General features: G+C 41.7%; 2 long non-coding RNA genes across 4 annotated transcripts; one reads left to right on the plus strand and one right to left on the minus strand.

The window, feature by feature from the left end:
• Positions 1 to 16,192: 16,192 nt before the first annotated feature.
• On the minus strand, positions 16,193 to 100,110 carry LOC147008635 (uncharacterized). Of its 2 annotated transcripts, none has more exons than XR_015053235.1 (3): positions 99,996 to 100,110; positions 81,738 to 81,948; positions 16,193 to 17,530 (listed from the first exon to the last, which is right to left on the minus strand). It is a non-coding gene; the product is annotated as an uncharacterized LOC147008635 (long non-coding RNA). The 2 variants fall into 2 exon arrangements; XR_015053236.1 differs by lacking the exons at positions 81,738 to 81,948; positions 99,996 to 100,110 and adding exons at positions 20,572 to 20,679; positions 25,091 to 25,191.
• Positions 100,111 to 131,511: 31,401 nt separating this feature from the next.
• LOC147008636 (uncharacterized) lies at positions 131,512 to 138,562 on the plus strand. Of its 2 annotated transcripts, XR_015053234.1 has the most exons (4): positions 131,512 to 131,864; positions 136,549 to 136,779; positions 136,991 to 137,662; positions 137,768 to 138,562. It is a non-coding gene; the product is annotated as an uncharacterized LOC147008636 (long non-coding RNA). The 2 variants fall into 2 exon arrangements; XR_015053233.1 differs by having other exon boundaries at positions 136,991 to 138,562.
• The last annotated feature ends 5,617 nt before the right edge of the window (positions 138,563 to 144,179 follow it).

A 144,179-nucleotide genomic window follows, 5' to 3' on the forward strand; every position in this document is an offset into this window, starting at 1 on the left:
CCCAACGGGGCTTGAACTCAGGACCTCTTGGATCCCAAGCCGCTGCCCGAACCACTGCGCCAACACCAGGCTTTATCAACAGACTGAAAGTAGCCCCCTGCAAATTACACCTCTTTTACCAAGTTATACCAAGTAACATAGCACTGCACCACACATCACACTGAACTTCATCCCTATCCCACATACACACCAAACAAAAATACTCGGTGTCACTTTTAACACCTCCATATCATTCTCAGATCACATCACAAACATTAAAAAAACATGCACACCTCGGGTGAACACACTTAGGGCACTCACAGGCACTGACTTCAGACATCACAAAGAAACAACATCACAAAGATACAAACAGTACATTAGATCAGTCATTAACTACGCCAGCTCATCTATGCCAGATACGATCACAGTAATTACACCAGCTCATCTTAGGCCTCCAGCCAATCAAACCCACATATCAACACCATACAGAACATAAAAAACAAAGCCCTTCACATCATCACAGGTTGCACATTAACAACACCCATCAAGCACCTACACACAGAGGTAAAATGTTAAAAAAATCAATAACCACTTGGACATTAGAAGTCCACAGTTCCTTGCAACGGCAAGTGCCAACCATAACCACCCTTGCCACGACATGTACAACCACCCAAAAGCCCCGAGAAACATTAAAGCGACAACACAGAGATGCCACAGTGACATCCTCAAAAACATCCTCTAATGAACAATGGAAACTTCAAAAAACACAACCACACCCACATCACCATAAACGCAATCAACAAACTAGGTCCAAGCAGTATCCTGGGGAGTAAACCCACACCCATCCATGACACAGACCAATTACTCTCCAGGTCTGATCGTGTTCACCTTGCACGCCTCCACTGTGGACACCACTCACGGCTCTTACACGACAAACACAGACTCGACAACACCACTTACGACACCTGCAACCTCTGCCAGACCACCCCACACACAACAAAACACATTATGGAAGACTGCACTGATTTATGGAAGATATTATCAAAAAAACCTGGCTCCACTTAGACAAGAGCACAACGTCATCGATGTGAGGGATCTCTGGGTCACTCCTGGGAGATCGGTTGGCTATCTCCATGCTGTGGGCCTGTTCGAGAAGAACTGATAGGAGCAACACAACAACAACAACAACATTAAAAATATAAGACATCCTGCTAAGAGTTTACAATTAATTAAGGACAAAGCCACTTAGAGAAGATTAAATATAGTTATAAATGCAGTCAAAAATAGTGGTGGACTCTCCATTGTGGACTGCTAAAACGATTTACAGTGTCCGATTGATTTTGATGTACGTTCAGCTGAGTGTTGGTGCTGCTGAAGCAGTTTCTTGACAAGGGTGAGACTGGGTGGTTTGCCATTGCCTTCGTCGCATGTTTGTCCATGCGCTATCATTTTAAATGCTGAACATCAAGCAAGGAAGGAGCTGGAGTGTCTGGAAGATTAAAAACAATTTCGTCCAACTTGCAAAAAAAATAAACAAACTCAGACTTGGCACTAATCCACAAGAAAGGAGATAATATGGACCTGAAAAATTACCTTCCAATTATCCTGCTTTCAAATATTTATAAATCGTTCACAAATGGTGTCGATAACCAGCTCATGATTGAAATGGATAACAACCAACCAGCAGATTTTGGAAGTGGACATGCAATAATGGATCATGTTGAAACAATAAATCAGCTTCTAGAAAATCAAAAAAACACATTGCCTTTGTGTCTGGCATTTATTGATAACCAAAAGACATTTTAGCAATATGCTAACATTGGAAGTAATCCCACCACAAAAACCTCCACCGAAATGGCAACTCCAAAAATATCGACAAATGAAAAGGAAGTCCACAATGGTGAAACAGCGATGTTGGAACTGCACCAAAGCAGGAGAAAGATCAGGATTGAAAAAGGAATTTGGAAATATGACACAATCTCAGCAAACCTTTTCACTGTATACTTAAAAGGAGCATTCCACCAGTTCAATTGGAAAATATAGCAATGAATATCGACTGAGAAAAACGAAACCAACTATGATTCTTAAATGGTTGAATAAGTTTCAAATATTCTTGAAGTGCTGAAAATTATGAGGGAAAAGCTAAATTTGGAGAATAAGAAGACTGTACGAAAATGAATATGATAAATATTAAGATTATGCTAAACCACAATCCCAAAAAAGCAAGAGATTCAAAATGATAATTGCAAAATTTAGGAAAACAGCAATTACATTTACTTCGGGCAGTTCATAAGAAGTGATAATATCTCTCACTTCCAATACATGGAGAGAATCGATGTGTCAGAGCACGATGAAAAATAATTTTTAAATGGTATGAAAAGCAAGATGTGTTTTTGCCTGAAAAATAAAGTTTGCAATGATATAGCAAAGAACAAAGAACTAAAAATTTGGAGCAAAAAATTATCACCATGGGGAAGATTCTGGCTTGGGATAACAAAACGAGAGAGAGAAAATCCAAAGCATTAGTTACACCTTTTTGTTACACTACCTGTTCGTTATGCTCTCAATGAATGTGACTGATCAACCTGAGATGGAACCACCTTTCATTGTAAACCATTCCTCAGAGAATACGAGTCGAAGCACAGTATGTGTGTGCAAATACATTGCTTGAAGGGTTTATTATTATTATTGTTAGGTAAAAATAAAATCTAATAACCAGTTATGTCTTCACAGGAAAGATGTGTTACATCCTCAAAGCTGCAACAGCGGTTTTCCTTTATCATTGAGAAAATGTATTTTAATGCAAACACATTGCTGATATTTTTCAGTTCAGATGTGCAAAATGACATCAACAAACCATTTCCAAAAAGGCCTCTTGAAGAAACAATACAGCCATTATTTTATCTTGGAGTTAACGAGAATGTATGAAGCTCAGTGCATTCGACAAAACAAACAAACAAACAAAAACTTTTTTTTCCCTGATACTCATCACGATACATTCTTAAGCAATGTTAAGTTTAAGTCTGTTGTGGTGAACAAAAGCAAAACTATATCAGCCATGCCTCTGTTGGTCAAGCAACTTGTCAAAAGGAAGTGAAGGTGAAGATGAAAACCAATGTGCAGAATAAAATTTGTCAGTAGTTCAATCAGTTCTCCAGTGCTTTAGTCGTGTAAAGACATGGCCTCGGCGCTTCGCATGTGCACTTCATTTGCACATCTCAGCGGAGCTTGCCTTTGTAGGGCATCATGAATGCATTTTGTTGAGAGTATCCCATGATATTAAGTCAGATGATGCATACCTCGTCCTTCTGAATGCCACAGAGAAAGGTTAAAATGTGCTCATTAAATTTTAGCACAACACTGCAAGCTTTAATATTAAACACTGAAAGGCTCGTAATTCTCATTTTGCCTGCTTTACTGATCAAAACCCCACGATTTTCTCCATTCTGTGTCTTGACTTTCCCGCTAATCATTCATCTGGGGTAGTTATACACAGACTTGCACCAACCACAATTAGATACTTTCCTGATCTATACTCATAACTCTCATTATGACGGATGCAAATGTTTACTTCTCAAGATACAATCACAGTAATTATATATATATATATATATATATATATATATATATATATATATATATATATATATATATATATATATATATATATATATATACATACACACACACACACACACACTAGAAGAGTATGCTTACACATTGTAAGCAATAATGAACCGTGTTTCCCCATTGTCTCAGGTCACTCACTTGCATTTTTTTAAAATGTATTTATTTTCATTTATTTATATTTTCATTTACAGACGATTTCCAAAAGTTTGTGATTTGTCTTCCAGTCTTGCTCTGTGGATGTGAGACTTGGAGTCTGACCAGGAATCTGAGAAGGAGACTTAATTCCTTGGGAACCACATCTCTTTGGAGAATCCTTGGCTATTTGTGTCCTTGGACTTTGTGTCCAAAAAGCGGTTGCTGAGAGAGTCTCAAATGAGATTTGTTACCTGCATAGTTCATGAGCATCAGCTGCGACTGTATGGACATGTGGCTCATTTTCCTGACACTGATCCTGCTCAACAGATTCTCTCAGCGAGGGAGCCTCATGAGTGGAGGAAGCCAATGGGCTGACCATGGTTGTCGTGGTTGCAGCAGGTTGATCAGCATCTGAAGGAGATGGGGATGGGCCTGGCATCTTCCTGGGGGATGGCCAGATGGAGGCCCCTGGATTACCGGTGGAAAGTGGACGCAGCGATGCACTGCTCTGGCACATGCTCCAATACCTGACCTGACCTGTGATTTGTCCCAGTGTATCGGCTTTGATATCCATTGGCACACAAAATTACAGCCTTCTATGTCATCCAGAAGTGACAACAATAAAATCAGTCAGTCACTGGGTCAGTCAGTCAGTGGTTAGAATGAGCGTAATATATAAGGTTCATTCTAATTACTCACTGAATGATCACTGACAGATTGACTGATATTGATGTTTGGTGCCATTGGGTGATGTAGAAAGCTGACATTTTGCGGCCGATGGACATCTGAGCCGATACACCAGGAAAAATCACAGAACTGTCGGAAAGCGGCCGTAAATGAAAATATAAACTAGAGAAAGAGCAATTAGAGATTGTCGACCCTCACCAGGACTTGTTTTGCGTGGTGTTTGTGTACATGAGTGTTATGTCATTAATAATAGACATAACTAGAACTGCCACATTACGACTGCTGGCAGTGATGACCAGGTACCAAGACGTCCCACTTTGTTGCAACCCCGCTTTGATCGGACACTTGACCCTGACCCATGACATTTAATGAACAAGTAGAAAAGACGTAAAAAGTCAGAGCCCTCATTGTTTTAGTAATTTTGCTCTCTGGAGTTAAAAGGCGAGCCCATATTTATGTGCAACTAAAATGTCCACCAGTCTTCCAGTCAGCCATTTTTGATCATCTCCCAAAATAAATTGGGGGCACGTGTATGCCAACAAGTACTGTGCTTGTGGGGCATTCCATGTCAAGTATACACACCCTCCCGACACTAATACCTCATTGTCTCCCCATATGTTGGTCATTTATTCACTTGGGTGAAAAAACTCAAAATACCAACTTTTAGACTTGTGGGCCCATAGGGGCCCATTTTAGGAGCCCCCAAAATTTGGGCACCCCCGGCTGCCCCACAATCTTCCAGTGGCCATATCACAGGTTGTAGTGGTTCGATTTGGCTGATCTTGGTATCAAAATGCTCGTAAAAGCGAGATATTTCGAATCCCGTAAAGTAAAATCACTCCAAAACAGTAATTCAAAAAGTTATATTTTGGCGCCCTTTGACCTTGGGCCCCCGCTCCCCAGCCAAACCGATGGTCCCGATTTTTTCGTGTGAGAATACCCCTTCATATACTCCAACACCTCCGCATAAATGAAAATGGGATCTCAATGGGTTGAAGTGTGATGATGGTTTTATTGTTCGGGGACTCGGGTGCTGGACACACAATACGCCACAATACATAGCACAATATTTGAACACAAGATTTCCAATACACTATATCAATATATTGTACATAAATTTTCCACATGCACATGCAGGAACTGGAAGCGATACTAGTATGAGTAAGAGTTTTTCCTTGAGTAAGCATATGAGTAAGCATATTATAGTCAAGATTTTTTGACAACCAATGTTTTATTTGACAGCTGTGTTTCTTTTTTCTGATTGTGTAGGTTCTACCTGTAGCAGTTTTTGGTTCTACGGAAAGTATATCAGAAATGTCTAAAATGCAGTGATTTTCAATGTCAGGAAAAAATAAACTATTTGTGGGCCGTTTGGATGAAGAAAATTCACTTTCACTTCATGAGTGTCCTGAAAGGCTTCCATGATGCAGGCAAGCCATCATTTTCCATCATAGTGCACTGTGACATAACCTGAGAGTTTCCCGTTAAAAGTTGGTGTAGATTTTGAAATAGCTGACTCGATACGGTGTTCCTCGCTCAGTCTGAATTCATGGACTTGAAGAGCAGTTTCAGAAATAGGGATGAAAGCATGAAGTTTTTGAGTTCCAGCTTATGGTTTTGGCTGTTTTTAACCTTTCTTCCAGATTTCGTTCTTCCTCGTCATACGCCTCTTGGATCCTGTAACCGAACTTCATTTCATTCAAACCATTTTCAGCAAAGGAGAAAAGATCTTTTGGAGAAATAATTTGACTGTCATAAGGTCTACGCAGGCTCTCACATGTTGCTTCTCGTTTGACTGTACCTCCCACGCCATCTGAAGGGCCCTTGCCATGACTTGTGGCAAAAAAATGCCATTCTGCGTCAATACCATACTCTGATTTGTGACGATATAGGTTTTCGAAGGCTTTGCTATTCTTACATTGGCCAGCGCAACCATCTGAGAAATAGTAAAGTTTCTTTACATTTCCAAAGCTAGATTTCAAGTGTTCGATGAGCATTCTTTGGAAGAGGTGGACTGAGACAACGTCGTGAGCATTGCATTCTGATATAATCATGAACCAATCGTGGTTTAAATTGCCATGGTCCGATTTGAAATAGTAAACCCAGGGGTGAATTGTCGCGTGAGAGCAGTTTCAATGGAATCCTTGGGCCGCATCCTGTACGACAAACGAATAGTTCTCTGAGAAGTTTCCAATAATGACAAATTCTCCTTCACCGATTTCGTCTTTCTTATTTTTCAGAAACTCAGAAACTGAGATTTGGCCTTGGCAAGCTCGATAATCTAAGAGTAAACAAGGTTCTGGCGCCAAATAATATGCACCCGAGAGTATTGAGCGAAGTGGCTGAGCAGGTAATTGAGAAGTCAATGGATATTTTCAAAAGCTCACTGGAGTCAGGACAGGTACCATGTAACACCATTATTTAAGAAAGGATCCAGAGAATAATTGGGAAACTATAGACCTGTTAGTTTGGCTTCAGTTGTGGGGACGGTGTTGGAGACATTAATTAAGGACCAGATGAGGAACCATTTAAATAATACAAACGAATTAAAGGTTGTCAGCATGGGTTTACCAAAGTTAGTTCCTGTCTAACAAATCTTTTAGAGTTCTATGAAGCAGTGCCTGATTGGGTGGATGATGGAAAGGCATTCTCCTCTTCTTCTTCTTTCGGCTGCTCCCGTTCGGGGTTGCCACAGCGGATCATCCGTATGATCCGCATAGTGATTTGGCACATGTTTTACGCCGGATGCCCTTCCTGACACAACCCTGGTCGCCTCTTACGACACAGGGATATGGTACACCTATTTTAACCGGGGTATACACCGGCCCAGTACACTGGTACTCATTTCGCCGACCTCGGAAGGATGACAGGCTGAGTGAACCCCCTGGTGTATTAATTCAGTGGCCCAACGGGGATTGAACTCAGGACCTTTTGGATCCCAAGCCGCTGCCCTAACCACTGCGCCAACACCAGGCTTCGGATGCTGGAAAGGCAGTGGACAAAGTATATCTAGACTTTAGGAAGGCATTTGATAAGGTACCACATCGGAGGTTGTGAGATAAAGTGAGTGCTCGTGGAGTGGCTGATCAGGTAGCTAATTGGATTGCAAACTGGTTTAGTGGTAGGAAGCAAAGAGTGGCTGTGAGTGGGAGGAAGTCTTGCTGGGAGGATGTAAGTCACAGGGTACCTCAGGGATCAGTTCTTGGACCATTACTATTCATTCATTATTTACATCAACGATTTGGATAGTGGGGTGAAGAGTAAGCTTTCCAAATTTGAAGAAGACACAAAGCTTGGAAGCAAGGTTGAGAGCAGAGGGGGTGGTGATTAGATACAGGAAAGTGTTGATGCTTGAACAGATTGCGCTAAAGATTGGCAGATGAAGTTTAACCTGAGCAAGTGTTGGGGATGGGAAAGAATAACGAAGATAGAGATTACATCATGCAATGGGGTAAATTTTGGAGCGTGTCACACAGGAGAAGGATCTGGGTATGGTAATAGATGTGGGAGTTAAGCAGGCAGCACAGCACCAGGCAGCTGGAGGTAAAGCAAATAGGGTTTTAGGCTGTATAAGGAGGGGGATCAATTATAAATAAAAAGAGGTGGTGTTAACATTGTACAGGAATTTAGTGAGGGCCACATCTAGAATATTGTGTGCAGTTCTGGTCACCACAACTCAGGAAGGACACAGATCCCATGGAGAACATTAATCGCAGGGCTACTCAATTGATTCCAGGCCAAGCTAAACTCAGCTATGGTGAGCGGCTGAAGGAGACAGGCCTTTATATACGAGAAAAAAAGCGGTTACGAGGAGATGTGATCGAGATGTTTAAGATAAAGAAAGGTAGAGACAAAATACATGAAGAAGAAACATTCAGCAGAGAAGACAGTGATAGGACCAGGGCCATAGCCTGAGATTAAAGAAGAGGAGAGTTAAGACGGTAGCAAGGCAGGGGACTTTCACTCAGAGAGTAGTTAATGCATGGAATGGTCTCCCAGGAAAGGTATTAGAAGCAGAAAAAGTAGATAAGTTTAAATTAGCATTAGATAGGTACCTGGAAGTTATGAATGCAGAGGCATATGGGGATGTTGGCAGGACTTTTCGGTAGCCTGAGCATTGATGGGTGTGTGTGCATGTGTACAGAGTGCTGTTGGTGGAGATCTCGTCAAGGGGTGTTGTGGGGTTGATATATATATATATATATATATATATATATATATATATATATATATATATATATATATATATATTTTAGACAAGCCCATGCCTCCTCCCCTGGAAAAAAAATCTACAAAAAACACTAATAAAAAAAAAAAAACATTCAGCATTTTCTTATTTTGATCTGGTGTTGATAAATTGTTGTGGTGTGAATGAGGTGCAAGCATTATGTGCTGAATGGCTAATTTATTTGTGTTTCCTTGTGTGTTACATGTCTGAGATATCGTTGCGGATGCGTGCTTGCACAGACATGGAAATGAGACCAAATCCATGACCCCCCATTTCAGACAAAGTCCAATGGGGGCTAATAATAATGCTCGATGTTCATGTTCATGCTCAATGTTCGATGTTTCAATGTTCATGCTCGATGGGATCACAAGGTCGTATGTGAGCGTTACTTCAATGTTTTCAGTGATTTCGTTTGGTTCATTTTCCCACAAATTTTCCTGAACTGGAGTATTAAAGTTTTTGTACGTGTGCCAGTGGATTACTTGACAAACTATGTTGTGTCGTTGTGTATACAGCTGTTCTGACAAGTTTTATTTTATTTCGTGTTCGGTCATTCAGCGGCACCCATCATTCTCTTTGCTAACCGTACCTCCACTCCTCACCAGTCTTTTTTCTTTTTTCCTCCCTCCCCCACCCTTCTCTTTCACTTTCAGTCCCCTCCTCACTCCCCCTTCTAATAAAATGCAGCATCAACATTTGGTGAGGTGTCACTCTCCCTAGCTCACCCCCCCTTCTCCCTGTCCCCTCCCCCTTCTTCATCCTTTCTGCCTTCTCCTCCCTCCATCACTCTACACCTGCCTCCTCTCTCTCCCTCCCTCTTCTCCCCGCCACTCCTTTATTGTCCCATTCAGCGAAGCGACGAGTTATGTTTGCTGGGACAAAAAAACAAAACACTTCATTTTTAATCACTGTCACATATGTAATCAGAAGAGATTTTAATATGTTTCTTTCTTTGTGAATGTAAAGTTTCCTGATTATGCATGCTGATGCCTTTGCACTAATTACAACATGTATAATGCTCATCACCATTTAACACAAAGGAAACACATTTGATGTATTTATAAAGGCATGCTGAAGGGATGATGGATCAGCAATGCTTTACACAAACCCACAAGTTGGTTTGTTTTGACTTGAATGATTTTGAGTCTCTTATGACAGTGTACAAAAGGCAACAATTTGTATACCATTCGCAATCAGTTTCTCTGTGTGTATACACTCTCGCAAAGTAATTAGGAGTGAGCAACTCTCAGAAAGAGGGAACATAACCTTGTTCTGAAATTCCTGAGATTTTTGCCACCTCCTACACAGCAATGTTGATATATGAACATCCTTTGACTGGATTAACAATGCAGGAGCCCAGCAAAGTCATCTTGTCCATACTTGAGAATACAACAAAAACAAAGCTCAGAGATCCAAGAAGAATCTGCTGAAAGAGCTGAGCAGTGAACTTGGCATTGTTGATGAAAGCACAATATGTTCCTCATGATGAACGTCCAACCTGCACAGCCTGTTTTGGTGAACAGCCTTCAATTGATGCTTGCAAAAGTTGTTATGTCGAGCTAGCTGTGTTAAGGTCACTTTGCCAAGATTATTTATTACCAACAAATGGCAGATACCAGTCCATTTACATTGGAAGAGAGGTTGTTAGCAGTGGTGTGGTTCAACGAGAGGAGAAACACAAACTAGACGATGGAGCATTTAGGACACCCAGCACTCTCAAAATGAAATCTTCATCTTTGAGATGAATAAAAGAAGGCATTTCAGACTGCAAGTTTACTTGAGAGCAAGCAGAGCGGACGAGCAAAAATTCGTGATTTGAGAATTCAAAATCATTCAAACATCCGGCATCAGATCTCCTAAAAAAAAAGTGATCACAGAAACGTTCTGCAGAGTTGGGTGATTTGTATTCATCGTTACGACTGCACAATGAAAGAGGACCTTCACATGAAACCATATAAACCAACTGTCAGTTGTGAATTGTCAGATGCAGATCATGAAAACAGGTTGTCAGCTTGTGACAGACTGCTGCAGAACTTCGATACAATTCCTTAAAGATCAAGGGTTACATTTATTGATGAGTGTGATGTTTACCGCTGTTCATCTCCGCACTGTTTACAGTTGGAGTGATGCTAATCCACATTTTGGTGAAGAAGTTCAAGACCATCCACCACGTGTTATGGTTTGGGTGACATTATCTGCCCACCACCTCATTGGTCCTTTTTCAATGAGTCGGTCAACCAGTAGTCATATCTGCATATGTTGGAGAATTACTTCACATGTGAACTTGAATGACGTGGACTAGCCCATGAGATTTATTTTCAGCAGGACGCGGCACATGCACATGCACGAGTGGTGTGAAATTATCTCAATCAATTTTTTCCCAACCATTGGATTGGCAGGTCTTCGCTAACACTTCTGTGGCCACCGCACAATCCTGACCTGACCACTTGTGACAATGCTCTGTGAGGGTACATCAAAGCTAAGGTTGCAGAACATCGCATGGCATCTGTTGAGGAATTGAAACAACGCATTCAGGAAGCATTTGGCACCACAGAACATAGTATTTTGCATTGGTTTTCACACCAGACGTGGAGAAAAATGATATTGTGTCATGACAACAGTGGACGTCATACGGATGAACTTGATGTCTAAAGGAGGTATTGTAATTGTTGTATTGCTGTAATATGTAGCGGTAATAATAATTTGAAGTAATATGTAGCAGGATCAGTGTGTTGCGTACATTGACCTTTGGCTTACACTGGAATATGGTATAAGCAAATCTTGTACAAGCAGCTAAGACCATGTCCTGGGAGTTATGGCTCACCCTGGAGGTATACATGTACACTCCAGTAGGATTACATATTGGCATTGTCAATATTGGCGTTGCTTGTCTGTTTGAAAAGTGGAAATGGTAAGGACTACTGATTAGGATTTTAAGGGTTCTTATGTCTAACCACTCTAATGGGGTGGCAAAACCAATGGATTTATATGGAACTTCAGTTGTAATTATATAAAGTGGCACAGCAGTGAACAAAGCAGATACAAGCTGCTTGAATTATGAGTCAGGAACAAGTTGTATTTCATCGTGCCGCTTCCCTTTCCTGAAAACCCATACGTTAATCCAGAATGGCACTTTGAATGTGAAATGTAAGGAGAGTCATTGATCACACAAATATTAAAGACTTATAAAAGTGCCTCTATCTACTATTGTGGTCATTTTGAAAGAAAATGTTTACATGTACAGTGGGATTATGAAACCTGTCCATTCTGAACATATGTACACACAAATCTCATTGAAAGATGATTCTGCACACTTAAAACAACTTCATTAATGCATTGTGATGCGGAAACACTTGTATGAAATTGGCTTCATCAGATGAGAAATTAATTCATTTTGTCAATGCCATTGGTTGAATCAGCAGTGTCGTGCCATTGGTACTGCCACGTCATATTTGTTGGAAGTTTGACGGAGGACTGTGAATAGGAATAAAAATTAAGTTTCATAATGACTCATTCCATAGGGAATGCCGACCATGAATAATAATTGGTCTTCTCAACTCCTCTTTCGAAAAAAAATTGTGCAAGAACTTTTGTTTGATTTTATGCCATTTTTTTTTTTTTTTAAAGAACGCTCATACATTCATCGATGACGAGGTTCTCTCTTGGCTGACATTTTCGATTTTATTTTAATTTAACCAGTAACTGCCCTCAATTATGTTCATACATATTCTCTGTTGTTAGTTATTTTGGATGGGAGCTTTTGACTGACCTGCCACAACTTATGATTGTTAAGTTTAATAACTCGTGAATATCGTTAATTTTATCCTTTCTGGAATATTATACACTTTTCATTTGCATAACTTTGGAGCATGGTGAAAAGAAAGAACACAAACAATAAATGATGGATTTCCATAAAGCAGCCCCCTCCAAAAGAGTGAACATGAATCCACCCCAGAGAGGGAACACCCACGAACATCCAATATTTTAGAGACCAGTCCACACTTTTGATGTGAAACATAAGGTGGAGCGTGAACATCTAAAAAACATCCATGATTCGCATGCTCATCTCATGTTCCCTCCCCAGGGTGGCCTGGCCTATAAAATTGAGAATTAAATTATCTTCCTGGTATTAGCTGCAGTACAATCCAGCAGAGATGTAGGTGGCTGTAACTCTGCTAATGTCATGCCTAATAGGCGTAGCCTATGCAACTGTTTAGCCAGAAGAGCAACAACAGAAACATATTGTTACGGTTGACTGCCAGGTGCACTTGATCTCAAATCATCCACTTGCCCAATCAAGAATTTAGTGACAGATCATCGAAAGACACCATACGCCACCCGCTGGGAAAGTCAAATAGATCTTTAATTTAGTTTTCGGCATATAGATAGCTCAAACACTCTGTTGCTTCAGCTGGATCATTTGTCTGACAGAATCGGCCCAAGTGGTGGCCCAGCCAACATGGCGGTAGTTTTATAAAGCCTCCTGCAAGGTAATGGTGCCAATTTCCTACGGTCGTGCTTTAAAACCACACCAGGGTTACCAGCTCAATGATGAACTGTGGACCATCCTACACAAATAAAAGGAAAATTAATACAGGTTTAATTATGCAAGAGAGGAGATTGGAGGAGAGAACCACGTACTTTCAGACAGTATTTCAGAATTAATATGCAGTATTATACTACAGGGGGTCCTTGCTATAAGTCTCTCTGCTATCCATCGTTTGCATACAAGTCCATAAATTACTTTGGAACATTTTCCTGAACCATCCAATAATTATGCACACTAACATCCATTGCATGAAAGATCAGTTACCAGGTGTCCCACCCTAAAATGCTTTGCATTCCAGCTTCCTAGCATTCTACCCCACAATGCACGGCGTTCCTCTCCCTCTCACGCTCTATCTCATGTTGTGCATTTTTGGACTGAACACCGCCACATACTTTATAGTACCGGACTGTATTTTTTATGTTTTTATTTATCTTTGTCTACTTTACTGCGGTAATCATTGAACAATGAGTCGTAAACAAAGTGGTAACGAAAAGGGTGAACCTGCATGTAAGCGGCAACACAGTCGTGTAACTCTGGATGTCAAATTAGACATGGAGAAAGTCAATAAGAATGCCGAATGACCAGCCAATATTACTCACTATCTTGGTTTGCCGCCGACTGTTCAAACGATTTTAAAGAATGCCAACCAGGGCCATGCAGATTTGACGTGCAAAACGTACCATTCGGGTAACGTGGCCCATGCAGCAGGCATGATGACCGTAGTAGGAGTGGCGACAGCAAGAGCTCCCTGTGAGATCCCGTGTGAACACCGTAGACATAGCATGAATGTTGGGTTTGGTGGCACGAGTGCATATGCTGGAACAATGGCTGGACCCTGGGTCCATTGGGGAAACCACATGGCCTAATGTGAAGTATAATTTAGAGGGTGAAGGACTGATGTGGGCAGCTTGACAGAGACAATTAGGATTAGAGATTTTCAAGGAGTAAGACCACAAAATTATGATTATAAAATAGTTAAAAGATATGGTAAAAATATCAAAAGGTGTTTGGGGTTTAAAATTTGTATAAAAAAAACTTCCTCTTTTTTTTTTTTCCTGTTTTGTGTATTTCATACGTATTTTTTGATTCCGAGGCTTGTTGAGTGGTGTTATATAAGACGGAAACAAGTGTTGGAACACAACCTCCTTTAATTATACTCATTTGTATGGGGAAATGTTCCCTGCTATCCATCGTTTCGTTATAAGTCCAACTTTTCTGCAACGTATCTTGTGCATATAGCGAGGACCGCCTCAATAAAATTCAATGCAATTACAATTTCCCATGCCCATGATAACTCGATCAGCTTAACTGTTACCTTAACTGTTCATAGGACAATTAGTAGGACATAATGGGGAATTCACAAGACAAAGAGATGATCGGCAAACCCGGAGGTAGGCCATAGCAAAGAGTCTGGTGGCAATTTGGTTCCAGTGCCGGCAGGGAGGCTGATTAATCGTTTTGTGATGCCAGGCCAAGAACCTAAAAAGGATCGCATCATGTTTGGTGAGGTACGACACAGCAGACATTTCCGCAGGCTCGGCACAGCCAGCAGCAACAAGGAGAAAACAAAACTCCCACATCCCAAAACAAACAAACAAAAAAAACACATCGTAACCCACAACTTGCAAGTGAAAAACAAATTCTACATATTTCAGAAAATCAATTAAAAATTACAAAACTAGAATATCTTGGTTGGATAAGTGTACACCCCTTAAAATAGCATTTGTAAACTAGAAGGGCACTCAGTAGCGCACATACCTCCACCATGCAATGCCTGATCCACAATAACATATCGGGCCCAATACATTTTTGAAATATCATGCTATATATCGTTTTTGGCCCAATCTCTCAATGGTGAAGAATCACTTTAAAAATTTGAGGAGCCAGATCTTTACCAAAATGTAATCAGTGCGTCCTTGTCACACACCCAAGCTTTCCTCCAAATTTCATGCAGATCCGTCCACAACCTTTTGATATATCCTGCACACAAACAGACTAACAGACAGGCAGACAAGCCGGTAGGTGACATGGGTGGTCGTAAGACGAAGGCGAATTTGAAATATGTAGATAAGAGAACACAGCAGATGGCATTTTTACCGTTCATTGTTCCATATAGGAACAAGATGAGAAACTGTCCATTCATCATTTGTGTTCGATTCCCTTACCCAACGTTAGGGAATCCCAACGCGAACGTTGGGGTGAAAGCATATAGTAATATAATTGCATACTAGTCATGCAGTTTTTGACGGATCGGGCTGAAATTTTTTGACAAAGAGGTTGATTATAGTGTGCATAAAAGCGTGGAAGCCGATTTTTGATTTTCGAAAAAAGAAAATTCGGATTTTTTTCAAAAATTTCAAAGTCCCGTTGCTCAGCAATGGTGGTGTCCATAGCAACGGTGCTCAAAAGCATACAACTAGATCCTAGTATGAGCCTACCAGTCAAGTTTTATCAAAATCGGTTGACTCCTCTGGCCTCCAAAGCTGTCCATTACATACAAACAAACAGACAGACGGAAAACCTGAGACTAAGGGTAGTCTAGTGACCACCCAACAGACATGCAGACAGATGGAAAACCTGAGACTAAGGGTAGTCAAGTGACCACCCAATAGTCTAGTGACCACTCAACAAGAAAAGGATGTCGTGCAGAGCATGCCGTGGATACATCAAATTGTTCATTTCATCGAGATTAAAATTGACAATCTTAATCAAAGCTCAGATCAATCGGATGAAAATTATTTTTTCATATTTAAATTGATGATTTTAGAAGTTTGACTTTGAGTTGACCTGTGACCTTTTGATCAAAAAAATAGTTGCTTTACAATTCAGTGATGGACTCTGCAAATTCTGTTCAACTTTTAAGTTAATGGGATGTAAATAGACGATTTTTCAGTGGAAAATGGATTTTTAGAAATCTGACCTCAAGATGACTGTGATGAACACCCTCACCAATCCTGGCCAAGAATTTAGGCGAGTCAACAGAAGATTCTCGAATATACGGTTTATTGAAGTTGCACAGCACTTGCAAGCGGAGGTGGCACAGGGATGAACCACAGCAGTCAGACCCTGTACCACACTAAAGGTTACACTCCAAAAGTTTCATATATAAAACCTATTCCTAGGCGGAGAAAGCAAGCAAAGAAAGAAACAAAGAAGCAAGTGGGCTTCCCCCCCCCCTCCCTGCGGCCCTCAGGGAGAATTAGCCATAACAGCATAGGTACAAGTTTCTAAACAGAACCAAAACCCCTTTGTCGTTTGACAAGAGTTGTTGCCACTCCACACTGGAATCTAAAACAGCTTGCAGATGCTGCTCTCTGGCAAGGCCCTGGCTGGCTTGTTGATAATACATTTTAACACATCGTGAAGGAAATTGTAAAACGAGGGCAAAAGCTTGGAAACACAATTTGAAGCAACCAGGTCAATGGTTTGAATCCAGACACCTGGTTAATGCAATTACTGAATGGTTAAATGTTTAAATATGGACAATATGTGGCCAATCAACAGTCAAACCTGACATTCAGACCTGACATTTCCCCCTTGGCCACATTTCGACATCAAATGACATAATTTAAATATTCTTGAGCAAGGGAAAAACATCACAAACAACCAATTCGATTTTATAGCCAAAAATTATATTTATAAAACCCCAAATGATGATATCACCCATGATCACCATACCCTGTTCTGAGAGGAGATAAATATGCATTACACCAGTCCGATTAAGAATGGCAGTGAACGCTCAGAAAATACAGTCGAGGCACACCCCGTTGACCTGAGGGGAAGGTAGATTTTGGCAGGCAAGAACTTGGGCCTGTTGATGGTTAACTGGGTTCAAGGTGATGAAAAGGATCTGAGAGGTGACCCAGATTTCCAGCCGAGTTTGGCCCCTTGTAGCAGCGGATCATGCAATCAGGTTTGATTCATCAAAAGAGCTGTACATGTTGGATGCAGTCACGGTGGCTGCACAAGTCCCCAGCCGCACCATTGATCACATGTTGCAGGGGACTCGCCGAGTGGCCGTCAGGGCCTCTGTCGAAGCAGCCACAGCAAGTGCACGATGTATTTGCAGAGCAGCAATCCGCGGTTCCACGCTTGCCTGTTTGGCGTGGCGATGCAGGACTTGCCCAACCTTCTCCTCAGTGCGTTTTCTTTCTCACATGTTCATCTTATCTCCTCAGGAAGGCGGTAGTTTCATGATCACGTGTTAAATGCCCAATCGCCCAAATCTGGGTTCTCCCCATCGTCCAATCTTTTGGTTGAGGTTCTTCCAAAGCTCCACTCACTGACGAAATCGTACATTGCTTCAAAGACTGCTTTCAACACTCCGAAACAAACAAAGCATTGATTAAACACCAATCAATAAACTTTATGGGTTCATGTATTTCCACAAGACTGACAAAGGTTCTTACAAAATGCAGTCAACTTGCATTATTTGTCATGTAAATATTTTATCCCCCCTTTTATTTTCCCCTCCCCGGTGCCAACCAACAACAACAACAACCGGACATACATTTATTACCACCTTGTGTGAAAGGATTGTCATTCTCTATGTCCGAGAATGCGTGCACTCGTTCCCAGACGATAAAAATCGAGCAATCCTTCGGTTTCAATATTTTCAACATATATTTCTCATAATCAATCTCGTATCCTGAATGTAATTCGATTCAGCCGCGTGATGACGTCATCACGCACTCACACAGGCATTGTGTTTCAATTCGAATACAAATATTTTACATGATAAAATGTTCATTTTTCATCGGAATTTTTACAGAATCCTATAAAGAGCATCCCCAAACCTTGTAAAATGTGCTAATTCATCTCGTAAACCTTCATGATAAGCTGTCCTTCCACGGGACAATTCTGTGTTTTCGTCGCACCTGTTAAATCCTACGGCACGTCACGTGACTCGCAAAAACCCCATAAATCTCAGATTTTCTCCTCCAGGTTTACGAAAATCAAGTACTGAACATGCTTAATGACATCAAAATATGAAAACAGACTTGAAACCGACTTTAAAACGAACCCATAACGTCAATCAGCCTTATGAAGCATGCAAGGTAAAAACAGAACTGATTTTGAATATAAAAATCAAAATGATGCTCCGAGGAAACCATCCATTTATCACGTATGCAACATACAGTGTTCAAAGGAAAACAGCAAACAGAGTTTATCGAACAGTGAGAAAATCCAAGCCTTGGTCCATTTGACTCCCACAGCACGAGTACTGTAGGGAATTCTCACACATAATCTCCAAACTGTCTGCCAAAGTGGTTAATTCCCAATGGAGTTCACACACACACACACACACACACACACACACACACACACACACACACACACACACACACACACACACACACACACATACACACATAAACACATATGCACACAGACACACACAGACACACACAAACACGCACACACACACACACACACACACACACACACACACACACACACACACACACACACACACACACACACACACACACACACACAGACACTTCCATAAAAACACTCTCAATGACATTCGCCCATCACTATGAATTTGCAGCATGTGCAGAATCGGTCATCATCGTCCTTCCTCCGGATTTGGTGTGCGCAATTCACCTCCTCCAAAGTCTTCACATTTACGATGACGACCAATCATTATCTCAGTACAAACATACAAGTTGTTCCACACATACAAGTTCCAGGTTGGAACACTCAACTTGCATCAAACACAAACTCAACCTTCCCACTCACATTGTATTCGCCTCCTCGCTCGTTAACCTTGTGTACTTCCTGTCTCAGCTTGTGACCCCGTTCGCCAAGCTGCTAACGCTCTCCAGGGTGTTTCATTCTGCCTCGGGCATCCTACTCTGCCCTCTGCGAACACAGAGCTGACGGTGTGTCCTATATTTGGATCTTAGGACCCGGTCAGCGAGAAGGGATCCTGTCTTCCCGCTGTTCAGGTTATCCAGCCCTTTACTCCCTTACAACATGTTCCTTTGGGTAACTCTATGTTATTTGGAGAGTTATTCCCCATTGTATGTTCTTCACTTGTCACTAGCCTAAAGCTTTAGTCTTTTCTCATTTTATCATGCCGGATCAAAGTCTCACTCTTCTCAATTGCCTTAAAGCTTTTCTTTCCTCTGAGGCATCTGGACCCTCCCAACTATTACCCCAGGACTCTAACCTGTGATCACAGGACTCCAACCTGCACTTACAGGACTCAAACCTGTTCCACCTGTTTCACTCGGACGTTCCTAGTCCTCTGACCCAAACCAGTCACCTGAATCCGGCCTAATCACCCCTATGCTCCTCCAACAAACCGCATTCGACTTTCCTCATTTACCGTTACCAGTTTGGAACCCGCACAGGCCCCAAGGCTGCCCACAACGGGGAACCCTCCGGATCGCGGCGTCAGCTGCGCTCAACGGAGATCCCTCCAGATCATGGCGTCCAGGACCTGACAGTGTCCCATCTGGGGTGACAGCTGTGATGAAGATCCTCACCAATCCTGGCCAAGAATTGAGGGGAGTCAAGAGAAGATTCTCGAATATACGGTTTATTGAGGTTGCACAGCACTTGCAAGCGGAGGTGGCACAGGGACCAACCACAGCAGTCAGACCCTGTACAACACTAAAGGTTACACTCCAAAAGTTTCATATATAAAACCTATTTCTAGGCGGAGAAAGCAAGCAAAGAAAGAAACAAAGATGCAAGTGGGCTTCCCCCCCCCTCCCTGCGGCCCCCAGGAGAATTAGCCATCACAGCATAGGTACATGTTCATAAACAGAACCAAAACCCCTTTTTAGTTCGACGAGTTGTTGCCACTCCACACTGGAATCCATAACAGCCTGCAGATGCTGCTCTCTGGCAAGGCCCTGGCTGGCTTGTTGATAATACATTTTAACACATTGTGAAGCAAATTGTAAAACGAGGGCAAAAGCTTTGAAACACAATTTGGAGCAACCAGGTCACTGGTTTGAATCCAGACACCTGGTTAATGCAATTACTGAATGGTTAAATGTTTAAATATGGATAATATGTGGCCAATCAATCGTCGTTCCTGACATTCAGACCTGACAATGACATTTCACCTTTGACCTCAAAATCAATAGGCTTCTCAGCTGAGACTACCTCTACTACTTGAAGTCTCGTGATGATCAGTTTTAAATTGTGACCTTACGTGAATGCCAGACAAACAGACAGACAGAATAACAAGAAGAAGACGTCGTGTCGAGTGCGATACTTTCACAATCCATAAAAGAAATTGACCTCGAAAATAATTGCCTGGTTAAGTTCAGTAACCCGATATGAAAATCCTCTTCAAATTTCAAGTCAATTTGATGAAAATAGCGGATTGCAGAAATCTCACCTTAAGAAATCATGGAATGATCTGAGGTTGCCTTTCGGTCGGATTTGCCTTGCATGAAGAGAATGACAGTTGTTTTTTGGCAACTGCTTCACCACAGGATGTAATGTACTAAGGGCGAGATAATGGTAAGATAACCGAAGATGACATGGGATGAATCTGTGCATAAGAGAGAGCAGGTTTCTGTGGATTAATTCTCAGGCTGAATTAATATCAAGGGTGGTAGAAATAGGAGACCAGTCCTTAAGTGTGATGGCTGTTTAGAATTAAGTGTGATGCCAGTTTGCCTGAGTGAACTGCTCGAATCGCCAGAACTGAGGCTGTTCTCTGAGAATGGCCAGAGATGTTTACCTTCACAAACACATGATCAGATGAGCCCATTGGGGCAGAGGAAGAAAAAGATACATTGACCTGGAAGTTGGTCATCACCAATTCCAGAAGGGAAGATTTGCCATTGACAGAAATCTGAATGGGAAAGTTTACAGATTGAGTCAGACCCATGGAGTCACAGAAGACCTTTTGTAGAAGTGCTATGGCTCGTGAGAGTGTCACCAATACCCAGCCAATTAGCATTGTGACAACTGAAATCACCACATATGAGTTAGGATGAGTGGTTAAAAGTTGGTCTATGGAATCAGAGAGACAGAGAGACACAAACACCACGGACTTCTTATAATAACCTGGACCAGCAATGCCATCTACTCGCAGCAGTGAGAACTGAAGTCACCGGAAATGGCTCAGCGGCCATGTTGCGTTGCCACTCGCTAGTCGCGTGCAATTCAAAAAACCTGTAGATGCATTAAGAGTTTTAACTATTTTGCCAGTATTTGAACCGGTAAACATAAAAATGCCACAGTGCGTGGTGTTCGGATGCAATAATAAGTCTGGGAAGAGCTCCACATGCACCTTTCATCGGTAAGAATGCGATTATTGATACTTTTTTTTCTCTGTCAATCGTCAATCTATTTTTAGAGTATTATTTTCAGAAGTTACAATTTAAATGCTAAACGCCGGTATAACAATCTAAATGATGTCAAAGTACACTCGATAATTTGAAAGAAAATGTAAAAAAATGATATTATCCAGGAATATACCGGAAATGAGTTTTCCAGGCGTCTAGAATTCAATTTTTTCTCTCGTACAGCACATCTGTGAGTGCTATACAAAGATTCTTCATCATGTTGTTCGAACCATGAACACTGGATTGAAAGATAAACCCATGAGGAAAAAATTCAGCAAACTGATCCTATTTGCACATCAATAGTTTACTAACCATTTGGATTGAAGTGTTTCTCCAAGGTTTCGACATATCTTATGTTTCAACCTACTGCAATTATAATAGTTGATCGTCATCTTCTATAGGTCAATGCATATCAAACCAGTCTCATTAGTGTGTAGATTATAGATCATGTATATTAAGGTTGTCCAATGTCTGTTCAATGTTTTCATGATTGATCAATATATTATAGGCCATACAGGGTAGCTTTAAGGTACTCACATAGGGGGTAGCTTTAAGCTACCCACTATGGCCTATAATATTGTTACGGCTGTGGAAATTCACAATACACCATAAAGGGTCCTTACATCAGTTATGACACTAAGTTTATGTGCAGATAGTTCCCCACCGTTGTTTAAAGGGAATTTCTTCGTGTTCACCGGCCTGCGACTCTTTGAGATAGCCATTTTTCTTTATCTATCGTTATTTTGGATCAACCACACAACAACCACCAACCACGCCGCCTCAACCACCACCATGTTGCCACCTCAGCAGGGTTGCGGGAAGCCTGACATTCGTCGGGAGAGAACGGATGACGGCCTCACCCCTCCCCCCCCCAACGAAAAGCACGTGCGGAAGAGACGCGGGGAGGCAGTTCTTATAACAAAAGAGCCGGGCCGATCTCTCCTGGAATTTTCCTCCCCCGCGCGCCGTGAAGGGAGGGCGATGCGCCGTCGAGATAAAAGGGCATGCTGAACGAAAGGTCGGGGGAGTGGATGAGTGGGGCTGTGGGTCTGGAGGTCTGGAAGTAGTGGTCGCTCTCTGTCGGGGTCGTCGACGTCGTTCTCTCTCTGGTCCATGAGTTCTTTGTCTGGGTCGTCGACGTCTTCGCTCTCTCTGTCGGGGTCGAGTGCTCCTCTCACTTGGTGGTCAGGGTCGAGCTTGCTCTCTTTCTCCCTCTCTCGGTCCTGCACTCGTGGTCCGGCGAGCGGCATGTTGGTGGAGACGCGGATGGGAGGCGCAGCAGTGCCAGCTCTCTGGTGTACCTGCGCGTCCGGACGAGGGGTGCTGGAGAGGGTTCGCCGGCTGCGTGGGAGGCTGGAACCAGGTGCGACCATGCTGACGGTAGTGGGAGAGAGACTGGATGACCTCTAAAGGGAGGCCTTTTCGTGTGTGTGTGTGTGTGTGTGTGTGTGTGTGTGTGTGTGTGTGTGTGTGTGTGTGTGTGTGTGTGTGTGTGTGTGTGTGTGTGTGTGTGTGTGGCACAGTGTCCGACAAGTAAACCTGTGTAAGTGCCTGTACATTGCTTATAATTATAGTCGGTGGTATTGCTTTTATTGCTTTCTTGCCTGTATCCATGTTTCATTTCGATTTGCCTTGCTTGTAAATACGTGCATGATTCCTTGCTTGTGTTGTTTGTGTAATATGTGCTTGCTTGAATAAATGTCCTTGTGTGAAATGTATCCCGTTCGTCGTCTGTTTCCCTTTTGAAAGTGCCATCTTGAATCGCGGAATAAATTAGTAGTGGGTTTTTAACACCAGGGTAAAGAAGAGAATCTGATCCGTCGAGGTCGGCGATAACACCGCTCAGTTAACACTGTAGCACGGAATGGACCGCTTAAGTGGTTCGTGTCCTAGGCCGACCTGTGGCGAGGTACGATCGCCTGGTCGACCACTCGCGCAGGTACTTAGGTCGGTCGAATTTGGCGAGCAACCCTATCCTGCGCCAGTGGGCAATTGGCACGATCATGGTGAGGTTAAACCCCCACCCATGACTGGCTCCTGGCAGTAGTTCCAGGAGGGTCATGACTGAATTGTCCGTCCGGTAGGCGACGCAGTTGCGATTGGAGTTACGCAATCGCTTGAACGCTGGGCGGGCCAGATGTCGTAAGAATATATTGATCAATCATGAAAACATTAATGAGACTGGTACTTGTTCAATATGCTTTGACCTACTACAGAAAGCTACCCTCTATAATATACACATATTAATAGGAGGCCATAGGTTAGTCTGTAGATTATAGATCATATTTATTAAGGTTGTCTGATGTCTGTTCAATGTTTTGATGATTGGTCAATATGTTATTAATTATAGGACATAAGGCCTATTATTATAGGGGGTAGCTGAAAGCTACCACCTTATGGCCTATAATAATACAAATATTATAGGCCATAGGGGGTTAGCTATCCACATTACATTGATTATCATCAACATTTTACACTGATTATCATCAGATCATATGACATATGATATGATAATCATTCATGAGAATTGTGACACCTCGGACTCACTCACCTTATTGATTCGTGCTGCAGAGCTTATATTAGCTTGGTAGTGATAATGGGTGGCGGAGACTGTTGTTAGTGAAATGAAAATCCTGTTCTTCTTATTAAGCTGTACAAAAATGTTGTTTCCAGCGAGAAATTCAGCACAGATTAATATATTCAATCTGTGAATTCGGATTGGCAACGCAAATGGCGACTTTAGTCGACCTCTGACTTCAGTCGACAGAGGCCGTTGCTGGTCCAGGTTATTATAAGAAGTCCGTGAGAGAGAGAGAGACAGAGACAGAGACAGAGACAGAGACAGAGACAGAGACAGAGACAGAGACAGAGACAGAGACAGAGACAGAGACAGAGACACAGAGACAGAGACACAGAGAGAGAGAGAGAGAGAGAGAGAGAGAGAGAGAGAGAGAGAGAGAGAGAGAGAGAGAGAGAGAGAGAGAGAGAGAGAGAGAGAGAGAGAGAGAGAGAGAGAGAGAGAGAGAGAGAGAGAGAGAGAGAGAGAGAGAGAGAGAGAGAGAGAGAGAGAGAGAGAGAGAGAGAGAGAGAGAGAGAGAGAGAGAGAGAGAGAGAGAGAGAGAGAGAGAGAGAGAGAGAGAGAGAGAGAGAGAGAGAGAGAGAGAGAGAGAGAGAGAGAGAGAGAGAGAGAGAGAGAGAGAGAGAGAGAGAGAGAGAGAGAGAGAGAGAGAGAGAGAGAGAGAGAGAGAGAGAGAGAGAGAGAGAGAGAGAGAGAGAGAGAGAGAGAGAGAGAGAGAGAGAGAGAGAGAGAGAGAGAGAGAGAGAGAGAGAGAGAGAGAGAGAGAGAGAGAGAGAGAGAGAGAGAGAGAGAGAGAGAGAGAGAGAGAGAGAGAGAGAGAATGGAGTCGTCATTGTTGGGAGGACAGTACAACACACAGACAAACATGAATTGGTGGCGGAGGGGAAGTCGCAGCAAGAGGTACTCGCAGGGTTTGGGAGGTATTAGAGCAGTCCACAGAGAGTGAGAAATGGAGTTCTTGATGTACAGAGCAACTCCACTACCAGGAAGGAGTAGAGGTTGATCAAACTGGAGGAGACATAAAAATCCAAGGAGACACACGATCAAACCAGGGAGAGGCATCCTGCGTTTGGAAGGATTCTGTTGAACTGTGTTTTTTTTTCTTCATATGCAGTCTGTGGCTACTTTTTATTGCATAATTTTCTGGGGGTACAGTTGTGCCACTGATGCAATGCCCCCATTGCCAGTAAGCTGGTACTCATTTTGCCAACCTCAGAAAGATGACATGCTGAGTCAACCCACCTGGTGTTAATTCAACAACACTACAGGAGCTTGAACTCAAGACCCAAAGATCTTAAGCCAGCCACCTTTAACCATTGAGCCAGAATTTGCTCGGTTGTTGTTAAACAGATGATGTCTGGTTTATCAGCAAAGCAGTCAATTTGCACATGAATTGATCTTTCTCATCGTAAAACATTAATTCAGTTAATAGTGAAATGTTGCATTTTCTTATGGAATAAGTCCTATCCTTGGTACATATTGCAGGAACGATTAAAATGATAAATGTCTGTGAAGGATTAACTTCATAAAGTACATTGCAAATCGGATCTAGATGCCTGCTGTTTGCAGTAGAGCAGCATGGGCCAGCTTGTTTCTCCATTTATAATCGATGCAATATCTCAAGACATTTCTTTCTTGGCAGTGGAGCCCAAATATTAAGGATACATGTAAGTTGTTTTTCTTCCATCTCTCCACTCCAAGGACCCATTGAAGAGTCAGCTTCAAATTAGCACTGAACACCTGAGACAGTTTCATTGACGTTCAAAATGCAAACATTTGCAGATGTAATGAACAGGGTAGCGATTCCAGTGGGATTCCAAGTCGAAACACTCACTTCTATCTGCAACAATTAAAAGCCCTTATATTCTGCCAGATTGCTCGCCGTTTACAAAATAATGTGAGACATTCAAACTGGAGACCGTGCTGCACTTTGCGATCAGCCTTGACCTTTCGGTGCAAAAAATAATAATAAATCGTCCTCCGGCGTTATGACAGATGAAAAAGAAAGTGTCGTGTGCACAGCGTGCTTGGTCTGTGCATGGCCGTGAAATGAAGGACAGAAATCGATAGCAATCATGAACGCTTTGTAACTGATCACGTTGCGCGTGGCTAGGCCGTTGGGCAACTGCATCACACCTCTCCTGCCTGACTCCCTGGGTAGTGTTAGGAAAGGCAGTGCAGAAGACATGGTCCAAGGCAGGACAGTAGTTTATTAATGTGACCACTTTGGCAGCCTTTGGGCCTGAAAGTCTAAAGGGATTTTCTGCAGGAAAAGAGACAACAAAGAGGAGTTGTCTTCGTGTGGAGGTCAACTACAAGCAACTTATACACAACATGAGATTGCAATAAATATGGCAAGACGATGGAATTCTTCCAAGCATTTTGCAAACTTTAAATGCATTGTCAAATGTTCCTTAACTTCAGTCATTATACACACTCCGATATTTTACGTCAAAACCTTGCTCTTTTCATCCAAATAATTGCAGGCAGAGGGGAAGATGAAACAAAAATGTGGATTTTTTTTTTCTGTATTTGTTGTCATTGATTACATTTTCAACTTCCTGTAAAGCACAAATGACAGTTTGAGACTCAGATTGTCAATGGTCATAACACTGATTCTGGTTTACATGTTCTGTTGTAGATAGTGGGTGCTGCCAGAGCAGATTTTTTGGCAAGGGTTATACGAGGTTGTTTGTCATTGCCTTCCCAGCAAGAGTTTGGGCAGAAATTTGGAATTTGTTCCTGATGCCTGCGATAGCTCGACTACTCTTCATCAATGACACCATGGGATGTCTAATGTCCACCAACTAATGCCAGCAGACAGGACACCCAGTTTAACGTCCATCCAAGGGACGACACATACATTGATGAACCACCCTGCCGATGAAACACCGGGATGACAGTTTATAGCTAGGCCGACATTCGCACATGGACGACACAGCTTAGAGGCGAGTGCGCATACCTCTCGGCCATCCTGCCAGCCCAAACGGTCATAATTGTCCAGGAGCCAGATAAGAGTTGACTTCCAGAAAAGGGGACAAAAAGCTACTGTATTTACCTCTCATGAACAGGGTAGCGATTTATTGGCCATCTTGGAAAATGGCTGCCTCATTTGATCATATTTCTGAAAATTGACTATAACTTTTCAATGGCTGATCTGAGGTATATCCACCCCTTAACAAGATATGTTCAGGAAAAAAAATTGCCACATGCCGGTGTGAGTTTTGTAAATATTGGTCCATTTGATTCTGAAAAATTGAAAAAATACATCAAAATTTGGATTTTTCTCACAAAATTTTTGGACACCTGGCATCATGCTTACTGAAATATTTTTGATATTTACCTTATTTAATATGCAGATATCAGAAACATTTAACATGCAGATATAAGGCAAGTCTGAGCTTTAATGCTATTATTCACGTTTCAGTTAATTACTCGCATATTGATGTAGGTGTCCTTTTGTAAATCCTGGTGCATCCTTTTGTAAATATGTCCTAGAACCTGGTGTTGGCTTAGTGGTAAAGGTGGTGGCAATGGGATCCTAGGGTCCTGAGTTCAAGCCCTCACCGTTGAATTAACACCAGGGGGTTGACTCAGACTGTCATCCTTCTGCGTTTGGTGAAATGGCTACCAGTGTAACAGCCAAAAGGCTGCACACGAAGGGAAGGGGGTATTGATGAATTTTTTAAATCTGGTATTGGTGTGGTGAGGTATGATGGGCTGAATAGCCTCCTCCTGTGCATAATTTTCTTGTAATCCTTGTTTATTCGTCATCACTGACTGATGTGTCCTGCTGGTCATGCTCTGGCTCTTCATCATCACTGGCCATTGTGGAGCAAGTGTCCCACTTGCACTGTGCTGTGTATTTCAGGCTGTTAATGATGCATGAGCAGTCAGTAAGCCAACAAGCGTGAGCACACCTGCATGACATCAAACTGAGAACAACTTCTGGAGTGGGGGATCCTGTCATCCCTGGATAACAAGGCTGACATCTTCACTTATTGTCCATCTGTGCCCTTGACTGGGGTTATGAATATCTGGTTAATTGACTAAACTCCATTGTCATATGGCTGCCTGGTAGTTAGACCAACGTGTGTGTGCTGTAGGAGCATGTCATCATGCCTGTTCCTACACTCGTTTATTCGGAATAGACAAGGCACTATGTATGGAAAAGCTGGAAAGTGTCGAGTTTGACACAGTACCTCTTTCCATTTGCATATATCGGTCCGTCTCTACAGTGCTTGCCTTTGACAACACTGACAGGCAAGAGGAAGTCCTCAGTGGAGCAGGAACCTCACATCGTGTAAACAGTATCATTGTTAAACCAACATCCTCATCGTTTGTGCCACGGAAACCAGTCACGACTGCCTCCCCGAAGGATAAGAAGTGCACAATGAAGGCACCGGGTGCGCAACTGCCAATATACGTTATTGGGAAACGGAACAGTCCACCCGCAATCATACCACCTGACCTGACGCAACAGATGCAAGTGCAACACTGAGAGCATGTCAACAGACTTGTTGTTAGTCTTGGTGCATGTGTATAAAACATCTGAGAAAACGAGTTCTTGGACAGGATTCACTATTCTAACAAGAAAGGACAAATATGTGATGGCAGATGCAATAGGATAGCTGCCGACAATTAATGCACCCGCAACTGAATTATCAACCATCCAGAAAATCTTGTGACAGTCCATTTCTGTCCAGTCATTTCTACATCTTGAGAATATTGCAGATGTCTTGGATCAGGCACTGTACGAAAAGGCACCATAAATTGCATGGAAATATCCGGAAAGGTATAGGGGAATCATGCTGATTATGGGGACTAACCATACAATCTGTAACTTGATGTCGACAGTTGGTAAGATGTTTGGGGATGCTGGACTTCAAGATCTGGCTGTGGAATCAGGAGTCATTATGGAAGGATCAATCAAGGTTCTTAAGGGGAAACAGCACAACCAGGCTGTCTGTCTTCATAAGTTGACATATGAAGCCTGCTGAGTTTAGCATGGTCAGGCTTTGAAGAATGGCTGGAAACCAACTGTGCTGAAGATCTGCCAAAGTTGAATGACACTATTTGGGTATTGAGCTTCACCAGAACATTTGCCACACCGCACACGATCCTGCTGTCATGAACAAATCCTGCTGGACGATTCTTGACCCGTTTATCGCTTACCCAAAAGTTTTATGACATGACAGAGGTCACCTTGCAGCTTTTTGGATTACATATCTACAGATGGTTGATATTCTACTTGGATATCTGTGTGCTTCCAGAGATGGGGACTGGTGCCTCCATCTTTCGTGCATCCAAGGTATGATTCCTTCTTGTTTTTCCAGGAACAAATCCTTGATAGGACTTCATCCATGGACTGAATGTGACACGCTCAGTGCATTTGCTTGGAAAGAAAATATGAATGCTTTGAAAATCCTCCTGCGCAATCAGAAGTTCATAGATATTTTTGCATCACTTGTAATGAGCTGGAACATTCCCAATGACATGTTCTGCATCATCCAGGAGGTAGGTTGTCATGTTTACTGTCCCAATACCAAAGTGACCAAAGTTAATGAACTCAGATACCAAATGTTCCGCAGCACATGAGGAGACCTCGAATCAGCACAGCTTCCACCATGTGAGGACGCAATTCCACAGCACACACGTCAATCTAACTTCCAGGTGGCCATATGGTGACAGCGTTTAGTCAAATCGGCAGATATTCCGAAACCCAGTGAAGGGCACAGGTGGACAAAAGTGAAGATCGCAGCCTCGTTATAGAGTGGATGACAGGATCTCTCGCTCACGAAGTTGTTCTCAGTTTGATGTCATGCAAGTGTGTTCTCTCTTGTCGGCCAACAGACAACTCATGCATCATTAACGGCCTGAAAAGTACAGCAGTGTGCAAGTTGCACACTTGCTCCGACATTGCCAGTGATGATGAGGAGCCAGAGCATGACCAGCAGGACTCATCAGACAGTGGTGACGAATGAAAGGACACCGACATCAGTATGCGAGTAATTATCTGAAACGTGAAGAATAGCATGAAAGCTCGTACTTGCCTTATATCTGCATGTTAAATATTTCTTCTGTCTGCATGTAAATAAGTTAAATGTCATAAATATTTCAGGAAGCATAATGCCAGTGGAGAAAATGTTCTGCAAGAAAAATCCAAATTCTGATGTATTTTCTCAAATATTTCAGAATCCAATGGACCAATATTTACAAAACTTATACTGGTATGTGCCAAATTTGTTCCTGAACATTTCTTTTTCAGGGTTTTATATGCCTAAGATCAGTAATTGTAAAGTTATAGTCATTTTCAGAACTATGATCAAATGAGGCAGCCATTTTCAAAGATGGCTGCTGAAATGGTGTTTCTCCACCCTTTTGAGATGTCCAAGATGTTTCTCCATTCGGAGACAAACACCACCTGGACGCATCTGGAGCCATGCTGTCCAGAGACAAACTCCCGTCCAGACAGGTCCGGAGATAACCTCCTGGCCAGACATAAGCATCACCCTAAACCGTCTGGAGACAAACACCGCCCGGACACGTCCAGAGACAAACACCGCCTGGATGTGTCCAGAGACAAATACCACCCGGACTTGTCCGGAGACAAACACCGCTCAGACGCATCCGGAGACAAACTCCCATCTGGACACGTCTGGAGACAAGCCATGCCAGGACACCTCTGGATACAGAGAGAGAGAGAGAGAGAGAGAGAGAGAGAGAGAGATACAGAGAGAGAGAGAGAGAGAGAGAGAGAGAGAGAGAGAGAGAGAGAGAGAGAGAGATACAGAGAGAGATAGAGAGAGAGAGAGAGAGAGAGAGAGAGAGAGAGAGAGAGAGAGAGAGGAGAAGAGTCGAGTGAGAAAGAAGAGTTTAGTGAGAGAGGTGTGGGAGGAGGGTGCTGTGCTGTATTGGGAGGGGGTAGGGCAAAGATTGGACAGAGAGAGAGAGAGAGTGGTGGGGGAATGGGAGTTAGCAGAGAGAATGTTATGCTTTATTAACAACACACACACACACACACACACACACACACACACACACACACACACACACACACACACACACACACACACACACACACACACACACACACACACACACACACACACACACCACACACTAAAACATGCACAAAAACACGCACACCCCTGAGAAGGAATAATCGATAATCAACATTGCATTTATATCGACGTTTCAGGGAGATGCTGACAACGATTAATCTTAATAAAAAGCTGCATGTGACGGGTGAAAAAAAACTTGGATTGGTGATTTAGAAAACACGTTAATGGCTTGGGAATCGGGTGGTATTTCATAACTACTCGCTCAGGGTGACGAAGCACGGTCATTCACTCAGGGTGTCAGAGCACGAACCACTCGCTCAGGATGACGGAGCATGAACCACTCCCTCAGGAAGATGGAGCACGAACCACTCGCTCAGGATGACGGAGCAGAAACCACTCCCTCAGGGTGACTGAGCATGAACCACTCCCTCAGGATGACAGAGCATGAACCACTCCCTCAGGATGACGGAGCACAAACCACTCGCTCAGGGTGACAGCACAAACCACTTGCTCAGGATGATGGAGCACGAACCACTCGCTCAGGGTGTCAGAGCATGGACCATTCGCTCAGGGTGACGGAGCACGAACCACTTGTTCAGGATGACGAAGCACAAACCACTTGCTAAGGATGATGGAGCACGAACCACTCGCTCAGGGTGTCGGAGCATGGACCATTCGCTCAGGGTGACGGAGCACGAACCACTTGTTCAGGATGACGGAGCACGAACCACTCGCTCAGGATGACGGAGCACAAACCAGTCACTCAGGATGACGGAGCACGAACCACTCGCTCAGGATGACGGAGCATGAACCACTCCCTCAGGGTGATGGAGCACGAACCACTCCCTCAGGATGACGGAGCACGAACCACTCCCTCAGGATGACGGAGCACGAACCACTCGCTCAGGGTGACGGAGCACAAACCCCTTGCTCAGGATGATGGAGCACGAACCACTCGCTCAGGATGACGGAGCATGAACCACTCCCTCATGATGACGGAGCACGAACCACTCGCTCAGGGTGACGGAGCACAAACCACTTGCTCAGGGTGAGAGAGCACGGACCATTCGCTCAGGGTGTCGGAGCATGAACCATTCGCTCAGGGTGACGGAGCACGAATCACTTGCTCAGTGTGACGGAGCATGAACCACTTCCTCAGGGTGATGGATCATGAACCACTCATTCTGAATGACGGATCATGAACCACTCGCTCATGGTGATGGAGCATGAACCACTCATTCTGAATGACATGGCAGGCAAAAACATCCACAGTGAGTGAACTATTCACTCAGAAGGCCGTAACACAGTCCCACAATCAACTGTAAAGCGTTTGGCAAGTGGCTTAAGCACTCATGCAAGCACTCCAATGAAATGCTTGATAAGGAATGGTTGACCAGGCTGTCGCTGCATATCATATGGGAACCCTTTAACTTTAAAGCCGGTCTTCAACACGCAGCGAGCAGTTAATTAAAGAAATGAATTCGTTCAAATAGTGACTTTATCCACAAAAGAGTTGCAGCTTAATGCAGAACAACCCTGGAGACATCACAAAGTTCAATTACCCATGAAATAAACATTGCAGATAATCTGCCATCTTGCCTGCTCATTTGTGCATGTGTCCCGTGGTACATCAGTTCGTGGTCCAAGCAAACATTATAACTTTATTTAAAAACTTCAGTTGTTTTCCAGATTTGCTTTGATTCCCTATAGAGCACCTTGCAAAACCTCCAAAAATATAGACACAGATCTGGCAGACACTATAGATAGGCAGACTCTGGAGGACAGGGCATGAGGTCCAGCAGTGAATACATTAAATCATAGAGCTCAATGAAGCTCGTTAATTTTGGCACATCCTAAATATATTATTTATTTTATTCACTCAATAGAATTCTCCAAAAACATAGAAAAATATACGTTTAATGCTTTGGATATTGTTTCGCAGGCGCCAGCAGTGACCACTGTTTTCGTTGTGTCTGTGTGTCTGTCTGTCTGTTTGTGACTCTCTCCAGAGCATAGCTCCGTGACGTTTCATGCGATCTTGATGAAACTTGGACACAAGCTAGATATCATGGTCTAGTAGTGTCTTTTAGTACGAGGGGCGTCCCACGCCCCTTGTGGGCGGAGCCACGCCCACTTGAACCTTTTTCTCGATATTTTTCTCGCAATTTCATTTCCTAGAAGCTGTGCGTTATGTCCATAAGTACAACATATAAAAAATCCGATTTGATTTTGTCAATTTTGATGGAAGAGATAGGTTTTTACGGTAGGGCTTCCTCAAAAGCTTCCACTAACTCAATTTTACCTATCGTGGCATTGTTTAATAATGCCTACGAACCATCGTCACCTCCCAGCTAGTTTCACATTTTCTTGTTTATGCATGGAGAAGGAGGAAACATATCCTTGCTTGCTTAAAGTAAATCAGTACATCGGCTTAGTTAAAAAACTCATTATTTCTTTAAATGATCAGATCTCACAACGTATTTTGACACTTATTTAGTGGGAATGATATCCGATCCATGAGAGTAGATTGTTGAAAATCGTATCATATAATGCATGAATTCACTCCAAGCTCCAAATTTGAAAACTATAGTTCTTACAAAAGCAATGCATACAGCAATTTGTAGCTATGATGAACAGGCATTCGATAATATGAGTGAGGAAAGTGAAGAAATAAAAACTTTATTGCAAATAAATCGTTGTGGCCTGTTCCAAGTTAGGGCATAGTTGAGCAGGCCAAAAAAATATATCAGCTTCAGACCCCAGCAAGGTTACCCCGGAAATGCCTGAAGAGCCCAAAAGGGTGAGGAGGCCGAGGATTCACCTGATAAAGAATTTCATGAAATATGGTGGTTAATTATCTTCAAAAGGGGTGTTTTAATTAACCCAAACACCCAAGTATTACTCCAGCAATTCCTTGTAGTTTTCTTAGTGTGTATGCAAAGTTTCAGGCTGCTATGTTTGATGTTTTTGGAATTATGGAGGAGACACACTGACACATTGACATTAATTAGTATAGATACACACATACATGTTGTTGTAGTTGTCCAGTCTGTTGTAGTTACCTGGTTGTCAAAGCGACCATAAAAGTAAAACGACTGCAAGATCCCTGCCAAAGAATGTCTCCAAATGCCCAGATACCGTGCAGATTGGGGAAACAAATTGGCCAATTGTTATGCTAATTAGGTAACACATATCGATTCCAATTCGGTCAAGCAGGACAGAGACACATGGCATGGGTCTTTAGATGTGGCAGTACAAACAGCAGCTAGTTAATCCTCCATGTTATTTTCTTAATAACCAAGGGAGGGACCACGGCAACTTGAATTCAACTCAAGACCAGGTGTATTTAATAATGCGATTTATGATCACTTGAAAGGAAACGTAAGGAAGCAATGAGCAATTAATGATCCAACAAACCCTTAACCCAAACTCCCGAATCCACGCCCACGAAACCATTGATGATGACTGAGATCCTTAATTATCCTAAGCCTTATCTGGGCCCACAGACACACAACAATGGATAGATGTTAGGGAAGTCACGAGACAAAAATAGATTTCCTGGCAAACCAGGCCGAGTCATGCAGGATGAGTCAGGTTGGATTCCCCAGCAGGGCAATGCACTGAACGTCCTGGCACCGGATCATACCATGTGTTGATGTGGTCAAGAGGGAATATGACATGGCATCGTCTCCGGCGGGGCATGACTCTGGCCCTCCGGGTGTGAGTGAGGAATGAAGCTTCTCCCACAAAGGCTTCCGAGAACTCCCTGTGATTCCCATCGCTCTGCCCTTATATTTATTGGGAAAACCACGACATTGTAGGTGCTTATATCTGCTTCCATCTCTCTTACCATTGGTTGATGAGTCCAGTCAGGGGCAGGGCAACTCTTCCATGACCACTCATCCCAATGTTCTGGGGCCGCAGGCCGGTCAGGATGGTGGGCACCAGATTTTTCCCACTCATCTAACTCTTAAATACCAATGAAGCACTTTAAACAACATAGATTTACAAAGGTGAGAACATTAAAAATGACTTCAAAAGGGTTGAAAATTATAAATACAGACATTAGGAAGGGGAGACGTCGTCTATGTATTACATATGTGTCACATTTCTAATATCCCAATTAAGTATGTCACATTGATGCTAATACATTTACGAATAATACAACTGAATTATACAAAGGAGAGTTAACCCCCAGGAGCAACTTACACAACACTACCCCACATTCCTTCTTCAGACTCTCGTGAGTGTGTGCCCAGAAGTGGAAGCAGCATCGGGCATGACTCCATTTACCTAACAATCCAAGTCCCCACCCCAGTCTAAAAACCCACAAACAAAAATTCAAAAACAATCTTCAACCCTATTGTAATGTGTCGCTTGGCTAATCCTGCATATTCATTCATTATAGCACATACTTAAACAGTACTAAATCCAGATGGAATTTTGACAAGAACATATGGTTGGATTGAGGGTGGATGTACCAGAAGGGCCTCTTCTTCTTCTTGTTTAGTGAGTCTGTGAAGTCTATGCTCCGATACCCCCATGCACGGAAGCATCTCCCTCCCCAACCGCTCTCGATCAGTGCCCTGGTTCCCAGCGCTACAAGTATCCTCTGTCAGCAGCCAGTGTTTCCCCAAGCCCAAACGGCCTTTCCAGAATCGGAATTCTTTGGGCCACACAGCCATAAAAATATTGCTCAAAAGGGCTAATATAGCCTATCAACTGGTCTCCGGGTCATGTAGCCCAAAATACACAAGCAAATGGCTCCTACTGCTAACAAGAGAAACTCTGCTCATTTGGCCTTGAAGCAATTGTTTTTGGGCCTTGATGTACCACGAACAAGAACAGTGTTGCAAACAGGTGGCAAATCAGGAGGCAGATGGCATAGCAGGTGGCACGGCATGGCTGACAAGGCCACATGCTAAAATTCAAAAACAATGTTCAACCATATTTTAATCAATCTAATGTGTCACTCTGCTAATCCTCGACATTAATTCACTGCTAATTCTTACGGATATGGTTCATACTAACCATAACCCTAACAGCAGGTGATTAGCCGGCAGATGGTACGAGACGGTAGCAGATGTTGTGAGCCGGCTGGAGTAATGTTCCCATCAGTGGCAGGAGTGAACAATGGCAGGAAATAGGACCCTAACAGCTTCGGCAGTAACCTCTCCTAATCCCGACCTACCCCACAAATCCCTCGATGCCAGATATACTCCTGCCCTCTAAATCCCACAAAGCTAATCTCTCCCTCCCTAGCCCTCCAATCTCATTGAAACTAATCTATTTGATGAGAGGAGATCAAGGCATGTACACAGATTAAATTTTTTTGACATGGAGTGGCCTCACCTGGCTCACCGGCAGAGTAGTCTGATTGGGGAGGGGGAAAGTGGGGATGGGGGTCGTGCCTTCCCCTACACTAACAGTTTGGGACTCAATGGATACTTTCATAAGCCAACTACCCGACTTAGTTTACTCAGTGGCCGCAGACATCAACAAGAATGGCACTAGTTAGAGCGCATACCTACGTATGTCAGGCTGAACATTTTACGTTTTGCATCTCAATGATAGGCCGGATCTGCATCTGGACCTGAACCATAATGTAACCAGCTTGTGACTTCTCACCTACCCAAATCATCCTCAAGTTTTGTCATAATCCGTCGATAACGTTTTGATATTTCATACTACATAATTATGATTATCTCAATGGTGAAGAATCGCTTAAGGATGAAAAAAAGTATCGCATCCAGATCATGATTCGGATCATCACCAAAGTCTAATCAATTTGTCCTCGTCAAACACCCAACCTGTTCACCGAGTTCCATCTGAATCTGTTCCTAACTTTTTCAGATATCGAGTTATATTTCATTTGGAGCGTGATCACTCATTGGTGAAGAACCTCGAAAATAAATTATCGCATCAGGATCTTCAGAAAATTGAATCAATTCTTCCTCATCACACACCCAACCGGTCCACGAAGTTTTGTCCGAATCCGTCAGCAACTTTTTCAGATAACCTGCTCACAGGAGAACATACAGACAATCAGACAGTGGCGAAAACACAACCTCTGTCTACCTTCAGTGATGGAGGTAAAAATTGTGTGAAGGGGGAAGCACCTCCAACTAACCTAGAATCATCAAAACATTTCTCTGATGACCATTAACCCCCTCAACTGTGGTTCGATGTAACCAAATTACCCACTGTCCTGTATACTGGTGATCTAACGAGTTTGAGCTTCGAGCTCAAATTGTCCTTTTGTTCCTTTGCACAATATCATTCTGGGTGGTGTGGCTCCATTGGCAGGTCTATGCCGACTTCAAATGCAGCACACGGGGCCGCTGGTATCATCGCCTATCTTACCTTCTCTGGTTGAATTCTGGGCAGCCAATCTGGCCAAGAGAAATGTACACTAAGAGAATTGTGGTGGTGTATCGTGGAATTGTAATGTGGTGTCATTCTTCATTGTTGGGTATTTTTATTTATATTTTTGAATACATTGTCGAGGCTCGTATGAGAGCTAACACATGGAAATGCACAACAAGGGGAGCAGGAGACAAGAGTGGTGGGAGAGGAAAGTAAAAAAAAATGGGGAACAAAGACATGAGGAGATCTGTGGAAGGGAAAGGGATGGGGTGGGTTACACAGGGTAAACAAGATTGACAATACAGGGACTTTCGGGTCCTGACACGACAGAGACTTTCAGGAAGGAAAGCAGGGAATTTGAAGGAGGTGGATGGGGTGGATTAGTGGGGGAAGAAAAGTTCATGTTTTTGGATGGGGGAATAAAAGAGATGGTGGTGAACAGCTGTTTTGAAGACCTGGAAGGAAGAGTGGGATTGAAGTGATGGAGTTTGTTCCAAAAGGTGGAAAAAAAAGAGAAATGAAAGAGTGAAGGTGAGCAGTGATTCTTGATTTTGGTAGTTTTACCAGAATGGGGTTGTTGGCGGACCATTAGCTCCCTGAGGAAATATGGGGGGAAGATACTTGTCCGACAGAGCGGGGCGAGGCAAGAGAAGAGATGGTAGAAAACAGAAAGACCACCGACCTGCCTGCAGTGACAGAGTGAGAGACCCAAAGACTCAGCCTCATCACGGGAGATGCCAATGATCCAAAATGCCTTGGTTTCCACAGTGTGAAGCCGAGAAAGGAGGGAGGCAGGAGCATCAGCCCAGAGGGGAGAGAAGCACTCCATCAGGCTGCTGACAAATGCTTTGTATGTGGCCAGGAGCTCAGGTGTGCCAAGGAAGACTTTGCATGAGGAAGGATGCCCAGTCAGCGACTGCCTTTGGAGGCCAGCTTGGAAATGTGGCTTTCTCTGGAAAGATCATGGCAGATAGTGAGACCCAGAAGATTTAATGAAAGGACTTCTTCAAAAGGATTGTTGAGAAAGTAGATGGGGGGGGGGGTGGTCCAGACAGTCCTTTCAGAGAGACATAGTGAGAGTGTGAGATTTGTCAGGATTGAAAGACATGTTCCACGTGTTGGACCAGCTTGTGATTTTTTCCGGATTTGCAGAGAATGAAGAGGCAACAGTGAAGAGGCTTGCTGACCTGAGGGATGACAAATGGTACGGCAGAGGGTGGACTCATTGATGATGAAAACCAGAAAAAGAATAGGCCCAGAACACTGCCTTGAGTAACTCTAGCCTGGCCAGGAAGAGGGCATGAGAGAACTTCATTAAGGGCCACACGTGGGCTGTGACAGGGGAGGATGTCTACGAGCCATGAGTGAAGATGTCCTTTTATACCATAGTATGAGTGTTTGTTAAACAGAACAGGGTGCCAGACCCTATCGAAGGCAAGTGATATGTTGAGGAAGATGGCTCTGATTTCATGTCTGGCATTCAGGATCTCCATCCATTGTTGGGAGAGCAGAAGCAGCATATCCAGGGTAGAGTGACCTGGTCTGAATCCAAATTTATGATCAGAAATCAAGCCATTGGAGAAGAGGAAGGATTTAATGTCTGAAGCGATGATGGTTTCAATTACCTTTCTGATGATTGGGTGAAGTCTAATTGGACTTTAGTTGCAGGGATCTGTTTTTTGCACATTTATTATGCAGAGCAGTAATGTTTGCTGATTTTGTAGCAGATGGCAGATGAACTTGAGCAAATGAGAAGGTGAACAGAATAGAGAGAGGGTGAGCAAGAGCAGCAGAGCAGGATTTTAGGGCACATGGGCTGATGCCGGTTGGACCGGTTGCAGAATCTGAGTCGAGGTTTGACAGAAAACTCTCCACCTTGTCAGGAGAAAAGTACACAGAGTCCAGGAACAGCTGGGTGTGACTGGGTTATGTGGGTATAGAATGCGATGGGTTTTGGATGCAAGATGTAGAAGCTAGCACGGAGTTTAGGCATTCAACCTTTTCACGTGCTCTGTCAGCTGTGTCGTCATTTGAGGTCAAGGAGCGTATTATGAGATTAAGGATTCGTCACTACTTAGGTGTCATTTCCCTGGTCTCTGTTTATGCTCCGACTGAGGCGAGTGATCTCACCGTGAAGGATGCATCCTACGCCACACTCGAGTCTGTGGTTGATCAGTGCCCCAGACGAGATACACTTCTAGTCTTGGGGGATTTCAATGCATCGACTGGAACTGATAGGGACGGTTATGAGGTGTGAGTTGGTCCCCATGGGTCAGGAACTATGAACCAGAATGGCACTAAGTTCCTTGACTTTGCAAGAAGTCATGGACTTAGGGTGGCTGGTTCATGGTTTCAGCGCCCACAAGCTCATCGCTGGACTTGGTATTCCAACGCTGGTGGTGTGGCAAAGGAGATTGACCATGTCCTCATTGATGGTCGTTGGAGGATGATCCAGAACTGCAGGGTCTACCGGAGTGCTCAGTTCCTCAATACTGACCACAGGCTTGTTGTAGCAACTCTAAAGCTGCACCTTAAATCCTGGAGAATGGTACCATCCCAGCCGAGTCTGGATGTTGCGAAGCTCAGAGATGAGAGAGTAGCTGAGGAGTTTGCGAACAGGCTGAGTGGACACTTGGGGGGTCTGGGTGCTTTGGGGGGTCCTGAAGAGTTGTGGAGCGCCTTCAAGACAACCGTCCTTGATGTTGCCGGTGGATGCCTTGGAGCTCACCGCAGGGCAAAGAAGAATTTTGTCTCTCAAGGGACACTGGATAACATTGACCAGAGTCGCAGGGCCAGGCTGAATGGCAGAGCTGAGCTGTTCAGGGAGCTGAGGCGTAAAACTGTACGTGCACTGAGGGTGGACAAGGAGGCCTATGTGCGAGGAATCTGTGAGGGGGTAGAGCATCACCTGTGGACAGGTGATTCTCGTCCCGCTTACAGGGGAATTCGCGCATTACGTTCATCCAAGCCCATCCCTCGGAGCACTGCAGTTCGAGCAGAGAGTGGTAGGCTCTTGACAGAGGAGTCTGAAGTGAATGCCCGCTGGGCCGGTTACTTTGAGCGGTTGTACCAGGCTGATCCCCCAGCTGTCGAGTTGGACGTCAAGGGTGTTACAATCCCTGTTGCTGACCCTCGAATCAACTGTGGTCCACCTACGCTTGTGGAAACACGGGCTGCGGTGAACCAGTTGAAACGGGGCAAAGCTCCAGGGATCTGTGGCATCCATGCCGAACTTCTCAAGGCTGGTGGAAATGCTGCATTCATGTCGTTGCATGCAGTTTTGTGCTCTGCCTGGAACACAGGCATCATCCCAACTGACTGGAAGAGGGACCTTGTTCTCCCCTCTGAAAAGGGAAGGGTGATCGCCAAGACTGCAACAACTACCGAGGGGTGACGCTGCTCTCAGTGCCGGGCAAGGTCTTTGCTCGGATAATTCTTGATAGGGTTCGCCACCATCTGCTTGAGCACCAGCGTCCAGAGCAGTCAGGCTTTACACCAAAGAGGTCAACGATTGACCGTATCCTTGCACTTCGTGTCCTCACCGAACGCAGACGAGAGTTTCGGCAGGGGCTGCTTGCAGCCTATGTTGATCTCTGTAAAGCGTTCGATGCAGTGAATCGGGATGTCCTCTGGAGGATTCTTGGTCTTCGTGGGGTGCCACCAAAACTGATCGATCTGATGTCTGAACTCTACTCTGGTACTGAGAGTGCTGTGAAGTGTGGTGGTACCATCTCTGACTTATTTCCAGTTGTTTCTGGAGTTCGTCAGGGATGTGTACTTGCCCCCACACTTTTCAGCACTTGTATGGACTGGATTCTAGGGAGGATGTCGGAGATATCAAGTTGCGGTGCGTCATTTAGGAATGTCAAGATCTCGAACCTTGACTTTGCAGATGATGCAGTCATCCTTGCGGAGACTTTAGACATCCTCTTGGGGGCCCTCGAGGTGCTGAATGAGGAGTCGGAGCCGTTGGGATTACGGGTTTCTTGGGTCAAAACTAAGATCCAGGCTTTCGGTGACATCTTGGATGCTGCTGTCCTGTCTGTGTCTGTTTGTGGTGAGGATGTTGAGGTCGTGGAGAGATTCACTTACCTTGGCAGTGATATTCATGTCTCTGCTGGCTGCGAGTCAGAGGTCAATAGACGTCTGGGTCGGGCCTGGGGAGTCATGGATTCACTGGATCATGGGGTGTGGCGCTGCCGGTACCTGTGCGGGAGGACGAAAGTCCAAGTCTTCAGGTCCTTGGTACTTCCAGTCTTGCTCTATGGGTGCGAGACTTGGACTCTGACAAAGGATCTGAGACGGAGACTTAATTCCTTTGGTACCAAGTCTCTTCGGAGAATCCTTGGCTATCGCTGGTCGGATTTTGTGTCCAACGAGCGGTTGCTGAGAGAGACTCGGATGAGATTTGTTACCTGCATAGTCCGTGAGCATCAGTTGCGGCTGTATGGACATGTGGCTCGTTTTCCTGACTCTGATCCTGCTCACCAGATTCTCTCAGTGAGGGAGTCTCATGAGTGGAGGAGGCCAGTGGGTCGACCACGTGCCTCATGGTTGCAACAGGTTGACCATCATCACAAGGAGATGGGGATGGGCCTGGCATCTGCCTGGGGGATGGCCAGACGGAGGCCCCTGGAGTACCGGCGGAAAGTGGACGCAGCGACGTGCTGTTCTGGCACATGCTCCCATACCTGACCTGACCTGAGGGGATGGAGGGGGATCATTCACCAGAAATAAACTTAACTAGATGCCACCAGGATTTGGAGGAGGGAGACAGCTTTGAGAGTTGAGACTTGAGATGAGAAAGATGTTGTTTTCTGGCTCTCCTGAGGGTAGACACACACTTGTTATGAGCTTTGTGGAAGGAACTGAGATTGCCTTCAGTTGGAATAGCCTTCCATGAGGTGAAGGCAAGTTATTTCAGGGCAACTGCCTCGTCACAAGCTTCAGTGTACCATGTGCGGGAGGAAGTGTAGGACAACTGAAGATGAGATGGGATAAATCTGTGCATGAGAGAGAGAAAGAGAGAGACAGAGAGAGAAAGAGAGACAGAGAGAGACAGAGAGAGACAGAGAGAGACAGAGAGAGACAGAGAGAGAAAGAGAGAGACAGAGACAGAGACAGAGACAGAGACAGAGACAGAGACAGAGACATAGACAGAGACAGAGACAGAGACAGAGAGAGAGAGAGAGAGAGAGAGAGAGAGAGAGAGAGAGAGAGAGAGAGAGAGAGAGAGAGAGAGAGAGAGAGAGAGAGAGAGAGAGAGAGAGAGAGAGAGAGAGAGACAGAGAGAGAGAGAGACAGAGAGAGAGAGAGAGAGAAAGTTTCTCTGATATAATTCCCAGGATGAGTTGATGTCGGAGGAAGGGGATTGGGAGACCAGTCTCTTAGTTTGATGGCTGCTTGAAGTCCCTGCCAGTTGGCCTGAGTGAAATGCCAGACTCGAGGGTGATGAGATGGTTCTCTAATAACAGCCAGGAAGAAGTCTACTTTTAATTTTTTTGTTTTTTATGAAGACCCAGATATTTTTAGAGAAATTGGTCAAAATCAGATCCAGAAGAGATGGAGTACTATTGATTGAGATCTGCGTCAGGAAGTTGACAGATGTGTAGGTCCCAATGAGTCACAGAAGTCTTTTACTGAAGTACCATGGCAGGTGAGAGAGGTACCCACTGCCAGCAAACTTTTATGATGACATTTGAAGTCACCACATATGAGGAAGAGAGAGTAGAGAAGAGGGAATAGAAATTGCTCCATGTTTTCAGAGAACGCGATGTAAATAGAGTCACCTCTGTTTGGTGGGTGGTGCAACACACAAATAAACATGAGGTGGGAGTGGAGGGAAGCCGTAGCCAGAATTATTCTTCGGGGTGTGGGGGAGAGAGGGCAGTGTATGGTGAGTGAGTAATAGAGTCTTTGATGAAGAGCAATTCCACCGCCAGGACGAGGCTCAGTTCTGTCATACTGGAGGAGGGAGTAACCAGTGGTGTATTGAAGAAGTGAGCAGGCGCGGGGAGGGGGGGAGTGGGGGTTACAAGATTTAAGGGGTTTGGAAGAGGGGGAGGTGTGCTGAGAGGATGGAAGGAGCATGTTTGTGGTGAGGAGTACACTGATTGTAAGAGTGAGTTATCTGTTTGGTGAGAATGGAGCCCACAGTTGATAGAACACCATGCACTTTGGGACAACAGAGGAGGAGCCAATACTGGAGCAGAAGACAGTGAAGAGGTGTCATGAGCAGAGGTAGAATGAGGGGCAAGATGGGAGGGGTAAGGAGAGGAATAACAGGTGAGGGGTTAAGAGGAGCTAGATGTAAGGAGGTAGGCTGAATTGGCACTGAAGTTGGAAAAAAAAATGGGACGATTGATGGAACATGAACAATGAACATGCATTGCAAACTGGAATATTTAAAATTTTTAAGTCAGATGTAATTAAAGACATTACGTGAGGGATGCAATAAAGGGGAATTAGGAGAATAGAGAAAAGAAACATTGTAACAGTGGAACTTTTAGACACTTGATGAAGGAAAGGTTGAATTGAAAACCATATTTTGAAGAAGAACAACAAGAACAAGAAGAGTAATAAATTATGATACAATACCGAGAACCACATGTGTGAAAGGAAGTTGTAACATTTTAAGAGACCGTTTTTATATTTTTATAAATGAAGATTACGTAAGATGAGGTAACGGAAAGGTTGAAGAAAAATTGTGTCAAAGTTTGGTGAATTTGGATCTGCCAACACAGAAGGAAGCTGGAAGTTCGACAAAAGTAACAGGACGACGAAGAGGGGGTAGAGAAACACGTGGTTCTGAGTGGTGTGACGTGAGAGGTTAAAATAATAAATATATGTATATTTTTTAAGATTAGGTTAGGTAAAGGAAAGGTCCATGTTTTGTGGTGACTTATTTTTGAGAAAGTCAGCAGAGATCCTGAAGAGGAGCCGCCACCGTCGCTCAAGAACCGGAACCGGAAATCCGGGGAGCTTACGGGATGGTGCGTCATCTTTTCGTCCTTCCGTCTGTCCACAAACACTTGCAACTTCTTTTCTGAAACTGCACACACGATTTCGATGAAACTTCACCACAACCTTCACCACAACCTTCACCACCCGGTATGTGCTAAAGTTTGTTCACACCATTAAAAAAAAAGTCGGGCCCTAATGGCGTCGACTGGGTGTTGCCCTCAAAATAGGTATTTGCTCGCTTCTCAGAAACTACCCAAGCAATTCCGATGAAATTTCACCAAACAACCTTCATCACCCATGATGTACCAAAGTTTGTTCACACCATTTAAAAAAAGAAAAAAGTCGGGCCCTAATGGCGTCGACTGGGTGTTGCTCCCAACAAATTGGTATTTGCTTTCTTCTCAGAGACGACACACACAATTGCGATGAAACTTGACCACAACCTTCATCACCTGTGATGTTCCAAAGTTTGTTCACGACATTAAAAAACAGGGTCTAACGGCGTTTACGGTGCGGGGGCGGGATTGCCCCTCAAAGTAAGTATTTGCTATAACATTGGTTTATTGGTACATTTTACTGATTCCGTCCCACGTTGACTTCGTCCTCAGTGTTATAATTCTCCCAGGTGAGCACCCAAGGGTATTGCCCCATTATGTTTTTTTTGATATTTCATCCTTCTATGTTTTTCCATATTCTTTGAATGTTTTTTTTTTTCTTGTAAATATTAGTAATCGGGATATCGAGGTAATGCCATTAATAGGGCTGCGTTTAGCTTGAGTGACACTTAAAGAAGCACATCAAAACACTGATTCTACAAAATGTCACAAGAAATCTTATGGTAATTGTTATAATTTTTCTATTAGGATAATGTATAGTTAAGTTAGTCCAGCAAAATCGAAACCGAAATAACCCAAGCAGTCTCGTGTAATTTAAGTCAAGCTACAGTCAGCAATATTGAGCTTGTACTCTATTTCAGAACGTTGATCACATTACCAGCAAAATATTAAATTCCCTCAAGAGGTGTTCTCATTTATTGCAAGATTTTCATTTCCTTAGTATGTTTGAATATTATGAGAGCTTGGCCTGATTGTGCACTTTAACCGCAGTAAACACCTGCACCGGCATGAAAACACCGAAATATTCATTTCGTGGTCGTGTTTGGTGTCATGAACACAGAATCTCGATATTATTAACACCACGGAACATTAATTTTGATCCTGGAAGGCAATGAAACAATTCGAAAATTTGATAACGTATCTGCAGTACATGGTGTGATTAAACCTACCCGATAACATCTCTGGAATATGAGCTGAGGTGTTTGCACATTTTGGGAATCTCAGTAAGGTTGGTTCAGACGCAAATGCGATTACTGAGGTCAGCAGTCAATCATCACAGCTAACACATATTGCGAATGGCAAGCAGCCCCAAAGTTATCAGAAAACTCCAGTAAACCATATTTTACATCCCATCCGTTCTGCTCTTATCTAGCATTGAGTCTACAAAGCTTCAATTAACAAAGAGCAGTTACTATTTCTCTGGCATTTAAGATTTATTTCTATCTATGGACTGCTTATCACAGTTCAACTTTTTTGTTTATTCCCTAACTTTTGATCTGTGCTATTCACAGCCAGGTTCAATCTTTCCATTTTGGTGGTGAATGGAGGTTATGCTTACCTTCCTCACTGAAGGGGCACAGAGGTTATCTGTTTGTTTGTTTCCTTGTCTGTGAGAAGGCTATCTCTAAAAGTTATGGAAGCATTCAGACGAAATTTGGTGGACAGATTGGGTGCATGAAATGGATGAATTGATTCCATTTTGGTGAAGGTCCGGATCTGGATCCGAGAATTTTTTGTTGTTGAAGTAATTCTTCACCATTGAAAAATAGGGCTGGCAGGAAGGCTAAGAGGTACACAAACTCGCCTCGAAGCTGTCGAGCCTGGGTTGGAATCACGACCCAGCTCTATACTGTCATCACGATGTTTCACAGGTCGTGCGATTCATCAATGTGTGCCATTTCTCAGAAGGATGTCAAACTGGCGTCCCATCTGCCAGCAAGAGTTGGTGGACTTTAAAGATCCCATGGTGTCCTTCCCGAAGAGTTGATGAGCTATCGGTGGCACCCCGAACAAATTACAAATGCCTGCCTTAACCTTAGTCAAACATCAGGCCTGGCCAGCCAGTTCGTGAAAGACTTGGGCAAAGCTAGCTCCAGCAACTCCACAACAACGAGGGAATAATTGTGGCCATTAAACAATAAGGATATTAACAAACCACTGTCCGCATGTTGCACAAATTCATGCACGTACCCAGACGACCCAAAAGACTCTGATGACCCAAAAGACCAGGAGAATCCAAAAGATCCATTAAGACTCCGTTTACATTGAAGAACCTTTTGACCCCTTTTACCTTTAAAACCCTTTCGATACTTTAGACACCGATATCCCTTCACCATTTAGACCTTTTATACCGTTTAGACCTTTAAAGTACTTCAAATACTTTTAGACTCTTTAAGACCCCTTACACCCTTCAGACAGATGAGACAGCTTGGATCCTTGACCACTTAATGCTTTAGACCACTTGGACCTCTCTATATTACTAATATATTAAAAATAAATATAATATCACCAATATTACAAATTAATTTGTACAAAAGTAGTAATGTTTGTGCAGTATTATGATTGGTGTAAGTCATGACAATACAGCAGATCTGCAATGTAAATCTCTATAACAATGTGTGGAGAGGCAAGTATAGTGAGCTGATCCAAACGAGTACTAATAAGGTGTGTGTGTGTGTGTGTGTGTGTGTGTGTGAGTATGTGTGTGTGTGCGTGTGGGCGTGCGTGTGTGTGTGTGTGTGTGTGTGTGTGTGTGTGTGTGTGTGTGTGTGTGTGTGTGTGTGTGTGTGTGTGTGTGTGTGCGCGCGTGTGTGTGTGTGTGTGTGTGTGTGTGTGTGTATGTGTGTGAGTGTGTGTGTGTGTGTGTGTGTGCGTGTGTGTGTGTGTGTGTGTGTGTGTGTGTGTGTGTGTGTGTGTGTGTGTGTGTATGTGAGTGTCTCCTTCATAACTCCAAAACCATTAAACTTAGCTGTCCAAAACTTTGCATGCATATGAAGGGAACTCGAAGGAAGTGCTTGAATGAAAACTGTGTTTTCGTAAATTTATACACCTCTTTTTTGAACATAATTAATGCTTGTCTCGATGAAAGGCTTCTCCTTGATCAGCCCAACTTCGCCGCGCAGGGGTCGGAGCCGCCATTTTGATTTGGCCTATTCCAGCATTCCTTGCTTGGAAACATGATCTACTTTCACAGAGTAATTAAAATATATAATGAAAATAATATAAATAAGTGTCGAAATCTGGAGTGAAATCTGAAAATTTTAACAAATTATCGATTATTATAACAAAGTGTATTTATTTAAGCAAAGCATTAAACTTAACTTTTTCTCCTGCACAGACAGTTATATTGAGTGAGGAAAAGATTAAGCAATGTGCAGAACATGTAACTTCATTGGTTGTAATGAAAATCATTAACCAACGGGATCGCCGAGCTCTCCAAGCTGCTTTGCAAAGTGGTACTTTTTTCAGCAAATACAAACAAACACAGCTTGCTTTTTTCACCTTTTCATTCAATCTGCTTTCATTATAAAATATTAATATAAATATATTAAGAGTTGTTGCAATATATTAATAGCCAGCAGTTGCTGCAAGCACGAAGAGGTCGGGAGACAGCACACATGGAGTGGTACAAATGGCTCTCCACGGGGGTGTTTGTGTGCATGCATGCTTGGTTGTGTGTGTATGATGCACAGGTTTTATGGGCGTGCAGTCCAAATTTGCAACTGGGCCCGTAGTGTGTGGTGTTGTGGAAGAAATTACTCATAAAAATGTGCCTCTGCTCGCAGAGTGTGTATGTGCTGTGGTGCTGAAGCCACGTGGGACAGACCATGCAGTGTGGGTGTGGGGAAATTTGTGTGAGTGAAAGGATGAGTATATTGCTGGTGCACATGCATGGTAAGCATGGACCATCAGGAGGTTGGAGGAATGTGTATGGGGGGATGTTAAGGACTGACTGTTTAGTTTTTAATTTATAACGGCTTCCCCAGAGTGTAGCTTGTACAAATCAGATTCAGAGTGAGCTGACTGGAGGGTTGCAAAGGCTGCTGCATGTTCGAGCATGCATGCATGTAGGTAGTCCTTTGCCAGGTAATTATCATGTGGTTTAAATGCTTCCTCCCGGTTTTATATAGAACCCGGTGATTGAAAAAAAAACATTGTTTGGGTGCATTTTATTGCCTCAGTACGCTGCATTCTCTTCCCCTCATGTCATCTCTCTCTCCATACCACAATACGACAACATAATCTTCTTATGGATTACCATTATGACATCTGTTGACATTTTACTTTTGTTGTGAGATTGTGATGGATGAAGAAGAAGAATGAAGAAAAACAAGAATAACAATGAAGAAAGACACCACATTACGATGCCACAATATGGCACTGCAATCCTCTTATGGTTTAGCATCATGTCAAGAACAGCTTGTTCTTGTCAACTACCAAACGAATCCACCAATTTTTGTCATAATCTGTCCACAACTTGTTGAAATATCGTGCTACATATCACTTTTGGCCCCATCTTTCAATGGTGAAGAATCATTTCAATATTATAGTATCTGGATGTGGATATTCACCAAAATAGAATCAATTCGTCCTTCTCACACAACCAAGCTCTCCACAAAAATTTCTTCTGAATCCGTTAATTACTTTTTGAGATATCCAGCTCACAAAGCGACATAAATACAAAAACAAACAAACAAGAAAAAGAGCAATCAGAGATTGCAGACCCTTGCTAGGACTTCTTTTGAGTAGTGTATTTTTTATAGGTTTGAGGGTAAATCCAATATGGCTGCCAAACCATGTTTCTTTTTTTAATGTTGAAGGCTCCAGTCGCGGACTAACAAATAGTCCTCATCGAGGCCAGGCCTTAAATAATGAAAAATAAAAGAGAGAATGCAATGTTAGGAGTGAAAATAAGTGAGTAAGAAAAGTGTGTGATGTTTGTTTGCAAGAAAGAGATATTAAAGCTAGCCCAGAAGCTCAAGTTTGAGCGAGACAGAAAGTAAGACCAGAAATCCTCACATGGAGAGTATAAGATAGTTCCGGGTAGCACGTTAACGCTCCTAAGTCAGAACAGTAGTACTACCCTGAGCGGTTTCTGTCTACAACCTACTACCTAAAAAATGTGATCTATGATATCATATGTGTGATCCTTTTGTTCCTCATGGAAAGGTGGTCATAGTGTAAAGTTTCGCCTCAATTTGTTCAGCCACTTCAGAGAAGAAGATTTTTGAAGTAAAAAAAAACAAAAAAAACATGGCTGCCGAATCACGTGACCGATGATGTCATGAAGTTTTTTCTGTGGACCATTTTATCCCTCGATGACCCTCAAAATTTTTTATACTGATCTTATGTAGCGTTCTACATATGCAATTATGATGTCATAACGAGGGCACCTATGACGTCATAGAAACATCGCACTCTTCCCCATGAAGAATACTTTCTCTGTCCCAAGTTTCAATTTTTTTCTTGCTTCAGTTTCAGAGATATGGAGGTCCAATTTTTCCCCGTTTTTCCAATATGGCTGCCACACCACATGACCTATTACGTCATAATTATCATTATAACATTCCACATGAGTATTCGCACCAAAGGTGAAAATTTCGTCTCAATCCAACAAGAAGTTGCAGAGAAAAACACGAAAGTTCTGTGTGGACAAACAGCCAAACAAACCAAATGCAATGCCCTCTCCTTTGGCGAGGGTAACAAGAAATACATTCAAATAAACATTAGTTGCCATGGAAACAGCAATTTGATAATTTGGAATATTTGACCTATCAAGAGTTTTACTGGATGGAATGTTCTGCATAACAAATTTGGTTGTTATATTTTCCAGTTGTGGCCTAATGGGTGTTTTTCATGCTTTGGATAGCATTGATCCTGAACCTTTGACCAATTTGGATCAAATTTGGGTCTTCGGGGTCTTTGGTGTCTGGAGGGTCTAAAAGTGTATTTATGTCTCTTAATGGGTCTTGGTGTTGTAAAGGGTCATTGGCATTCTGAGGGTCTTTGGGTTTTAAAGGACTTTAAAGGGTCTTACGGGTCTTATGGATCTTAAAGGATCTTAGAGTTATTCACAGTTCAGAGTTATAAAGGGTCTAAAGGGTATTTGGGGGTATTATGGGTCTTAATGGTCTGTGGGGTCTAAAGGGTCTTCGGGGTCTGAATGTTCTTAGGGTGTTTAGGGATCTTAAAGAGTCTTAGGGTTATAAATGGTCCTGAAAGTCTGAGGGGTCTTAAAAGGTCTTCAGGTTCTGAAAGGTCTCACAGGTCTAAGGGTGTCAAGGTCCAAAGGGTATAGAAAGTTAAAGGTGGTCTCAAGCGGTCTGAAAGGTGTAAGGGTTCTGAAGGTATACCTGTTTCAAAGGTATTTTCTAATTGTCAGTATTTAATCATGGTTACTTATGGATGGAGTCAAGGCCCAATAATAAGTAATTAATTGACGTACTCACAGGGGTCGACCAAGACTTCACTTCGACGAGGGTTCACTGTCCACCCATGTTCTTAAGTTTTATAAACAGTTCATTGACATCAAGTTAATCGGTTGAAAATTGACGATTTGTGACCTTTACATTTTGACCTATTGACCTAAAAAAAAAACAATCGGCTTCCAGCTTGCCACTACCTCTACCAGGTGGTGAAGTTTCGTGATGATCAGAGCAAAAATGTGACCTGTAGGTGATTTACATAAATACACAGACAAAAGGACAAACAGGCAAACAGACAGAATAACAGACAAGACCAAACAATATATTGTACTTGCGAATCTTCAATTTCGCAAGTAACAAACAACACACAGGGGTGAAAACATAACCTTTGGTGATGGAGGTAATTGCCATCTGCAATTTCCATTTGAATTTCATTGGAGATTTGTCCAGGAGGCAAAACACATTCAAGTTTGGGTGACTCTTCCTCTCTGACCTTAGTCCTGACATAGCACGGGGTTGTCAAAGCCCAGTTATTTCTGCTGTAGATATCAGTCTTTGGGTGGTGGCCTTGCATGATCTTGACTGACACAGAAATAAGTAGGTGTTAAATTTGCATAACTATTTCCCAACTGCCTTTGCAAATTAAACCTTTGGCTGCTTGTGTTACCTTGGGCATTATGTTTGCATTGCAGGCAAAAAGTTGTCATAAAAATTTGCACGGAAATAGCTGTGATAGGACACGAATGCGATAATACTCCTGGTTGGTCTCTGCACTTTATTGGAAAAAAAAACACAAGAAGAATGGTGGTGGATGCATTGCAGGTTCCCTTGTTTGACAGCACTCTTGCAGCAAAAGGTAGTGTGGCACATGGTTTCACATCACCATTCTCTTGAAGAGGTGCTATTTTATTTAGGACGACAGAAAACACCTTGCCATCTCACCTTCTGGATTAACTCCACTCTGAGCAGTGTGTTCCTAACTGAAATCATTATCGTATGACCATGCATTCTGGCCCTGCGAGCTGGAATGTTTGTGTTTATGTGCTTTGGCATCGTGTGATTTAGCTTTCAGGGCTCAAGTGCATGCATATATTCATTTGACAAGCTTTGTTGGAGTATGTACTTCAGCCGTCAGGCCGAAGTGCATGTCCTTAGCTCTGTTATAACTTATACTGTTCGTTTTTTTTTTAAACCTTTTTTATTTAAAAACAAAAAAAGACGGTGTCATAAGTCCCAACTGAAAAAGTTAATATATGACCATGCATTCTGGTACTGTGGCATTCTGGAACTTTGGCCTCCGGACTCAAGTGCATGCGTATATTCATTTGACGAGCTTTGTTGGACTGTGTCCTTTGGTCTTAGAGCCAACGTAAATGTCCTCAGCTTCGTTATTATGCTTGATTATTGTTTTAACCTTTTTATTACCAAAACAGTCTCCTCTCAACAGGGGTCCCCAAGCAAAAAATGTTGATAGTATGATGATGCAATCTGGCCCTGTGGGCAAGAATCTATGTGATTTTGCATGACCTTCAAAAGTAGTGCCCTTTAGGCCAAGACATATTAATTACTTTGAAAAGCATTGGTTAACTGAGCACTTTTGTCTTGAGGTGGAGTTGCAAGTGCTTAGCTTTGTTTGAATGTTTGATGTTTTCCCTTTAACAAGGAGTAATACAGAAATTTGATGCAGGAGGAGGCCATTCAGCCCATGATGCCTGCACCACACAAATACCACATTAAGCTCGAGACGATACAGAACACCTTACCCGTGGAGTTTTGAGAAAAAGGACATGGGAAGGGTCTTTTCAACTCCTGCTTTGTCTTTCTGAACACGATCTATATTAGCCCTGTTCATGAGCTCGGAATAACAGGCTTGATGACAACCATACAAAGCTGATGAGTCAAATGTACAGAGCTGAACCTTCTGACAATTCCGCCTTCAGATCATGGCAAATTTGATTGGTCGATACAGCGTAAAATTTTGCCCAAGTACTGCTAAACTGGAGGTTTTTGGAAGTGCAAACAAAGCAATTTGTGTTCTACAGTGTTCATCTGTATAAGTCAATGAAATAAACTAATAGTTTTAAAGGCTGTAGGAAATTAACAAAACAAAACATTTCATCAGACGTTTACCGCCATTGATGAACCATCTTTTACAACACCATCTTTAACCACATGACATTAGTTCTTTGTGCCTGTTGTTTGTGTCCTTTATGACCTTCCGAAAAAGAGTAAGTTTCTTGTTTGGAAATATTTTTAATTATGTTTAATTGCCAGACTGAGATGGACAGACTGAAGCAATAGCTTCATCACAAGCACACATGTGTGCCTGGGACGAGAAGCCATACAATTTTCCAAATTTAGAGTCAAATTTCTGGTAAACTCAGGTTCCTTGTTCCGATTCATGTTCTGATTCGTGTTCTACCGTGTGATCTGTGTACAAAAAGAATTTAGCCGTGGCAAAATATGAAATTAAGCAGTTCTTGTGTCATATAAATTGACTAAGAAACGGACAGTGAACCAATTGCTTAACCTTCGGATAATAGTAGCCGAATAAATTCGTCAACACGACTTAATTAAATTGGGGAAGAGTGTGGATGAGAAAAGTGTGGTATGCTAGGGGATATCACAATGGGGTCAGAATAAAAATTGGGGGGAATTTTTTTGTTTTTATTTTTCTTTCTGCTTGGTGAGGGGGGGGGGGTTATTCTGCAAAAAGTTACGTCTCAACAAAGAAGTTGAGTGAGTTAGTAACCTGTCTGTGTATACATTCCCCTTCCAATTAGTGGGCTGGGTGTCAAAAAATGTGGACCAATACCACTGGTAGTAGTACAGATTTTAACTGCTTTATCAGTGAGGAGTTCTGTGTTTCAGACTGCAATCGAAGAAAGAAGTTCCATTATAACTGACTGTGGCACGAAAATATATATTGTGACGAAAATGCCGAAGGGATAATACGATTGATTAAATATATAGATATCTCCTAATCAATGTTATAATAATCATCTACTATTTACAAAGCGGTTCGCACTCTCAGAATCGATCATTCGGAATAGCCACTCATCTTCCTGCCATCCTTTTGTAGTTTCATATATTACATGTATATTTTCATTCCTCTTGTAATTATACTCACTATTTACCCTTTGTCTGTTTGTCTGTCTGTTTGTCTGCACATAACTTTTGTGTTTTTCTCCGCAACTGCTTATCAGATTGAGAGGAAATTTTCACCAGTGGTGTGACTCCTCATGTAGAATGTTTTAATGATAATTATGACGTCATAGGTTACGTGGTGTGGCATCCATATTGGAAAAAAATTGGACCTCTGTCTCTGAAATCACACCAAGGAAAAAATTGAAACTTGACACATAGCAAGCACTCCTCGTGTGGAATGAGTTTGATTTTTTTTTATTACATCACAGGTGCCATCGTTATGATGTCATAATTGCATACATAGAAGGCCACATCCGATCAGTATGAACATTTTTGAGGGTCATCTAGGGACAAAATGGTCCACAGAAAAAAATTCATTATGTCACGTGATTTGGCAGCCATATTGTTTTGAAAAAAAACACAAAACCTTCAAAAATCTTCTTCTCTGAAGTGGATGAACAAATCGAGGCAAAACTTTACACGTATGACTGCCTGCCCTTGAGGAACAAAAGGTTCACACATATGATATCATAGGTCACATGGTTGGCAGCCATATTGGATTTACCCTAAAACCAATAAAAACTACACCACTCAAAAGAAGTCCTGGCGAGGGTTTGCAATGTGATTGCTCTTATTCTTGTTTATTAAATGTGCGCCTTGTGTAATGGCGGGCATGGTGACGGGTCCTGGCATGTGAGATGAAGGCACTCGTGAACCATTAACCACGTGGAAATCGATGAGGGAGTCACAGTGATATCATGTGCCAGAGGCTATACAAGTACTAAGAGACTCATTCCGCAGTCAGTCTTGAATCGGCGGCAGACGGCACAAGTCAGAGTTCAGGGCAGCACGATTGTTACAATAGTCTGGGTCAATCAGCCTAATAATTCAACTGTGGCATTTAGATCGGCAAGTATCTGGAGTTTGAGGAAGTCAGGACCCTCTCCGGCACAACACAAGTCGAAGAGACCTTGTTGCCACACCAGATCATGTCCAGTCCATGGCGTCTCAGGCAAGGAGAGACAGACAAGAAGAAAACTCATATTGGCATGCATGAAATATAGGATTGGAGAGCTTGGACCAGCTGGTTCACAGACCTTGTCACAGACATATATTTTGAAGGTTGTGTCTGCACAGTTGAGCTCTTCATTGCATTCCACATTTCATCTTTTGTGCACACCACACCAACAAACCCCTCTCTGTCTCAAGTAAATTGGAAGATGCGAACAACTTTTTGCAGTGAAATAGGGACCCTTGAGCACATGTTGCTTGCATGTGCTGGTACTTTACCAAGAGGGTGTTATGCATCATAATAATAAGGTTTTGGAGGTGGTGTGTATGTGTGTGTGTGTGTGTGTGTGTGTGTTGGGGGGGAGGGTTGGGGGCCAAGGGGAGGTAAAATAAGTGAAATGGATTTGGCACATTGAGTGCATGTTAGGAATACAAATACGAATGCATACCTTCTGTCGCTCATCTCGCAATTGTTCATGTAGCTCAGAAACAAACACCTGTTATAAAAAAAATAAACTTTCTAATTGGCACAATTTTGCATTATCCCTGTATATTTTGGACACTCATCTGTATGTATTGTAATTCTCATGTTCTCGTAATGAGGGGGATATAAGGTGTAGGTAGTTCCATAGTGTTATCTATTTATGTCTTACTAAATGGCAATTTAGGTTGCCAGGCTTACAAAGCAAGTACCCATCTTTGTTCAGACATTTGTGGAGCATATTAGATGCTGTTTTCAAATTAAAATTCGCCTATTTCTTCCACTTGGAGTGAAAGCTAGCAGATAATACTGTGGCTGTTCCAGCCCGACTGCCCTGTTGTGTTATTTCATCTTGTCAATTAGCTTATGACCTGTCTCCCCCGTGTCCTGATTTTCACAATCATCACAGATGGTACAGTAAACAACATCTGATCAAACGCCCATTAACAAAGAACCTTTGAGTCTTGTCATGACGTTACAAATTGTATGTATTCCTTTCATTACGGTTCTAATATTGACATTTCAAAAAATGCTGGGAATGGGTTAAGGTACAGTACGGTGAAACGAAATTTTTTTGGGGGGGTTTATGTCTTTTTTCCACTTAAAAAAATCTGTATGCTCTCGTAATTAAAATTAATCACAATATTATCTATTAGGTAAGTTTATCCCACACACACGGTTGCCCGTATCCCAAGTGATACACAAGGCGACGATGAAAACAACTTTAGGTTTCAGCATCTGCATGTTGTGGTCACATGATGTCCCCTCCCCTTGATAGTAAACTTGACGCCTGACACACGATACCCAGATAAAGACCACCTGGTGCTCGAAATGTCGAACCTGAGCATTACCTGCTGAGAAGCTTAAGCAAGTTGATGGTGCCTTCATTTTGATGCCCAATGAGTATCTAAGAATAGTGACGAATCAGGATCACCCTTTAATGCTGCTTCCATTTCAATATAAAGATGGTAGTCTTTGGAACTATGATGTAGTAATTGATGTCCACCAAAGTCCTTGAATATCAGAGCATCACCGGGATGTGCTGCAGTAAAATAGACATCAAGACCTATCCACAGCGACCATCCTCTTTGAATCAACTTTGCTGCAGAGTTTTTGTGAAATGCTACCAAATATCACGATGGCAGCAAGGATGAGGGGGGGGGGGCAAGAACATATTGCTTTTGGTTGTGGAATAAATGTAATATGATCATACCACCATCATTCAGGATCAAGTTAGTCTGACAGATTTCAGGAAAATTCTGTTGTTGTTACTTTGGAGAATTAAAACATTTTTCAGCTAGTAATATGTTGCTACATAATCTGGTGACACTAGATTAATCCTTTTCGAATAAAGAACTTTGAGCAGGTTTGTCTGTAAGATCACGTAACATTTGTCCACGGACGCACATTAGACGTATTTGTATGATTCCTTGCGTAGTTACGAACAAGACAGGCACAAAGGCTGAAATGTACACTCATTTTGTGATTAATTACCTCCTGCCATTGTGCAATGTGTATAATTTTTGGAATGTGAGTCTTCAGTTTCAAAACGAAGACAAAATTGGTTTCGTCATTTTGATAGTGACAGGATGACACCATGGTGGTTTTGATCCATTGCACTTTACGTAGTAATTATGGGCATTAAATGTAAACATAAGACAGATGAGGTGATTGGAAATAATATCTGGTTTGTTGCAAAGGCCTGTTTATATGCTTTAATAAGAGTGCTAATCATTGATTATGAATCATGTGAGATGGCATCGGTGCAACGTCGACGACTTGGCCACAAGTTTTCATTTCTGCCTTTCTCGATAAATGTCACAAGGATATAAAAGGATATACAAGGGAGGACATACAGGGATAAAGAACGACATACAAAGAACTTTGGTACAGGAAGAGGCAATTCGGCCCATCATGACTGCACTGAACCAACCCCAGACACTGACACTCATCCACACGCAAGTTACCCACAGGTCCTGTCAATAGGTCTTGTCGACCTACAGGTCCTGTCGACACCCTTCTATCTCCATTGCATCCAGTTACTTATCTAATTCCATTTTAAACCTATCTACTCTTTCTGTTGCCACGACCTTTCTCGGGAGACCATTCTCTCTTTGCATCAATTACTGTCTGATCAAGACTGAAAGGCCCCAGCCTTAATACTGTCCCAACTAATCCTGGTGTTGGCTTCGTGGTTAGGGTGGCTGGATTAGGATATCAGCATCCTGAATTCAAGCCCTGTTGGCTGCTGAATTAACACCAGATGAGGTTGACTCAGCCTGTCATTGGTGAAATGAGTACCAGTGCTCTGGAAGAGGGGCAAAGCATCAGTGGCACAGCTGCACTTCCAATTAATGATAGTAGCTACCCTGGCAGCCAAACAGCCATATGCAATAACAGAGAACTGTCCAAACTCTCATCTCTTTATGGGCCCTATCATTGTCTATTCTGCTGAAAATCTCTTCTGCACTTATTTTGTCTATACTCTTCAATATATTAAACATCTGCATCAAATACCCTCATAATCACCTCCTTTGTAATGTACAAAGTCTTGCCTCTTTTAGCCGCTCCTCATAGCTTAGTTTAGCTCGCCCTGAATCAATCTAGTTCTAGTAGCTCTATGCTGAACCCTCTGTACGGCAGCTATGTCTCGGGCCACCAAGAGCCAGAATGGGCCACGGGGAAATATTAAGTGTGGGGCCCCACTAAACCTGGCCCATTTAATTTTTTTAAGCAATCTATACGGAGGTTTCCATGTTTTCATCGTCAGAAACATGCTGTGTTTTATGGAAATTGGGGGTGTTATTCAGTTGGTCCTACATGCGGATTTGTTTAACCTATTTCATCCGGTTGGCCAACACTCCTGTGTTCTTTTCCGTCATGAAGTCATTACCGCAATTGGCATTATGTAAATTGTTTGCACAGTTTATTTTATAAGGGAGGGTGTCACTGCCCATGCCAGGGAATCGCCCTGATTGCCTGGGAGGGAGATACAAAATAAGGTTGTCCCCAGTGTTTTGTCATCACAAACAATCATTATATGAAACAAAAAAAATTAAGGAATAATTATTTATGGACCCCCTATTAGGTCTGGGCCTCAGGGACTTATTCCGCATCCCCCCCCCCAACCCCCGGCACCCCTGGCACCCCTGGCTATGTCCTTTCCCAGATGTGGTGATCAAAACCAAACTCAATATTCTAAACGGAGCCTTATGGATTTCCTATACAGTGTTAACAATGCCTTGTTTGATTTATAATGTATTTCCCAATGAATACAACCTAAAATTCCGTTAGCTTTCCCGATATGTTCAGAATGAATTATACACTGTCAGTCATTGCAGACCTTTAAGCAGTGAGAAAATCTTTCGCTTGTGCAACTATTATAAATCTTTCAATACTGCAGTGACGTTACCCTGTATCCTCCTGGAAATGCTTACGGGTCCAGTGAGCTAAGACTCACGTGTCTTACTCAACCTGATATACGAGCATATGTTTGGAATGTCATGTCAAAATAATTAATTCAGATGCCACACCAACTCTGTTGAACAACACATCATGTCGTCGACACGTTTGTCATCGTTTCCACTTGAGATGACATTTTATGGAAGTCTATTGTTCACACTCATCATTGTTCACTGTACATAATTGTTGTACTATTTGAAATATTTTGATCTTGCATTCTAAACAACGTTCATATTATACAATACTTCTAATTTAACTGGTCGGCCTGAGCAGGAAACTTCATCATGGTGTGTCTACTCTATTTGAAATGTATCACTCGATCATTAACATCCATGGTAACAACAACAAAAAAAGTATGGAAACTGGATTGCTCGATTTATGTCTGACATAGCTGTTCTTCCATTGTGCCATTGTATTTGTTTGTTTCTATCAAATGAGCAGCATGTGATTGTTCGTCTGTGACATTTGATTCTGATCACTGCAAGGCCCTGAGCTTCAACACGGTGTTAACTGAGTATACGAGTTGTTTCGGTAAACCCATACTGGCATTTCAGAGATTGTGCCACCAGGAAATTAAGTACCCATGTGTGTGTGTGTGTGTGTTGGATTTATTTTCTGCTTGGCATGAAACGCACTTGTCCCGATTTCCTTCGCCATGTCATAGATTTCCATGCCAGGTTTGATGTTGTTGTGCCTAAAGAGTATATTTTTAGCGTGCAAACCTTTTACTAGACCTTTCAAGATCTAAATGAAAAGCATACATCATAGTTCATGCAACTAGTGCAGGACCTTAGCGAGGTTTTATTTTTCTGTTATATGCTCTATCATTGGTGAAAATATCTGACTTTTAAATATTTATTTTTAAAAGTAAGGCCAGTGGGCCTTGTTGAACGTTCGAGCCCAATGCTTTGAAAGCTAAAAACCATATTTTCGGTTCTGCTTACTTTGCTTTGACAACACCACCTTATATGGTCAAAAGTTGAGGAAAGAGGACAAAAAAAAAGAAAATCACAGTATCATGAACAAATCAAGAAGCATGCACACAGGTAACTAATAACTGCAAAAACTAGTTGCATATATGTATGATGGTGTGGTAATTATCCTGTGAAAGAACAGTTCTAAAGACTGGTGGCACTCTGTGCCGAGTATGCTGACAGCTGACTGGCAACGAGCTGCCGCCATGCTGTTGGAAAAGAGAGCAAGGAGTGGATGGGCCAGAAACAGCTGCCCTCTGAGCACGCACCCTAATTGACGGATGAGGAATGGCCTGCCCAGTTAATTGGATCCAACTATCCTGGGCAGCAGCAGACGCCTGCAGGGTTGGGGTCTCTGACAGATCGTGCTGCACTGATACACGACTGTGGTTGCCGAGAAAGGATGTGGAGCGGTACAGGCGACGAGGGAATGTACGAGAGGCACATGTGGTCGAATTATATGCCACTGAGATGCCAGTGAATTGTTAGTTGAAATTTTTGTGCCTGGAAGCAAGGTACACAGTCTTGATCATCACAGTTGTGTTTTGAACGGTTTGGTGCCCCCATTTTGTGTGCTTGCTGGTTATTTTGTATAAACCTCATACTTGCAAGCCATCCAAATCTATCCATGTCCCATCAATGCTTCCCCTGAAATAATCCTCAGTGTTGGTCATATTCATGTGATGAACTTTGTTCTCGATAGGAAAGTGCAGAACAACAAAAGAGCAATAAACAAATGTGCCTCCACTATTCACAATAAAACGGCCTCATCACGCGCCTCCACAATGAAACGGCCTCCACAATGGTTTTCAATCACGGTTGCTTATGTTAATATTGGTGGAAATTATATTTGCTATTTTGTTGCCAACAAAAAAGTAAAACGAGATGCAAGTTTCATTGCAAATATTCCATAATAGAAGTCGGTAATGAATACGATTCTATTTTAATGGACATGATTCAGCACTATATCGCAAAGCAACATTGCCATTCATCTTAATAACAGATTAAAGCCTTTCCAATTACAAAACAAATGGGACACCTGTAAAACTGAAATTAATTGCCACCACTGAGCCTGTGCCTGCCACAATGAAAGGAGGAGATTGAAATTTCTGTGAAATATGATGTAACTAATTTGCCGAATGGCTTTGGTAACTGATAGCGGTGAGTTACCTGTCAATTCGCTCCTCGTTCTGTGTAACTAATTGAAAGAGTCACACTGCTATGAAGTCAGAGATTAGCAAAAGCTTTACCATCGATTTCGACCAGACGAAGTGCGTATCCAAGCATTCATTACTGGTTTTTTTTTCAATTCCAATCCAAATGAATGACCTTTTACCAGAACCTTGCCACGCGTGTCTCTCCATGCGTGTCTCGCAATACGTCTGTTTTATGTCATTATTGCAGTTATGTCGGGCTAACTAAGAACATTCTATTACCTGAATCAGCCGGTTAATTGTTGATGTATATTCAGGAAGCGTGCAATTAATAGTTTACATTTAGTCAGGAAGCATGCGATTAATTGTTTATGTTTAGTCAGGAAGCATGTGGCTAATGATTTGTGTTTACACGACCAGGATATGGCCTGTGGTGTTTAACTTGTGGTCGCCTTACACAAAATGTTACAACAATATTTGAGGATGCCCCACTTCCTGAAATTTCCATGAATTGAGTAATACAATGAACTTCAATCCGGGAATGAACTTCAATCCAGGAATGAACTTTAATCCAGGAATGAACTTCAATCCAGGAGGAGGCCATTCGGCCCATCAAGCAGGTGCAATCTCATGCCAAAATCCTAGTACCCCCTCCACCATCCTCACTACTTCCAGATACCTATCCAACTCGATTTTAAAACTATCCATCGACTCAACTGCAACTACCCTTGCAGGGAAACCATTCAATGCATTAACCACTCTCTGAGTGAAAAACCCCTACCTTACTACCATCCTAACTCTTCTCTTTTTCTTTTTTTTTAACCTGTGATCCCTGGTCCTGCCAGTGTTCATTCTGCCGAAACATTGTTCTGCACTTATTTTGTCGATACCCTTTATTATCCTCAACATCTCCATCAGATCCCTCGGAGATCGTCTCTTTTCTAATGCACAAAGTCCTTTCCCTTTCAGCCGCTCCTCATAGCTTCGTCTAGTTAAGCTTGGGATGTATATATTAGCTGTATGCTGCACCCTCTCTTTGGCATCAATGTCCTTCCTCAGAAGGGGTGACAAAAATATAGCCTGCACAATATTACATGTGGGACTTCATTAACTTCTGATACACTGTTAACACTACCTCTTGATTTATAATTGATCCTCCTGCAACGACAACCTAAAACCCTTTTAGCTTTACCTGTAGCTGCTTTGCACTGTGCTCTATGCTCCCCCCAACCCCCCCCCCCAACCCATATCAATACCAACACTCACCCCCACATCTGAGTATGACTGGAGTTGTTAAATATTCCTTGGAGACATATTCTAAGTTCTTATGTGATTCAACCTCAAGTAACATGATCGTGGGATGACATTATATAACTTGTAAGCCGAAAACATAAAATATTCATTTGATTATGTTATTTTAACAATTCTTGTACTTCAGTATTTTGTCCATTCTCTTGTTACTTTTGATCAGAGTCTTTTTTTCATAGGTTTCTGCTTATAGTTATTTTGTATGGTAGTTGATAGTTTATCATTTACACCAATTCACCACAAACTTCAGCCTTTTGGAAATGTCCGGATACTCTGTCATTTTTACCGGTGAGGTGCCACAGGTCTCCAAGAGCTCCGCTGGTTGTTGCTTTGGTTCTTGTTGGGGGGTCGATTTTTGAAATGTACACCCATTGGTCAGACAGCTTCTTGACACCACCCACATTTGTCACTTGACTCCGCCCATAAACAGCTCAGATTTCCATTGGCTTTGTTTGGGTCAAGTGTTACTCACAATGAGGAACCATAAAAAATCTATTCATATATCAAATAAAAATTATTGGTAACGTTTAATCAAGCCCATCAGAATGCACAGTTAACACCTCCCTAAAAAAATAGTGTGGGCCATATATCAGGCCTGTAGGCCTCTGCTGATTATATACTGCCTGGGTTTCTTGCATCAAATTTCCATTGGCTTTATTTAGGTCGAGTGTTATGATGAGGGACCCCAACAAATCTAATCTATGTCGAATAAAAATTATTAGTGAGGTTTAATCAAGTGTGTAAGCATGCACAGTACACATCTCCATAAAAACATAGCATTACGTAATTTTTGAATTACCCTGTAATGAGGTGAAACAATCCATGACTGTGTGATGAAGCAGCTCGTTCTGATATAACTGTGGTGGAGGCTGACATGGATGAGAGACATTGAGTTAATATTTTAATAACGCATTAAATGTGCATTTCCCAATTGTGCTGTTCGTGAGACTAAAATACGCAATTTAGTGTGTCTGTCTGATTGTGTATTTTTGACAGCGATGCATTCAGTTGTTACTTATCCAATGTCAACCAAACTAACAGCAGGACTAACAGTGACAAAATGGAGGTTGTAGTGTCTTAACTTTCCCCTTCCCCAAGGGGTTTTTCAACTTGGGCGAAATTCATGTTAAGCCCCTGTCACACCTTGAGGATTTAGCCAGCGTATGGCAACATATTAAAATTTATCTAAAACGCTGAACTGTTGATGTTTGTTTTCAGTTATGGCCATATAATAATGAGTTGGACGTATCCATAATGTATTAGTAACATACACAGAACGTTTCGATAACTTATAGATAACTTATACCAACGAATGCTGAGCGTGTTTTCGGCGTTCACAACTTATGCCCAATGATAGTCGTACTTATGCATATCGCGCGGCAGCGTATTGCCGACGATCACGTGGCGTAGCCTATTAAAAGGCTGCCGCTCGATGATTCAAATCATAACCGCACTAGACATTGAAGTGTCAACATCACTGTCATGCCAAAGAAAACTTCGAAGAACTCCTCGTTACTGAGTTCCACCATGAGCTGGTCATACATGCCAAAATGCCATCGCCACCCGATCCATGGTCTCACCCAGTTCCTTCTCCTCCGTTCACCTCTTCTTCTCCTGGCTCTATTGGCACGGAACTGGTACAGTGTCAAATCGATGAGGTCATGTTGATGTTGGAGGACAGCTAGTAGGTTTTGTCGTCTCAGCCTTGCCGGATCCTCCATCTCTCGGATGACATGGACATCTACTCACCATGGAGTCTGGAACACTGACCGGTTCCTCCTGTATGAACCCCATTTTTATATACCAATTCCCCTAAACGCTGCCAATACGTCATTATACGGTAGCTGTAAGTTAGAAACACGTTCAGTAAGTTCTGTGGTCGTCCGGAAGACGTCAAATAAATCTACATACGTCAATATGTGTTGGCGATACATTACACATAGGTTCAAAGCACGTTATTCATAGGTTATAAATAAGTTTTGGGTACACTAGACAGACATTACCTCGACATATTTCGACTTATGAGTAACTTACAAGTAACGTGTGTCGACGTGTGTCGTATAACGTGCCTACAATTTATGGCCAGCATATGCGGAACATGTGAGTCATATGCTGGCATACGTCGAAAAATTTTGAGCATGCACAAAATTTGTCGATGAGCTCGGCATACTACAACGTATGCCAGCATGCTTCAGCGTGCTCTTAACGTATACAAAACTTACCCATAACGTATTCGACGTGTGCCAGCATATTCGCCAAATCTTTCATACGTCGGCATACGATGGCTAAAACTTCAAGGTGTGACAGCTCCTTTAAGGTATATAATCATGGTGTTTTTCCAAGTTTGCTTCTCACAACACTCATGATAATAGCACAATATTAATGTTATTACTAAACAATATAAATACTTAAAAGGGATTTTTTCCTCCTTTGACAAATGCTTCATTAACGTGTATAAATAGCTTATCGTGGTGTTTCGTGGGGCATTCCTACTGGAAGTGCAAAATAATTATACACCACAAGCACGTGTGATTACCTTTTTAAATAGTCACAACTGCTTTTTAACACGAAACTGAAAGGGAGGAAACTGACGTTCTTGAGGCCCAAGTCTAGATACACAGCAATTTATATACCCATGACCCTTATTGCTGCTCCTGTAGGGAGTGGGTACATACTAGTCTTTTAAGTGTGCTTTAAATGCACATTTCCCAATCGGCCCATTACCGGATTTTGTCACAGGTTGTGACCACAGTATGGTCGTTCTTCTTTTAATACATAGATATGTGAATTATTATCTCTTTTTACTTACCCTTGCAAAGAGTATTTAAAAAATACACTTTATACTTGTTACATTTGCTGCAAGAATGGATTTTATAAACAACTACCGTGATGAAAATGACAATGACAATGATGACAATGACAACAATGCCTACAAAAATAAAAAATAAAAATGCTTTCTGTATTACAGTCACACAAATCCTGACAGCCAAGCAATCATATATTCTTTACAATACCTACTCAAAAACAATAACACTATAAAACTTAAAAAAACATTAGGTCAAATCTTTCCTTCCGCCATTTAATTCACACTCTAGGTCACAAACTCCACTGTCTGTCATCATGCGCGCAAGTATCTCAAAATGAAAATCGATTTTTTCTGCTTCAAATGGCGCGGGGTCTCAAAGCTGCACTGGCATTGTCCGGTCGGCTATCGGGGTGGAGGAATTTCCCCGCCATTCAGTCGGATGTCTTTTGAAGGTCCATTATTTGTGCACGAGTCAAAAAACAAGAAGCGACATCATGTTAACAGAGTTGGCGAGCGCGCACGCAGCGGTGACACATTGCCAAGCAATCGACTGCAATTGGCAGTGACATATTGGGTAGTAACGAACGATAAATGAGGCTTTTTCTGTACCTGGTGCAATCAGCATGCTTGCACGTACAGCCATTAATTCTGAGGCACAATTTTGCTGTTACACCTGTTGAATTTGTGGGGTGAAGTGACCCTCAGTAAATGTCTTCATAAATGTTTTGTTTGCTTTTTAATGTGATAACTAAAATGTAAAAATAAATAAATATAAAACCTCCTGGACTATTAAGTCATTAAAGTGCTGATAAGCGTTTGTGTTAAATTGGGAAATGTTGAAATTTCATTGTCCTGTTTGATTAACTTCACCTGCAGCCTTCAAATGAATAGATTGTTTGTGCACAGTGTTTTAAAATGTTGTTTTAAAAACTTTTTGTTATACTAAATACACCTTGTAAAATCACATGGGAATAAACTCTGCTGTGAGTTCACAAGAATGCTTAATACATTTTTATACTCAGAGTTTTTCATTCAATCTTTGAATGTTGTTACCTTCCAATTAAAAAAATCGATGTTATATCATGACGCAAAATTACCGTAAACTGCATCTCCATTAACTCATGGGAGGAAGACTTCAAGTTTGCTTCTGCAGACAAGCAAGTACAACTTATTTAACTGTTTTTATACAATTGTAAGCCATTCATGTTTTTGGTGTCGTTTTAACTGCACTGTTTTTACCGTTTGTTGTTTCTGCGATGAGTCAGAATGTGGAGACAAGAGAGAAGTATTCTTCGTGTAGTCATCTTGTCCCTTGTGTCCTAATTTAAACAACCAATGGATAAAGCAGCCTCTTATCCTTCAATGCCAAATTATCCATAAACATGAATGAAACAATTTTATCTTATATCATTTCACATCATGCACAATACATCTTATCTAAATAAATATAAATTCACCAATTTAATCTATGTCCTTGTATCCGTTGATTGAGATGGGAGCTTTCTCGCTTCATGTGATATATTTCTGGTTCCAATATCAAATGCACCAGCATTCAGGTGTGTTAGTGGTTCGTCATTGTTTCTTGAGGTGGATATATTTGGCTTCAATGCATTAACTCCTCAAAACATTCAAAGATGAAATGTGGATAAATGGATATGGTTTATAGAATCTCACTTTTGGAAAACCGGCAAATAACCGGGTTAAAAATCGACGTTAAGTAATTATTCAAGTATCATTATGATTAATTTCTTCCTGCTGCCATTTGTTTTGGCTTGTTTGGTGTGCCATCTGAGCAAATCAATTGGGTCTAAGGATTCCAGGTTCTCAATATTTGTCGTGTACCTCTGTGAATGTGTTCTTTGCCATCATGTGCACTCCATGCCAGAAGATCTACATTGGTGAAAATAAATAGGAAATAAAAATCCTTAAGCGGTGATTGATCCACTATGGTGAGAAGATAAAGTAAGGTTTTTGGCCTCACCCTTCGTCAAAGCAAAAGAGAAAGGAAATCCAGCAGGAGTTGGTGAAAAGAGACATCCACAAATGACATCATCACTGATGTGCTGGGAATGGGTGATGCTGATTTGGCAGAGGTGTTCATATCATGTGTGACGCATTGCTCAGCATGAACGGTCACGAGTGATGTGTTAGTGCAAAGGAGAGGAAGAGGAAGAAGAAGAGGAATAAAAATAATAATAAAAAGAAGGTAGATAGAATGAGAAGAAAAAGAAAGAGAGAAATGGGGGAAGAGGTGGAAGAGATGGAGAGGGAGATAGGGAGTGTAGAGGACAATCGGGGTGTAGAGTTGAGTAGAGGGGAGTTGGGAAGGGGTGCAGAGGGGAGTGGCAGGAGTGTAGAGTAGTGGGAGATGGCTAATTTTGTGCTGAGATAAGCAATTACATTCTTTCATACATCGGTGAAACCAATTAAACGAGTTGATCGCTCCCGTAAAGACGATCCAGGTATACACCAACATCATAGACCTCTTCCATTAGTCATTTGCTCGACACTTAACTTTCCCTGACAGTTGTTCAGCCACATTTAATTCTCCAGTAGTTTTCTCAATTTAAGCACCAATGGCAATACAAGACTTTCTAACTGATGTAATCCATCCCAGAATGCTTGGCGGGCATGTGTAGAAACCACTCGAAATAACGACTTTCGAGGCATGCAAGCTTCTATTGTGTGTGTGGGATAAGGATTTTTGTTTGTTGAACCTAAAATGGCACACAAAGCTTCTGACAGAAGCCGAAAATATTTGGCAAAGTACCTAAGAGAAATCTGGGGTGTGCCTATGCACAATGAATGGGTTGGTGGGAGATACAATATCTAGTTTTCTTGCTTCTCAACACTGATGGGAAGGACAGATACCAGGTTCAGTTTAAATTCAACTTTTAAAATGATGTTGACTATTTATCATGTTGGGTTGGGCAGTGTGCGGGAGGGAGGGATTTGGAGCTGTGAGGACTGTTATAAATACAGCATAGTGGTTTTTTGGTTCTGACGCCACAAGATAAATTATACAAGATTTTTGCATCTATTGATAAAAGGAGAAGTGTGTGTGTGTGTGTGTGTGTGTGTGTGTGTGTGTGTGTGTGTGTGTGTGTGTGTGTGTGTGTGTGTGTGTGTGTGTGTGTGTGTGTGTGTGTGTGTGTGTGTGTGTGTGTCCATGCTGGCATATCCAGGTCTGCTACTCACTTCCATTAACTGGAAATACAGTGGTACCTCTACTTACGAATGTTTCTGGTTACGAAGCGCCTGAACGGGAAAATATTGCCTCTAGTTACGAAGGCGTTTCAGGATACGAAGTCAAAAATACAGTACAGTACGCGCTGCTTTTCGCTGCTCCCAGAGTTTCCCGAACGTAAACAAACTTTAGCTGCTCTGCCATTGGCTATCGCCTAAAATCTGCCTGGCAACCCTTTGCGTATGCGTGTATCCCAGCATGCTCTTCGTGTCCCTGTCCCGCTCTGTAAATATAGTTATACTGTATACAGTCTATGGTCCCGCTACGAAGTGCTCGGACAGTGTTACAGTACAGTACGTGTGTGGATTACAGTAACTTTTATTCACAATGGACCCCAAGAAAGCAATGAAGAAAAGTGGACAAGGAGAAAAGAAGAAGAAGAGAGTTTTTCTGGCCATACAAACAAAGCAAGAGATAATAGAAAGGTATGAAAAGGGGATGTGTTTGATTGATCTCGCAAAAGAATATGGCCATAATATATCTACGATCGGCACGATAATAAAACAAAGGAAAGCCCTAAAAGCTACGGCTCCTTCCAAAGGCCTCTCTGTCATTTCCAAGAGGAGGTCGGCAGTGAACGATGAGATGGAGAGGTTGTTACTCGTGTGGATAAAGGAGAAAGAGATCGCTGGTAACACAGTGACAGAGGCCATAATTTGCGCAAAGGCAACCGCCATCTTCACTGACCTCGTGAAGGAGGATACAGGCGAGGGAAATTCGGCGCAAGGACTACACCAGGAGTTTAAGGCATCGCGTGGGTGGTTCGAGAAGTTTAAAAGGAGGACTGGACTTCACTCTGTTCTTCGCCATGGCGAGGCATGTAGCGCCGACCACGAAGCGGCCGGCGAATTTGTGCAAAAATTCAAACAATTGATGATCGATGAAGCCTACGTTGCACAGCAAGTTTTTAATTGTAACGAGACGGCCCTTTTTTGGAAAAAAGATGCCGCGCCGCACCTTCATTACAATAGAGGAGAAGAAAATGCCGGGCCACAAGCCCATGAAGGACCGCCTTACGCTTGCCCTTTGCGCCAATGCCAGCGAGGACTGCAAAATCAAGCCCCTGCTGGTGTACCACTCCGAAAATCCCAGAGCATTCAAGACTCACAAAATATTAAAAGAAAAACTTAAGGTGCTATGGAGGGCAAATGCCAAGGCCTGGGTCACCCGACAATTTTTTGTTGAGTGGGTCAATTTGGTTTTTGGCACTGCTGTTAAGGGGTACCTAGAGGAGAACAATCTCCCCTTCAAGTGCCTCCTCATTCTCGATAATGCCCCTGCCCACCTGCCCAGCCTCGAAGATGATATCCTGGAGGAGTTCTCGTTTATTAAGGTGCTGTACCTCCCACCTAACACCACCTCTATCCTCCAGCCCATGGACCAACAAGTCATTGCAAACTTCAAAAAACTCTACACAAAACACCTGTTCAGGAGGTGTTTTGACATCACTGAAAACACCCAGCTTACCCTTCGTGAGTTTTGGAAGGAGCACTTCGATATTGTTGTTTTCCTCAAGATGATCGACATGGCCTGGCAGGAAGTGACCAGACGTAGCCTTAATGCAGCTTGGAAAAAGCTGTGGCCTGATGCTGTTGCCCCACGAGATTTTGAGGGGTTCGAGGTGGAGAGTGAAGTTGACGAAATTATTTCGCTGGGAAAGGGCATGGGTCTTGAGGTGGATGACGAGGACATCAACGAGCTGATTCAGGAGCACAACGAGGAGCTTTCGACAAAGGAGCTGCAGGAATTGGAGGTGATGCAACACACCATGGTGCAGGAGGAGTTCAAAGAGGATGAGGAGGAGGAGGAGGAGGCAGCCATTATTCCATCAGCCCAAATCAAAGACATTTTAGGAAAATTCCATGAAGTCTCGGAATTTGTTGAAAAGAATCACCCGGAAAAAGTGTTCACAAGTCGGGCTATCGCGCACTATGACGATGTCTACCTCGCGCATTTCCGACGGATTGTTAAAAGCCGGAAAAAGCAGACGTCATTGGATCAATTCTTCACGAAACGCGAGGCAAAAAACACTGATGATAAGGACCAGTAAACAAAGAGGCCAAAAAGTAATGAGAATAGCAGTTAAAAGGTAAATGAATATTTTTATTATTTCCTTTATTCTTTGTTTTTTACATTTTGTGCCTCTCGTTTTATGTTTATTGTGCGGTAATATAATTTTAACATGTATTTGTTTCATGTTCTGATGCATTTTTATGATTTATTTAAAAAAAATGTCCGAATTTTGCGGGGCTTGGAACGGATTAGTGCATTTACATTCAAAAGGCGTCTCTACTTACGAAGGTTTCAGGTTACGAAACTACTCCCAGAACGAATTAAATTCGTAAGTAGAGGTACTACTGTAGTAGAAACTCGACACCTCTCATCCATGGATATTTCTTGTATTTCCTATGTTTTTGTGAGTCCGATGTGCAAAAGGCGTCATAAGCATTCACACTTCTTTTCAAAAGTCCCGCAATGCAAGCATAGATTGGAAAGCCTTATATACACAATCGGCACGTTGGCTCCCCACGGGATCAGCGAACACTTGTGATTCATTTTGATCCCCCATCTTTCACATGTTGTCAATCCTTTCCCAATATCTGTTTCCCATTTATTTTCCTATATTTTGTTTTATCCATCTTCACTTTCCTCTTTTGTATTTCTCTTCTCTTTCATGTTTATTTTTCCTCTCTTCCAAACCTGACTTTTCTTCTTCTTTCTTATCTCCCCATTTCATTCACATCTCTCCTTTTTCCTTTTCCTCATTTATTCCCCTTTTCTCTCTCCATTTTTGGCTTTGTTGTTTTTCTTCATTATTTTTTATTGCATTTAGATTTTTGGTTTGTTTGTTTCCCAATATTTTCCCTTTTCTCCCAGTGCCCATCGACTATTAATCCCTTAACTATTACCCTTCTTTTCAAAGTGAGCTATTCTCACCTCCTGCTTCTCACTGACACCTGACCCCATTATGACTCATTCCCACTCTATATAAACCACCACTCCTATCAGATCTCCCTTGTTTGCTCATACAAAGGGTTAATTCCTGAAATGACAGCTTCCCTTCACTTCCAGCAATGGTATTTTAGCAATGGTATTTTCCAGCAATGGTATTATTTAATTTATAAGGTATTTTAGCAAACCTCAATCAATGTTCCATTGACTCCATGTAAAGCAGAAATATTACCTTCACGTTGATTGATACCATCAAATATTTAATTAGTTCCGACTTTTTGATATCTTGACAAGAGGAATTGGTTCATGATGCAAAGATGTCAACTTCAAACGATATATATATATATATATATATATATATATATATATATATATATATATATATATATATATATATATATATATATATATATATATATATATATATATATTCTGTTGATGCCCAAGATATTTTGGAAATATCAGGATGTCCTTTTCACTGGAAAACTCATTAGAAGTTAGTGAAACTCTTGTCTGAAAAAGAGACTGAACTTTTCAGGGTTACCCTCTCCCGTTTACAGGACAAAAAACACATTTTTCTTTTCATTATTTTCCTTTACAGTTAGAACCGAGCAATATGACGTTCTTACCATGTCACAGTTAACATTGCCTTTTCTTTTTTTTTTTTTTAACTTGAAATGCATCCTACCTTATTTGACTGTTTTTCCTACATTTTCATTTATAAGGTATTTTCATGCACTCTATAATTCTGATGCTGTGGAATATGTTAAATCTTTTTTGCAAAGTGGTACAAAGCTGATGTAAGTTACATACGGCAATTAGTGTATTTTGCAAAAATAAAAAAAGACCATGTTAGTCACGATGAGGGTTGGAAAACTGTCCCTGACAAGTAATTTATGGTTCAGAATTTAGTATTACAATGACTTTTTTTAGATTCTAAGCACGAGAGGGACATAAACATGAGAGGGAGAATTAAAAAGGTAATAATCCTTTCACTTCGCAATTGACTAAGAAGATTTTAGTGTATTTTTCCTCCCTCATAATACGCTTCTTGTCGTAAATGGGCTATGTCATGATGAACTGCATGATTAAACACGTGAAATGGATCCAATGGGATTTAATATAAAATTGGGGAAGGTAGATAGATATGTTGTTTATGTTATATTTTCAGCTGTATGGAGGATGAGATTAATTTGTTTGCAGAAGTACAAGTTATATCTTGATATGTTCAATATTAACGACGTGTTTTGGCAGTATCTTTATCGGCAGTGTACTCTGTACTCACGAATCATTCATGGTTATTTTTGTAACTACTTGTATAAAGGTACAGTAGAAGTGCCCTTAAGGTAGAACATAAGTGGAAGTCGTTATTACTACAGCTACCATTTATTTGACCTGCCATGTCAATGAAAATGTAGACATGACATGAAAATGTAACAGAGAAGTTATATCTCATTCAACAATTCAAATTCTCTTCATTCTCAATCAGGGACTTCAAAGAAGAAATCACACCATATCCAGATTAGTGCCTTCTGATGAAATTAAAATTTGCTGTCTGCGATTTCTCAAACATGAGTGATGCTGTGACAGATATGTAAGTTTATGAGTTGAAAAGAAGAGAGGAATATATTTATGAGCTCATATTGCTTATTATGTAGCTTGTGAGATTTAAAAATACGATCCAGCACTTCATTGAAGATGAAGAGTTATATTGCTCCTCTGCCACTTCAGTAAATCATGAGATTGCATTTCAAGCTTGTTCAAAAGAGCCTATACAGGCATATTCTACTGCAAAAGAATACTTTCACTTGATATCCTTGCTGTCGAAGGAAATTGCATTGAGGAAAAAAAAAAAGAAGTAACATTTTGTTTTGACTATTTGGTGATTTGGTATACAACATTGTGCTGTGCAGTTTGAAATAAAGAAACTCATTGACTAAGGAGAGGCAAGGAAGCTCAAAACTACCAGGGAAATGACATCGAGCTTTGCAATTGTCAGTCTACAACACCAACCCTGGACATGCTCAGTTACCCAGGCAATAGCATGCAGCAATTAAAGCGCAGGTATAATGGAGCATCCTAAGGTTGAAATGAGATTTAAAAAAAAATAAAGTGAAACTTTTTCAAATACCTGCTGAATGTTTATGACAACGACCGAGAAGGGTAACTTTTTGCATTTCAGGTCATTCTAAATATGGAGCGATATTCATTTCGTTCAGGAAATTGCAGAGATGGAAGAGAAAATGAACAATAGGAGGGAGACCATGGTCACATTAGCTAAGCTCAGAAGCCAATAATGTTTCTCGTCTTGGTAGTAGAAGAATAAAAGTGAAGGTCATGGACTACAACTGTCTGACATTTTCTCAACTTGCTTGAAATACAATCCTTTGTGTAATGTGGAATAAAGTTGGCCAGTCTATGCTATCCCATACTGCATCATGTTTCTCATGCACCACTTTTAATGGCACCCAAACGTAAAATGATGGACACAATTAGTTGTGCCAAAACGCAGAGAAAGGTTATGATGCTGGGCGAAAAATCGAGTTGTTAGATAGGTTGGCTGGAGGTGAAAGTGCGGAATCTGTGGGCTGCCATTACAGGATCAATGAATTGACAGTGTGGTACAACCTTAAAAGTGAGTCAAACATCCGTGCAAGTGTTGCGAAGAGTACTGTGCAAAGCAAAAAAGTATCATTCCAGTCCTGTTATCCTCACATTGAAAGGTTGGAAAAAAGCTGTTCATGTTTGGATCAAGGACCAAGCACAGAAAAAAGTGCCTTTGAGTGGACCAGTGAAACAGGAATCGGGATATATCATTGTGCATTTCCCAACGTTTCCACGAGGCACCCAGGGCTAAAGGCTCCAGTTCAACTATGGCTACCCTCAAGTTCCACGCCTGCACAGGCTGGTTTGAGAAATTCAAAAGAATATTCGGCCTCCATAATGTAAAATTAGTTTTGGAAAGCACTATCGGCAGACCATGATACTGTGAAAAACTATTCACCCTCATGAAAGACAAACAGACAAACAGTCTGTCCAGTTTGTCCAGAACAGAGAAACAGATAGGTCCGTCTGTCTGTTTGTCGCCTACAAGTCGTAATTTTCAACCGATCTTCACGAAACTTCACCTCATGGTAGAGTTTGTCAAAAGGAAGAAGCCGATTGTTTTTGAGGTCAAAAGGTCAAAAGGTCAACAACTTAGGTGAGATTTCTAAAATCCTCAACTTTCATCCGATTGACTTGAAATTTGAAGAGGATTTATATTTCAGGTCACTGAATTCAACAAGCCAATTATAATTTTTCAGGTCAACATCCAGCAAAAGATCAACATAGGCCCAAGGTCAACAACTAAAGTTGTATTTCTAAATTCCTCAATTATCATCTGATTGACTTGGAATTTGAAGAGGATTTTCATATCAGGTCACTGAATTCAACCACCAATTCTTTTTGAAGTCAACATAGGCTGTAGGTCAACAACTAAGGTTGGATTTCTGAAATCCTCACTTTTCATCCAAATGACCTGAAATTTGAAGAGGATTTTCATATCAGGCCAATGAATTCAACCAACAATTATATTTCAGGTCAATGTAGGCCAACAGGTCAACAAAGGCCGAATTTCTAAAATTGTCAATTTTCATCTGATTGACTTGAAATTTGAAGAGGATTTATATTTCAGGTCATTGAATTCAACCAGCTAATTACTTTTGAGGTCAACAAATACCAAAAAATCAACATAGGCCCAAGGTCAACAACTAAGGAGGTATTTCTAAAATCTTAAATTTTCATCTCATTGACTTGAAATTTGCAGAGGGCATATTTGGTCATTGAATTCAACCAGCAATTATTTTTGAGGTCAAACTTGTGCTATGGATTTTGCAAGTGTCGTGTTCTGCACAGCATCTTCTTTTTGTTTGTTTGTTGGGTGGTCGCTAAACTACCCTTATTCTCAGGTTTTCCATCTGTCTGTATGTTTTTTGGGTGGTCGCTAGACTACCCTTATTCTCAGGTTTTACATCTGTCTGTATGTCTGTCTGTTTGTTTGTATGTAATGGACAGCTCTGGAGGCCAAAGGAGTCAACCAATTTTGATGAAACTTGACTGGTAGGTTCATACCAGGATTTAGTTGTATGCTTTTGAGCACCGTTGCTATGAACGCCACCATTGCCTAACAACAGGACTTTGAAATTTTTGAAAAAAATCCAAATATTTTTTTTTCGAAAATCAAAAATCGGCTTCCGCGCTTTTATGCGCACTATAATCAACCTTTTTGTCCAAAAATTTCAGCCCGATCCGTCAAAAACTGTATGACTAGTATGCAATTATATTACTATATGCTTTCACCCCAACGTTCGTGTTGGGTTTCCCTCACGTGGGGTTAGGGAATCGAACAAAAATGATGAATGGACAGTTTCTCAACATGTTCCTATATGGAACAATGAACGGCAAAAATCCATCTGATGTGTTCTCTTATCTACATATTTCAAATTCGCCTTAGTCTAGCGACAACCCTTGTAGCCTCCCGGCTTGTTTGTCTGTTTGTGTACAGGATATCTCAAAAAGTTGTAGACGGATCCGGATGAAATTTTGTGGACAGGTTTGGTGTGTGACAAGGACAAATTGATTAGATTTTGGTGAAGATCTGGATCCGGATCTGATTTTTTAAAAGTGATTCTTCACCATCAACAGATAAGGTAAACCAATATACAGCACGATATCTCAAAGAGTTGTAGACAGATTCGGATGAAACTTGGTGGACAGGTTGAGTGTGTGACAAGGACGAATTGCTTCGATTTTTGTGAAGATCCGAATCCGATTCCGTCCACTAGAATTTTAAAGTGATTCTCCACCAGGGGTGAGGGGTTAGCGATCATAGTCGGGGTGACGGGGTAGCAAGTGTAGGTAGTTGTGAGTGGGTAGTGAGTGTAGTCAGTGGTGAGGGGGTAGGAAATGTAGTCAGGAGTGTATGGTTAGCGAGTGTACTCAGGGGTGAGGGGTTAGCGAGTGAAGGCAGGGGTGAAGGGTAGCAAGTGTAGGTCGTGGTGAGGGGTTAGTGAGTGAAGTCAGGGGAGAGGGGGTAGCAAGTCCAGTCAGGGATGAGGGGTTAGCGAATGTAGTCAAGGGTGGGGGGTTAGCGAGTGTAGTCAAGGGTGGGGGGTTAGCGATCAAAGTCGGGGTGATGGGGAAGCAAGTGTAGGTAGTTGTGAGTGGGTAGTGAGTGTAGTCAGTGGTGAGGGGGTAGGAAGTGTAGGCAGGAGTGAATGGTTCGTGAGTGTAGTCAGGGGTGAGGGGTTAGCGAGTGAAGGCAGGGGTGAAGGGTAGCAAGTGTAGGTCGTGGTGAGGGGTTAGCGAGTGATGTCAGGGTTGATGGGTTTGTGAGTGTAGTCAGGGCTGAGCAGGTAGCGAGTGTAGTCAGGGGTGAGGGGGGAGCGAGTGTAATCAGGGGTGAAAGGTTAGTGAGTGTAGTCAGGGGTGAGGGGTTAGCAAGTGTGTTCAGGGTTGAGGGGTTAGCGACTGGAATCAGGCAATCACTTTTGGTTGTCATCCACATCATAATCCCACTGTCTCTCTTTGGTCATCGGTCTAGAGGAAAGCTAGTGCTGTGACTTGAAAAATTTTCATTACATTTTGCGAATGTTTACAATAAAAGCAAACATGGTAAGATGAGTAGCTAATCAGTGGAATCCTTCCAGAGAGCCAATAGACGGAGCAGACACCGCAAGGTACTCAACTGGATCTCGTCATCACGACACGTTAGTATCTCGCACACTTTTCCTTACAAGCCTCATCTCATCCCTTTTCACGAGTCACTCAACACGTCAATATTTAATGGTGACTTTTGTTTGACATTATCTACACCATGGAGTGAAGTGGGTTTTGTTTGTTTGGTGAAGAACCACGATGAAAATGAACAAGTCTCCTCTTCTGTTTGTCATTTTTGACGCTATTTTAAAGGCACGGTGGCTTGACACCAAGAAACTTTGTTCTTCACCAACTGCAGGTGAGATGATTTGAATGGATGCACTGACAAAAAAAAAAAAAAAAACAATGCAAAAAATTGATGCACTGACGTCATCAGCTGATTCGCGTTGTGATGTCGGCAGCTGATTCGCGCCCCACTGCATTCGTGAGCCACGGCATTGTGCATGCTTCGTGGCAAAAAAGTGTTTTACATTTACTGATTCATCATTTTGAGAGGGGGATAGCTTTTCTGTAAAAGAAGGACCAACAATTAGTACCTCCATCACCGAAGGTGGACCGCAATTATGTTTTCACCCCCTGTTTGTTTGTTTATTTGTCTGTCTGTCTGGGAGTAGGATATCCACGTGAAAGATTACCTCCCATGATGAACCTCTTGTTGTTTCTCATTTAATAATGAATTCTTAAACAGGAAATGACATACAGAGATCCTGAAACACTCGACCTACAAGATCTAGTAGACACACAACAGGTAATAATGGCGTCAAAACGTAAAATCATGGACAAAACTAGTTGTCCTAAAAGGTAGAGAAAGGTCATGATATTGTACGAATAAATTGAGTTGTTAAACACAATTTCGTGGTTGGGCAGCATGGCTCCACTGAAAGGTCTGCCCACCTGCCGAACTCATTCTTTAGCACCCCCGGGTTGCTGAGGCTGTCCGAGCCTACCTGCTCCTCACTGACGTGATTGCTGTTGTATGGTTTGTTTCTATAATTAACTCCTGCAATTTTTCATGGTACCAGAGTTTCTTAGACACCTCGGAATATGAAACCACCATTTAGAGATAAATAATTCTTCCTGCACTCTGAACACTCCAAATTTCCAACCTGAAAATCAGAGCCAGCAGGGACTTTTGGAATGAAATTTTGCATCAATCATGGGAATAAAAAGTATGCGGGGTTGACATTTTTTTTTGACATTGATCTAATTTTATGGTCATGACCGCATTAAAGACACATAAAAATCTTTTCACCAAAACTCGACTAATGTTGATCTAATCAGAACTAAATTGCCCTAGCTGGATAGCCGAGAGCAAGGCACATTTACGATTTATTTACATCATACCCCTTCAGGTTAAAAGTCAAGGTCAAATGGCGGTCTGAAGAAAAAGTGCTTTCTTTGTCAGCTCAATTTTCCCAATTAGGCCAAGAATTATAAGTTAAACCTGGAAAAAATTTATAACAAGCTGAAAATTTCAGGAAAAGTCCAGAAAAATGAGTTAAAAAACATACCAAAAGTCCCCGAAAATCCTCCTTGTGCTTTTCTATATGGCCGCAATTTTGTTTTTTTTATATTATCTTAACAAGTAGACATGGTAGAAATGCAAACAAAGTGTCGAAACATAGGTTTTCAAACACAAGCAATCCTATAAAATCATTAATTCTAATCCAAACCATTTGAACTAAAACATTCAAAATATCCAAAACCAAGATGGCACCCTTTATGGTGCCAAATATGGCCACCATTCTCTATTTTATCATATCTTAGCAACCATATATGATAGAAATGCAAACAAAGTGTCTAAATATAAGTTTGAAGACACAAGCGATTCAATGAAATAATTAATCACATGAGTAAAAAGCCGAAAATGTAAAAATCAAGATGGCGGCCGGTATGAACGTCAGTGTGGCTGACAAATCCAAGCCAAATCAAACCTCACTGTTATGAATTGGCACATATAAATTATGTACAATATAAAAGAAAATTAGGGAAGCCTCAATACCCTCTTGGCTTAGTTCTTTTCATTGTTTATGAATTGAGCAGTCATTTATTACCATTAGGCCATCAGCCATAAGCTGTATCGTGCAGTTTCGTTCCACCCATCGGGTGCGGGGGGGGGGGGGTAGACAAAACCTTGATGATACGATAGTATGTATCCAAATACATATGTATTCAAAAGCTCTCCACTCAAATAGCTGCAGTTATTGTGTATTTTCATCTTGAAAATCGATGCATTCCCTGCGCTCTCTCATTTGAATTTTCTCCACACGGATCACGTGTGGGATATGTGACACCTCGACAGCCAATAGATTGGTTGACGTTGTATGCAAATTACATCAGACTGTCATGTGACCAGCTAAGTTGTCCAAGATGGCAGCTTCCTGCAGGGAGTAAATCACTGGCAGCTGATCGGCGATTTATCGACAATTTTTGATGAACATGGCCAGTGAGGACGCTCCCCAGTGTATTATTCACCAGTATAATGTAGAGAATGAAGAAGTCAAACGTTTTACGTCTGTAAGATGGGATAAATGGAGAGAAATTGTCAACAAATGGCTCGTCTTTGACAGTCACAAACGACGTTTAGTCGAGAGTGCCGGCGCGGGAGGACTAACCATTGTGCAATGCCAGCGCATCGACCCATCGAATGAACGCGATTGACCCTGCCTCGGACAGATTTATACATAGCCAGTCAGCCACGGCTGGACATTACATACATACGGCCGGCCGAGCAGACAACTGGGCAGTCGAACCGGTGCTGATCGACACTTGAGGCGCACCCAGTCAGCGCGAGGATTGACTTTGCCGCATTGCTAGTCGTGTGGCGTCTTCGTCTGAGAAGAGCAACCGTCGCCTTGCCATCGTCGGGGTGGCATTGGGCCAGCCCCGCAGGGTTGAGTCGATGTAACAGGGGATGGTCGGGCGATGCTTACCCTTGGCGATTCTTTGTGATCACACATATCTAGTAATGTATTGCCATCACTTGTGGGGAAAACCTGGGAACATTTTGGGCTCAAGTTTAAAGAGCAGGCTGGAAAGGCTGGATGTTCGACTGAAGGGAGCAAGTATTTTTAATTTGTCCAGGGTGTTCGTGATAACTCATCTGTTCTTCGTGAAAGATGTCACGGCATCTTTAATGTCCACCACCGAGCAGTCCTTAAAGACAGGTAATCCAGTTTAATGACCTTCCAATAGACAGCACACACATTGATCTATCACACTGAATGCAAAACAAGCAGCGTGATAGTTTACAATTAGCAGAAAATTCAAACTCAGGCAAGACAGCTCAAAGGCAAGTGTGCATACCTCAAAGCTATCCTGCCATTCTACTCTTTGTATCGCAATTCCATAATGATAAAGAGGTGTAGCTATAATCGAAGGGCACACTGTCTAGTTCTCCTTCCTCTTTGTCTTAGTATTCTGCATCAACATGAATACTGAGTGCATATCAAAAGGTCAAGGATATTGTAATGATTTCCATTGCTGTTGTATTAAATGAAAAAAACCTTAACATTTGGATCTGTAAATTCATTAAAAATCCAAGAAACATTGCAAAAAATGGAAAGGATCATTAATCTTGAGAAATGACAGAATCGCATCTTCATTTCTTTGGAAGTTTAACAGACAGGGGGTATAAAGTGGAGCTTTATAAATTATCTTTCTTATTTCCCAATGATGTCATTTATTAATCAAAATTCAGATCAGCTGTGTTATATGCATGGCATGGATTGTATGCCCTCGTTTGCCCTTCCCTTGATCCCAATCTCTGATTTTTTTTTGTATACATGATCGAGACTAAGCAAGAGCAAGATCAGAATGGAAGGGAACAAAATTGAAAGGAGGAAGCACCAACAGCAGAGTAGAAGTGAGAGTGATATCACGGGGAGGCGAAGAAGGACACATTGGGGAGAACAAGCTGCACACAAGCTGATTGAAACACAGCGAAAAGAGGAAGAGGGAAGCGGAGATAAAACAGAAAAAAGAACAAACCAACCAATGTCTAACAAAGGAAAAGAGGTGAGGAAGAGGGCGAAAATCAGAATAATGTGGAAAGAAAGTGTGCTTGGGAATAGGATATTTTAGGGTAGAAGAGATCAGAAATATAGATGGGAGACCTGAGGTATTGTTGAACAGTTGTCTTGAAGCCCTGGAGGAAAGAGTGGGACTGAACAGATGAGGGAAATTGGTTCACAGGAGAGAAAAAAAAGAGGAAAAAATGAGTGGATGTGAGCAGAGACTGGATTTTGGGAGCTAAACAAGAAGATGGTTACCAGCAGACCATGTGCACCATGAAGAAACCTGGGAGGCATAGAGCCAAGAGAAGGCAGAGGGCACAATACCAAAAAGGAGGTGGAAGAATACAGAGAAGCCACTAACATGCCTGTAATGTGAAAGAAACAGGTCGAGACACTCAGTTTCACTGCAGGAAATTCAAATTATTTTGAGGGACTTACTTCCATGGCATCAAGAATGGCAAGGTGTGAGGCAGGAGTGCCAGCCTAAGAGGAGGAGCAGTACTCCATCAAGCTGTGGATGAATACCTTGTAAGCTGTCAAAAGTTCAGACTGGTGAAGGAAAGACCTTGCATGATGAAGGATGCCCAGTTGGTTGCTTGGAGATTTGGTTTGTAGGTCATCTCTCTGTATGGCCATGTCGGCCATCTCTCTGCTCAGGTTTGAGCAGAGAGAGGGAGAGAGAGCGAGAGCGAGAGAGAGAGAGAGAGAGAGAGAGAGAGAGAGAGAGAGAGAGAGACACACACACACACACACACACACACACACACACACACACACGCACACACGCACACACGCACACATGCACACACACACAGGGCTGACATCAGCAACAAACCAAAAACTGAGTAGCTTTCACCGATAAACAACATTGCATTTCTTGAGACATTTCAAGAATATGCTCACAAATATTATTCTGCAAAAATAGCTGTTTCTGAGGGGTGGGGAAAAAAATTGGCTCAGTAATTTAGAAAACACGAGAATATGGCAAACGGCTTGGAAATCGGATGTTCTTGCATGAACCACTTGCTCAGTGTGACGGAGCATGAACCACTCGCTCCAGGCGACGGAGCATGAATAACTCACTCAGGGCAATGGAGCACGAACTATTCGCTCAGGTGATGGAGCACGAATCACTCGCTCAAGGCGACCGAGCATGAAGTACTACCTCTGGGCGACGAAGCACGAAGCACTCGCTAAGGGCAACAGAGCACAAACCACTCACTCAGGGTAAAGGAGCATGAACCACTCACTTGGGTGAAGGAGCATGAACCATGCACTCAAGGTGACAGAGCTCAAATCACTCGCTCAGGTCAACGGAGCATGAACAACACGCTCAGGGTGATGGAGCATGAACCATTCGCTCAGGGCGACGGAGCACGAACCACTCGCTCAGGGCGATGGAGCACGAACCACTCGCTCAAGGTGATGGAGCATGAACGACTCCCTCACGACGATGGAGCATGAACCATTCGCTCAGGGCAACTGAGCACGAACCACTCGCTCAGCGTGATGGAGCATGAACCACTCGCTCAGGGTGATGGAGCATGAACGACTCCCTCAGGGCGATGGAGCATGAACGACTCCCTCAGGGCGATGGAGCATGAACCATTCGCTCAGGGTGACGGAGCACAAACCACTCGCTCAGAGTGATGGAGCAAAAACCCCTCACTGAAGGCGACGGAGCACGAACCACTGGCTCAGGGTGATGGAGCATGAACTACTCGCTCAGGGTGATGGAGCATGAACCACTCGCTCAGAGCGACAGAGCAAGAACCACTCAGGGCGACAGAGCACGAACCACTCGCTCTGCTCGACAGTGCATGAACTTCTCGCTCAGGGCAATGAAGCATGAACCACAAGCTCAGGAGGATGGAGCACGAACCACTCGCTCAGGGCGATGGAGCACAAATCACTCGCTCAGAGCGACGGACCAAGAACCACTCGCTCATGGCGACAGAGCAAGAACCAATCACTCAGGGTGACGGAGCATGAACCACTTGCTCAGGGCGACGGAGCATGAATCACTTGCTCAGGGCGATGGAGCATGAATCACTTGCTCAGGGCGATGGAGCATGAATCACTTGCTCAGGGCGACGGAGCATGAATCACTTGCTCAGGGCGATGGAGCATGAACCACTTGCTCTGAATGACGTGATGAGCAAAAGCGTTCATAGTGAGTGAACGATTCGCTCAAAAGGACGTAGCACCATACTGCCATCAAATATAATGTATTCGGTAAGTGGGTTAAGCACTCATGCAAGCACTCCAATTAAATACTTGATTAGGAATGGTTGGCCAGGCTGTCGCTGCATATTATGTAGGATCCCTTTAACTTTAAAGCCTGTCTTCTCCGTGCACGCAGCAGTTAATCCATCCATTGGGACCATACTCTGTGCAGAGCGTTGGTGCTGCTTTAGCAGTTTCCTTAGCTATTGGGTACAATCCTGGACGGGTCGCCACTCCGACACAGGATACCAGCATGCTGGCACTCATTTTTGCCAACCTCAGAAGGATGACAGGTCGAGTTAACCCCACCTGGTATTAATTCAACAGCTGAACATGGTTTGAACTCAGGAACCAAGGATCCCAAGCCCACCCCCCTAAGCATTAAGCCAACACCAGGCATAGCAGTTAATGAAATAATATAAATTGGTTCGAGTACTACTGCAATAACTTTATCTACAAAAGAGTTTCAGCTGATGCAGAACAACCCTGGAAACATCGCAAAGTTCAATTGTCTGTAAAATCAACATTGCAGATAATCCGCTATCTTGCCTGCTCGGCTGTGCATATGTCACGTGGTACATCGGTCCGCATAAACGTTATTACTTTTTTTTTTTTTAAACGTCCGTTTTTAACCAGTTTTGCTTTGATTCCCCATGGAGCACCTCACGAAACCTCCAAAAATAGAGACAAAGATCTGGCAGACACTATGTATAGGCATTCCCTCTGGGGGACAGGGTACGAGGTCTTGCAGTGAATGCATTAAACCATGTACCTCAATGAAGCTGGCTCATTTTGGAGCATTCCTAAATCTTTTTATCACTCAATACAATTCTCCAAACAGTATGAAAAGGTAAGTTTAATGCTTTGGAAATTTCACATTTTTTTGTGTATCTGTGGAGAAGGAAGGACCATAGCCTCACTTGCATAAAGTAAGAAGGTATATCAGCTTAGTTATAATACTCGTTATTTCTTTAAATTATCATATTTCACAACAGATTTCGACACTTATTTAGTCTGGACGATATCCGAAGCTCAAAATCGAACCAATGTTTCGATGATACACATTAATTAGTCTGTGAGAGTAGATCGTGAAAAATCATGTCATATATTGCATGAAATCGCTCCAAGCTCTTAATTTTACAACTATAGTACTTAAAAAAGCGATGCATACAGCAATTTGTAGCTGTGATGAACAGGCATTCGATAATATGAGTGAGGAAAGTGAAAAAAAAATACTGTATCGGTAAGAAATCGTTGCGGCCTGTTCCAAGTCAAGAAATGGTTGAGAAGGTCAAAAAACATGGCGGCTTCAGTCCCCAGCTAAGTTACCCAGGATACGCCTTAAGACCCCAAAAAGCGAGGGGGATTCAGATGCACCTGGTAAAGTATTTCATGAAGTAAGGCGGTTAATAACCTTCAAAAGGGGGTGTTTTATTGAACCCAAACACCCAATTTTAACTCTTGTACTTCCTTGGAGTTTTCTTTGTATCCATGCAAAGTTTCAGGCTGCTCGGTTTTATGGTTTTGGAGTTGTGGAGGGCAAACACACACACACACACACACACACACACACACACACACACACACACACACACACACACACACACACACACACACACACACACACACACACACACACACACACACAAACACACAAACACACACACATTTATTACCTCTGCCACCGAAGGTGAAGGAGGATATGTTTTCACCCCTTTCTGTCTGTTCGTCTGCCTGTTTGTCTGTTTACAGGATATCACAAAATGTTGTGGACAGATCGAGATTAAGTTTTGTGGACAGGTTCGGTGTGTGACACGGACAAACTGATTAGATTTTGGTGAAGATCCAGATCCGGATCCGACTACTCGAATTTTTGAAGTGATTCTTCACCATTGAGAGATTGGGCTAAAAACGATATATAGCAAGATATCTCATCAAGTTATGGACGGATTCGGACGAAACTTGGTGGACTGGTTGCTTGTGTCACAAAGACGAAATGATTCGATTTTGGTGAAGATCCGAATCCGGATCTGAATACGAGAATTATTTAATATATCAAGTAATTTTTCACCATTGAGAGAAAGGGCCAAAAACGATATAGTACTGTATAGCATGCTGTTTCAAAAATGTATTGGGACCGATATGTTCTCGTGGATCAGGCATGACGTGGCGGAGGTATTCGCTCTACCGAGTGCCCCTCTCGTTAGTATAGATGAGCCGTTGGGTACAAGAGGGTAGCGTAGGTATTGGGAGTCAGGGGTTGAATTCACCATATTTGGAAGCAAATACATAATTCAGGCATTCAGCATTCTCACAAGCAGTCATCTGTGGTACCATTTCAAACACAACCAAGGGTACTCCTGTAGGTTCGGAGGGTGCAGGGAAGGACACACAATGGGAAATGGAGTTCTTGACAGAAACTGTTTCGTAGTGGAAAATTCTCAGGATCCATGACAGGATTCTGGGGAGCTTGGTTTGACACGTGTTTTGATATTACATTAATTAGTAAAACAAAGTGGGCCATGGGCAACCTCATGAAAATGAAAATCAGTGGAACACCTCCTCAGAGGCTCAAATCCAAAATGATAGATTTTGGTCCCAGATCGAATGTCCCTTTGGTATTTGATTTTTCAATTATGGATATGCATTTCAATGAAAGACATGATCAAAGCATTTTGAATTGCACTCCTCAGAATAAAACCCGCAAGCAGATGAAGAAGAAGCACCAAACTATCATTGATAAAGTTACAATGGAATGTCCTCAACATTGATTGGTTGAGAGAAAGAAAGCACAGAATTACCTGATTGGTGGAACCACAGATCATCATAAATAATGAGTAGGTGCAAATTAACCATCATGAATAATGATTAGGCGGAGATGAATCACCAAAGTACTGCAGAAACGTCATGCTAATTAGGTGAGGGCTAGTTGGGGGGAGCGAGGAGGGTTGTTTTGAAGATGACTCAATGTTGACTGTGGTACAGTTGTCACACAGTCAAGCCATCATAGTCAAATTAGATATAAAGTTCAGACAAATTCTTTCTGTATACAAAGAATGGGATTGGTTGACCTGATAAATGTGGCCTCCATTGCACAAAGAGAGCTAAACTGCATCCTCTACTCAGGATTTTAATCCAGCCGATACGATATTGCTCTACACACTGATGATTATTCAGTATTGGTGACCAATTGCAGAGCCACAGGGAATAGTTGTCGTACTATGTACGTTCTTACAAGCCCGAGTTGGTTGTATCTGTTCAGTTGACTGACCTTGTCTGATCCCCAAAGGGACCTGTTTTTCAATGCGATCCTTCAATCTCAAAGATGTGCCCCACGTACCAAGCATCACACTGGCACTGAAATTCGTAAATCATCTTACTTATATGAGAGGGGGGCAGAACGTCCTTTTGGACTGACGGAAGCAACCGGTGGGTGGGTGAACAGCATAGTATGTGGGCCACACATCTTTGAGATTGAAGAGTTGTATTGAACAACTAATCCATTTGGGGATCAGACAGGGTCAGTCATCTGAACAGAGACAACCAACTCATGCTTGTAAGAATGTACATAGTATGACAACTATTCTGGTGGGGAAACTTAGCTAACTATAGCATAACAATTGTGCATTTTGTGAGGAAAGCACCAAATTTGGCACACTATTAGCATATCATATTATGAACAGATTTGGATATTGGGCCATCTCAAAATTTTAATGGCAGTGGAAAATGGCTGAAATTGAGATGGCACAATATCCAAATCTGTTCATAATATATTAGGCTACTAGTGTGCCAAATTTGCTGCTTTCCTCACAAAATGCACAATTGTTATGCTAAGTTACCCCACTATTCCCTGTTCCTCTGCAATTGGTTACCATTTACTTAATAATCCTCAGTTTGCAGAGCAATATCATATTGGCTGATTTAAAATCCTGAGTATAGGATGCAGTTTAGCTCACCTTTGTGCAATGGAGGCCATACTCATCAGGTCAACCAATCCTATTCTTTGTAGACAGAAAGAATTTGTCCGAACTATATAATCTATTTTGACTATGATGGCTTGACTGTATGACAACTGTACCACAGTCAACGTTGAGTCATCATGAAAACGACCCTCCTCCCTCTCCCCAACTAGCTCTCCCCGTCTAGTATTACGTTTCTGCTGGTACCTTGGTGATTCATCTCTGACTCATCATTATTCATGATGGTTAATTTCCACCGACTCATTGTTCATGATGGTTCGTCTTCATCTAATCATTATTCATGAATGTTCATTTCCAACTTCTCATTCCACTTGATGCTCTATGATTCCACCAATCAGGTAATCCCGTCCTTTCTTTCTCTCAACAAATCAACATTGAGGACATTACATCGTTACTTAATAAATGAGAGTTTGGTACTTCTTCTTCAGCTGCTTGCGGGTTTTATCCTGAGGAGTGCAATTCGAAAAGCTTTGATAATGTCTATTTTATTGAGATGCATATTTAAATTTTGTTGTACTAATCGAATGTTTGTATAATTACCTCCACAACCAAAGGGGAAGGAGGTTATGTTTTCACCCCTTTCTGTCTGTTTATATAAAAAAAAAGTTTATACAAGTAAACGAAGGTGATACAGTCTAATATTGTCCAAGAGTCATGATAATAAATAGTCAGAAGGGGAAAAAAACAACAATAACATTTGCATCCATATCTTCTTTCAACGCCTCTCAATTAACACTTCCGTTGTGGTTCAACTCTGGAGTTTTACACCTGCAGTTGAACACATGTAGCCTAATAGCAAAGACTTGTTATGCTGTAAAAATGAAACCTATCGAGCCAATAACATCCTCAAATTGACACCATTTGCCTTATATTCATCATGAACTAATCGATGTGACCCACAAAAGGGTGCTCTCAGTTGTGTCTTACAAAAGTGATTAATTAATTTTTCTTAAAATATAATTGCAACAGAAGCTTATGGACATTAATGCAACGACCTTTTCTCTGAGTTTACAAGCTTTTTACAAGTTTACAAGCATGACAGCTGATTTTCTACCTTATATAACCTGCTTGATTTTGGGGAAATAACAGGCAGCATATTGAAATAATGAAACTTTGAATTTGCCTCAGTGGTAATTACTGTCACAAACGAATGCAAGTGTGATAAAATAACAAAGATTTCAAATCGTGTAATTGTTCCTGCAGGAATTAATGTTATGTACCTTTTTAGATTTTGTGAGTGAGACTAGGTCTGTTTTTTTCAGCACTTGTTACTTCATAGGTGCGTTTGTGTGTGTGTGTGTGTGTGTGTGTGTGTGTGTGTGTGTGTATGTATATGTATATATATATATATATATATATATATATATATATATATATATATATATATATATATATATATGTATATATATATATATATATATATATATATATATATATATATATATATATATATATATATATATATGAGCCTGGTGTTGGCGCAGTGGTTAGGGCAGCGGCTTGGGATCCAAGAGGTCCTGAGTTCAAGCCCCGTTGGGCCACTGAATTAATACACCAGGGGGTTGACTCAGCCTGTCATCCTTACGAGGTCGGCGAAATGAGTACCAGTATACTGGGCTGGTGTATACCCCGGTTAAAATAGGTGTACCATATCCCTGTGTCGTAAGAGGTGACCAGGGTTGCGTCATGAAGGGCATCCGGCGTAAAACATGTGCCAAATCACTATGCGGATCATACGGATGATCCGCTGTGGCGACCCCTAACGGGAGCAGCCGAAAGGAGAAGAAGAAGATATATATGCATGTGTATGTGTATGCATATTATATATATATATATATATATATATATATATATATATATATATATATATATATATATATATGATAAATTGGCAACCACTTTTAGGCATGGATGACCCACAAAATATATAATGGAGAAGAAAGTAAATACCTTTGGATTTGTTTATTTATGCCATGATCAAACTTTGGTACACCACGGTTGATAAAGGTTGTGGTCAAGTTTCACCAAAATTATCTGTGTGGTTTCAGAAAAGAAACCAATTACATATTTTTGGGGGAAACTAACCCTTTGAACCCCTTAAACCCCAATTGTCTTTTTTAATGTCGTGAACAAACTTTCGTACATCACAGGTGATGAAGTTAGTGGTCAAGTTTCATTGGAATTGCATGTGTAGTTTCTGAGAAGAAAGCAAATGCATATTTGGGGGGCAACCCCCCTCACCCCATAGACCCTCCTAGACCCCAATTTTTTTTTGTCATTAACAAACTTTAGTACACCATGGGCGGTGAATATGGTGGTCAAGTTTCATCAGAATTGCGCGTTTAGTTCCTGAGAAGAAAGCAAATGCATATTTTGGGGGAGAACCCCCCTTAAATCTCATTAGAGCCCGGTTTTTCCAATGTCATGAACAAACTTTGGTATGTCATGGGTGAAGGTTGCAGTGAAGTTTCATCAGAATTGCGTGTATCGTTTCTGAGAAGAAAGCAAATATCTAAACTTCTTTAGACCTCTTCAGAGACACCCCATATGTTTTGATTTACCTGCTGATCACATCACTTGCCTTCTTGTTGAAAGGTTTGCATTAGTGGTAACTATCATCTGGGTGGCAGACGGACTGTTGTTCTTTGCAGATTATGCGGTTTTACCATGTGAGATATAATCCGCCTTGATGCTCACCACAACAGTCAGGAGGTGCACAACATGGCCAAAAGTATGTGGACATCTGCTCTTCGACATCTCATTCCAAAATCATGAGCATTAATATGGAGTTGGTCCCCCCCTTTTGATGTTCCCCCCATCAGCATTCCCTCTTCTGGGAAGGCTTTCCACTAGATGTTGGAACATTGCTGTGGGGATTTGCTTCCATTCTTCCACAAGACCATTAGTGAAGTCGGGCATTGATGTTTGGCGATTAGGTCTGGCTTGCAGTCGGCATTCCAATTCATCCCAAACGTGTCCGATGTGGTTGAGGTCAGGGCTCTGTGCAGTTCAGTCAAGTTCTTTCACATCGATTGGTGCATTGTCATGCTGAAACAGGAAAGGGCCTTCTCCAAACTGTTGCCACAAAGGGGCCAAGCCTGAACCATGAAAAACAGCCCCAGGCCATTATTCCTCCTCCAACAAACTTTACAGTTGGCACTATGCATTTGGGCAGGTAGCGTTCTCCTGGCATCCACCAGACCCAACCATTGTTGTTGCATTTTCCGCTGGTCTTCTTTCTTGCTATTGAGGAGTTTCAGTCGCTCTGGATGCAGCCATTGCTGCCACGTTTGCTGCTTATCTTGCTTCCTGTGCTTGAGGAGTAAAGGCTGCTCTGGATGCAGACATTGTTGCTGTCTTTGCTTCTTGTTTTGCTTCTTGCTGTTGAGGAGTGAAGGCTGCTCAGGATGCAGCTTTCACAAGTCGTTTTTTGTCAAGTTTGCTTCTTGTACATTTTCTTCTTTTTGTAGGAGCCATTTTCCTGCAAAATCAAGGAGAGAGACGGGGGGGGGCGAGGTGAAAGCAAGGAAGGGGGGAGGAGAGACACACCTTACCACATGTCACAACACACTCTGGGAGAGAGGGAGTGCGAGGATGTGGGGAGGGGGGATGTGGGAGAGTGAGAGGACAGACAGAGATATATAGAGGGATGTGGAGAGGGGAAGAGAGTGCTATACTGTGTTCAGAATGGGTGGGGCAAGGAAGAGAGAGAGAGAGAGAGAGAGAGAGAGAGAGAGAGAGAGAGAGAGAGAGAGAGAGAGAGAGAGAGAGAGAGAGAGAGAGAGAGAGAGAGAGAGAGAGAGAGAGAGAGAGAGAGAGAGAGAGAGAGAGAGAGAGAGAGAGAGAGAGAGAGAGAGAGAGAGAGAGAGAGAGAGAGAGAGAGAGAGAGAGAGAGAGAGAGAGAGAGAGAGAGAGAGAGAGAGAGAGAGAGAGAGAGAGAGAGAGAGAGAGAGAGAGAGAGAGAGAGAGAGAGAGAGAGAGAGAGAGAGAGAGAGAGAGATATGGGGTGGGGGGAGGGAGTCAGCAGAGAGAAAAAGTCATGCTTTATGAACAACACAAGGAGTTTCAGCTGCTCTGGATGCAGCCATTGCTACTGCATTTGCTTCTTATCTTGCTTCTTGCTCTTCAGGAGTAAAGGCTGGTCTGAATGCAGCTTTTATTAGCTGATGACTTGTTTTGTTTTGCTCTTTGCTGAAGACTCCACCCTCTGTAGTACCATCTGTCAACCCTCAGACCAGCAATCCGCAGCTTCTTCACTCTCTGCAGATCTGGATAAAATCACAAAATGGTCCAACACATGGAACATGTTTTTCAATTCCGACAAATCTCACATTCTCACTATGTCCGAAAGGACCGCTTAGAACCCCCCCCCCAACCAATCTACTTTCTCAACAATTCTCTGGAAGAACTGCTTTCATTCAAGCTTCTGGGTCTCACTTTCTGCCATGATCTTTCCTGGGAAAGCCACATTTCCAACATGGCCTCCAACGCCAGTCGCTGACTGAGAATCCTCCATTGTGCAAAGTCCTTTCTTGGCCCACCTGAGCTCCTGACCACGTACAAAGCTTTTGTCCACAGCCGGATGGAATATGGCTCTCCCCTCTGGGCTAGTGCTCCTGCCTCCCACATTTTTCGGCTTCATGCTGTGGAAACCAATGCATTTACCATTATTGGTATTTCCCATGATGAGGCTGAATCTTTGGGCCTCTCACTCTCTCACCACAGGTAGGTCGGTGGTCTTTGTCTACTGTCTCCTCCCTGGTCTCACCCCCCCCCCCCCACTCTGCTCTGTCTGTGATTTGTCTCCACCATATTTCCTTCGGGCACTCAAGGTCCACAAACAATACCCTTCTGGAAAAACTATGCCAAAATCACGAATCTCTGCTCCCTTCACTCTTTGATTCCTCTTTTTTCCCACCTTTGGAATAAACTCCCACACTCTGTTCATTCCCCGTCTTCCCTCCAGGCCTTCAAAACAATTGTTCACCACCACCTATCTTCCCCCATCCAAAACCTCGATCTTTTCTACCCCCGTTAATCCACCACAAACCCACGTCCTTCAAATTCCCTGCTTTCCTTCCTGAAAGTCCCTGTAATGTCCATCTTGTATACCCCGTGTTCCCCACCCCATCTCTCTCCCTTCCACAGATCTCCTTATGTCTCTGTTCCCCATTGTTTTGTCCTTCCCTCTCCCACCCCTCTTGTCTCATGCCCCCCCCCCCTTGCTCTGCTCTGTGTGTTAGCTCTCATACGAGCCTCGACAAGGTATACAAAAAACACACACAAACACACACTGGAGTCAGTGTGATTACCGAGTGCAGTACGTGCTGTATATAACAGAAAAACATTGTGTCACTTTCACCCTTGTTTGTGGGGGAATTTCAATTCATGATTTTAAAAAGAATGTTGCATTATAGATGTTTCAATCCTGGAGGATGGTGACATGCCTTTCGGTGAGAGAAAGCTCATGACATCACACAGCCAATTCACTCGTGGGATAAATTGTGTATCAGCTGCAGGTCACTCCAGGTGTGTGTGTGTGTTCCATTACCATTCAGTTGTAGAGCGTTTACCAAGTGGCTTGAGAATATCAAGCAAGCACCCCAACCAATCGCTGGCTGCTTGGTAACTGAACAGATACCGGGTGTGTTCCATTATCAACTAGAAGGGCACTCGGTGGAGTGCATACCTCCACTATGAAATGCCTGATCCACGAGAACATATCAGGCCCAATACATTTAAAAAATATATCATTCGATATATCATTTTTGGTCCTATATCTCAATTGTGAAGAATCACTTTGTTAATTAAATAATTATCGTATCCAGATCTGGATTGGGATCTTCACCGAAATAGAATCAATTCGTCCTTGCCACACACCAAATCTGCACAACAAGTTTCATCCAAATCTGGCCACAACTTTTTGAGATATCCTGCACACAAACAGACAAGCAAACAGACAAAGACAGAGAGGAGTGAAAACATAACTGCCTTCACCTTTGGTCAGGTCAGATATGGGAGCATGTGCCAGAGCAGTGCGTCGCTGCATCCACTTTCCACTGGTACTCCAGGGGCCTCCATCTGGCCATCCCCCAGGCAGATGCCTGGCCCATCCCAATCTCCTTGAGATGCTGATCAACCTGCTGCAACCACGAGGCAGGAGGTCGGCCCATTGGCCTCCTCCACTCATGAGACTCCCTTGCTGAGAGAATCTGGTGAGCAGGATCACAGAAAAAGGAGCCACATGTTGATACTGCTGAAGCTGATGCTCACGGACTATGAAGGTAACAAATCTCATTTGAGTCTCTCTCAGCAACCGCTCGTTGGACACAAAATCCGACCAGCGATAGCCAAGGATTCTCTGAAGAGACCTGGTACCAAAGGAATTACGTCTCCGTCTCAGATCCTTGATAAGAGACCAAGTCTCGCATCCATAGAGCAAGACTGGAAGCACCAATGACCTGAAGACTCGGACTTTCGTCCTCCCGCTCAGGTACCGGCAGCGCCACACCATATCATCCAGTGAATCCATGATTATCCAGGCCCGACCCAGACGTCTATTGACCTCTGACTCACAGCCGGCAGAGACATGAATATCACTGCCAAGGTAAGTGAATCTCTCCATAACCTCAACATCCTCACCACAAACAGGCACAGACAGGACAGCGGCATCCTAGATGTCATTGAAAGCCTGGATCTTAGTTTTGACCCAAGAAACCCGTAATCCCTTTGGCTCCAACTCCTCATTTAGCACCTCGAGGGCCCCCAAAAAGATGTCTAAAGTCCCACAAAGATGACTGCATCATCTGTGAAATCAAGGTCCGAGATCTTGACATTCCCAAATGATGCACCGCAGCTTGAACTCTCCGACATATTCCCTAGAATCCAGTCCATACAAGTGCTGAAAAGTGTGTGGGCCAATACACACCCCTGATGAACTCCATTAACAAATGGAAATAAGTCAAAGATGGTACCACCACATCTCACAGCACTCTCAGTACCAGAGTAGAGTTCAGACATCAGATCGATCAGTTTTGGTGGCACCCCACGAAGACCAAGAATCCTCCAGAGGGCATCCCGATTCACCGAATCGATCACTTTACAGAGATCAACATAGGCTGCAAGCAGCCCCTGCCAAAACTCTCGTCTGCCTTCGGTGAAGACCCGAAGTGTTCGGGTATCCTTGCTCTTTGGGCCGAAGAGAAAGGATACAGTCAATCGTTGACCTCTTTGGTGTAAAGCCTGACTGCTCTGGACGCTGGTGCTCAAGCAGATGGTGGCGAACCCTATTAAGAATTATCCGAGCAAAGACCTTGCCTGGCACCGAGAGCAGCGTCACCCCTCGGTAGTTGTTGCAGTCTTGGCGAACACCCTTCCCTTTCCAGAGAGGGACAACAAGGCCCCTCTTCCAGTCAGTTGGGATGATGCCTGTTCCAAGCAGAGCACAGAACTGCATGCAACGACACGAGTGCAGCATTTCCTTTGGTAGCAGAGGTAAATAAGCTTGCTATCGCTTGCCAAGCGAGCTCTTCCTTATCAACAGTTTCGAATGCTTGCTTGAGTGCTTAAGCCACTTGGAAAGTGCTCAACAAGAAACTTGGTAGTTGAACGCATCCCAGGTTTAACAGTCTGTGTTTCAATCCTTGCAAGTGGAATGGAAGTGAAACATTGCGTTTTTAGAATGAATCAAACTTTCCATCCTTTTTGATGATACTAAAACGGGTCTGCAGATTTTCACAAACAAAACGGGTCAAATGCGTGAAATTCCGGTCACTTGCCATCTATTTAAAAATTGTTAAAAAAACTGGCTCCGCAATTTCGAAAACATATTAATGTGGTCAATGATTCAAAAATCATGTGCTATCACCTTTGAAAGTCAAAAATAAACTCCTAATGATTCTGAAGCAAGCCCGGTTCATATAAAGATAACCAACTGTGTTAGAAACAGCCTCGAGGACAAAAGAAAACGTGAGCACTCGTACGCTGCTAAGGTATAAAGTTAAAACTTACTATACAGGAATGTCTGTACCTCCATCCTGACCATATCAAGGTAGTGTGACCTGAGCATTAATTCTTGACGTCTTATGTTCCAGGTGTACCCAACTCCTTGAAAATCAGTGTTGTTTTCCTACTAAGCTTGTTAAATCACTGGGTGAGGGCAAACACAGCCTGTTCCAAGTTCCAAATAAAGTTCCGCTCAGATAAAGTGCACAAAAAGGAGAAACACAAAGACTTACCTTTGAAATATAATTCTTGAAATATGGAATTCAAGTGAAAAATTAACAAAATTCAATTCAAAGATATAACAATCCAAAGAGAACACAAAATTCGGGCCAATGCTTTTCATATCTCGAACCAAGGAACTTCAAACACGAGACAAATGTCCGAATGGGACAAATGAATACTTTTATCGGAGTCGGAACTGCTTGTAAGTTCGATTCTGCAGCTTGTACGAAAATGAAATAAAGCAACGAATGCTGACGTCTCCAGGGGTTTATCAGCATTGCAATGTACCCAGCGATTTGTGGCTATGATGAACAGGCATTCGATAATATGAGTGAGGAAAGTGAAAAAAAACTTTATGAAGAAGAAATCGTTGTGGCCTGTTTTAAGTCAAGGCATGGATGACCCACAAAATATATAACGGAGAAGAAGCAATTGTAATTGAGTAGGCCAAAAAACATGGTGGCTTCAGACCCCAGCAATGTAACCTGAGATACACCTCAGAGAGCGTGGTGACCAAGGATTCACCATCCATTGGGACCATACTCTGTGCAGATCAGTCATGCTGCCTTAAGTAGTCCCCTTAGCTGTTGGGAACAACCCTGGACAGGTCACCACTCCAACACAGGATAACAGCAAGCTGGCACTCATTTTGCCAACCTCAAAAGGATGGCAGGTAGAGTCAACCACACCAAGTATTAATTCAACAGCAAAGTGGGATTTGAAGTCAGGATCCACAAATCCCAAGCCCACACCCTAAGTATTAAGCCAACACCAGGTATATAGGAGACACCTGATAAAGAATATAATTAATATGGTCATTAATTATCTTCAAAAGTGGTGTTTTAATTAAACCAATCAACCAATTTTCACTCCTGCATTTCCTTCTAGTTTTCTTAGTGTGCAAGCAAAGTGTCAGGCTGCTAGGTTTTATGGTTTTGGAGTTATGGAGGAGACACAAACACACACTTATTAGTATCGATATATATATACATATATATTTGCAATTTGTATGTAAATCATGTTCCAAAATACATTGTTGATTAATTCGTCCACACCAGTACAGATATTATTTTCTGGTGGAGGTTCAGTGTGGTATTAAACAATTAATGACGTATAATTGATGTATTTGCATGCTGCGCAAGCGGCATTCGATGTTCAGTTGAACTTACACCTTGTGCTTGATGTGAATGAACTCAATCATTGAATTTATGTTTCAAAACCTTTTACCAGTAATCTTTTACAATAACTTGCAACGGGCTTCAATGCAGGAAAAGGCTATTAATAGGCCCATCAATCCTGCACAATCATGCCAACATCTTATTACCCTCCTCCAACCCCCATCCTCACCACTTCCAGAACCCTATCCACTGAGACTACCATCACTTCCCTTGCAGGAAGACATGTTTGCAACACTTTCCTAATGTCCAAAAAGAAAAATTGGAAATTATAAACTTCAGTGGTACAATGGGTGGGAATGCAGTTATGGGGAGTCAGTGGTGGAGTGATTTGGAGTGATTGGGAATGCGGTGGGGAGCAGGTTAAGACCTTACATTTGTTCTTTGCTGAGTTTGGTGTTCGAGCAGCTTTTGAGCTCGCATTTTCTGCTTTTCTTCACAAGGCCATTTTGAGGTTGCTCCCCTGAGGCTGTGGACTCTGGAATGTCTGCTTTGTCCATTGCGAGTTGGTTGTGCTTGGAAGCTTCTGAATTTTCTCAGCTTATTAGTTACAAGGTCATACTGTCATGTTCTATATTTTCCCCTGGGTCAACAGTCGGTGAAGTAAACCACAAATGGAAAAGGAGCAGACCATTCTTGAAATGTGAGATGCAATTCCATGTTTATCAAAACTGGAGAACCTGTTTTGAACGAAACAAGGGAAATTCCTTGCGACTTGGCATGTGGACATGTTATGGAGATTTTTTTTTCTTCTTAATCTTCTTCATGAAGTTAATCTTGTTCCTTCGTCTGTGCGTTTTTTTCCAAACTAAAATGATAACAGCATATTTAACTTTATGACGCAGTAGTATTGAAAGAGGAAAAAAATAGAGAAATCAAAAGAGAACACAATATTTAGATTCTACATCTGCTGTGTTGTCTATCTCAATATATACAGTATTTTTTTTGTAAGTAATAACAAAAGATCCTTTATATCTGCAGGATGGCAAGCCAGACCTTAGATGCCCTATGGTTTCACATTAACTGCAACACCACACACTAATAACAGATTATAACTTCGATGGAATTCAGGACCAGAGAACACAGACGCATGCACGGCACCAAGTACACTATCCTGCTGTTCTCATTCATTTATCATTTGTGCGGGGTGTTTACGATGAGATTCTCATGTGTCCCGAGAGCCAGAGGCAAACTATGAAAAGGCCTAATAAGGCAAAAGTCATCACACACTCCATTCAAATGGAAACCTGTAGAGATTGCCTGCATAATACTATTCATAACAGTGTATCGTAAATTATTTTATATCCTTAAGCAATTGTAATCAAATAGGACAGCCGATTTACTGAGATGTCTGGAGTATGATGGGCTCCAATATACCCCACACACACACACACACACACACACACACACACACACACACACACACACACACACACACACGCACACGCGCACACGCACACACACACACACACACACACGCACACGCGCACACGCACACGCGCGCGCGCGCGCACACACACACACACACACACACACACACACACACACACACACACACACACACACACACACACACACACACTTTTAGCCATTTTTTTTTAAATTCATACGTATGGGGATTCGACAAGAAAACTGGAAACTCAATCGCAAGTGCAATACTGTGCTACATTTATCGAGCTCTGTATGTTGTCACATCATGGTGAAAGGCTCCAAAGTATTTGACCGTTTAAAAAATAGAATTGAGTTCTTCAAATTATCTTGTTTTGAAAGATAATTATTCTTAGATTTGTGAGATCAATATTCTTGAACAGATCTTTCGAAATAACACAAGCAAAACAATTTTATAGTGAATTTAATTTAAAGGAAAAACACGAACGAAATTGTAAATAATACATTTTTTTAACCATTTTCAACCGCTTAAATGTCGCATATACAAAAAATGGTGAAACATATGAACACCCAACCCCCCTTTTCTCCCAATTATAAATCTCATTTTGAAACCTATCTAAAAGCACACCTTGGTGAATCGCGAAAATGCCAAGGAAAATCAAGTCGGATCATGCATGCTGCCTTGTACATTAGGGTTAAAGCAAAACTTGGTTCCACCATATTACCACCACCGTATTCACCAATATCCTTCTCCGGTTGTGGGTTAAGCCAGACCATTACCATGCGAGCTCCTTTGGTTTTTCATTTTGGCACCTTTTCAGATGCCCCCATAAATGTTCATGTTAGCTTAATGTGTTGTCACAAGTCCTCACTTTTTCAATGTTCATGTCACTGTAAAGCCCTGTTGTGTTGAATTAGAACCCTCTACTGGAGTTGCCATGCATCCTAGCGATAAATGAGTTTATTCTGACAGTGTTCCATTTTCGCAAGCAACACCCGTCACAACTGCCATCGTATATCTGTCCAGCAGGGCATTAAATATGGCTTGAAAATAACTCAGTTTCCTGGCAAAGGTCATGGCCAAGGCTTATTGTAAATAATGCGCTGGAGCTTGCATCGACAGAGACTGGGCCAGAGGCCTGTATTGTGCTTGAAATGAACGATAATTATAAAGTACAAAAACCAGGGTATTGCCTATTACCCCGAAGCATTGAATTGCTTAACCCCACTGCCCTTCTGCATGACAGCCGGTGATGATTGATAATGTGGATTTGTAAACTTTATTCAAATATAAATCACCATTTAGTGTATTATTTAGTGAGAACTGGCTAGGACTGACCTCTGTTTGACTTTCACTGCTTGCCTAGCATCACCCAAGAACAAGCTTCAGTCAAAATAAAGCAGCTGAGATCCGGTTGCAGTGTTTGGATCTCAGTCAGCAGTGAAATTCTCCTGAATGTGAATGCTATTCCTAATATTTTGAAAGACATTATTTTTTCCAACTCATGGGTCATTGTAAATCATGGAATTAGAAAAAAAAATAAGATGAACAGATAAATAGAAAAAAAACTTTATGAAAGCAGAACTTTTCAGGAACAAAATTATTGAAGTACCACAAAGAGAGAAGCAGGATTTTAATACGATAAACGGAAAGACTGAAATCTACAAAAACAAAATTGTAGAAGTAATAATTCACACACCCCTGGGAAGACTGTTGTTTGCTTAACACATCGGATGGCTGCTTGGAATCCCAGGGTGCGAAGTTGAAGCCCCGCTGCTGCTTAAATAACACCAGGTGGGGTTGACTCAGCATGTCATCCTTCTGAGGTTGGTGAAAAGAGAGAGAGAGAGAGAGAGAGACAGAGAGAGAGAGAGAGAGAGAGAGAGAGAGAGAGAGAGAGAGAGAGAGAGAGAGAGAGAGAGAGAGAGATAGAGAGATAGAGAGAGAGATAGATAGAGAGATAGATAGAGAGATAGATCGAGAGACAGAGATCGAGAGACAGAGATCGAGAGAGATCGAGAGAGATCGAGAGACATAGAGAGACATAGAGAGAGACACAGAGAGAGACATAGAGAGAGACATAGAGAGAGACATAGAGAGAGACATAGAGAGAGTCATAGAGAGAGACCGAGAGAGAGACCGAGAGAGAGACCGAGAGAGAGACCGAGAGAGAGAGACCCTGAGAGAGAGAGAGACCCTGAGTAAAGGTACTTCAGTAATCCGATAGTTTGTGGAAACTGCAGGATATTTAATAATGCTGATTGAATTAGCACAGCCTGTTCTGTTATCAACTATAATCACTATATGCACTTAGATGAACCATGAATTTGTGCGTTGAAGTGAAAAACAAAGCTTTTGTAATTTTTTGTTACTATTTTAATGAAATTGCTCTCAAAAACTGTTCTTTTTTAATGAAACTTGGCTGTGTGTGTATATATATATATATATATATATATATATATATATATATATATATATATATATATATATATATATATATATATATATATATATATATATATATATATATATATATATATATATATATATATATATATATATATATATATATATATATATATATATATATATATATATATATATATATATATATATATATATATATATATATATATATACAAGCTTACACAGTGTTGGAAGTAGTTATTGGAAACAGAGAAAGGACTGGATATAAAATGCAAACCAGAATGTATTCAAGGGAGGTGCTGACTCACGCTGTTGTTCCACTTCTAAGAGGTCATGGTTGTTTTGTGATTTGATATATTATTTTAAATTTTTTTAGACATGAATAACTCTGCGTGTATGTTCCCAGTACTGTATGCAGAGGCATAAAATTTCTTCCATTCTGTTCATTCTCTTATTATGACTTGCAGTTGTAGATTCTAATGCAGTCCACCTGATAACATGATCCACCCAGTGACTCGGGTGTCATAAATGGCCAGTGCACATGGGAATAAGCTGCTCACCAAAAGGGGTTCGATGATAGTAGTCCCGCAGTTGCAAGGAGTGTAAACCAACTGAAGATAGCCGTGACATGACATGTGGTACACAGCTGCGTGTGCAAAGAGCAAAAGTGCTGCTGTAGGAAATGGTCATGAACAGACATGTGGTACAAAACTCCGTGAGTGAAGAGAAGAAATGTATCATTGAAGATAGGGCTGTGAATGTGATTTGATTTCAGTGAACTTTTGTTTCATTTCTATGAATGTCATTTCTATGAAGGTGTAAATAGCGAGTTGCCAGACAGGAAAACGTTGTCACACTTTGGTTAAAGCCTTTCTCACCACTCGTCCCCCGAGTCAGAGGTCCAAGAGCTAGAGAGTCAGATTGGGAAAAAACGATTGCTTAGAAACCTGATGAAAAACGCCATGTCACCACAACTGCCACCATTTGTTGGACAAATAAATGGAACAAAATTCATGATCTAAAAGTACAACAAGTTGGCACCGATGAAAAGTATACTTCAAGCAGCCCCCTCCTAGATTGCTAGTGACAATAATTTGTCAACACAGAAAGAAAGTGATTGATCATAAAGGTGTTAAAATTGTAGTGTAAAACAATGAACAGTTCCAAAGTTTCAAGTTCCAAAATGCTGTACAAAATGACCTGGCCAATGGACTTGACAGCCAGACCATGTCTTCCTCGCCATTGGCTCTTTAGGAGCAGCTGCCGGTGCTGGTGTTGGTTGCATGTGAGAGGTTGCAGGTGACACATGTGCAGTAGTCAGGTCATGCTCAATCTAAGCAAGCTTCAACTTGTCATTGTTGACAGTATCATCTTTCCCATTGTAATTAATAATGAAAAACTTGTCAGCATGTGGGATGACTCCAAATGGTCCATCATATGGGAGTTGAGGTGGCTTCCTCACCACCTTGTCATACAAAAACATGAGTACATCTCTGAATGTCTGGATTTGTCTGGGTTTGCCTGTGCTGTAGCCTTGAAGGTGTAGGCTTCAAGTTTCTCTTGTGCATCCATCGTCTATGTACTTAGTTGCTAGGATCCAAGATGTGATTAAACCGATGAGGTACCACAAACTGTCCTGGCAACTTGAGAGTTGTGCCAAAAACTAATTCAGCAACCCAGCACCCTAGGTCAGACTTAATGGTAGTTTGGATACCTAGCAAGATGATGGGAAGAATCTCTGTCCATCATCTATTTGCATGGCTTTCAGAGATGCTTTCAACTGTCAATGGAATTGTTGCACGAGCCCAGTAGGTGACGGGTGATAAGCTGTGGTATGGGTTCTTCTAATGCCAACTAGATGAGGCAGAGCTTGGAAAAGTGCTTATTCAAACTGACAACCTCTGTCGGTGGTTATTGTTGAGGGTGCACCAAACACAGCTACCCAATGTGAGATGAATATTTGTTTTTGCTATCATCTCTGCTGTCTGGTCAAGGATGAGTATTGCAACCAGCCATCGAGTAAAAGGATCAATGCATGTGACAAGGTATGTATTGCCGTCTGATGGAGGTACCAACTAGATCAATGTGAACATGGTCGAATCTGGTATCTAGTGTATAAAACATGCCAAGAGGAGACCTGATGTGTTGATGTATTTTGGATCTCTGACATGGCATGCAGGTTCTGAACCAAGTCTCTGACGTCACAATTCACTCCCTGCCAGACAAAACGCGAGTCACTAAATGTTGATTGGCTCTGATGAGAGGGTGAGACAAATTCTGTCGAGGTCAAAAACTACATGTCGAAACTCGCTAAGTACATAAGAGTCAGGATCACCTGTGGAAATGTCACAGATATCCTACCCTCAGAAGTGAGGATTGGTACCTCTTTGAACTGGAGTGACGTTGAATTGGTTTTCAGCCTTTGTCGCTCCTCATCATGCTATTGGGCTTCAGCCATGGAAGTGAAATCGATGTTAGATGCATCCAGAGCATTAACGTCAAGTCGAGAGAGTGCATCTGCTGCAGAGTTATTTTTCCCACTGTGTCTCAAGTTTGTCGTGAACTGGAAGATGAAATCAAGATGTCCTACCCCTCTTGGAAAGTGATAATCGGGTCCCGACTTGAGAGTAGTCAATGTAAAGAAGGTCAATGGCTTGCGGTCAGCATAGGTAGTAAATGTCCTCCCTTCTAGCATACGCTGAAAGTGTTTGACACCCTGGTAAGCTTCTAGAAGTTCTCTCCCAAAAGTGTGATACTGTATCTGGTCTCTGCAGGTTGAAAACGCTTTGAGAGCAAAGATAGTAGCTGCCAAATGTCATCAACATTTTGCTGAAAAACTCTTCCTACTCCCATGTCCGAGGCATGAACTAAGAGGCATAGTCGTGCTTCAGCCTTGGGATGAACAAGAAGTGTGGCCTCATCCAACTTCATCTTCACCTCTTCAAATGCAGATAGTTATTTTTCGTCGAGGGTGATAGGCTATTTTTTCTTATTCTTGTTACGTCGTATGTCCATCAATGGCTGAGATACATCTGCGCAGTTCGGGATGAAACGTCTGTAAAATTTCACAAGGCCATGAAATTTCTTCAACTTGCGCAATGATGTGGGAGCAGGAAAGGCCTGTATGGTCTTGACTTTCTCCTCCATTGGGCAGATACTGTATTTATCTATGACATGGCCGAGGAAGGTGAGTGATGGCACTCAAAACTGGCACTTGCTGTGATTGATGACAATGCCATACTTAACAAGGCACTCAAAAAGTAATCGGAGGTGTGCCTCGTGCTCTTCCTCTGTACCTGGTCTGGCTACGAGCTGATCGTCAAGGCAAGCATCGACAAAAGGGAGACCACGGATGATAGCATCAATCAACCTCTGAAACGTCTGCACAGCATTACACAAGCTGAATAGCATGCAAACAAAGTCGTAGAGCCCCACAAAGGTGTTTTGATGGCTGCATTGTGTATGTCAGTCAGCTCTACTGGTATCTAGTAATATGCTCTGATAATGTCTATCTTCGAGCAAACAGGTTCACCTTTGAGGAGGATGAAAAACCCTGCAAATGGGGAATTGGATAGCGATGAGGAATGGTGCATTCATTAAGTGAACGGTAGTCACCATATGCCTGACAGTCACCCGGTGGCTGCCTTGGTAACATATGCCAGGGCGAAGGACAATTGCTGTCAGATTGCCATATGATGCTGAGTTTGAACATGTGCTCGAACTCTGACTTGGCGATTTTCAGATGATGTGGGACAAGGCACCATGGTCGTGCTGCAACTTGACGTCCATGAGTTACCATGTGGTGAGTGGTTGATTGCTTGATCTCACAATCCCTGTATGCTGGACAAGCAATCTCTGAGTATTCATGAAGGAGGGTGTCATAACATGAAGGAGAGGTAGCTTTCACGAACATGGGGCTGGTGGAGGGTGTGTGATTAATGATTCCCCGCATTGTAAGGCTAATTGTGGTGTCAATGAGCTTGTGATGTTTGACATCTCCGAGCAGGCCAAACTGTCATAGAAAATCAGTCGTGATGATGGGTGTAGGCAACTCAGCAACCACAAATACCCACTAAAATATTTGTCACAGTTCAAGATTCAGCATTAAAGATCTCTCCCTGTATGTGATTATGGGTGAGTAATTCAATGCCTGCGGCTGGATTGATGTAGGCTGGCCTTTGCTTTTGTGAAAAGATGGTAAAACACACACTTCAGCACCAGTATCCACGAAAAACCTGGTACCTGTTGCTTTGTCGGTTATGTAAAATAGGCAACGAGATGTATCTCTGCCATGGTGATTTTTTTGCTGCTAGTCGTTGGCATTGGAATTTCCCTGCTCCAAAGGGAAAATATGGTAAAACACTGACTTCAGCAGCAGTATCCACTAAAAACCTGGTGCCTGTTGCCTTGTTGGTTATGTAAAATAGGCGACGAGAAGTGTCACTGCCAAGGTGATTTTTCAACGATAGTCGCTGGCATTGGAATTTCCCTGCTCCGAAGGGCGGGACTGGTATGTGCATGGGATGATGCATTTATGAGAGTTTTCTCCATGCTTCCAATGGTACCAGCATATCTGTTTGGTGTGTTGGTGGGTGCTTGAGCTGAGATTGTGTCCTCTTATTCGACTTGTAGAGGGACCATGCCCTCGGCTTCTACTCCTCTTTCTTTCCACCTTTAGTTGTGTCCTGAGAGCTTGTACCTGTCTGGAAAAGTTCTCAACTTGGGAGGACAAGGCACAGACTGGGTTTGGTTGAGGTGCAACTTGCTGTTGAGGTTTTGAAACAGCTCCTATGTGCGTAGTGGAAGACAAATTAAAAGAGACTTCCATGATCTTGTCGGCGAGGTCCACCGGTTTCTCCATGTCAACAGCCTCTTTAGTTGAGACCAATATCAGTTGGGCATTGGTGGGAAATCTCTGGAGAAACAGCTGTATTAAGATGATACTAGCATATACCCGTGCTCTGCATGGAGTTGAATGGGTGGCAAAAGGTGGATGAGGCATAATAGTTGATGTCATGGGAAGCTGGGGAGGGTGTCATTGGGGATGTGATGCACTATGGTTACCTGTCCTTAGTTTTCTAAAGGACCTCCCTGTAGATGACATTTTGGGTGAGTGTCTTGTTGCTGAATAGTGCTTGTGAGTAATTATTGTCCACTTTGATAGATATATTGGAATAACCTCTTGCATGTGAAAATGCAACATATAGTTGGCCATGGGAGAACACAGGGGCTGGGTGGTATATTCCGAGTTTGTCAAATGTTTGGCCCTGCGATTTGTTTATGGTCATTGAGTATACGAGTCTGACTGGACATTGCATCCTCTGCAGTGTGACTGGAAGGTTGGCGTCTGATGGGGCAAGTTTTACATGATATAGGCCTAGCCCTAGACTGAACAGGAGCAGTGGAGGGTGACCGAGAATCAGAATGCAAATTTCAATGAACGGCACTTTTTGGCCCACATCCGATGATCGAACAAAGCTTGGACGCTTTAATTTAAAGATCACACACGCAAGACACAACACAGGAAACGATGGCGGTTGATATTGACAATTAATGTAATGAACGGCAGTTGTTTGGGTGCATCCGACAATCGAACACCTCTTTAATTTGAACAGTTAACACACACATTCAAGGTACAGAATCTATTGTCAGACACCGCGTTTTCGAAGAACAAAGAAAAAAAGAGAATCCAGGCAATGAAGGGATGACCTCATACCCATTCCCTGGTTCCCCCTACCTTCAGATTATAGCCTTTGATGTTATCTGGACGTAGGCCTATTGCAACTTATTTTCGGGTGTTTTTAATATGTACATTGGATTTTAGACACAAATTGACAGTCTAAGAGGGCGTGTTCAGTCCGGGAAAGAGCCAATCGGGGTACATCATGTTGGCAGAGCTCTGGCGCTCATTGTTCCCCTCCTTCCACGCTGATTTTAAAAACATGACAACCATTGCTGATGTTCTGAGCTATACTATTTATATTCAGTTGTGTTTATGTTCAGTGTTTGATGCAATGAGTACTCCCTTACTGGAGTTCATATTTTTTGGATAGACGGCAGCACTTACCAGACAGCAGTTCAGCGATGGTGACCGAACGGAAATAAATGCGGCCGTCGATGGGTTGAAAATCTTGTTTGAGCCACGTTGTCATCCAATTCCAGCTTAGAAATGTAGTGCATCATCTTCGTCACATTAAGAAACCCCCAGTTTATGGGAAATGAGCACATTCCTGCCAGCGGTTTCGGAGGAGAAACGTCAAAATACGCGCAGATGTTAACAGAAATAATATTTTTTAAAATAAATCTTTACTTTAAATACAATGCTTCTTGTTACATTTTTTGTGTCAAATTCACCTTCTGAGGAAGTCAGCATGTGCAGAAGAGGGTTTTACATTGCAGACGCTGTTTTCAAGGAGTGGTGGTGACGGTCTGTCGACAACAGACGTAATGACGTCAGCGAATGACCGATGATGTCATGATGGAATTACGCTTCTCAGCGGTGACGTCACACGTTGCCATGCAAACGAATGTAAAAATTAGAAAATCACCCAAAATTCCCAAACCTGTCCGTCTGGCGCGATCTCACATAGCCCATGCTGTTCATTAGACCACAGAGCACCCGCATGCCGAAGTTGGCGACAATCCATCTGGCAGTTTTGGAAGAGATACGTCAAATTACACGCAAACGTTAACAGAAATAATATATAGATTCTCCAATGTATTGTCCCCAAGCAGTTGTCTCACCCTTTGCACAAGCTGAGAGTGTTTTCTGTCACTCAGCTTTTCACAAATGAGTAGTTGGTGTAGTCTCTTTTTCTCTGAAGCTGAGGAACACTTGAATAGCTCAGCCTTGAGTTTGGTATAATGTTCCGAGGCTGAAGGAGCAATTAGATGATCACTCACTTCTTGCACTATTTCAGGCTGGAGAGATCCAACAACATAGGCAAAGCATGTATCCTGGTCAGGAACTCCGCTTCAACTTGCACAAACCACAATGTGAGATCTGTGGGCCAGAAGGGGGGCAGTTTTAAATTAAAGGCTGCTGCTGGTGATGGGGGTACCTCAGCAGATGCACTTTGGAGAACGTCATTGTCGGACGGAGCTTCGACATACATGATAGCAAGCGATCATGTTGAGGTCACCAATATAGAAAATGGAGTTATTGACTTCTACTCACCGCTAAAGGTCCCATAAGCTGTTGAGCTTGAGTATGGGTGAATAGTCACAAGTTCAATATGAAGCAAGAAATGGCATACCACCAGTGGGCCAATTCGGCGTCGTGTCCACGAAATGATATAATACTGTCGTTGACTCGGGTGTCATAAAAGGCCAATGCCTATGGGAATGAGCTGCTCACCAAAAGCGGTTTGATGATAGTCGTCCCATGGTTGAAAGGAGTAGAAAGCCCACTGAAGGTAGTGCTACGATGCGGCATGTGGTATGCAGCTGTGGGTGCAGAGAGCAAAAGTGCTGCTGTAGCAAAGCGTCATGAACAGGTAGGTGGTACAAAACTCCACGAATCAAGAGAGGAAATGTATTGCTGAAGATAGGGCTGCAAATACAGTTTAACTCCAGTAAACTTTTGTTAAACTCCAGTGAAACTCAAGTCTGTGAGTCATTTCCACAACGGTATAAATAGTGAGATGCCAGACAGTAAAACATCGTCACACTTCCATCAAAGCCTTTCTCACCACTAATCCAACTCCCAAGAGTTCGACAGTAGTGTGGGGAAAAATGATTGGTTAGAAACCAGATAAAAAAACAAACCATACCTGCACTACTGCCATTGGTTGGACAAGTAAATGGAACAATGTTGATGATGTAAAAGTACAAACAAATTGGCAGTGATGAAAAGTATACTACAAATATATTTTGAAGCTTTTTTGATACCTTTTACAAGAACTATCACTTTATGCTCTGTCGTCGTCTCATGTATAGGGTTGTGGAAATTTTGGACAACAGGATTAAGTTTTTTAGTGCTCAGGGCTTGTTTTCCCAGGAGTGGTCAAAACCATTGGTGAGAAAGCTTAATGCTCATAAGGATATTTGGGATCTGCATGAGAAGTATGCAATCGCAACAGCAGATAAAGCAGTAAATAATTTTGTATGCGTTTGTAGAAATGTTTTACATAGAGGTTTTATTTTAGGAGTTAGGTATTGAGGGAGTTACCTTTACTAGTACTGCATATGAAATCGCACATATGCTTTATGTCAAAAGCCTCCACATGACATTGCAGCTGAGCATCAGAAAGTTTTGGGTAATAATTTTACCATTAAATGTAAAGAAGTAAATTTATGTATTTCCCGTTTTTCTGGATCCCAAAGCTCCATAAAATCCCATATAAGTTTAGGTTTATAGCATGAGCAAGGCAGTGCACTTTGAAACAATTGTCAGTTATGGTTCCAAGATCGGGAGGTTTATAAGTGTTTAGGGAGCAATTTAGGAAATATTGTTTTGCAATTCGTAAGAATCCTGGTATTAACACTTTCTGGAGTATTAGTTCTACTTTAATAGTCTTCTTACGTAGGATTAAATTCCTCAATATTAAATCTGTTGATGTTTTTTTATATTTTTCTACCTTGGAAACAAATTTGGATTTAGCACTGGTTAAGGATGCAGTCTTTAGTGTTATTGATAAAGTTTTTAGCTCTTATAATAAATTTTTATGTGTCAGGTTTGATGTCATTCTTTTCCAAGAAAAAAATATGGGTTTTAATTGTTTTGAACAACAAAAATTTGAAGATGCTGTTGATTTTATTTTGTTTCACACTTTTGCTTCTTTTGGTGGGAAAATATTTCAACAAATAAAAGGCATTCCAATGGAGGGAACTGTAGCCCCCAATTAGCAGACATTTTCCATGTTCTTCTCAGTTTCATTTGTGCAGAAGTTGACGAAGGAGAAGAAGTTAGGCTCAGCTAAAATGTTATTTTCTAAATGTTGTTATATTGATGATATTTGTGTGATTAACTACAAGTTATTTGATCGGCTGATTCAAAGGATTTATCCAGAAAGCCGAATAGCATAAAAGAATGGTCATGGTGATACTGTAGTGGCATATCTGGATGTGTTTGTTTGAGTAGGAAATATTGTTTTACTAAAAATATGTATCATAAAGTTGACTACTTTAGTTTTCCTGTCGTCTTGTATACTTTTCCATCCAGTAATGTACTGGTTAAGATAGGCTACAATGTGTTTTCATCTTGGCTTTATTAGATTTTTCTGTTATAAGGATGATTTTGTGGTTTGTGAAAATAAAATGTATTCCATTATTTATGTTGGGGAGCAGTAATTGTGCTAATAGTTTGATTAGGTCATGTCATTTGAAAATGTTTTTTGACATCACCGTAACTTGTTAAATTTTGGTTGGTTTTCATGTAAACAGGTTCCTCCAGCATTGGAAGTTGTGTGAAAATAATAATAATAATAATAATAATAATAATAATAATAATAATAATGGAGATTAAAATTTTTTAATGAATTGATCAAAACAGAAGTGTATCAATAATGTTTACCAGAAAGAGAACTTAATTATGAATGGAGGGCCTATGTATTGAGTTGCATGCTGTTAGATTCCTATGTACATTCTGTGGCGGGAAGGTAATATGTTGTAAGGTATTTTTGGTGTGGGTGGGGTGTGTGTGTGATTTCTGTTGGTGTGCATGGTTTCTTCTTTTTGTCCTCCATCTCAGTCTTTCTTTTTCTTTGTCTATAAGGGGTGAATCTTGTTAATAGTTTTTGTGATGTTCGCCTGGCTGTGCCTGGATGGGTTTGAGGGTAGAGGAATCGCATCCGAAACCCGAATACTATCTAGGTTCCTCTTTATGACTCCATATTTGTCTATTTGGGTTCCACCTGTGTAATGTACTCAATAGACAGGGACGAAGGCTCTGAAGTGGAAATAACAGGTTTAATCCAGACATGGGCACAACACAGCACAGCACAGCACAGCATCGGAACCTGAGCGGGTCACATGTCTCTGCTTAACCACACCCTGGTGCACCCATGTATGCATGCACTAGCATAAACTACTGATACATCTCATCTCCCCCCCTCTTTTTCAGAAATCAAGATCCTCAGGAGGCTTGCAGACACGAGCTGATCTTCTCAGGGCAAGTGGAGGGATGTCCTTGCTTGCAACTGCTGTGGGCTTCTCAATAAGGGGTACAGGGTCTGGAAGAAGCTCAGGTACATTGATGGGTGAAAATCTTCCATGAAGAAACACCTGAGGGTCAAACGCAGGTGGTGTTAATACAGGACTTGGTGACAAAGGCATTTGAGCCGGTTCAATGTTTGACTCCCCTATGATGTAACCTGAGATGGTCAACATGTCAACACACAATTTCACAAGAAACATCATTCCACCATTGTTCTCGATAATGATGCCAGATAATCACTTGGTTCCACATCCGGAGTTCAACACGTAGACAGGATCATTGATCTGGAAGTTGTGGTATATAGGCGTTTGGTTGTGATTACGTTTCTGTTGATATTTGTGCACCCATGTGTGCATGCATTAGCATAAACTATTAATACTCCCGTGCTGTATTTTATCAGTTATTTGATTACTCTGCCTTCTGACTATGACTTTCCATTTCTGGTTAATGCCAGTTGTTTCTGATACTTGATCAAGTCTGCTGTTGATCTGAATAGAGATCTGATAGAGATCGGTTGTGAAAGTCTCCTCTCCCTCTCAACTCTAATCTCTTGAACTGTTTGTGGCTACTTCGTCTTTCAGTGTTCTTCCGGTGCATGATTATTGCCGTAAGCACATGTCAGTTTGTTGGCAAGATAACTTGAAAATATGAGTAGCTAGAATATTGTACACACATACATGATCCAATACTCATGTGCCATTATATGGCTGCAGCATGAGTAAATAGAGTGTTCACTAAATATCTTCTTCTTTTATTTTTTTCCTTGTTACTTGCAAAATGGAAGATTTTTCAAGTATATTGATCATTCGATTTTGTTATTCTGCCTGCTTGTTTGTCAATCACCTACAGGTAACAATTTAAAACCTCTCATCAAGAAACTTTACGAAGTTGTACTGTTAGTCTCAATTGAGAAGCCTATTGATTTTGAGGCCAAAGGTCAAATATCTAAAATCGTCATTTTTCATCCAATTGACTTGAAAATTGAACAGGATTTGCATATTGTGTCACTGAATTGAGAAACCAATTATTTGAGGTCAAAAGATCAACTCAAGGTCAAACTTCTAAAATAATTTATTTTCAACTGTTAAATCATCAATTTACATCCTATTAATTTGAAAATTAAGCAGCAATTGCATAATTTATGACTAAATTTGGAAACCAACTATTTTGCGGTCAAAGCGTCAAAGGTCAACTCCAGAGTCAAACTTCTAAAATCATCTATTTCAATCTGAAAAATTTTCAATTTAAATGTGATTGACCTGAGCTTTGATTAAGATTGTCAATTTGAATCTTAATGAAATGGACAATTTGATGTATCCACGGCAACCTTTGGAGAGGGGGGGGTGAATTTTGGAAGTGTTCTGCTCTGCATGACAGCTATTTCGTGTTTTATACTTGTGAGCTTAAAGTTGAACTCATCTGGGACTTTAACAAGATGAAGCTCTGTGCAAAATTTTGTGATTCTTGGTGGCCTCCTTGTATATTTATTCTGTTTACAAACAGACAAATACAGATGGTGTCAGGACAATGTTCACACACTTGTCCTATGGTCATGGTATGAGTAATAACATGTGATAGAATCACTTCTCATGTGTAAAAGTGAAGTGATTCAAAGCACAGTCAAGCCTTGATACAGTACAATGCACTGATTGTTTTTTTGTTTGTTTGTTTTTCATACATAGTTGAGGCTCATGGAAGAGCTCGTGCGAGCACACTCAACAAATCAGGACACACAGGACAAAGCAATAGCAGAGAGAGGGGGAAACATAAGCAGCAGGGCTGAAGGGCAAGATAGAGGGAGATGGACAAACAATGGGTGTGGGGAGGAATGGGGGGCAGGAGAAGATGCATGGGGTGGATATGATGGATGTAGAAGGAAACTTTCAAGAGGGGAACCTGGACATTTGGAAGGAGGAGGGATTGGGGTGGGGTGGGTAGTTTGTAGGGGGGGGTTAATGAGCAAAAAAAACATGACGGATTTGAATTGGGGATAATCTGAGATGGTGGTGAACGGCTATATTGAATACCTGGAGGGAAGAAAGAGTTTGAAGTGGATGTGGAAGTTGGTTCCATGGGTGGAAAAAAAGAGGAACAAATGAGTGGAGGTGAGCAGTGATTCTGGATTTAGTTGTGCACCATGTGTGCTCTGCAGAAACTTTAGGGGGACAAAGCACAGAAAGAGCAGAGGGTGCAAGACCAGAAAGTAGGTGGTAGAAGACAACGAGACCACTTGAATAATCTTAAAGGCCTTGGTTTCCACGGCGTCAAGCCAAGGACGGACTTTTGTACGATGATGGATGCTCAGATGGCGGCTGGCTTTGGAGGCCAACTTTGAAATCTGGTTTGCCCAAGCAAGATCACATCTGAGAGTGAGACGAAGGAGTTTGAATGACTGAACTTCCTCAAGAGGATTGTCAAGAAAGTAGATAGGAGGGTGTGCCAAACTGTCTTGGTTGTCAGTCAAGCAAGAAAAAAGTGTCACATTTGCAGAAGGGATAAAAAAGCAAAGTGTGGTGAATGTATGGTGAATACTCTGGCTCTTGGGAAGGGAATAGCACATTACAAGCAAATAAAAATCAATGTATTAGCAAGTGAAGGCTACTCCACGTGGAAAATTGCAGCCTGACTTGTTTCAGCAGGTCTGGTATGGAAGAAATTGAGCAAGATATGTAAAACTGCTACTGTTAATAATATAAATTGTCGATTAAGAAAGGGGAAATTCTCCAAAAGCCATGCAAAGTAACTCGGGGGTATGGTTTTCTTCAAAAACCATCAGACACAGTTCAGTCCAAAGTGGTTTCAGTAGATGTGCAGCTGCCCAAAAAACTTTGCTGAGGAAAGCAATGCAAATGAAAAGACAGAAATCGGCAGGAGGAAGAAAACAGTGGGATGACCAAAACTGGAAGGTGCTCTTGACAGATGCGTCCAAGGTTGAACTTTTTCGCAATAATCAATGGCAGTTTGTTAGATGGCAGACCATAAAGTGGTAGAACAGTCAGTGCGAAGCAGCCACAGTGAAACATGGGGGGGGGAAGTGGGGGGAAGGAGTGGGGAGGGGACTCAATCAATACTTGTGTGGGCTACCTCTGAGCCAATGTTTCAGAGATTTACATAAAATAGAAGGTACACTTCCTGCTGATAGGTGCAGACAGTTTCTGATCCATTATGCCATTGTCTTAGAAACACATTTCATTGGGTGGAGATTTATTTTACAACATGCGATGAGCCTAGCATACAGCCAATATCATTTAAAACTATCTGTAACATAAAGAGACTCTGGAACACATAAAGATGCCTGTGCCTGCACAAGGTCATGATATAAACATCAATGAGACTATATAATATGGATAGTGTGTTACATGGATAGTGAGCTACATGGTTACAAAACACCTGGGATGAATTTACAAAGTGCAAGAGGATAATTGCTACAACATTTGTAACACATTGCAAAACTGTGTAGGTGCATGAAATCAAGTATCAGGATCACAAACGAATACTAATTCACTGTCCAACTTATTCATTTTTAAAATATATTTTCTGTATTAATGCATTGTGTATTGTTTTATAAATTCTCAGTTGCAATTGCACATTATTTGCACATACCCTGTTTGTTTCCATAAAACACTGTGCATATACATCTGAAAAATTATATATATATATATATATATATATATATATATATATATATATATATATATATATATATATATATATATATATATATATACACGCACACATATATATATATATATATATATATATATATATATATATATATATATATATATATATATATATATATATATATATATATATATATATATATATATACACACACACATATATATATATATATATATATATATATATATATATATATATATGTATGTATATATATATATATATATATATATATATATATATATATATATATATATATATATATATATCTTCTTCCTCTTTCGGCTGCTCCCGTAAGGGGTCGCACCTGGGACCCCTTACGCACACATATATATATATATATATATATATATATATATATATATATATATATATATATATATATATATATATATATATATATATATATATATATATATATATATATATATATATATATATATATATATATATATATATATATATATATATATACACACACATATATATATATATATATATATATATATATATATATATATATATATATATATATATATATATATATATATATATATATATATATATATATATATATATATATATATATATATATATATATATATATACACATCTTCTTCCTCTTTCGGCTGCTCCCGTAAGGGGTCGCCACAGCAGATCATCCGTATGATCCGCATCGTGATTTGGCACATGTTTTACGCCGGATGCCCTTCCTGACGCAACCCTGGTCGCCTCTTACGACACAGGGATATATATATATATATATATATATATATATATATATATATATATATATATATATATATATATATATATATATATATATATATCTTCTTCCTCTTTCGGCTTGCTCCCGTAGGGGTCGCCACAGCAGATCAACCACCTCCATTTCGCTCTATCCTCCACATCTTCCATTGACACTCCAACCACCCGCATGCCCGCCCTCAGCGTATCCATGAACCTCTTCTTTGGCCTTCCTCTTCTCCTCCTGCCTGGGGGCTCCATCTTCAACATCCTTCTCCCGATATACTCTGCTTCCCTCCTGTGCACATGTCCAAACAATCTCAATCTCGCCTCTCTCACTTTGTCTCCAAACCGTCCTACCTGCGCTGTCCCTCTAATATACTCATTTCTTATCCTATCCATCCTCGTCACTCCCAACGAGAATCGCAGCATCTTTAACTCTGCCACCTCCAGCTCCGCTTCCTGTCTTTTTGTTAGCGCCACCGCCTCCAAACCATACAACATAGCTGGTCCCACTACCGTCTTATATACTTTCCCCTTCACTCTTGCAGCTACACTTCTGTCACAAATCACTCCTGCAACTCATCTCCACCCACTCCATCCTGCCTGCACTCTCTTTTTCACTTCTCTCCCACACTCTCCGTTACTTTGGATAGTTGATCCCAAGTATTTAAACCAATATATATATATATATATATATATATATATATATATATATATATATATATATATATATATATATATATATATATATATATATATATATATATACCGAATCAAAAATAACCGAGATTCTAAAAATTACATTAATCTGGCTGCCAGACCATGCATCTGATCGGGTTGACACTTCAAACATATATTCCCCATTGCTGCGAGATCATAATTTTGAAGTTTCACATCAATTGATGCAGTGGTTCAAGAGAGAATTTTTTTACATATTTTTTCCTTCAATACAATATGGCTGCCAAGCCATGTGACCTATCAATTATTCATGAACACTCTGGTATTCACAGGGCTTGGGGAACATTTGTGTGAAGTTTCCCCTTGATTTGCACAGCCATTCTGGTGAAGGTTTTTAAAGGTGTTAGAGTAAATCCAATACGGCTGCCAACCCATGTGACATATGACATCATAAGTGGGCAACTTTTTGTTCCTCAAGGATAGGCGGTCATACCTGTAAAGTTTTGCCTCAATCTGTTCAGCAGTTTTGAAGAAGATTTTTGAAAGTTAAAAAAATAAATAATGGCTGTCACACCATGTGGCCAATGGCGTCATAATTGCCTCCACCACCGGAAGTTGGAAGGTGGTTACGTTTTCACCCTGTCTGTCTGCCTGTCTGTTTGTGTCTCTGTATGTGGGATATCTCAAAAAGTTGCAGACGGATTCGGATGAAATTTGGTGGACTGGTTGGGTGTGAAACGAGGACAAACTGATTAGATTTTCGTGAAGATCCAAATCCAGATCCGGATACGAGAATTTATTTTTATTTTAAAAGTGATTCTTCACCATTGAGCAATTAGGCTAAAAGCAATATACTGTGTGGCTTGATATTTCAAAACTTTATTGGGGCCCAATATGCTTTAGTGCAGTGGTTCCCAACCATTTTCTGATCGAATACCACTTGGAGGTCCCATACCGTCGCCGCGTACCACCTGGTTCCAGAAAAACTCAATTCGATAAGATATCAATTTATTCACAAGTAGAACACACAAATAAACTAACTGTCAACAAAGAACAAAATTTAATGCGAGGGCTGCATCTGTTTCTTCTCCACCAGCTGGTCGATGCGAGGCATAACTTTGCTCACAGCACATCGGAAATCATGCCCGGGCGCAGCGAGACGGTTCTGCCTCTTTGACTTGATGGTCATCATGGCTGAGAACCCCTGCTCGCACTCCCACCTAGAGGGGAAAATCAGTAGCTGGGGAACAGCGTGACGGGCTAGTGTCGGGTACGAGGAGGCCATGGTCACCCAGAAGTTCATAGGGGAGCATTCCTTGTGCTTCGTCTTTGCTGTCTCGTCAGCCTGGATATCTATGAGCTCCTCTTGTTCCCCGGTCCCGACAGGCAGATCGCCTGGTTCAACGGAAAATGGATTGGTGATGTAGGCACAACATGTAATGTCTGGGAAGTAATGCATCAACTCAGTCTTGAGCAGTGAGAGGTGACGGACGATTTCTTGGGAAAATTCATCATTGGGCTCGCTCTCAAGGGTAGTCAGGAGTTCGAATATTCCGTAGCATTTGCTCTCCACGTTCTTGATCCAGAGGTCCAACTTCCGGACAAACGCTCCCAGCTTCGAGATGAAGTCTGCGACAGTACAGTTGGGCCCTTGGAACGACAGGTTTAAGTGGTTGAAGACTCCAAAAATGTCCGACAGGTAGGCCAACCTTGAAATAAACTCCTCGTCCTCCAGATCTTTTTGAAAATCGTGTTCTTTCTCCATGAAGAATACGAGGAGTTCATCCCCCAGTTCAAAGAGATGCCTCGTCGTATTCCCCCGGGAGAGCCAGCGAACCTCTGTTTGGTAGAGGAGACAGGTGTGGTCGGAGCCGAGATCTTCACAGAGCCATTTGAACAGCCGAGTAATCAGGGCGGATGTTTTGACGAAATTAACTATTTTGATAAATCGGTTCAAGCATGACAACAAATTCGGAGGGAGTACCTTCGTGCTAAGGGCGAATCTGTGGATGAAACAATGGACACCGGTGGCGTTTGGTGACACAGCTTTCACATGGACTTGAAACCCTGACTTTCGACCGAGCATAGACGGAGCCCCCTCTGTCGTGCATCCGACCAACTTTCCCCAATCCAGTTCATTATGCTTGAATAAATTATCAAAAAGGTTGAAAACATCCTTTCCTTTTTTTGTTTTTTCATTTTTTTTTTCATCATTTTTTTTAAAGGTTGAGCCCGAAAGTGCTCGCGAACCACCTGGAAGGCCCTCGCGTACCACAGGTTGGGAACCACTGTTTAGTGGATTAGGCATTGCATGTCCTCGGTATGCACTCTTCCGAGTGCCCTTCTAGTTATCATTAAAACATTCTACATGAGTAGTCACACCTATGTTGAAAATGTCCTGTCATTCCGCCAAGCGGTTGCAGAGAAAAGGGAATAACAGAATGCAGACAAGTATATACACAAACATACAGACATGCATGTACATATGTGACCAATTGCTCTCCCCCCTTTTTCGCTTCGTGAGCGCGGGCTAATGAAAGAAAGTCTCTCATAGCTTGAAAATGTGTCACTCGGCTGAAGCTTTTGTGAAAAGGATTGAATGTCTCTATTGCCATCTTGCAAGTTCCAGAATTTATTACATTTTTTTCATATTGGGCCAAAAGAATAGAGTTTATGTATGTGCTCAGATACTTTCAATTAAATTATAAATAAATGTGTATTTATTGGCAAAAGACAAGAACAAGGCAAAGGTATTTCACAGTCATTAACTTATACATTTGTCTTCCTGGGAAAGTGGTTGCCACAGGCACAATAGTTTGGTTTTAAATGGATTGGGATGTGGACCAAAAAGCAATGTGGATAGAGGGGTACAGGGAAACAGGCAGAAGGTGATAGAAGACCAGAATCGAACTTCAGGATGATCTGTGGGCATTGTGTGCACATTGTGCTGTCTATTTGTATTGAGATATTGATTGTCTGAGTTTTGGGTGTTGTGAAGTCATTGTGACATGTGAAGGTGACCCTTCTCTAACAGTTCTCGTTCTGTCTCTGTCTCTTTCTCTGTTTCTCTTTGTCTCTTTCTCCACCACCCTCAAAAAGAAAAAAAAATTCCCATTTGTTGCGATTATTGAAGTACTGCCTGTGATGTACCTCGTCACCCCCTGGCTTAGGCCTGGTGTTGGCCTAATGGTTAAGGTGCTTGGCTTAAGATCCTCGGGTCTTGAGTTCAAGCCTGTTGGGCCTTTGAATTAACACCAGGTTTGATTGACTCACCCTGTCATCCTTCCGAGCTCGGCAAAATGAATACTGGTAACAGGGGCAATAGCACAGGCATGATGGGGCTGTGGGCCTCCTCCTGTGTCTATATTTCCTTGTATTCACAATAAGAGAATGTATTCCCTCAGATGAATGGTGCACTGAACTTATATCCATTTATCTAAATGAAAGTCTGATAACAACAAATCGTTTGTTGTCACAGAACACACATTCATGGCCTTCTATTCATACTGTTTCTCCTCCTCTGGTTATCCTTCACTCCTTGCTCTCATTATTCACTATATTTTGCATATGTGTATCAAATGTACCATGGTGCAGTTATGCACTCTTTTCTGTTCATGAGTTGTATAATTGAGGTTTTAAAAATACCGACATGACTAACATTATTTTGTATACATGAAAGACTCAAGGGAAAGATATTTGTTGTGCCTGTCAAGCAAACTTCACTCTCTGCGTATAAATACACATTAATGCTTGAATGCTTGTAATTTGCCTTCTCCCTGAAGGACAGGAACTCACTTGAAGGACATGGGGGTTGTCTCGGCCTGGCTTTTCACTGCATAGGCTCCATATTTTTCCAAATGGAGATGAGGTCACACAGAACTACATAAATACTCTGATATATTCAAAGACCATTCAGCATTCTATTGCTTGTTTTTGGCAAAAAATTATCGTGTGTATATGTGTGTGCATTGCAGTAGTTCCCGTTCTATTAAATATATCTGACAATGAGCCAACGAGGTTCTCAGTAGCGTACCAGCTCGATGAAAGCCATGTGATGGTTACCACTTCGGAATAAATGCAGAGGTTAAAATTTATTAGGAGGTTAAAAAAAGGCATCAGTAAGATTTAGCTTTATTTTTGTAAAATAGTGTGTAGACTCTCAGCCTTTTCATTGTTTTATTGGCTGTTTAATTTATCCCCATTGTGGCGAATTGGTTTTCTCATCTCTGTCGAAAAACCTGGATTGCAAGTTTATAAACATCCTTGATTTTTGTATATTGTTTTTCGATATATACGTAGCACATAGGTAGCAGAGCAGCCTTGCAGGTATCTCGTCTGAGTTTGACCCCAGGTTTAATTCCAGACCCGACTATGAACTGCCATCCTGGTGAGAGACAGATCTGAGTCTGTCACTGCGTTCTCCCTGTGGGGCAGGAAATCAACGTCATCATTTTTTTTTTGTGGAAGAGAGAATGTACCAGGTAATCACTTAACTCAACAAAAAATTAGCGATCTGTGTGGGCAGCAAAATATGTCAAAACAAATAGAAAATAAAACACCTTCATTGGTGAAGGATCGGCTGTGGAAAGAATAAAAGCTGGTGTTTCGGGCCTTACCCTTCGTCGGAGCCAAAAAACGTATAATAAGAATAAAAATAATAACAATAATAATAATAATAATAATAATGACTAGAGGGCTGCATTCGCTTGCAGTGAATACGTATTTGGCAACGTCATGAACGTTGACCCCTACCGATCTCAGAAGATATAGGTCACACAACTTTGGACAGGTAAGGTTTTTTGTAGGCCCTGGTGTGACCTATCAGAAAATATCAGTGGCTAACCTGTATCTTTTCGTGGGGCGAAGATATGGGGCAAAATGTGATTTTGTTGAACTTTGACCCCTACCGATCTCAGAAGATATAGGTCACACAACTTTAGACAGGTAAAATTTTTTGTAGGCCCCGGTGTGACCTATCAGAAAATGTCAGCGGCTAACCTGTATCTTTCCGTGGGCGAAGATATGGGGCAAAATGTGTTTTTGACGTCTTGTGTGACCTTGACCTTAACCTTTAGAATTTCAAGGTCAAAAGTTGACACTGCACTTCCTTGAATGCAGCCAATTTCAACGACATAATTGTTATTGGTCCTAGAGAAAACCCCAAAGAGGAGTTTTGGGGCAATGGATGTGACGAAAAGAAGAAGAATAATAATGAAGAATTCCAGTAATAATAGTGTATTTGGCATGGAATTGCCAAATACAATAATGAAAAGGAAGCTATTTACGTTTCTGTTTTGGATGTGATTTTCCTGTGATTTCCAGGATGTGATTATCCTGCCCACAGGCAGACAGGGTTGAAAACATAACCTCTGCCCACCTTCAGTGACAGAGGTAAAAAAGAATGACTATTTTTCTTCTTTATTCATCAACAGGAAATTGCAACAAAAGGAATTATTCGTTGAGTAGATATTGATGCAAAAATTATTTACAGTTTTTTTTTCTCTTATTTTGTAATTACCTCCACCTTCGAAGGTAGATGGAGGTTATGATTTCACCCCTGTCTACTTGTCTGTCTGTGGGCAGGATATATTAAAAAGTTGTGTACAGATTCGGACGAAACTTTGTGGAGAGGTTGGGTGCATGAAATGGACGAATTGGTTCGATTTGGTTGAAGATACGGATTATGGAGACTATCATTTTAACTGATTCTTCACCATTGAGAGATAGAGCCAAAATGATGTACAGTACAGCATATCTTAAAATATTGTGGACGGATTATAACAAAACTTTGTGGATGAGTTCATGCCTGGTGTTGGCTTAGTGGTTAGGGTGGCGGCTTGGGATCCCAGGGTCCTGAGTTCAAGCCCCGTTGGCTGCTGAATTAACACCAGGGGGTTGACTCAGCCTGTCATCCTTCCGAGGTCAGCGAAATGAGTGCCAGTTTACTGGTCCCGGTGTATTCCCCAGTTAGAATAGGTGTACCATATCCCTGTGTGTCGTAATAGGCAACCAGGGTTGGCGTCAGGAAGGGCATCCGGCCAAAAAGCCAAACCCCTGCACAGCAGGGAAAAATGGCTGTAAAAACGGTCATTTGTGGATGAGTTGGGTAGGTGACAAGAACAAGCTATGCCTGGTGTTGGCCTAATGGTTAGAGTGGTGGGCTTGGGATCCTTGGATTCCAAGTTCAAATCCAACTCAGCTGTTGAATTAATACCAGGTGTGCCTGTCATCCTTTCAACGTCGGCAAAAATGAGTGCCAGCTTGCTGGTATCCTGTGTCGGAGTGGCGACCTGTCCAAGATTGTGTTCAATAGCCGAGGAGACTGCTTCGGCAGCACCAGCGCTCTGCACAGTGTATGGTCCCAATGTATGGATGGAAGAACAACCTGATTAGATTTTGGTTCAGGTCCGGATGCAGATCCGGCCGATCGCTGGGATAGAAAATGTAAACTGTTCCGCCTAGCAGAGGGATGTGCTTTATTGATTGTCGTTATAGTTCTCTTTTGCTTCTTCATGGAAGACAGAGAGACAGACAGACAGACAGGCAGAGAGACAGAGAGACAGACAGACAGACAGACAGACAGACATGATATGATATAGGTGATATGCTTCCTAAACCTGATAAGCACAGAATATCAAAGAAATTTGCTGCATGACGTAAATTGAATGGATGATGATATTTAATTAATAGGTGAAGATGGCCACAGACACATTGATCGGTGAAAAAATACTCAGGGCAGAACAAGAAAAAATCAAACAGCTGGAGTTGTGAGAGAGCAACAAAGCACACTTGAGAAAGAAAAGAATGGAATGTTCAAAAAGGAATTCAACATGTGAGGATGATGATGGTAAAGTTCAGAAGTACAAGCAAGCGTGTCAGTGGTTGAAAAGTGGATTGCACAGAAGAGTAAATTCTTTCATGTCTTCCTTTTGTCAGTGAATATTTGAAACGGCAGTTCAAGTTAATCAAATTGATACATAATTGTTTAACATAACTAAGCATCCAACTTTCCCTCCTTTTATCTCTCACACAGAATGGGAGCCAAGTGCATCCAAAATGTAGCTTGCTCTTCCTTAGACACATCTTTAGAAGGTTGGATGATTTATGTGTAAGTTGGGCTGCTTTTATTGTGCCAATGTTTTGTCGTAATTGAATTTTATCCATCACTGCTTTTCCAGGAGTGATTATAGTGCTCTTTCAAAAGTGTATATTCTGTTTCTCATCATGCTTTATTCAAAGTGTTGACGCTGCAGAAGCAGTCTCCAAACTTCAGCATCCAGAGGGAGAATTTGTTGATTATTTATTGACTCAAAATTCCTTGCCGTTTTTTTTTCATTATAATGTAATTGTCTTTTGTTTCTTCATAGAGTAGCACTTGCCATTGCTATTCCCAATTGTAGTCAGGGAAATAATTTGGAATTCGGGCAAGATATCGAAACAAAATTTCCTAGTCTTTTCAAAAGGCATTGAGGATTTTTAACATTCCTTAATATGGGACACCCATCTTAGCATCCTTTTGAAGGATGGTGCACTCATTCATAGATTCAATGCCCTTCCTGAATTACTGTGAAACAACAGTGTCACAACCTTCACTTGGGTTGAGAATCAAACAAAAACTAGAAAGCTCAAAGGTGCGTTCCATACTGACAACCTCTTTCAATAAATGTAACATTAAAGAAATACAGGGTATCCACAACATCTTCTTCTGGCTTTAAAGTTTTACTACATCCAAACCAAAAGAGATACAATGATTCGGTTTTCTTTCTGGTGTTGCCAAAATGTCTTGTGTCCATTGTAACATCGAATGAAAAAAAAACAAAATATATAACAACACAAAAGGCAGGAGCTGTTGCAGCATATACACAATAAAGTCACTTTTGTAGTAAAATATTAAAATATTTAATTTCATAGTTCTCCGATTTTGATTTATGAATCATCCACATGGATTATTACAAGCACAACGGTGATGAAAACATGCGAAACATAAAATTGAAAGATTAGGGGTTTTTTTGATCAGAAATGAGGACATCAACGAAAGACGAAATAAATTCCAGTGTGAGTGAGAATATGCAAATCTAGAGCAAAATGGTTTGGATATATTGAAAGAATGGAGAAGGAAAGACAAGTGAAAATAATCCGATATCAAAGCTAGATGAGCAGAAGAAGGACAGTGGGTAGACCACGGACCAGATGAAAGCAAACAATGGAGAAGGATGTAATGGAAACTGAAATTAATGTGGAAGAAGCACATTATCTTCTGCATTTCAGTGAGAAGATAAAGATGGATGAATATTTTTAGGGGGATAAATCATAAAGAGGGGATAAATCATTGTTTCAAAGAGGAGGGTCAAAGGGTGTCCAGGGTTTTTTGTGCAGCACCATTCCCTGCTTTGGTTAATTCTTTTGAATTCAACAATTTTACCTTAATTTATAATATTATTTTAAAGGACGTTTTCTTCAAGTTATTATTGCCAGAGACACCCATTTTTCAATACACACACCTATGATACTGATCATGTGCTTTTTCAATAGTTTGAAGGAGACGTGGGTTTATTCCCCACCTAAACTCCAATCCTCAACCAATTAAAAATCCTCACTCAACCTGTCTTGAGGTTGATTCCAATTTCCGATAATAACATACCATGTTTGTGTCTGGGTCTCAGCCCAGCATACAAGGAACTCAAGTACTTTATCACTTATATTTTAAAAGACACTTTTATTTGAAAGGACAACCATTATGCGCAATATTTAAGTCTGCCACCGAAGGTGAAGGAGGTTATATTTTCACCTCTTTCTGTTGGGTCGCCGAAATAGGTGACCCTTATTGTCAATAATTCTGTCTGTTTGTTGGATGTTTGTTCGTTTGTCATCAGCATAATTGGTAGTAAACGTGGGCGGATTTTGACCAAACTCGGGTGGTAGGTACATCTTATGACCTAGTGCTCTGGAAATTGTGATGGCTGCTAGGCACGTTTTGGTTCCCTAGCAACACCCGAAAAACCTTCAAAATCGGTACCGTTCATGCGAAATCAACTCCGAAAGCCATTATCCCATGTAGGGTTATGAAATTTGGCACGAATGATCTACAGGTGATGCTCTATCAAATATATTCCGGTTTTTGTGATATATGGAATACTTTACCCGCAGCGCCCTCCTACAATTATGGTATGCGTGAAAATTGGCGAAAATTGAAGACCCCCTAGCGACCAGGTGAGTGCATCGATACGAATGAAACTTTGCAGCTTCATGGTACTCAATGAGTACTAAAACTTTGCATCAGGACATATTGACCGATTTCGCTTAGGTCAGGGGTCAAAGGTCAATCAGTGCAAAAATCGATAATATGCGAGAGCTGGAGGTGCCTTCGCGCCAAAGGCTACTCCTCCTCGGGTTATGGTCAGAGGTCATGAAAATTCACACTAATCATCTGGAATACATTGTGCACAAACGATAAAGCCGGATTTTTTATTTAGATCTTTGTTCACCCACAGCACCCCCTCGAACTTTGGGGATTTCCGATTTCAAACCGCATTTTCGGTACTTTTCATTCAAATAGATACCGAGTAGTTATCAGTAGATGGAACTGGATGAGATTTGATATGCATAATCTTAAGGTGATTCCCTATTCACTATATGACATCCATTTTGCTCTATATCTTATAGTTTCCATGCTCGGCGACCCATCGCCACCTACCTGCTTGTCTGTTTGCTTGTTTGTCTGTGTACAGCATATCTCAAAAAGTTGTGGACGGATCCAGAAGAAATTTTGTGGACAGGTTCGGTGTGTTACAAGGCCGAACTGATTAGATTTTGGTGAAGATCCATATCCGGATCCGACTACTATAATTTTTACAGTGATTCTTCACCATTGAGAGATATGGCCAAAAACGATATATAGCACGTTGTCTCAAGAAGTTGCGGATGGATTCAAACGAAAGTTGGTGGACATGTTCGGTGTGTGACAAGGAAAAAATGATTCAATTTTGTTGAAGGTCCGGATCTAATAATTTTTTGAGTGATTCTTTACCACTGAGAGATTGTGCGAAACCGATATAAAACACGATATTTCAAAAAGTTGTGGACAGATTTGGATGAAACTTTGTGGACACGTTGGGTGTGTGAAAAGAAAGAATTGATTCGATTTCGGTGAAGATCCAAATCCGGATCTGGATACGAGGATTATTTAATTTTTAAAATGATTCTTCACCATTGAGAGATTGGGCCAAAAATGAAATGTAGCATGATATTTCAAAAATCTATTGGACCTGATATGTTCTAATGGATCAGGCATTGTGTGGCAGAGGTGTGCGCTCTCCCGAGTGCCCTCCTTGTTTATAATTATGATATTTTATTCAATCGCTGATATCACATCATATATTTTGATTTGAATTTATATACCGATTCTGATCTTCCATACTCTGTTACAGAAGCAGTTTATTGGCAAGAGTTATACTGGGTGGTTTACCATTGCCTTCGCAGCAGTAGTTGGGGCAGGAATTTGGAATTTGTTCATGGGGCCAGCAATAACTCACCTACTCTTTGCAAAGGACACCGTGGTATTTTTAACGTCCATTAACTCATGCCAGCAGAAGGGACACCCAGTTTAACATCCATCCAAGAGACAGCACACACATTGATAAATCTCCTTGCTTGTAAAACACCAGGATGATAGTTTTTAGCTGGCTGAGCTTGGAACCCAGACTGAACAACTTAGAGGCAAGTGTGTGTACCTCTTAGCAAACTTGCCAGCCCTTTGTATTTATATCGTTTATGATAATATTTGCATTTGATTTTTCATTTAATGGCACAGTTCTGGTTTAACATACCTCTCGAAACCGGCTTTAATGTTCCTCGGAAGAACGGTGCACTCATTGGTGGAATGCCCTGCCTGCAAAGCCTGAGGATGACATTTTACATTTGGGTTTGGAACAAGTCATACTAGATCATTCAAAGGTGAATGAATACCTTACTTCTGAGCTATTCTGTGAACCACAAACACGACAGATACTTCAGCTCTAATTACATGTCTTCTGGATTAAGACTGGAATCCCACCTCACCTTTTATCCATCTTGGGATCTGAATTTGCATTCCCTACTTGATATTGAGTTAATGTAAGATTTTATAAAGAGCAGTGCCATTGGGATGTTGGATCATCACTAAAATTCGATAAACAGGTAATCATAAACAACATTGACTTCATTAGTGGAATTACTTTGTTTATGGAAGCATGCCAGAAAAGTTTGAACCAAGTAAACATAGGGGAGGGTGGGGGTGGGTATACACAGTTCAGTGCAACAATGGTGTCATAGCTGAGACCATAATTCTTTCCTTCCTCCACCCAAGCAGAGTACTTTTTGGAATGAAAGAAACAGAACATCCTTTAATGATGAAAAGTAATGCCTCTTGTTTTTTTTTTCTCCAAAACAGGTAAACGTATTCGAATGGAACAAAGACTGATACTCAGATCAACATGTATTTCTCAACCTAATCACCGAGCTGTGGTCCACACATTTCTGCCAACTTTCATGTCGTTTTATGATGCTATCATGATAGAACTGTGCGTCCTACTTACCCAGCGCTTCACAGCAGCCTTGACATTATCATTGGAAGAAAACTGTTCTCCACAAAGATGTTCCTTTAGTTTGGGGAAGAGATTAAAAATCTGTTGGATCTAAGTCAGGGCTGTATGGCGGGTGCGGTAAGGTGGTGAACCCGAGAAGACTAATTGCTCCAGTCATCCTTGCAATCGTGTGAGGCCATGCATAATCATGCTGGAGGAGAACCATCTGCATGTAAGGACAAACCCTCCAATCCATGCCTTCAGATTCTATAGAGTTTCAATGTCGTGCTCAGAGTTAATTGTGGTACCCTTTGGCATGAATTCCTCTTCATGCATCAAAAAGGTTTTCAGCATGACTTTAGAGGCTTGTGTCTTGAATTTTTGGGGTTCTGATGATCCTTTGTGGTTGGCACTCCATTGACTGTCTCTAACTCTCAGGATCATAACCGCGCAATCAACTCTATTTCTTGTGCTTCATCCTCAGGTCATATCCCCATCGAACGCGCCCATCGCTTCAGGTTCTATTGGGTCACAATATTGAGCAGGAACTGGTCGTCTTCACATTCATCTTCTACATGTTTATCAATTCAAAAACTGCATGCTGCTTTAACCACACTGACAAGGTCATGCTGCCCTCTGCCATCTCAACAAAGGTAGCATCGAGACATCATTGTGAGAATCATGAAACTTTGCATTGGGTAATGTGAAAAACTAATGTGCGGAATGCGCTTTATTTCATTTGAATATCTTTGTCTGTTTTGGAGAAAACAAATGGGAGGCATTACAAAAAGCTGCACAACGTAAGCCCTTTGCCATATCAAACTCTACCAGGGTTCCTCTACAGCTGCAGACATGCTGTTGCTGTGTTTGAGCCTGGGGTGTAACTGCTGACTTCTATATATCCGGGTTATTCTCAACCTCTTCGTTTTTTTCACAATTCTCTTCATTCATTCTAATTCTTCATTTTTCTTTTGTTTTATCGATTTATCATTCTTTACCAATCCGTCTAGGAAAGTGAATTCTTGAAAAAAAAATTATGAAAGGCTCACTTGGCTGCACCTGGAGAGGTTTTAGGGTTGTAGAGTAGCAGCTGAAACCTGAATCCTATCCAGGTTCCTCCTGATGACCAATCAGCTCCCCCCCAAACAATTACCCTGGGTGGAACTCAGGTAGAGTTTGAAACAGCAAAGTGCTTACCTTGTGTAGCTTTGGGCAGCTTTCTTCAGCTCGTTCGAGCATGGGAGGAGTCGAGATATATATATATATATATATATATATATATATATATATATATATATATATATATATATATATATATATATATATATATATATATATATATATATATATATATATATATATATATATATATATATATATATATATATATATATATACATATATATATATATATATATATATATATATATATATATATATATATATATATATATATGTATATATTCCCAGCCACCTGGCTTATTTCTTGAGGTGAGAACAAAGTGGTTAATCCCTCAGGTTATTTTCAGGTCAGGTCAGGGCCTTGCCTTGCTATTGGTACCACGTAGCCCAGTACTACCTGTCTTGGGTCGGGTTGTCGGCGACTCAACCGGCACACCCCCTGGTGCACTTCGGCTAACCAGGTGAGGTTGGGTGTGTTGGTACCCTGCAGGACTAAAAACAAAACCTGTCAAAGGGCGGATGAACTTCTTGTGAGACAACGGCCATCTTCTGTCTATGTGAGGAGTGGCGCACACAGTCTTTTGTTTCACGCCTTGTAAGGCATCATGATGGCAAACAACCCAGCAAATCCAACACTTCCAGAGCCGGGAGTGCTCAGGATCTCTGCAGAATGCCCAGACCCTATGCAGTATGAAGACTCAACCTCAAACTCCATGTGAGGATTGAGTCCGACAACGGGGCCGAGCAAACTGCGCCTCTTTTGCGCTCTAAGGTAAAAACGATCCTCTCTATCTTCAACACAAACACCATCCGCCTCTTGCCTCGATGTACAGATATGCCATCCGAGGCAAGCAGCCGTGGGATCTCCATCCTGGGGATCCAAGAACACCGTCATGTACACCCAGACCAGGGGTTCCCAAACCCAGGGTCGTGACCCAAACTTGAACCCCCCCCCTCAAAATATCAGTTTTTGAGGGGGGGGTTCATGTCAAAAGCATTTTCTCTGACAATTTTTATCATAGGTACACTAGGTACCAGTATCATTTGGGTTGCGAGGCAAATGTGATTTCAAATTTTGGGTGTGGGAACCACTGACAAAAAAGTGTTGGAACCACTGACCCAGACAAAGATGAGGTTCATAGAGGAAGAGGGGATGCACCCCATCACCTTGTCCGCATGGAGAGAGACGATGACGAAGTCAGCACAAGGCGGAGTTGGGTTGATGTTGAACCAGAAAGCGAAGAAAGCACTGAGGGGGGTTGGCTCAGTCAGTGACAGAATCCTTACTGCGGAATTTAACGGAAACCTGGCAACCTCTGTCATCGTCTGTTACTCCCCGCACAACTGTAGCGAGAAGAAGGAGGTGGAGACATTCTGCAGTAAACTTCATGAAGCTGTCACTTCAATACCGGCATATTACTTTCTGGCTGTGATTGGCGATTTTAATTCCCAGGTTGGACAGGAAGATAGATGAAAAATAGATGAATTGACAAAATATTATCCCAGTAAACAGTAAAGAGAACTGTTTTTCTTTTAGAATATTCCAGTGCAAGTGAAAAAGCATGGTGGATATTGTAAACAGGATTGCAACTCATCTCATTAAAGAGCGTTAATGCAAAAGAGCACGAGAGACAAAGTAAATATCGTGTCAAACAGAGATTTGTGAACATTTCTTTTCTTTAATGTATGTATTCTTTAGTCAAGTTTATGCTGGCAAGATAGCCAGGGGTAATCCTTGGCTGAAAAGATATACACACTCAAAAGTGAGCTCTTTAGCCTTGGTTTGAATCTTTGCCCAGCTATAAACTGTCATCCTGGAGTTTCACAGGCTGGGTGAGACATCATTGTGTGTTCCATCCGTAGGATGGACGTAAAACTTGGCATCCCATCTGTCAGCAATGGTTGATGGTGGATGTTAAAGATCCTATAATATGGTGTCCTTCTCGAAGAGGAGGAGTGATCAGCAGCACCCTTGCCCAAGTTCTAAATTCCTGCACCGTCTCGTATCAGATGGGACTGACCTGTCCAGGATTGACTCAAGCCAAAAAACGTTTATCCAGTAATGATAATTGCCAGAGTTATGTAAAGAGTATTTTTTTATATATACATTGACGAGGCTCGTATGAGAGCTAACACACAACGCACAGCAAAGTGGGGCATGAGACAAGAGGGGCGGGAGAGGGAAGGACAAAACAGTGGGGAACAGAGACATTAGGAGATCTGTGGAAGAGAGAGGGATGGGGAGGGGAACACGGGGTATTCATTATAAGATATAAAAGATGTAAAGGGTATTGGCCTTCTTTGAAATATTATTTATTACCTAAGTGCAATCAAATTGAAAACCTTTATGTGATTGGAATGTATGGTGGAAATATATTAGGCAGCTTGAGTTTTGTAAAGGATGAACAATACCCTTTACAAAACCCTTTACAAAACCAGATAAATTATGTATTATTTTGAAACAAACTGTTCCCATCAACAGAATTTGGTGACTAAAAGTTAATTGGCTCGTTAGCATTCATAACCAATTTCACAGTGTTTACCTTGTGACTGCCGGCACAATTAGTTATTTAGCATTCTGGTCTCTGACTGTATGTTCACAGCCAATTTGAGGCTGAGCAGTTTAAGAAATTAGGCCTCCGATTCTCGATGTGCTTGGTATTGGGCAAAATCTGACAACCTTTAGCTGAAGAAGTATACAGTATTTATGGACTGGATATTTTTGTTGCTTGCCATCATTGACAAAATCGACCAGGTAGTATGTAAACAGTTAAATGCTTTGTGTATAGTTCACAAGTTCTGTAAAATCAATTCATATGTGTACTCGTAGAGTAGTCCCCTGCAAATCATTGAAAGATTTGACAAAGGGAATTTTGAATTTATAGGCAGACAGATGAAAGTAAGAGGGCTGGCAGGAGAGCTTAGAAGTATGTGTACTAGCCTTTGAGCTGTCTAGCCTGGGCTCTCATGTCGGCCCAGCTATAAACTGTCCTGTCACCCTGCTGTTTCACATGCAGGGATATTCATCAATGTGAGCATCATCCATCGAAAGGACGTGAAGCCGAAGGAGACGTCTGCGAGTACTGGTCATTGGTGGAAGTTAAAAGATTCCACGGTATCCTATGCAAAAGAGGAGGTGAGTTTTTGCCGGCACCCTCAACAAATTTCAAATTCCAGCTACCTTCAATCTAATGTCGGATCTTGGCAGCAGGTTCTTGAAAGACTTAGGCTAAGAAAGGTTCCCTGGCTGACCACACAATAATGTGGCAAAAATTGTGACCATCAAAAGAAGAAGACACTGGAGAGTAAATGTTAATCAATTATCCCTTTTTCAACAGCTTGCATTTGCTGTTGGTAAGTGCATAGACTGGAACAATAGTTCTTTAAAAATAAACACAAGCAATATATTATTTCAAAAATTTAGATGTACTTGATTTGATAATTGTCGATTTTTTCGTAGAACCTTATTGAATGAAAAATGAAAACGCACTATTCAGCAGTAATTGTAATTTTCGTGGATTTTCTGACATTTTGTCCGGATTCAGACACATCGGAAGTGGATAAAAACGCTGTTGTTGCAGTTGGTTCTTTGTTTATATTTCAAATTATTTTGTCAGTCGAATTTTTTAATTTGCTTAAAATTTCCTTCTGTAATTAGACCATTTAGGGACATTGCAGGACATGTCAGCTGTGAATACTAAATCTAATTTAGTGTTTGGTACTACAGCAGCATATAGCCATGTCATTTTGAAATTGTCAAATTGAAAACTAAAAGGACCAAACGAACTATATTTGAGCATTTTGTTGTTCAATTATGTTGGTTTGGTGTGGCCCTTTAAAAAAATTAAAACAGTTAAAACAAGTGTGCCAGGCACAACAAATCCCACCCATTTATTGATGAAGTTATGAGCGAAAAACGAGTTTCACCTTTTCGTGACATGACCTTGACCTTTGACCTAATTGGACCCAAAAGTTAATGGGGTCGTCCGAGGTTCATTACCCACCTGTGGATACAATTTGACAGTGTTTGAGCAAGCCGTTTTCCCATAAAATTGTATTTTCGTAACCATGTTTTAGATTTAATGGAAAATTTGTAATTTTGACCGATGACCATGACCCCCAAAATTTCGGACCCTACTGATCTTCACAAATATGCATTTTTCACTATAGGAATGGGTAGGATTATAAGTGACAAATACAATAAGGTTCACTATAAGCTTAGTTTGAAGTACATCAGATCATTTTGACGAAGTTATGAGCGAAAAACGATTTTGATCTTTTTGTGACCTTGACCTTGACCTTTGATCCAATTGGACCCAAAAGTTAATGGGGTCGTCCAAGGTTCATTGCCCATATGTGGATTAAATTTGATAGTGTTTGCTAAAGCCGTTTTGCCGTAAAGTTGCTAACAGACAGACAAACAAACAGACAAATAAACAAGCAGTCATAGACTGGTACTTACGAAATCGTCAACTTGACCTCTGACCTTGTCTAATAAAAGCTGTCTTGAGAGAAGGTAGCGACGCAAACCAGAAGTTTCTACGATGATTCTGTACCAAACCATCAAAAATCGAATGTTTGATCTCACTGTGACCTTGACCTTTGACCGATTTTGACCAAAATCTAATCAGCGCTAGTCCTCACCCTCCTGAATCACGGGGTGTAATTTGACATTGGTAGCTTATTCCGTTCTCGAGTTATCATGCCTACACACAAACACAAACACACACAAACAAACAAACACACAGAGGACGGAAGTCATCAATATACTTACGAAATCTTTAGATTTCGTAAGTAATAAAAAATCGTGCTTAGCATAACACTTGGCGAATTAGTTGACCTTTCCATGTGGTGCTCCAAGCTGTAATGTCTTGGAATGTGTGGTGTTTATTTGTTCGTACATTTATAAAATGATGCGATGTCACAAATAACAATTATCAGGCGCGCGTTGTCATTGTAACGGCAGCAGATTGAAAATTGTCACAACTCATTTAAAGCCACCATGTGACATTCAACAACTTATCATCGGTGCTTGTTGCCTTCATTATGATCGTAGAGAATATTTGAAAATACCTAGGAACATTGCTTTTCAACCATCTTTACGATCCCGATATCAGGTTTGAAATATGTTGTAAAACAAAAATATGAATTTTATATGTGTGTTTTTCATGTTTTGGGTGACCCTGACCTTGACATTGGGTCAATTTCGATCAAACTTTGTACACATGTTAATATTACATGCATAAATAGACAGTATAAGTTTCAATATAATAACTGCAAAACTGTTTGAGAAATAGCCATGTGTAATTCAAAAAATTACCTATTGGTTTATAATGGGCGATAATATAAAGTGATGCAGAATCCAGATCCTGATATTGAACATCACCAAACGTCACATATCCTTTTGCACTGTCGATTTCTATCAGCTGTTAAAATTTCATCCAAATCGGTTAAGAATTGTGACCTGTAGAACGAATAGAATTTTTTTTAAATCACGCTAATAGCTAAAAATTTTGACGTCATAGGCTTGCGAAAACTGTGCATAATTTGTACTAACATGCATTTAAAACATTTAGATATTCCATTGAAGTTTGTTTTGGCGTAAACAGGAAGTCGCTACGACTTCAGGTTACTGAGTTATGTTCAAAAGCTTGTTTTCACCTTTTTTTGACGTAACATCGTGACGTTAAGTGCGATTATGACGTGATTTGATCCCAGACTATTTCAGCAAGATTAGCTATTACATGTTAAAATTTGAGAACAATTGCTTCCATAGTTTCAGCTGCACACGAGCGTAAATATTTTTTAAAAAATGACGTCAATAGGCAAAACTTTGACGTCATACGCTTGCGAAAACTATGCGTAATTTGTAATAAGATGCATTTTGTATCATTTAGATATTTGAATGAAGTTTAACTTGACGTCAACTTGGTGTCAAGTCGTAGAGACTTCCGGTCACTGAGTTATGTCCAAAAATGTGTTTTCACGTTGTGTGACGTCACGTCGTGACGTTTAGTCCGATTAAGACAGGGTTTGGACTTGGACCGTCTCAGGTGGATTGCCTATCAGGTGTAAAAATTTAAGAACGACAGGTCCAGCCGTTTGGGCTGTAGACAACCGGACAAACAAACAAACCAACAAACGGAACAGACCAACATAGTTGACAAAATTGAAGATTTCGCCAAGTAAGGCCGAGGTCACATTTGGTCTACGGCGAGGATACGGCGGCCGTATGCCCTATAATTGACAGAAACGTGCGACAGCCGCAGTTTCTGCGGTGGCCTCAGGATGGCCCTATGCCATTTGGCTATCTTTTACAGGCCATAGGGGTCGCCGTGGAATTATAACACAGAGTTATAACTTTTTTGATTTCTATGTTTGCCGTTGCAATTCGACAAGCCGAAACAAAAGAACCAGTAAAAAAACCCACTCGTTACCGTCCGTCTGGCCGCACGTTCGGCTTAGGGCCCCCTTGCATTCCCCCTGCGGTCGCTTTGCGGGCACCTTGCGTCTGCCTTGAAAATTATATGGCCGCCGCAGGAACGCCCTAAGGTCACCGAGCGACATCAAATCAAAGACCGTACGGCACCCCCACGTTTTCGGTTTCCGCAATTTCTAAATACGCCGTGCAGCTCCCCGAAAAAATAAAAAACATATGTGACTGCTACATTGTGTGACCGTGGAAATACTGCGGCCGCCGTATAATTGCTAGTGGCCGTAGATTTTGGAGACCCCACGGCCGCCGTGGCAAATGTGACTTAAGCCTAACAAACCGGACGATTACAATATCCCGCTCCCTCCCTCCGGGGGACGGGATAATAATGAGTTCACATTTGTTCATCAAGGTGACCGTACATCCCCACGCGTGATCTCATATATCCTCACTCATCCTGCCATCCCCCCTCCCACCTTTCACCCTCACCGCACCCAAATATATTTGTGCCCAGACTCACATTATATATGATCCTGATTGTGACATCACCAGGCCTTCCTCATTGACCACAATGAAGGCCACGTGGTCTCACCACAATGTCATGACCTGAAGCACTACCCTTTCAATAGCCACAACCTCCAACCACGAGGTAGGAGGTGAAATTAAACACAGGTGAGAATAAGAACAACATGCATGGTGGAAAAGCATAGCAGGTGTCCCTTGTCTGGCAAAAATGTCAATTTTTACAAAAATCGTTCTCGTTCAACATCTGACATCACACAAAATACATATCCATCCATTCATTGGGACCATACTCTGTGCAGAGCGTTGGTGCTGCTAAAGCAGTCTCCTGGGCTATTGAGCACAATCCTGGACATGTCACCACTCCAACACAGGATAGATACCAGCATGCTGGCACTCATTTTTGCCGACCTCAGAAGGATGACAGGTCGAGTTAACCCCACCTGTTATTAATTCAACAGCAGAGCAGGATTTGAACTCAGGATCCCAAGCCCACCACCCGAGGAATTGAGCCAACACCAGGCATAAAATACATATGCTAGTAACTAAAATATAGAATATGTCATTCTTAATCAAGAAATAACTCATATTTTATAAATAATGTGCAATAAATAGTAATATGCCCTGAAATGTATAATAATGATGCTCGATTTTTCTCAATTTAAGAAAACATGAAATATCCATTTACCATGTTTACAATGTCTACTATCCATACCCAATACCAATGGAGAAGCACATTTATCCTTACATTTAAGTAAGGCTTATATATTTCAATTTAGAGAAGATTTTCACCCCATAAAAATTTCAAATGATACAAGGTTGGTTTGAAATAATTTACAACATTCTTCTTATTCTTTGTGTGTAGCCTGGTGCTGCTGGTTGCATCATTCGTTGAAGACACAGCTATGCTACTGATGCAATGCCCCAATTAACAGCACACTGGTGCTCATCTTGCCAACCTCAAAATAATGACAAGTAGAGTCAACACCACCTGGTGTTAATTCAATGGCTGACAGGGGCTCAAACTCAGGACCCGAAGATCCCAAGACAGCAACCCAAATTGCTAAGCCAACACCAGGCTTTATTTACAACACATGTAAGTAATTCTCACTTTTCAGCATCTGGAGAGTAATTAAATTACTCAAGATAACTACTATAATTTGGGTAATTAGGGCTTCTCAACTTTTATAAAAATAATTTTAGATTAGGAATGAATATTTACGTTTTTAACTACCATAACATATGAATCTGCAATATTTGTGGACAATGGATTTATGTAATTCGCACTTTTTTTGTTATCTTTTCAGGGTCTGAATCAACATGTCAGATGGACTGAAGTTGTACTCAAAGCAAACAAAGCAAACAAGGAAGCCAAGCTCAGAGATTACAAATATAATTTGCATAATACACAATGGCAGAAACAAATCAGATAAGTTTGTCAGACCCTAGAAAGCATCCAGATCGTCAAAGATCAAGGATGTTGCCAATGAAAGACAATTGAGTGATGATCCTCATAAAAGGCTTGATGATATATGCAAGAATATAGCAAAGGAACATCTTGATGGAAAAGGGCATCACAGACAGTGTTATCAAAATTCATGAATGATAAATACTAAAATGAGTACGTTGTGAGATTCTCAATCGTAAACCACAACCACTCTCCGATACACTCGTGTGCATCATTCATGTACATCAGTGAATACATTGACTGCAACAACATCAAGGGATCTCAGGTTGAGCGAATGACAATGCTATGTGAGAAATATTTATCCTTCATGCGAGGGCATACTCCTTCACACTACATTCCACAATACAAGACAAATAAACTAAAATCTAAACCCTCAAGCACTTTGGTTAAAGATTTGGGCAACTCAACTTGCGGAGTGAATTCGATTATTCACAGGAGTTACCTACAGATCAAGCAGAAGAAGCCGCCTTTGAATCTGTAACCTCACATGACAAGAGAGTGGAAGAAGCAGGTATGGTATTGCATCATTACATCATTGATTCATTCAGATAATCTGAAGAACTTTCCTCGCCACAATCTGCAGATTATTTGCTCTCAAACAATGTTTCACGACCAGGTCAGCTTGTGAAGTTCCTTACCAGCTTAATATCTTACAAGCAAGGCTGTGCTCAACTCACCACTAAAAAGGTAAGTTTGGTGAACTTTATTGGCCAAGACAATTGCTATGCAGTTAGTAATGGCTGATGGAAAATGCCGAAACATATACTCTTGGGTATGACTGTTGGCACATCACAGGAAGTGCTGAAGTCGTGAGTATTCCCAATCACTTTGGGAATCGTGTATCATATTCAACCCTGCTGGAGCTGAAAAAAAGCAATGTGTAACCATGTCATAGAGAGTGACAGTCTTCTACCAGTCACTATGGATAAACAAAGAAATGTTGTTATCCATGTTTGCTGGGATAACTTTGACATGAATGAAGAAACTCCCTCATGACCTGGTACGACACATTCCACCCATGGTATTGTGATGCAGGAAGTGACTGGAGAGAACCTGTCTCCAACTGAGACCACTGCACAATCAAAAAAGAGCAAGAAGAGGTCTGTCGAATATAAACCCCAAGAGCTAGTCATGCTTTGTGAAAAATCATCATGCAGAACCCAATCTGACAGTTGTGAAGATGAGCATTTCAGGTCCAGAAGTTGTGAAATATATTTTTTTTCAGGGAGTATTTTGTTGAAGTATTTGAGTAGCTTGATCCTACTGGAAGAAAATATATAATTTTCGTTTTTGTTTGGAGAGTTTATTTTTTCCCAGACATAATGTTATTAAATGTTTTTGTGCAATATGTCATTGGATGAAGGAACTCATTTCCTGTGATATCTAAGCAATAATTGTGTTGATATTGAATGTTAACTTGCATAAATATGAAATATGAAATTAATTTCAGATTAAAATATTGAAAAATGCATTATGTTGCCTCAGAATGGGGAAAAATAGGAGACATCCAAACTTTTGAAAAATTGCTTATTTTCGCTCTTTGTATTTTTAGTAGTAATACAAATCACTCTGTAACACAGCTGAGCACACCCAGCCAATTGGCAATCAAGCAGATTTCAAAGCCATAATACACATATTCTTCTAAGATTATGGTTGAGAAAATTCCCTTGGGGGAAAGGAGGGGGGAGGGTTTTGGTATCTGGCTCATGGACTATATTTAGTTGTTTTTTTTCATTTCAACACCACAGTAATGAACAAGTCTTTGAAGAAGGATTCCTAAGTAACTGTGATGAATTTTAACCAAATTCACAAAAAAAGAAAGTAGATACGAGATAATTGTTTACAGATCATATAAACGAGGGACGTTCAAAATGTTCTCGGAATGAGATACAGCAGGCGAAGCAGCACCAACTTGTTTTTTAAATTAATTGAATATATCTATCTTCAATACTAATAAAAGGCTGTGTGTGTGTGTGTGTGTGTGTGTGTGTGTGTGTGTATATGTGTGTCAGTGTGTCAATGTGTCTCCTCCATAACTCCAAAACTATAAAACCTAGCAGCCTGGAACTTTGCATGCATACTTAGAAGTGCATGAGTGAAAATTGGTGTTTGGGTTAAATAAAACACCCATTTTGAAAACAATTAACGGCCTTATTTAATTATATCCTTCATCAGGAAATCCTCGGCCACGTCACTGTCTCGGGTTTTAAGTCGTTTCCTGGTGAACTTTATTGGGTCTGGGGTCTGAAGCCTGGTGAAGTCTGGGGTCTAACCTCGCTGGGGTCTGAAGCCGCCATGTTTTTTGATCACCTCCACCATGTCTTGACTTGGAATTTGCCATTCATCATAGCAAGAATCGCTGGGTACATTGCAGTACAATGCTTAGAAACGCCTGGAGATGTCAGCGTTCGTTGTATCATTTCATTTCCTCATATGCGTTCGCCACGAGTATCTCTTAAACCAAAACGAATTACAAAATTTAAGCTCCAGAATCGAACTTACAAGCAGTTCTGACGCTGAGAAAAGTGTTAATTTGTCCAATTCAGACATATGTGACATTTTGGGAGTCTCTGGGAGGCGCATGTTTAATATGATGGGTCGGTGATTGCAATAATTGCGTGCCAAGGGAGCAGTTTCATATCGACCGTTTCGTTGGATTGCTTACTTGAATGCTTAAGCCACTTGGCGAGCACTCTCCTAGCTGCTTGGTTGTTTTTTTCAATATCACATTGATTAGACTACGTTTCCGCCTTTGTTGGGTCCCACGGTGCCATGCGCTGACTCGGAGGTGTCTTATCCACTGAAAATGTGCAAGGATCACTTTGTGTGATCTCCATTTGTAAACCACCTCTCACTTTGACATCGATACACATGAAAAAAAATCAACAAGGTACATCCGACCAGGTGTTCGCCATGTTTGTTCTAGCTGTGAAGGCAAAAAGTATCGATCGACATTTTGTGTTCTCTGCCTTGATACATTTTTGAATTGAATTTTGCTAATTACCTAATTTAAATCCTCTTTCAAAGAATGCTATTTCAAGGTAAATCTTTGTGTTGGTCGTTTTTAGTAACTTGATGTGTGTGTACATTTGCACATGTGTGTTTGTACATAAACTGTATTATCGCAATGGCATTTGGCACGTGTGTGTGTGTGTGTGTGTGTGTGTGTGTGTGTGTCTGTGTGTGCGGAAGTGTGTGTGTGTGTGTGTGTGTGTGTGTGTGTGTGTGTGTGTGTGTGTGTGTGTGTGTGTTTGATTGGTATCTTCATATGCAAGTTTCGGAATGTAGAATTGAGTCCTGCTAGGGTGTGCTCAAAGGAGCCATCTTTATTTTGATAAAGGGTCATGATTCATGTAGACAATAATTATTTCTCGAAAAGGGCCCTGTAATAGGCTCGAGAAGCATTTTTTAGTAAAAGTTAGGAACATGACTTTTTAACATAATTAAGGTATGCTGAATTTGACGAGCACTGTTCCCAAGCTGAATTTTGAGTTTTTGACCATCGAATTAGCATAAACAAAATGGCTGCCAAATTGACAATTTTGGGCACTTTCTTGGGACAGGCACTACTATACCAGCAAAATGCGAATCTATTTTACTTGTAAACAACTGTTGAGTTGTTAAGTTAACTGTTAAGTTGTTAAGGGCTTGTGTAGGCCTATTATATACTAATGATCCATTCTTGCTTGCAGGCTACAATGGATCTCGTGATTAGCTTGAAGAGGCCATCACCTGTACACTAAAGCCTGTGCATTTTCTGCCAAATGCGTAAAGCCAGAATAAACCTGAGTGAAGCAACTGAACATGGACTCACAACACTCAGGAATGCAGCCTGTAGCAGAAAGAAGCTGAGGGACTCCAAATATATAGACTTAATTGATCATCTTGAGAATGCATTAGATTCTGCCACAGCCGTATCTCTTGTGTGGCACAGAATGTGCTATGCCCACTTCACGGACAAGAGTAAAATAGAACGTCTTCAGAGGACTCAGACAGAGTATTCAACAGAGGGAGCAGGTTGCAGTTCAGGTGTTCCAGGTGGTAACAGACGTTCATTGCGAAAAGGTGTGCAGCCAGTCAACTGGAGCCTTTGCATTTTCTGTCAAACTGCAAATAAGAAGGCACGACTGATCTCTGTCATGACTAAGCAAATGAGTGATTAAATAATTCAAGCTTCACATGTTGACGACAAAGTTGGCCTTCAACTGGCAGGAGTGATTGACCTAATTGCAGCTGAAGCCAAATATCATCTGCCTTGTATTAGCGCATTTAACAGATCTACCTCCAAAACAAAACAGGAGTCAGCAAATACCTTGCTATGATATGGCTTTGCCAATAGCTCCATCAATCAGCTGACAAAGGACATGTGATTCTTCTGGATGATGTATGGGAAAGGTATAAGGAGCTAGCTGAGGAATCTTCAACCATGATTCAGCCGTCCCATCAAAGCAGAAGAGGAATATTCAAGGAAAAGTTGCAGTCACAGCTTGGGGACATTTTCAATTTCTTTCAACCTCTTGGCAGTTGTATATCAGAACGAAAAACCGTATTGATTCCCAATAAGTACCAGCCAACAGCAGTTTTGCAGATGAAAGCAGACACAGAGGAGAGTGAGGAAAACTTTGCCTTTCCTAAGTATGAGCCCCAGGATGACATTTTCCTTTCTCTTGTTCATGTTGCTATGAAAGTCCGTGAAGACATGATGGAAACTCCAGGACACAAAGGGTTCTCTGTCAGTGAAGAAGATGCTATAGCATGCATTCCCAAGAGTTTATATATACTACTGAGACTGATCGTCGGTGGCCAGGCATCCCTTGAAGATGATAGCCCTGGGAACAAAGAAGAACATGTCCGGAGCAGAGTTCTGAGTGTGGCACAAGATCTTGTCTACTGTGTCAGTGGTGGCAAAAAATGGACTCCAAAACATGTTGGTCTTGCAAGTACTCTTCATCAAGCTACGTGGTCAATCGACCGAGTCCGATTGTTCAACAAGGCATGGCATTGCCTGAGTTACAAACAGGTGTTGCAAGTGGACACCTCCTTGGCTGAGAGCACTCCCAAATCATTAGACAAAGCAACTGGTGCCATCATCCTACCAAACATTGAGGCAAATAAATTCATCCACTACACCTGTTATAACATTCACATCCTTGACGAAACACTTGATGGAAAGAATACCTTCCATGCCACTCAAATGGCAGCATGGCAACGAGGCCAAACAACTGATGCTTCTCTTAAAAATCTCGAGCTATCGACAATACATACTTTGATTGTGCCAAATGGCCTGGAGGAGCTGCATCCTGACAGTATAACTCGTGGAAAATGCGAGCCAGTATTCACAGCACCCGTCGATGAAGCCTGCTTCAGCAAATCTGAGGAGGACAATGACTATGCAAGACCAGCAAAAGCTACAGACCTAGCTTTCTTCTTGCGCCATCAAAATTCACAGATAAAACCTTCTTGGACACGATTGAATCAGTCATTGCCATCAGAGGAACCAGAACAGACAGCAGTAAGATATTTGACTATAATCCTTGCTCCCACTCATGAGTTGGATACTTTGAATACCGCCGTGAAGAGATGCATGGCAATATCTTCACATTTTGGACAGGAACATACAGTCCTCACAGTCGACCAAGCGCTGTACTGCAGACTTATGGAGCTAAAGTGGTCTGTTCCAGAATACCAGGATAAGTTAATACCTCGCCTAGGTGGCCTTCACGTATCGATGAACTTGCTCAAGGCCATAGATCATATGAATGGTTCTGGACAAGCTGAAGTGTGGGTGGAGAGTGGACTGCTTGGGCAAGGCACTGTAGAACTTGTTCTGGCAGGAAAGGCATACAACAAAGCTATGAGGGCACACGAACTGACTTTGCAAGCTCTGTGGCATCTCCTGATGCTAAGCCTTCTCTCCTTTGTTGCAGAGGCAGACGAGGACTGCCATGCTTGCATTTCCAGGATGGCTTCTGATGACGACCCACAGACGATTCCAGAACTGATAGCATTTCTGGATCAGAAAAAGTTGAGGAAGCTCCTGGATGATTTTGTTAAGAGTAGATCTGATGATGTGAACTTCAGCTTCTGGTGGCAATATATGGACATGGTCGCTATACTTCTGCAATGCACTCAAGCTCAGCATGATGGCATCGAGGATTTCCATCTTTACTCTTTCAGTCTGATGCTGCCCTACTTCAAGCGGTATGACCACCTGAACTATGCACGATGGGGTCCAGTGTATCTAGTGGAGATGCATCAGCTTCCACAACCTGTTTTAACAGAGTTCCAAAGAGGCAATTTTTAGTCAAGAGATCTGCTCACAAGTTCAGCCAAGTAGATCCTGACCAGGCCATGGAATGGATAAATGGCACAGGCAAGAAAGGAGGTGGTATTATTGGTATCACCATGATGACATCAGCTCTGTGTGGGTGGACACTCTCCTTTAACCTGAGATCTCACATCGCAGAATAAACCCATAGAATGTACAGTCTCCACCGTGGGAGTACAGACCTTCACAACGAAGCAACCAAATCACTACAAATGAGAGACAATGATGATGATAATTCTTTACTTTCCACTTTCCAGGGATTCAGTATGTTCTCATCTGTATCACATCCAGGTACGTTGCAAAACCTTGCTACGAAAGACCAAGCAACAGAGTCAATTCAAGAATCACTAGTACATGCCAAGGAGCTTGGAAAAGAAGAAGTCAAGAAATGTGTTCAGGACAGGTTGATCATGGCTGAGCAATGTGATAAGCCACATGTTTCAATCCATGACCATCTGCGCAGGAATAACACCACAACATTTGCCACTTTATACGAAGTGGTTAAACACACAAATGACAAATACAAGAAAATTGTTCTGAAGACAGACAGAAATGTCCTCCGACGTCTAATTACTGCCTATGAGGCAGGTCGGCCAATTCATTTGCCATCTGTACTCAAACAAGAGCTTCTTGCGGTCCCTGTATCCCTTGCCGAAATGAATGGTACACTACACACTGGAAACAAGTCGTTACTTGCTAA

This window comes from Eptatretus burgeri, chromosome 18 (genome assembly GCF_056783735.1).
Source record: "Eptatretus burgeri isolate ZD-2024b chromosome 18, Ebu_testis_v1, whole genome shotgun sequence".
Classification (NCBI taxonomy): Eukaryota; Metazoa; Chordata; class Myxini; order Myxiniformes; family Myxinidae; genus Eptatretus; species Eptatretus burgeri.